At 39.6% G+C, this 110,841-nt stretch overlaps 8 protein-coding genes across 8 annotated transcripts; 3 read left to right on the forward strand and 5 right to left on the reverse strand.

Annotated features, from left to right (window-relative positions):
* Window positions 1-3,132: 3,132 nt before the first annotated feature.
* chrna2a (cholinergic receptor, nicotinic, alpha 2a (neuronal)) lies at window positions 3,133-9,933 on the reverse strand. Its single transcript, XM_036541864.1, has 7 exons — window positions 9,915-9,933; window positions 9,100-9,147; window positions 7,160-7,311; window positions 6,478-6,522; window positions 6,177-6,286; window positions 3,708-4,770; window positions 3,133-3,258 (listed from the first exon to the last, which is right to left on the reverse strand). The coding sequence occupies exons 1-7, from the start codon at window positions 9,931-9,933 to the stop codon at window positions 3,133-3,135; spliced, it is 1,563 nt and encodes a 520-aa protein (XP_036397757.1).
* A 2,917-nt stretch (window positions 9,934-12,850) lies between these two features.
* On the forward strand, window positions 12,851-30,014 carry ephx2 (epoxide hydrolase 2, cytoplasmic). Its single transcript, XM_036542655.1, has 19 exons — window positions 12,851-13,032; window positions 13,999-14,080; window positions 15,051-15,210; window positions 16,086-16,276; window positions 17,321-17,443; window positions 17,833-17,904; window positions 20,045-20,140; window positions 20,843-20,921; window positions 21,428-21,462; window positions 21,919-21,945; window positions 24,712-24,797; window positions 26,197-26,308; window positions 26,831-26,905; window positions 27,258-27,300; window positions 28,281-28,383; window positions 28,800-28,869; window positions 29,191-29,271; window positions 29,413-29,471; window positions 29,676-30,014. Exons 1-19 carry the CDS (start codon window positions 12,929-12,931, stop codon window positions 29,758-29,760), a joined length of 1,683 nt encoding a protein of 560 aa, XP_036398548.1. The 5' UTR covers window positions 12,851-12,928; the 3' UTR covers window positions 29,761-30,014.
* Window positions 30,015-37,302: 7,288 nt separating this feature from the next.
* Window positions 37,303-51,033, reverse strand: plaat1l (phospholipase A and acyltransferase 1-like). The gene is made up of 6 exons (XM_036542221.1): window positions 50,954-51,033; window positions 50,723-50,733; window positions 49,876-50,092; window positions 40,226-40,371; window positions 39,219-39,472; window positions 37,303-37,368 (listed from the first exon to the last, which is right to left on the reverse strand). The coding sequence occupies exons 1-6, from the start codon at window positions 51,031-51,033 to the stop codon at window positions 37,303-37,305; spliced, it is 774 nt and encodes a 257-aa protein (XP_036398114.1).
* A 5,136-nt stretch (window positions 51,034-56,169) lies between these two features.
* Window positions 56,170-61,902, reverse strand: LOC118787186 (zinc finger protein 513). The gene is made up of 4 exons (XM_036542652.1): window positions 61,072-61,902; window positions 59,005-59,139; window positions 57,469-58,167; window positions 56,170-57,002 (listed from the first exon to the last, which is right to left on the reverse strand). Exons 1-4 carry the CDS (start codon window positions 61,109-61,111, stop codon window positions 56,242-56,244), a joined length of 1,635 nt encoding a protein of 544 aa, XP_036398545.1. The 5' UTR covers window positions 61,112-61,902; the 3' UTR covers window positions 56,170-56,241.
* Window positions 61,903-63,764: 1,862 nt separating this feature from the next.
* On the reverse strand, window positions 63,765-66,576 carry LOC118786874 (mannose-binding protein C-like). Its single transcript, XM_036542222.1, has 4 exons — window positions 66,366-66,576; window positions 65,248-65,337; window positions 64,644-64,727; window positions 63,765-64,218 (listed from the first exon to the last, which is right to left on the reverse strand). The coding sequence occupies exons 1-4, from the start codon at window positions 66,574-66,576 to the stop codon at window positions 63,845-63,847; spliced, it is 759 nt and encodes a 252-aa protein (XP_036398115.1). The 3' UTR covers window positions 63,765-63,844.
* A 4,975-nt stretch (window positions 66,577-71,551) lies between these two features.
* Window positions 71,552-82,882, forward strand: gckr (glucokinase (hexokinase 4) regulator). Its single transcript, XM_036542223.1, has 19 exons — window positions 71,552-71,605; window positions 72,074-72,229; window positions 72,614-72,682; window positions 73,533-73,601; window positions 73,975-74,048; window positions 74,446-74,512; window positions 75,875-75,928; window positions 76,665-76,759; window positions 77,237-77,342; window positions 77,712-77,830; window positions 77,950-78,048; window positions 78,496-78,593; window positions 79,014-79,090; window positions 79,373-79,469; window positions 79,637-79,743; window positions 80,443-80,520; window positions 80,914-81,063; window positions 81,701-81,835; window positions 82,717-82,882. The coding sequence occupies exons 1-19, from the start codon at window positions 71,552-71,554 to the stop codon at window positions 82,855-82,857; spliced, it is 1,845 nt and encodes a 614-aa protein (XP_036398116.1). The 3' UTR covers window positions 82,858-82,882.
* Window positions 82,883-83,860: 978 nt separating this feature from the next.
* si:ch73-340m8.2 (tyrosine-protein kinase SRK3) lies at window positions 83,861-90,765 on the forward strand. Its single transcript, XM_036542745.1, has 9 exons — window positions 83,861-84,191; window positions 86,495-86,616; window positions 87,055-87,215; window positions 87,473-87,632; window positions 88,046-88,198; window positions 88,403-88,458; window positions 88,712-88,865; window positions 89,190-89,321; window positions 89,434-90,765. Exons 1-9 carry the CDS (start codon window positions 83,896-83,898, stop codon window positions 89,634-89,636), a joined length of 1,437 nt encoding a protein of 478 aa, XP_036398638.1. The 5' UTR covers window positions 83,861-83,895; the 3' UTR covers window positions 89,637-90,765.
* A 2,047-nt stretch (window positions 90,766-92,812) lies between these two features.
* On the reverse strand, window positions 92,813-103,170 carry LOC118786536 (tyrosine-protein kinase Blk-like). Its single transcript, XM_036541636.1, has 13 exons — window positions 103,144-103,170; window positions 100,665-100,767; window positions 100,289-100,325; window positions 99,665-99,758; window positions 98,686-98,784; window positions 98,025-98,128; window positions 97,480-97,629; window positions 96,975-97,127; window positions 96,128-96,307; window positions 95,377-95,453; window positions 93,883-94,033; window positions 93,475-93,606; window positions 92,813-93,015 (listed from the first exon to the last, which is right to left on the reverse strand). Exons 2-13 carry the CDS (start codon window positions 100,764-100,766, stop codon window positions 92,813-92,815), a joined length of 1,482 nt encoding a protein of 493 aa, XP_036397529.1. The 5' UTR covers window position 100,767; window positions 103,144-103,170.
* Window positions 103,171-110,841: the final 7,671 nt, after the last annotated feature.

Genomic DNA, 110,841 nt, shown 5'->3' on the forward strand with positions numbered 1-110,841 from the left:
CAATTTATCTTGCTGTATTAGCTGTATTAGATCTGGACCACCACCAGAACATGACATAAAAAGCTCTGTTCAGTCCATCTGCACTATACTTAAAGACAGAATTTGCGTTTGTCTCTTAAATATGCTTGGTTTGGTGGTCTCCGAAATTACCAATACATTGCTTATATTTACATTATCAACTGTGTCCATATTTTGTCAATTAACTGACAATAATGTAAAATGTATGTCATAACAGTTTCTAATACAAGTCCTTATGCACACACATTTTTGATATCAATAAATATATGGATTGATAAATACACCTAATCTACAGTATATATCTAAATTTATCTATTCTATGTCAAGAAAATATTGGTTGTCTCAACAAAAATTGTTGAGATAAACAAAAACTGCAATTAATGTTTCAATTATGTGTAGAGATTTGGACTGACCTGTGAAGAGTATCAGAGCAGTAGCATTTCACATGTAGCCTGGTTTGCAGAACTGTTCAGCAGAGAGGTCGTAGGCACACTGATCTTTAGTGTCCCTCCCACAGGGTCTTAATGCGCAACACTTGCGGTGGAAAGTGTCACTGACTCAGGAAACAGCATCACTAACTCACCGAAACACCTTCAACTTCCTGTAACCTTGTAGAGCTGCTTATAGAGTCTCTTGCAGAGGTATGGAAAGTGTGAGCTGGGGATGGAAGATCTCTCTCTCCCACTGTCTCTCAGACTGTGGTGGGAAGAAATGTATTGTGCTGGTACTGTCTCTCAGACTGTGACAGGCACAGATACACTGTACTGCCAATGTCTCTCAGGCTTAGAGCTTAGCAGCTCCTCTCCTCCCCTAGAAGGATTGTGAGTTTCTCCTCTTCTGGAAGGTTTTATAATTGGGGAAAATCTTTGCAACTTAGGAGAAGTACACAAAATTTTTCTTGTTTTTCAGTACAAAATATAATGTTGCCATCTCAGTCTTTTAAAGCTGGCATTTTAAGCACAGCCTTTCTTCTTGGGGCAGCTATGTCTGTCTGTAACAGCCTGTCTCTATGGGCCTGTCTCACTGAGCCTGTACCTTGTGAATTCTTTTCATGGTGTTAGTTTTTGTTCCCTGTGTAGCCTACGAGGAGGTATACTCTTTTTAGCACCGGATAGCAAACCATTTTGCCTTATGCTTTTTTTGTTCCCAAATGAGTAATGCTCCTCTCTTTTATAATTTTAGGTGTTTGTTGTACTGTCTTGATGCCTTGTGGAGTTAGCTGGTGTTAGTGTTGACAAGCCCATTTAGGGGACTCAGGTAGAGACTCGTTACAGCTATGGGACCAGCAGGCAGACATATGGACAGGGTCACATTGTGCTAGGTCACGTGAACTATTAATAATGTTTGGGGACTAGTGAGGAAAGTAAGGAACAACACTGGTTTCTACTTCAGTTTCATTTAATAATATCAAATGATGAACTCAACATCTTTGTATATAATTGAAGATCCTGAAACCCGGGGTGGGGTAGGAGGTAAGGTAGGAGGGTGCTGTGTGTAAAGGCAGGTCTGAGTTCAGTTTTGTATGTGACAGAGTTCAGGTTCACTGGAGTGGCAGAGCTAAAAGGAAAGAGAATACACATCCAAATGCAGGAAGCACAGACCAGCTAAAGAACATAACCAGTCCCTGTAATGAGGAAGCAAGGTCTTTGCGCTTTGAGAAGTTCTGTTCATCTTGGAAAGATGTGTTCTTTCAGGCTCCAAACTATACCACTGTCACCAGCAGAGGGAAAGCCTACTTCATATACTACACTATAGACCATTCACCATTAACAGAATGCCGGTCAGATAAATGTACAACACTTTTACATGGCAAAAATAGGCCAAGAAAAGTCACCAAAGATTAATACACCCACCATTATTAAAAAAGCTAAATGACAGATATGTTCATTTAAAATAATGACTATGTGTAGGTCAAGCCTATTTCAACTTCATCTACAGATTTTCTTCAATTCAATGATTTAAAAAGCATTTAATAATTCTTAACCTATAGATTATAGTTATTAATGTTTATTATACTGGCCTGACCCCAGTAACTGGAGCTCTAATGATGGGGTGAAAGGTGTTTGAATCAGACATACAGTGAATGCACATCGTGTGATCCTGCATTTCAGATTTTCTCCTTTAATGCACATCTTACATAACCTGCATGATTAAAATCACAATACATCAATGAATCCAGTGCGCAGAAAAGAAAGTTTTTCATTTCTGTGTCGTCTTTAAGACACGGGTAAGCAGTACTGTACACCTGAACATGGTTTCCTCAGGTTGGGTTTGCCTGGTGAATATACTCAATCCTGCTTTGGGGGAAGTTCGCCAGACATGTCAGCTCTTGTGTGTTGCACACCCCTAGGACTAAAAGAGCAGAAGTGCCCAAGGTGATCTCTCTGGAAAGCTACCCCCCCCCCCCCCCCCCCGAGCCTGGAACATGGTGCATCTAAGCCTGGTGCATCTGAGCCAAAGCCCCATGTGGATTTTCATGGTCAGAAGTATCAGAGGCAGAGAGGTGAGTCTACAGGAGCTGTGCTCTGTACCCTACTCAAAAACAGAGCTAATTCAACACCTGGCAATAGGTTCCATAAGCCAGGAAACACCTTGGTGGTTTACAGCTTTGACCTGTTAGCAGGAGAAGGCTGGTTTTGCACATTGCAATCGGTTGGCGTTAGTCCTGTCGCTTTCTGGCTTTGTGTTTTTAGACTAAATAGAAGACAAAAGGTGGGAAGTCTGTGTATAGCCCAATATTCAAACATTTCAAATGTTTCATGCTCTCTTTCACGGGCCTCTGTCTAATGAACGAACAATCATGTTAGAGTCTAATTCATTTCACATTTGAATCACCTCTAGTCAAGATGTATTGTGATATCAAAGTGTCAAACACCTATCCCAGGGAAGACACAATGCTAATCAGCAAACCTGTCTGGGTTTGGAGGGTAATGGCAACACACCTATGTGGAGAGTCTCTCTGCATTTTGCAATCTGGGGCAGGTCTGGATCATGTGGCCAATCAGGGCCATTCTAGGGGCAGGGCATTCTAGAGTCGCTAGCTTACACACTGATCAGGGCCATTTATGGGGCAGGGCTAGGTAACATGGCCAATCAGAACCATTCTGGGTGGGGCTAGATCATGCCTGCCAGCCAGGGGGGTAGGAAGAGCCCAGTAGTGCCCAGCAGGCACACAAGGATGAACATCCACAGGAAGATGCGGTCAATCACCATGGCAACGTATTTCCAGTCCTCCTTTACCTGGGCATGGAAAAACAAAAGGAATCTGAGTGCAGGCAGGAGAAGGCAGCAATGCTTACAGCATGCTGGACAAGCAACGCACCAGTGCTTGGTCTCTGAAGCTGCATAAGACATTTTTGCTGAGAATAAGGAAGGTTTTGTCTGAGTTTGTGTATGACATCATTTGACATTGACATTATTTCTAGGATCCAGTTAGAAAATATTGCAGAAATCAGATAGGAATACCAATACTAATATCAAGCTGACTGTCACATGAAAGCAAATGTATCAATGGGCAGAGAGAAAGTTTATCATCTTTATCTTTTACATACATACTGTTTCTGATGACAGCTAATAAGCTGTTGTTGTTACCTGGTCTCATATCAGTGCATTTCTCAGGTCTGTGCTGCACTGCAGGCCACTCATAAAGAAGCTGTTGTCATAACTGGTCTCAGGTCAGTGCTACTCACAGAAAAGTCTGCGTCTTCCGCCCTCAGGTGGTTGGCGATGTATTGCACTCCCTCCAGAGCACGCAGGACGCTGGGGGAGAGCGAGTGGGTGGAGTCTGCCAGGCTGCCGATCTCGAAGGCGGGGTGCTGGGCGGGGTCAATCCAGCCCCCTAACTGCCCGGCCACACCCACAAACTGGTGATGCTGGGGCAGGGGGGTGGAGGGGAAGGAAAAAGACGATGGCAGACCCCGCTCCATGTCTTGGGAGTGACGGTCCACGTCCGTCTCTCGGAGCCAGCTCTGGGAGGTGCTGAGACGGGAGGCGCGGCCTTTCCCGGGGGGCGACGCCGATTGGGGCGGGCGGCGGCGCTTTCTGTCGGGGGCGGGCCGCTTCATGAACAGCCAGCGCGGAATGGCGTGCAGGAAGACGGCGTGCACCCAGCGCGGCATCTCGTGCGTGCCCGGCGAGCGGTGGTGCACGTTCAGCACGAACACTGTGACCACGATGGAGAGCGTGACGAAGATCATGGTGAAGAGCAGGTACTCGCCGATGAGCGGGATGACCAGCGAGGTGGATGGGATGATCTCTGTGATGAGGAGGAGGAAGACGGTGAGGGAGAGCAGCACTGAGATGCAGAGCGTGATCTTCTCCCCGCAGTCGGAGGGCAGGTAGAAGACCAGCACGGTCAGGCAGGAGATGAGCAGGCAGGGGATGATGAGGTTGATGGTGTAGAAGAGGGGCAGCCGGCGGATGATGAAGAAGTAGGTGATGTCCGGGTAGATCTCGTGGCAGCAGTCGTACTTCTTGGTGTTGTAGGTGCCCACAGCGTTGACGATAGCCCACTCGCCGCTCTCCCAGTAGTCCTTGAGGTCCACCGTGTTCTCGATGCGCTCCAAGTCGATCTTGGCCTTATCGTAGGTCCACGAGCCAAACTTCATCTTGCAGTTCTGCTGGTCGAAGGGGAAGAAGGTGACGTCAATGCTGCAGGAGCTCTTGTAGATGGCTGGGGGTACCCAGCGCACCATGCCCGTGTGGAAGAGGTGAGCCTTGGTCATGTGAGTCACAGCAAACTCGCCATCCGCACTGAGGACAAAAACAAGCCACCTAAAATTATATTTGCCACACTGCAGCCGCACTGCACACAGCACCACAAGGGGCAGGGAAACAGAGTCATTCATATATTCATATGTAACTATGTGCTCAAGCTACTCAGAATTTCACCAAGTGCTCACAGTTGCCAGTATCAATTTGGCACAGCAACCCAACTGTGTGATGAAGAGTCCAGAAGAAATAAAAAACTGGACTCTATTTCTTAGCATTAATTTAGTCTCTCCTTCCCAGCATTAAAGCCATGCTAACACTAACCTAACTCTAGTTATACTCTTGGTTATACTCTTACACACTTTATTACTATTACTATTAGGAACAGTATTTTTTATTGTATAACTATACTATGAAATGGATGTGTTTGGTTGCCCGGTCCCATGTCACAATGCCTTGCTTTTCAGATCCAAGTGGAAATGTGAGTGAAATATCTTATTAGCTCCTCCCTTACGCAATCAAATCTAGTTACATTACATCCCATAACCTTTGTGTGTGCATGCTTTTGTATGGCCCAGTAACGTCATGTCATGTATTCGCGCAGTTCAGAAAGCTAATGGTACTCAGAAGAATCATTTGATATTCCTGTTTTGTACAGTTAGAATCAGAATTTGTACAGCATTAAACCCAAATTAGGTCAAATTAGTGTAATTGCCATGTCTAATTATATTATATGGAGGACCCAGAGTTTTGCTTCACTTGTTAAATTGCATGAATTTCAATTCTCCACTACCAAGAAGTTGATACAGCCTCAGTTTCAAGCCACTTTTTTAAATCAATTATCCCACTATGGTACCTCAGTCATCTCAATTACTCATTTAATTACCATGAATTAAGAGCATAACTATGAAGACTAAAGGTGATGTTTGCCCATTGACCCCATCATATAGCCATAAGCCATTTTCTTTCGCCAGACAAACAACACAGCAATAAACTAACATGTTCGCCAGGAATAGGTATTCAGAATAGCTATTCTTTGAAGCAGTGGGAAAATGCTGACTTCAGAAAATGGGTCCAGCAACATGTGAACCTGTTTACATGCTTGTTTAATTTTTTTTCTGATCAAGCTTATCAAGGGGAATGTTTGTGCAGATGCATGTACCTGCCAAATAATTAACGACATCCTGCAGCTGTGCTGCTTTGTTTAGTACCATTACTTATATTATATAATATTATATTATATAATATAATATATATTATATAATATAATATTATTATAATATATAATAACCTACTCTCAACAGCACCTTCTGTGAATAAACACTGCACACTTTCCCACACCATTTGTCCACCGAGTCTCCTTCTACCCCAACATGCTGGAACGGAACCAGGGTGGGATGTACCAATATTATATTATATTCACTATTTCAGTAAAATGGCACACTCACTTGTTATACAGAACTATGTCAGGCACCCAGATCAGTTCCGAGGGCACCCTTATAGACGTCACATTGTCGTAGTCAGCGGGGTTCCATCGGAGCTTGTAGTCATTCCACTCCTAGGGGAAAACATTTTTTTTTTTGGTGGTTGCTGACATTAACAAAAAATGCTGTGTATGTGTGAGACATTTAAAATGTACTGCCTGCTTAAATCAATTTGCTGAATTAAAGGATTTTAGAAACAGTAGAAAGTTTAAAAAAGCCTAGAGGCTACAGTGGCTTGGGGGTACTTAAAGCTTGAATAGCTCACCTGTTTCAGCCAAACATTTGTGGTCATCATCTGGTTCTTCTCATCCTGTTTTTTTTTGGGGGGGGGGGGGGGGGGGGCGGTGTTGTACCAGAAAAAAAGTGAGGTTCAAAACAAGGCCAAGAAACAGACAGAGCATGCAGTGACATATAAAAGCCATCGTCCTCATGAACAGCAGCAGAAATAACCGACACAGCTGGCTGGCTTCCTAGAAATGATGTTTTGTTTTCTTTAAGCTGTATTGAATAACTATTAGCTTCAGTATTACTTACATTTTCACTCAATTTGTTTGAATGCTGTAGAATGTACGATGTGACGGTCTGCATTCAATAGGTACACAGGAAATTGCTCTCTTGTTTAGTAAAGACCTTTAATCAGGATGACTTCCACATCACAATTCTCACATAATACTCATTTTTACAGCTATTTGCTTTATTTCCCATATAGCTACTACAATAACTTAAAGGACACATTCATATGAAATCTATTTCCACAAGTGTCATTTCTTTGGCAAGACTAACAGATGAAATCATTTCACAACAGCAATTTGGTGACTGCAATTTTGCATGATGATAGCTTTGCTTCAACATTACAAGGAACGACTTTGGTTGAGAGATGTGAGCCAACTCTTAAATCAGCTATCAGTTTTTTCCTTTGCGTTCAGTTATTTGGCTTATGAACTCACCACATCGATCAGCTGAGCAATGGAGAGGCCAAACTTTACAATGACCACATCAGAGATGTTAGCAACTGGCCTGGACCATCTGTTGTAGCCGATGAAGAGCTTTTTGAAAAGCTTATCCTCTGCATGAGCATGGGCCCAGTTATCACAGAGTGCTACGGGATAATAAAGGAAAGCAACACACAGAGGCAGTGTTATCCGAGAGACCTGTTAATGGCCATACGTTCTTCTTGCAAACCCGACAATTTCCACTTACAATCTAAATGCCCCTGTGAGGCTGGATGAGTACTACCTCAACAGCCATCACTGGAAGACATCCAGGGTAAAATTATTAAAAATAATAAAGCCGTGAGACACCATTTGTTTGAACACACAAGGAACCAAAGCCCTGTGAAGCTCATTGGCCTGTCTTCACTACAGTATAATCAACTAAATTCGTTCTCTGGGGCTCATTTTGAAATACTGTTGACTTATTTTCTTTAAAAGCTTAAAAGCTTTCTTTCTCTACTCTGGCATTATAGTTAAATGCTAATTCAAAGGTAAACCACTGAGTGTATTCACAAAACATCTCAAGGTCTTCTATAACAATTTTTATCTGTGACAACAAGCATGGAACAGATCACTGCATTCATTGAAACTTTTTAGAGAATGAGTGATGAGTTATGAGTTATGACCTGGGCTCAAAAGAATAAAGCCTGACTATATTAAATTAACTTAGCTGACATTGGGCAGAAAGGAGAAATGGTGTTAAATAAAGTCAATCACCATGCTATTTTGGACCTTGCAATATTAATATAAATTATAATTAATTATAATATACAATATATATAATATATTTTTTATATTTATATTATATAATTATAATATACATCTATGTGGTTAACATTTGTAAGAGTGTCAAAGAAAGAGTAAAAATATATATAGTTCATTTTTCTGCTTAATCACACATAATAATTTTCTGAGAAATCAACAAAATGATAAATAAAAATGGCTGCAAAAATAGAGAAAGTAATGCAGTGCTGTGACTAGTGAGGTAGCAAACCACCAGCATGCTCTGAGTAATGAGGAATACTCTGAGGATATGATAAAAGACTCTCCTTTATTGGCTGTTGATTTTTAATATTCTGCTTTGGTAATTCATTCAATTGACTTGTGTCTCATTTGTTCTAACTTTGTCTGATAGCAGATTTTATACTATATTCTACTATATAAGTATATATTTATACTTATTCTACAAATAAATTAACATTACTGTATAACTAACTCCTTGGATGACTTATATAAACCAACAATTCAATAATCATGATGTGCCGCAGCCTTCCTTTATAGTCATGTCTTTGTGAACTTGTATATTTCGCTGCTCTGTACAAAGATTAAACATAAAATAAACCATTCACACCATTCATGTTTGTAGTGAAAATAGAGAGACGTGTACCGAATTAGAACGGTTTATTAACCAATGCTCCCTGCATATTCCAACTGTACTGCATGGGACCTGTTAAGAGACGTGGATGAGCTATATGAGTTTGGCTTGTACGATATCCATGAATGGGTGAGTTTTCATGTATGTTTTAAACACCTGACTTCGTAATACTTTTCAGGTCTGTACGCTACGATGTGCATTGCCATAATTGATCAATACAGAAAATGATTGCAATTATTTTAACAACTTCATTTGCAGACGACCTGGGTAAACCAACTACACACTAGCGAGTCAGTGTCAACCTTATTCAAAACTACAAAAAAAAAAATCTAAATAATAAATTTTGTGAAAACATTTCGAAGCGTTCAAGTCTTGCTGTCTCGAAAGCCACCAAGACTGAGTCAATTGCGGCCAGCAATTGTAGTATCCATTGTAGTATATAATAGTAGTATCTTGTAGTATACATATTGATAACTTCGTAGTTTGCGCCTGGAGGCAATGCAGAAATATGATCACTTACCTGACTCCGATAAGATGACACAGCAGATCACCGCAGACCTGACGGAAAACCAACAGGTTGAATTACGCGCCATCCAGCTGCAGGAGAAAAGTGACAGTTTCTTCCGAAACCAGCACTTTGATTCACTGATGTTTTGTCTTTGCTATGGCATGGCGATCTGGGCATTGCTTTCCTTCCGACAATCTTGGCCACAGTGCTGTTCTAGTCTCATTTTCTTCAATGCGACACACATAACTAGAACTATTTGTAGATGTATTAGGCATCGAATCATGCTGTACGTTTGATTTTGGGGGCGGCGCCATGGGAATATACGTTCTTACAAGACTTAATACAGAAACTTTAGCGCAGTTTGTGAAAGACGTTCAGTGGCGGCGGGCGAGCTGGAAACAGGGAAGCCTGAACGCTACCTTTAAATCTATCATTACTTTTAACCTGTTCCTTCTTGATTAACAATGAAACAAATCATTCACGGAATAATTGACACCAGTGCTGTAATTAGAATAAATGATTATACTCGCGAAGCACCGCAGATTGTCTGAAATTTGTGTGCTATTGCGAAAGATACAGAATGAGATTGTTTAATTAACAAGGATGGCAATTTGAATAATTAAGTGGCAAGTAATCCCAAAGCTTTCTCTTAAATGTTTCACATTATAGCTTTTTGTGTTACAAAATTCAAATTACAAAACGGAGCTAAATTTAGTAATTACAATCAATGATTAATAAACACCGCATTGTCTGTAGTGTGTGCTTCCGAAAGCTACAACGTGAGATTGCTTAATTAACAAGGACGGCATTTATCGATTTAAATTACGGTAAATGCTCATGACACATCACAGCTTGTGCGAGGTTTGTGTTCTAAACGTTATTGCTCATTGCACTCAACCTAGCCCAAAAGTTTATTCTCAGTAATTTAAAACGATTTAAACTAAATTTAGCTCCGTTTTGTAATTTGAATATGTGCAACCCAGTAATATCGAGAAATGTCTGAGACGCGTAACTTTGAAATGTATACGTGGTCAACAGTAACTGTGCTGAAATAAACTTGACCTGATGTTAAGATCAAAACAAAATAAATTCCATCTGTTTCAGGGCGCAAAAATGTTTGACTCGACACATAATGCTCCTAGCACCGGTATGGCTGGCGGTGATTGCTTTGCTTCAATACTGATTTATACCTTTTGCGGATTAAAGTGCCTTCCAAAACTTAAATTTCAAAGCTTCAAACACACGTTTGATCACAACTAGCAAACACATCTACAAAGAAATGTAAGAAGGCCGCAAAGACATAATGTAGTCTATATTCCTTTCTAAAGGCATCCAAGAAGAACTGAACTGAAAGATTTTCTGTAATAACCTACTTCAGATCGGTTTCTATGTTTTCGATGCTCAAAGCCTGCCACTTAATTGAACCAAACATTCATTACAGTGTTCAAAAGCTCATTTTTTTACGTCTACAGATGTTAAATATTACCAACTGAGTTTGAAGACGCAAGGAAGGAAGGTCAAACGGTCTGGTAATTTGATTTTTTTTCCTCCGACCTAGTTCGATCCAAACAGGTGTGAAGGCTGTCAGGGAGAATGCGAAGAGATGAAAAGTTCTCGTTTTGACCGAGTGTGCCGTTAATTTGCATTAACAATGCTGCTTCTGCAAGGAGTTAAACGCAGTGACTTCGAGACATTTAGAAAGGTTTGCATAAAATTACATGTAATTCCATCCCATGCCATCGCATAGGGCGTTCTTGGCAATGCATTTGAATGACAGAACATTGGGTTGTGTTAAGATCTAGCAGCTACATGCATCACATCTGAATAACCTGACAAAGAAGGAAAGGATCGTGCGGCATAATTCAGGAAAAAGTGCACAGAGCCAGATTGCAATTACTTAACGTGAGCGCTAGAGGGCAGAAAAGTTGAATATACGGGTAGACTGTTAAATTTAGGCACATTTATTCAGTTGACAGATACTCTAATTCAGAGCAATTTACAAAAAAGTGTATTCAATAGGGTTAGGCAATTAGTTCCATAGACAGTGAATTATTAGAGCCATCCTTTAAATATAACACTATTGTATGAGACATTGCCACAAATGTAATCAGACTCTCAAGCTTTCAAGGTACCAAGTTTGTGCCACCTCAGGTTTCTAGCACCACAAAGTTTTTACTGCTGAGCTACTGCTGATGCTAAACCTCATACTGTCAGGCTTTTGCCTTCAGTGCTTAGAAGTAAAGTTTAGTTTTACCACTGAGCTTTTACCTGTTATGAGGGGGAGGGGGTCAGAGTTAGTTAGGACTCATTCCTCCACTTAGGGGCTGGGGTAAAAAAAGCATGCCTGAGATGAGCAACCCTTCCAGGAGGACACTATTAGGTGTACAGAGGTAGCAGAGCTATGTAGTCTGGGGGCGGGGGGGGGGGGGGGGGGGGGGGGGGGTTAGTGGGTGATGACGAGTGATTGTAAGGGGCTGTACTTTTGTAACGGTTGAGAACAAGTTTTAAATTTTGCCTGATCCATGAATAGTAACCGATGAGAGATGAGGGGAGGAGTGACATAGCAGTATTTTGATTGGTTGTAGATCAGTGTAGATGCTGGAGAGGCCTGGTAGTGCTTGCAGGGACAGGCATCAAGTAGAGAATTGCAGTCTGGAGCACACCATGGCCTGGACAATGGATTGTGTACTGCACTGAACAGGGGATTGAATAGCTGTGAACAACATTTCATACAGATACATTGTTATGGGTATGAAAATAATGGAACAAGATAGTAATAATCCACATTTGCATTATTATAATTGTTGTTGATATTATTGTTTTTATTTTAATCTGAAAATTAACATTAATCTATGAGAACTATATATAATACAAATGGTTACAAAGGCAAGGGATAGCTTGCTGATCTTCGTAGAGCAGTCAAAGTTACAGTGGTAGTTGCAGTTTATCTCCAGATTATAATTACATCACAATCTTTTCATTCCATCTAAAATTCAAGAAATCCATTCAGAAGTCATGCAAACACTAGACATACCACTGATCCAAAGCAAACCGATTCTGACCCCAGATTGGCTAGAACTAAGAATATCACACATTCTGGTTCTACAGACTATTTAAGTAGCAGAACTCAGGGTTTCTGGTAATGTAACTTTAGGTTTAACAATGCAGCACCGAATGTTAAGCATATAGTCTGCCTTCTTAGTTTTAGACAGCTGCATCATTCCTGTTATGGTCATCCAAAATGTGATTTCTCCTGAAGTCGAAGAGTGTAAACATGCATAACTAAGTGCAATGCATTTTTACTTATAAAGATAGGCAGATAAACTAGTCTTAGATGACTAATTTGGACACCTATCCCCAGTGACTTACAGATCTGTTCAAATCACAGGGCTCTATCCAACCTTAATATCCAAATGATGGATATTAAGGATGAAGGAATTTAGGGCTATCTCCATTGTTAATCACACCGCCCCATTAGTCTCCCAGTTGTGTCCATTGATAAAATATAAGCAGTAGAGATGTAATCGATAGTAAATTTGGAGTCGTAATATCATCACGCAATGCCAACGCAAGTATGTGCCTGTCTTTTTCTATGGGAGTGTCTGAGTGAATTCGTGATTCAATAAGGCAGTACAAAACTTTGCACCATTAGACAGTTTTTTTTTTTTTTGGAAATTCAGGCGATATAGTATGTCTTCCTGTAGCGTACTGGGAGAGTCCGCCCCGTTGACCTCAGAAAGAAAGGAAAAGAAAAAACGCCATAAAAGCGGCACCAGCTTCAGCAGTCACTACGGACTTGTACTGCTCCGCCGACGCCGATTCTGTGTTTTAATTCTAACAAATGGCAGCGAGAAAGGTTGTTATTTTCGATTTATTGGGATGCGTTCAAACTCCCCGTCCTCGTCAGATTTTTCGGAAATATGAGGAATCCCTTGGGCTGCCGAGGTAAGACGAGTTGGTGAATCAAGGTGGAAGTTAAAAACTTCGACCTCTAAAACTGAATATGCAGACGTCCCTCATGTTTGCCAGTGTAGTGCACTTTGGACCGACAACCTCGGATAGATTACCTGCCCTCCTGTTTTATGACGCCTGATCAGATATTAACTGTGAATTGTAGATCCTGGTCTACAGTACCAGCTACGCATGCACGAGTGATCAAGATTTGTGCGCAGTCTAACAGGCTGAATGTTTTAAAACATATCAACTCGGTTTCGTAGATACTCCTCTTGCGCGTTACGGCGAAGTTAGTATATACAAAAATACATTTTGAAACAGCCGTGTGAAGACGCGCGTCCCAGTTGCATTCTTCAGCACAATGATTTAGAATGCTAAAATTCATGGTAGACTAGAATCACTTCTGTAGCAGTGAAAATCTGATGTGATCGCCTGAGTTGTTCATGTTTGTTATGGGAAAGGTGAACAGGGTATTATTCAACGCCGTGTCGAATAATACCCTGTTCCATACCTGTACCATACCCACATGCGTATGACATACTCGCAGACACACATATGAAACCCTCGCACCTTCATATGAAACGCTCGTCGCACACACGAAGCTCTTGAACATATGCCTATACTGTTACCTTCGCACACTTACACATGAATCTATGTATGATGTATGTATGTATCTATCTATCTATCTATCTATCTACACGCACACACATAGTTCGGACCAGGTAAGGGGTGTTGAGGTGCCAGGAGCTTGGTTGGATTTGAGCCATCACTAGCAGATCATTGGTGATTCTGAGGTTTTGTTGGCTGCAGGCATAGCAGGAGAGGTGCATTGCGCGTATGTTTATAATGAGGATGATCACACCGTATATACAGTATTTTTGATGGGGATAATTGTACCTATATTTGTGGCGATGATGACCAGTTCACACATATTTATGATATGGCTGAATTTCTCAGGGATTTCGTCTATGAGACGGTCGAGAAGCGCCCTGAGAGCGCTTTGCACAGAGCAGAGAAGGGGAGGCTCACCTTCACTCAGGTAAGATGTCATTTCACATGTTGTTATTGTCTTATGTTTTGTGTTTTCAGAGTTCCCAGTGTTAATTTTAATCCTAAAAGTTAACTAACAATAGCAATTCTGCAGTGCTGCATCATTATTATTACTGCAGTTATCTTCGTTATGGGGCCAGTTCTGATTCTGGAGTGCTGAAGGTTTTTTTTTTTTTTTTTTGGGGAGCCTCTGGTATGACAAGGGGACCCTAGCTATCCTGCCCATCCCCACAGCAGCAGAAGAAAGTCAGTTTAATCTGCTACTGTGGGATCCCGTTTATTGTCAGGGGATGACATAGCCAGTGTCAAACCCTGGCAGAAGTGAGCAGCCAGCTCTTGGAACGAACACCTTTACTGACTGAGCCATTCAAGAACCTCTACCTAATTATTATTTTTTTATACCCCATTATTAATTTTTTGGCTAATTGCATACAATCTTAATGTTAAACACACCTGACACTGTGGCAGACTTTTTAATATACCTTTTTGTGTGTGGAATGTTTGCACAGAGAAGACTGACTTAAGTGTCAGGTCAGAATGTGCATATCATGGTAACAGATGAGACACACTCTCATTTCAAGCAAAATGCTCTGAATTTGGGACGGCTGCCCCAATGTGTGTCTCCCAAACAGGCTCGTTAAGAGGCCCGTGTCTGAATTTGCATAGTAGTACCAGAACTCTTTTGGTTTATGCACCTGTATCTCAAGTTTGAATCAGCCTCAGAGAAATAAATGGTAAAACAATAACACCCTTATCACCAAATATTTCATGTCCAGGATCTGTTTCTGTGGTGTCTTTTCTTCAAACCACTTCGTAACCACAGATCTATTTGTTGATAGTCTGGTTTTAGACATGTCATCTGTTTGTGTATGTGTATTTCTCTCTCTCTCTCTCTCTCTGTCTCTATCTCTCTCTCTCTCTCTCTCTGTGCATGTGTGTGTATATGCTGTGTCTTGTAGATGATTTCGGAGTTGGAGGCAGAGTTTCAGAAGGGAGCATCCGATGAGAGCGTGTCTCTACCCCCCCAATTCTCGGTGCAGAAGCTTTTCGAGGACGCCAGAGAAGCTGTGAAATTCAACACCACAATACTTGAGACTACTGCCAAGCTGCGTCATCATGGTAACACAATTCCACAGAAATGCTTCCAGACATGCGTTTCCTTGTTTCCAGTTATTTCAAATTCCAGTGATATCTGTAAAGTTTGGAAGGAAGAACTCATAACAGAAATAAAATATTAAAAAACAGTGCACTGAAATCCCTCTAAATGAGGATGCCATACTGCTTTATTCTTAAATACAACTTTAAATCCTTAAAACAATTTCTCCTTCAGAAATGTTGAAAATAAATCCATTAGAAGTAGTATGTTTGTGATGATATTTAGTCATGCTTTGTAGTCACCACAACCTGTCTAGAGAGTAATCACAGTCTTTATTTAGTATGAATTTATCATCATAGTTTCATTAATGTTTTGGCTGTTTTGATTCTTAAATAAATATTTTTCACTTTATTGACGCTGAATTATTGTTTTATGCGTTTCAAAGCAGTATAGTGTGTGGTATTGCTCTTGGAACTCACTGTGAAGTTTAGTGACTGTTATCAGAATAGCCTAACTGAAATATTCATCACAAAGCATGTTAGTTTCAAAGGTTTTGTAAAATATATGTCTGTCATGCTGGCATGTGGTGGAACTTTATTTTTGCTGACCTATGAAAATGATGACGCTCAAAACTTCATAACAATGGAAATTTTTCAACTCTGTTTATTATTTTGTGTATGAAAATATTTCCAGGCAGAAACCTTGTGGCACTAAATATATTTGGGACGTGTATCAGCTGATCCATGACTTCTTTGATATTTTAAGTCAAGAAGCCACTTTAAAGGTTCAGTGAGAGCAGTGAGGTGAAGCTCCCTTTCCCTTTGTTCATGTTTCCCAATGCCAGTCCATGAAATGATAATGAGTGATTGTGGTGTAATGGGCACGCCTTTCCTTGAAGGCATTCGCACGTGTGTGCTGGCCAATACCTGGATGGATGACTCTGCCCAGCGTGAGGGCACTGCCAGGATCCTCTCAGTGCTGCATGGCCATTTTGACCTCATCCTGGAGTCCTGCCATGTGGGTGCCCGAGTCCCTGAGCCGGCCATGTTCAGCCTCGCGTTGGACCAACTGAGTGTCGCACCCCAACAGGTACGAGTGTGTCTCACTGCAGGAGAGCTACTGTAGAACCTGGAAAGGTTTATGATGATGGCTGTATTTCTTTGGTAAGAGGCAGCATTGCTTATAGTAGAATGTGACTGTATTTCTTTGGAAATATAGAAAGAGGCATTCAATAATTAGAAGACTTCAATATTATAGAAGGAAGCATAGCCTACAGTAGAATGCAGCTGTATTTTTTGTAACTGACTAAAATCTGCATTTGGTGTGAATGGCAGGTAACTGCAGGAGACCCTCTGTGTAACTATTGATATCAGATGAAATCCATAGATATCATCTGATATCTACAGATTACAGATTTGTACTTCAGACTAATTGCATGCTGTCCACTATTGCACTGGTGTTCTTAAATTTATCCTCATAACTCATGTTTTTTCCATTTCCAACTGCATTTTAGAGTCATGAAGACCTGTATATTTTATCTGATAATATCCCAGCCAACAACACAGGCTGCATCCTGCTTTAACAGTAGTAGCTTAGTTGGTTGAGCTTTTGGAATGTAAACAAAAAACTTAACCAAATCAAAGCCATATTTGGAGATAGTAAATAGTGAAAACATTACGTGTCCAATGCTTTTGAGGTAGAGGAAAGTGTTTTTCAAAATGAATAGAAAACTTCAGCATTTGTAGGACTTCAGTTGTACAGAATTTGTAATTAAATGTGAAAGGCAAGCGTTCAGCAGAGTAGCTACTAAGTAACACATCAGCAAACATGTTGTCATTTTTTTGTTTGTTTTGCTTGTCCATTTGATTTATGTGTTTCAGCTCAGCACTTACTGTATTTATAAGAGGCAGGATATCCTGCAACTGGAAACATTTGGTTTAAATATTTTTTGTTAGTATTGTTCAATCTCCTTTTTTTGTTTCATATGGGGAAAGCCACATGCATAACATACTCTTGTCATTCAGTTAGCTGAATTAGCTGAGTCTTTGCTTTTTGTATTAAGTGTTGTCTAATCACACAATGACGATGGATATCTGGTGACCACAAGAGCACAAATGGTAATGGTGATTTCAGGTGGCCTGGCTGAGTGCTGTTGAGCCAAACCTGAAGGCAGCTCAGGACATGGGCATGAGTGCAATCCTGGCTGAAGATACAAGCGAAGCTCTGAAGAAGTTACAGGTCCTTCTGGGTGTGGAGGTAAAGAAATTCAAAGTGGTCACTGAAGCGTTCAGTGAAGCATTCACCAAAGTAAAGGGTTGATAATGGGATTTGGTTGTGGCATTGATGGAGAAGCTTAAAGTTAAGAAAAATTTTTAAATTAAGCATTTAAATTGAGATATGTTTATGTGTGTTGACTATGAGAGCAATACAATTAACTTGGTCTTTGTCGTGAGGCATTTGAACAATTAAAGAGGATTTGATAACATACACTGACCTGGAAAAGAACCATCCCTGTGTTTATGCATGGACTGTCAGTACTATCAGTCACATTAGACACACTCCTCCTGTGTGGCTTTGATTCCCACGGTCTGTTCCTTTATGCAAAGAAAGCATTGATTTTCTTGTGTTTATCTTGTGTTCTGTAGCTGTTGGGTTCTGATATGCGTCCCATTTCCACTAATCCTGAAGAAGTTGCTCATGGCTTTGTCACCATTAAGGTAACACCTGACGCCAAACCCACCCACTGAAGTCTTTTTCCTTTTTTCCTCCTAACTCTTAGCTTTCCTCTAGGGCCAATTTAAATAAAAACCTTCCTCAGTGACCCATGCTCTGTATTGTCACATAAATGTCATTTCAGATCCTAATATATAAGAAGAAAAAAGCAGTAGATTAACTGTAAGTTCTTGCTAGAGCGGTTGACATGTTTCTCTCAATGTCAGGAAAGACCAAGCCCAAATGCCTCTATCTCAGCCAAATAAATGGCAAAGTTCAACAGATAAAGCTCTAGATAAACACAACATACTCACATTCAGGGAGCAGTGGAGTGAGAGGAAGCTCTGAAGTCATGTTTATTCCAGAGTAAACAGTGGGGTGTGGCTCACTGTGTCTTGCCAACACTGTTTTAATAATAAAAACTATACTTATACAGTGCTTTTTATACATTGCGATTCAGATTGCCTTCTGAAAGATTCAGACATGAAGCACAACCAGAAGGAAAATAGGATAAGTTGAGAAATGCATCAAAATAAGAACACAATAAAGCTATAATAATAAAGACAACAAAAGTTGTGTAAAATGTATTAAAATACATTAAAAAAGCACAGGTTACAAAGAGACACTGCTTCCCTTGAGAAACATTGGGGTTTGTGAACCCCCTGAACATAAGCTAATTACATTACCTGACAGCTAATCATCTGAATGGCTGTCCTTTTCACTGTGTTAATTTTTAAAATGGTTTAAAATGGTTTTTAAAATGTAATGGGACATAAAAGTGTTGTACTCTATTCGTGGCCCTTCAGGTACTGAAATAAAAGGTAGAGTGCTCCAACTCCTCCTGTAGACTCCTGTATTTTTCAGAAATTTTAGTGCTTGTTTGTGAGAACAGTGTAGTGCAAAGTCCCGAAAGTCTGAAAGTGGACCCAGTTCATGTGATGATGCCAAGTGAATGAACTTGTCTGCGGGAATAATTAGAATGAATAGGGAAGTGATCGTGCTATGCCAGAACTCTGTTGCCTAGCGTCCTTAAAGAACCATGTCTGCCCCTCTCCAGCCCAGGGTGACCACCGGCTGCTTCCCCTGAGAAACATTGGGGTTTGTGAACCCCCTGAACATAAGCTAATTACATTACCTGACAGCTAATCATCTGAATGGCTGTCCTTTTCACTGTGTTAATTTTTAAAATGAAATGGGAGATAAAAGTGTTGTACTCTATTCGTGGCCCTTCAGGTACTGAAATAAAAGGTAGAGTGCTCCAACTTGACCACGATGTGTTTTTGACTTAATGGTTTTACTTGCTAATGTTTTCCAAAAAATTACACAACATGTACATTACATTTATCAAAGCCTTTGAAATCAGCATTGTCTATAAGCATAATCATATAAAGACTCCTGTATTTTTCAAAAATTCTAGTGCTTGTGTGTGAGAACAGTGTAGTGCAAAGTCCAGAAAGTCTGAAAGTGGACCCAGTTCATGTGATGATGCCAAGTGAATGAACTTGTCTGCGGGAATAATTAGAATGAATAGGGAAGTGATCGTGCTGTGCCAGAACTCTGTTGCCTAGTGTCCTTAAAGAACCATGTCTGCCCCTCTCCAGCCCGGGGTGACCACCGACTGCTTCCCCTGAGAAACACTGGGGTTTGTGAACCCCCTGAACATAAGCTAATTACATTACCTGACAGCTAATCATCTGAATGGCTGTCCTTTTCACTGTGTTAATTTTTAAAATGAAATGGGAGATAAAAGTGTTGTACTCTATTCGTGGCCCTTCTGGTACTGAAATAAAAGGTAGAGTGCTCCAACTTGACCACGATGTGTTTTTGACTTAATGGTTTTACTTGCTAATGTTTTCCAAAAAATTACACAACACGTACATTACATTTATCAAAGCCTTTGAAATCAGCATTGTCTATAAGCATAATCATATAAAGACTCCTGTATTTTTCAAAAATTCTAGTGCTTGTGTGTGAGAATAGTGTAGTGCAAAGTCCCGAAAGTCTGAAAGTGGACCCTGTTCATGTGATGATGCCAAGTGAATGAACTTGTCTACAGGAATAATTAGAATGAATAGGGAAATGATCGTGCTGTGCCAGAACTCTGTTGCCTAGCGTCCTTAAAGAACCATGTCTGCCCCTCTCCAGCCCGGGGTGACCACCCACTTTGTGGATGTGGGGGAAGGGCCTGCAGTTCTTCTGTGTCATGGCTTTCCAGAGAGCTGGTTTTCCTGGAGGTACCAGGTGAGATTCAACTTTACTTAATAACTTTGTGGCAGTGTCACAACCTGCTGGATCCAAATGGAGGCAGGGCCACCACTATATCGGAACACTATGGAGATAATTTAACAGTCACTGTACACCGCATCTTCCTGATCTATGTGCATAGTGTAGCTGTGAGGGGTGTAGTTTTCATAGCACAATTGGGGGTACATGATGTGCAGTGTCAATGCAGCTTTTTTAAAGGGCATTTAGGAGGTCATTTTATGTGTTCATATTCACTTGTATGCGCTTTGCGCTTCATTCATACAACACTGCTGGAACTTACTGGGACTTACTTGAAATTTAGATATAACACAGGCATATTCAGTCACTGCCCTTGACATTTGTTCATGCACTAATATGGGGACTTTTCGTTCAGTTATAATATTGATAGTACTGCTGTTAACACTATAGATCATATTTGCTATAATATTTGATAAACTGAACTGATAGCATTATTGATATGTCGCTTTAGGTGATACCCAAAAGATATTTGCTAGAAAGGAGCATCACCAGCATACTGTTTTAATTAAAGCATTAAAAGGAAGCAGCTACAACATGACACAGAACTTAAATGTACATTGTCATTCCAAATGCATTATGCATCAACAACAGGCCCTTTCTTTCTAGGGAAAGAATAGGACAGATGAAGACTAAAAATTCAGTTATATTTTCCTCTTTCAGATCCCAGCTCTGGCTGATGCAGGCTTTAGGGTCCTGGTGCCAGACATGAAAGGTTATGGTGACTCTACAGCACCCTCTGGTAAGTGGATCTAACTCCTGGTGAAAGAGGCTAGCAGAGGGGCTTATTAAGATCTTATTCAAAGGAACTGGGAAGGAGAAATGTTAGGCAAGTTTATGATTACTAATATATAATGTATTTATTCATGTGTGTCAGACATAGGGGTGCAGATGAAAGGATGAGCTTATTAGTAGCTTTGATAAAATATTTTTCATTCTCAGTCATTACCAATGAAGTCTCCTGGTTTATAGAAGAATATAATATTTGGTAGAAGTTCAGCTCAGTGTCCTTAGGGCATTATATAGAGGGATTAAATGCTGTATTTCCCCAGAGGGGAAGAACACCATTGAGTGGATGGCATGTGCATTGTTTTTGTATAAAAGAATTTAAAATTATCATCTTTTCCTTTACATGGGTAATATTTTTTCCCTCATTAGTGATATTTCTGGCGTTCACAAGAATTATACAGTAATGGCTTATGTTGAATTGCTGGTGTGGGCTATGTTTGAAATCTTCTCTTCTTACAGACATTGAGGAGTATTCTCAGGAACAGATCTGTCAGGTATGGACTTGCACACGCGTATACACACACACACACACACACACACACAAAGCAGCACAAATGTGAGAGAGCAGACAAGGAAGGTCAGATCGGCCATTACTTTGCTGTAAACTGTACAGCATTAAACCAGCACATGTCGTCATGTAGGATAATGGTTATGGCCTTAGTATTGCCACTAAGTGATTATAGGTTCAAATGCTCATTGTGGGACTACTGCAATTAGTATTGCTCTTTGATTGTTCCAGTAGATGTGCACAGAAACTATGAGTTGGATTAAGGTCTGAATTGTTCAGGTGTTTTAACCCATTAGATGAAATACATGCTTTAATGATGGCGCTGAGAATTGTGGTTTAGCAGCTTGGTAGTTAGACTGAATTACGTGTTAATGCTAGGCCAGTGCTGAGGTAATTAATGTAATTTTCTTTGATTAGGATTTTTCTTTTCATTTGTTTTTAGGATTTGGTGACCTTCATGGATAAATTGGTAAGTTTAACATTAATGATTTTAAAATATTTGATATTACTTCAGAATGCACTCTGCGAAAGTTATCTTAAAATGTCAAATGAATGGAAGCGTTTTGGAAGTGTGAGGCATAGACAGTCAAGCAGTTCAGTTTGGTGATAAATAAAAGAAATGCTAACTGTACTAATGAATCTAATAAATCAGTTGGTAATCAGCTTGATAAAGAGAATTGTGTAAGGGGATACGTTTTCTACTAACTGAGGTTCAGTGAACGAAGAAAATGCAGAAAGCAAAGCTGTTTGACTTGATATTTTTTCATAGTCACCAGAGAAGATGAAATTAAACACCAGGAGCAGAGTATTAAATGCAGTTAAGGAACACATACAGTACCAGTCAAAAGTTTGGACACACTTTTCTTTCTTTTTTCTTCTATTTTACATATTTTGGAATATTAGTAGAGACATCAAAACTACAAAATAACACAGATGGAATTATGCACTGACCAACAAAGTGTTATACACAAATCAAAAGTATCTTATATTTTAGATTCCTCAAAATAGTCAAAAAATGTTTTTTTAAAATTAAAAGTAAATTCATACTAATTATCTTTTAATTATTATTATTTTAATTATTTTTGTCTGTGGAACAAATTTCAAGCATTTACGCATTAGTATTTAGATCTAAATATCTTTGAATGCATGTTTTCCATTAACTTAATCAAGTCATCCAAACTTTTGACCGGTGCTGTATGTTGTGTTTCATTCGTATTTGGATCAGAATCGTTGCTGTCTGCAGCCTTCATTTTAATGCAGCCTGTTAAACCCAGAATAGGGAACTAATTCAGTGTGATTAGACTTAAATGAGCTGCTGTAAGTGTTAAAGGCTGCATTTACTGGCAACACTTCTATTATTAGGCTATGGCGGTACTTCTCTATCACTGCACATATGACAGCACTGCACTGATGAGAACTGAACCGACAGGCTAAATGGTATTCAACATTGAGCACGGTTCTCTGCGTTTGAAGACGGGTCACTGGTTAGATGTTGAGTTAATTTTTCCGATTGCTAAGTTGATCAGCTACTGCTGCTTTGTGTCCTTATGGGATTCATTTCCTGCTACAAGCTCGTCACAAATGATAATTGTGCTGCTTGTTTCTAATGTCTTATCAAAGAGGACAGAGTAGGTATAGATGACATACAAAGCTGTTGTTCAATATCTAAGCTTTTAATCAGTGTCTGTACATGGGGTGTGCACAATGGTTTTGTTTAGTAGTAATTTTTAAAATGCATCAGTTCCAGTCTATATGCAATGTATAGTTTGCAAACATTTCATAATAATTTTTAAAATGCATCAGTTCATTGCATCAGTTCCAGTCTATATGCAGTGTGTAGTGTGCACGTGTGCATGCATAGATGCTTGCAGGCACACACACACTCAAGCAAAAGCTCAGGGAGAACACACCTTTGTGCTGTGACAATCCCATTACAATGGGAATGTTCTGAAGGTTTCTTGCTCCTATTTAAAAACATCAGTTTTATGGGGCGTGTCATCTTACCCAGAAGAATATTGCGGCGGGAGCACATAGCTCATGGCGGGCCAAAAAAAAGGGAGGGCGGGCCAAACGTGGTCAAGTGTACGCATGCTGAGTGTGAATGCATGGTGTGTGTAAATAAAATGATTTTTCTTATTCATCACATTTCAGGCAGTCTTTTGCGATTTGTTTATTGCGTATGTTCATATCGCAATGATGATGAAAATACGATTTATCAGTCAGCACTAATTGTGAGATAAGTTACAGTGGGTTATGTTTCCTTGGGCCTTTGGTTGCAGTAGGTGTGGTTTACGGTTCGTGGAGTTGGGTGACTTGCTGTAGAAATCTGTTCTGTCAGAAAACCTGTTTTGCTGGTCCTGTTTCCTCTGTTTCTCTCAGTGTTCAAAAAGTGCTTGAGGTATATTCGTCATATCACGTTAGTGTAATAATGTATCCAACGCAAACTGTGCTTCTGTATGGTGGCCCCCTGCTGTGCATAGCCCCGCCAAAAGGCTGCAAAGTGATTTGAGCACACTGCATGTTTACACCATTGCTCTACAGGGCTGAGGAGGAGAACACATCATTCATGGTGTGAAACCGTATGGGTTAAATTTTATTTCTTTCCTATTTAAGCAGTGATAGTGATGACTGACCGCTTCAGTTTGAGAAGTGATACTTGTGAATTATACTGATGCATTTTTTTTTTCGCAATAACAGTGTATTTTCTCATAGTTTTTGTCAACTCATGCAGCCATGTCCTTAGGTTAGGTTTTCTCTGAAATGCCTGTAACCTTATTTGGAATTGCCAATTGTACTTTAGGCGCATCTCACAGGGACAACTTCTGCAATCCTCAGATACAACTGCCTGCAATCAGAGTCTATTTTGACACTAAATGTTTGGTTAATTCATTAATAAAAGTAGGTGGCAGTCATGTAAAATTAAGATTTAAGACAATATTTCCAGTGTTTGTGTGTGTATATGCATTTCTGTTTGTAAAGGTTATATGGTTGAAATGGTTAACCATAATGAAAGGCCTTCGTGACACCTCTGTTCAATTTTACTGCAGTCTGCTTTTTCCTTAACTCGTAGTAACTGATTTCTGTTTTTCATTACAATGCATTACATATCCATCAGTTATTGAAATCATTATAAAAAATTGGTAAAAGAGTATATCAGAATTTTTGACTCAAAGTTGGCAGATAGCAGAGTAGTGTTGTACAGGAGCTGTAACTCTGTCCCTTACCTGTCTCTCAGGGTGTTCCACAGGTGACACTGGTGGGCCATGACTGGGGCGGCGCACTGGTGTGGAACATGGCTCAGTTCCACCCGGAGAGGGTGAGGTATGGTCTTCCTGCCAAATACTGCTGTCATCTACTTATTCAGTGCACTTTCCCACTGGAGAGCAGGAGGTAAAGAGTCCCTGCCAGATGTTGCTTTCACCTTATCATGAGGGGAAGAGTATTAAATAACCAACCACAGAGCTTTACACGCTTAACATTTACCTGGAAAAACATCATTGCTTCAAAATCTACCTTGAGTGGTGTTGGTTTTGCAGTAATTTGATGTTCAGAGTTCAGAGACGTGCTGTGACCAGACATACCTTGACATACCAGACATACTTAATAGACATACACCAACTGTAACCCAGTGGTCACATTCAAGTTTATATCATGTTTGACTTTATTTTAATGGATACATTGCACAAACCGCTTGTAATGTTAGAAGAAACTTCACTCCCAATGAATGAGCTCTGTAACAAAAAGTCTCTGCATCTCAGTCGTTCATCCACCTTTACATTGCAACCATTCAGTTGTATTCTAATGCCTAAACAACAAAAATGCTAAGTGATTTGGTCTTGAGCCCAAAACAATGAAAAAGTTGTGACAAACAATTTACATAAAAATCTAATCAGACACGCCACTATGAGCAATGAGGTCCCACTATGACCCCCCCATTGTTGAAAAACATGCTCCAGAGGACTGCTTGGTGGAGGCACTGCCAAGTCCTTCACTGCAGTGTGGCACACAGAAGGAGAATCTTTCTGTTCAGAGACCAGAAAAGGAAACAATTATGATCATTACATATAACATGGTAGAAAGTGAATTTGATCAATGTGACAAAATATCTATAGGCATGTATTAAATATGTGTTTTTTTTCATTGGGTTTTGCTGTAAAATGCCAATAGATATTGATATGAGCAAATTAAGGTAATAATTATAAAGTAATTGCACTTTTATAGCCTTTTTTATTGTATCTGTATTGCATTACCATCACCCAGCGTTTCCCAAACCTCTCCTGGAGGACCCCTTGTCCTGCATGTTTTAGATCTCTCCTTGCTCCAACACAGCTGATATAAATGATCAGTTTGTTATTAAGCAGCTTCAGGAGTTCATAACGAGTTGATCACTTGAATCAGTTGTGTTGGAGCAGGGAGAGATCTAAAACATGCAGGACAAGGGGTCCTCCAGGAGAGGTTTGGGAAACGCTGCCATAACCATATGTCTAATTGTTTTTTATATGCAATGTACAGTCTTCTGTGTGTAACACCTGATAAATATGTGTTGATGCCACACCCAAATTTCCTCAAGGATGTTAAAGTATATAGTGTGGTATGATATGCAGCTTTAATAACCAGATTGGGAGAGGTGTAATCTTCCTGTGAAGATTGTGATCCATGTGAATGTGAAACTTTGTTTTCTCCATCATGCACGTCACCTTTGGGTGGGTACTTAAACCAGGGCTGTAGCATCACTGAACACTCCCCTCTTTCCTGTGGATCCCAACTCTGACCCATTGGAGAAGCTGAAATCCCTCCCCATCTTTGACTACCAGATTTACTTTCAGGAACCCGTAAGCCCACTCTCACATTCCATATTATAATACATGACAGCCGCTTAAGCGGAATCTATAGGGTTGTACATAGTTTTCAGTTTTTACACATTACACAGTTTTACTGAGGTAATTTGGGTATGTTCCTTGTCAAAGGGTGCAACAGCAGTAGCCAACCAGGGAGTCAAACTGGCAAGGCCTGCACCTTACCATAAACCACAATGTAGCCCCACAGGAATGTTCCCTTCTTCCAGTGCAGTCTGTTCTCTATGAATTACATCAATGAACAAATTCCCTTGCATATGCTGAAACTGTCATTTAGGTATAGTGTTTGAGTGTTTGTGGACTCTCTCATTCACAGGAGTTGCTAGAACCTATCCCTGGTGAATCGCAAGGCTCTCATGTCCTAAAATGGTTTCTTAAATGTTAGGCCAAAGTATGTAATGGCTCTGTTTAAAGTACATAGCGGCTTTGTTGACAGTCTATAGCGTCTCTGTTGAAGGTGCAGGGTTCCTCTGTCTAATTGCAGCTCTTTAATCTTAGGGTGTTGCAGAGGCAGAGTTGGAGAAGAACCTCGAGAGAACCTTCAAAATCATGTTTTTTGGGAGCGGAGAGGAAGTAAGAAGCCATGTGCTTTGTTAATTAAGTTTTGAAATTAAATGAGGAGGTTATACAAATTCATAACCAGATTGGTTACCAAAATATGCACATCATTCTAAACTTACACAGACACAGCCCCCTCTTTGTTAATTTCAGATACATATTTATGTTTCAATCCAGACGCTTACTTGGATAACACAAACACATTTAATTTAAAAAGACCACCAAACAGGGACTGACATTATACTCATAGCTTGCTAATGTGTTTTATCATTGTTGAAAAGCGGGTTGTTATAAATTACTGCAGCTGTTAAACACCGAATTGAAAAAAGGGCCGTAATAATGACTTTCTTCCATTTTATTTTTCAAGGACAAGAGACCTGCAATAAGCACAGCTGGCGTTTGCAAAAGAGGTAAGAAGACACATTTTTGTGAAAAAGTATATAAGAAGAAGTATACAAGTATACAATTCTGTTTTTCAGATGGTCATGTGGAAATCTTTATGTTAAATGTGGATGTTTAAACAACTTGGTGTGTATATTGGTACATGTAGTCTGGGGTACACTAAAATAAACCTCCATTGCACCTACGTGCTATTGCGTTGGCGTCATCTTTTTGGAGACAGGGACTCAAGGTGGCATCTCACTGTCCACACTATGCTACACAGATCCGGATCAGATTCTCTCTCTCTCTCTCTCTCTCTCTCTCTCTCTCCCTCTCTCTCTCCCTTTCTTTCCCATGTAGCTATTTTTCATCCATCTGCTTCCTGAGGAAAACACTGTGCCAAATCTTTGAAGTCTATTTTGACTGCCCGTTTCTCTTGCCTCATTATCAGCTCATTACACAAGGCATTGGCCCAGAGCCATAGTAGATAGAATGTTATTTCAGCCCAAGGGTCTGTGTTCATTAGAGAGAAGCACGGCACCACACAGCTCAGACCTAACATCAGAAAAGCTGTCAGATTGCATGAACGTCAGCCGCAATGTTTTACCAGTTTACTATGTGCAGTTCAGGTGTGGTCAGATGAAACCACTGCAGTTTGGCTGTCAAAGGAGGTCAAAGTTCAGCATTTGTCCTGCGGTCATGTAAAAGGAGTATCATAGCTCTCTGCCACCTCCTCATCCTTCAGCTTACTCAGATGACTGGAAGCGTGGCACCCCAGATTCTCAACGCGGGCTGGTGAAGTTTATGTAGTGTTCTGCTGTGATCACTGTGATCTGTAGCGACCTTCTGTGATGGCAGTCTTCAGCGGTGATCTGTTGTACTGTGACTGCTGTGTTCTGTAGCAATATACTGCTATCACTGTGTCCTGTGGTGATTTGCTGTGATTGCTGTGTTCTGTGGTGATCGACTATGATTGTGTTGTTCTTTGGTGGTCTGCTTGTGCCTATAGGTGGCCTGTTTGTGGGGTTACCAGAGGAAATTCCCAGAAGTTCCATTCTTAGTGAAGCAGCCCTGAAGTACTATGTGCAGCAGTACAGTAAGAGTGGCTTCAGGTGGGAGATGATCTATCTTCTCTAACAGGGCTCTGCTCTGCATTGCAGTTTGTGATAAATGGGTGCTGCCTTAATCAGAAAAGAAACAGAAAAGCTTTAAAGTTTAAGTAAATGAACAAATATCACACCAGATCAGCTGTTGTGTTTATGCAACATAAGAATGTAATCAATACAGTCAGTTATTTAAAATCAGTCAGTCAGTTGTACGAGAGTTCCTCTCCTGTTCCATGCACCCATATTACTTGCTAATGTATGCCAGGTATCAGATGCAAAGGAAACCTTGTACTTGTACTTGTCTTTATTTTAACAGATGTCACTGTGGTAATTTATCCTTGTCTGCGATCATTTGAATATGATTTTGAACTTATGTTGATTCAGTTAGCATTTACTCATGGGTCATATGCGTGCTTATTTAGGGGACCGTTGAACTGGTACCGTAACATCGAGAGGAACTGGCGGTGGTTCTGTTCCAAACCAAGGGGAAAGGTACATGCTGTGAATCCGAAAATATTGCAAACCTCCATCATGCCACCATGGCGTGCTTGCTACACAAAATGGCCACAGAGAGTTACTTCTGCTTCTTAGTAATGGTTCCAGGCCTCATACCCAATGCTGTGCACTGCTCTTTGAACTCAGAAATGGGCTGTGGTCATGTGGTCGGTAGGGGCACACTTCACACACTCACACACACTCGCACCCACCCACACACATACACACACACACACACATACACACACACACACACATACACACTCTCTCTCTCTCTCTTACAGCAGCTTATCAAACTGAGGTGTTTTCCCTCCCCAGATATTGATGCCTGCCTTGATGGTGACCGCAGGGAAGGATCCAGTTCTCCTGTCGGCCTTCTCCACTGGCATGGAGGCCATGGTGAGGGGTGTGCATGTTTAACAGCCAATTGCTTTACACACAGCCCTGAGGTGCCCTGTGGAGCTGAAAAACAAAGAAATGCTTAAACAAGCCCTCACCGCAGGTGTTGTTTTTTTTTTTTTGTTCTTTGTTATTCCAAAGATCCCAAACTTGACCAGAGGCCATATTGATGAATGTGGACACTGGACACAAATGGAAAAGTAAGCCTCATTTATGTTACACATTTTCAACAGACAGTTTTGTGCTGAGTAGATACTTAGTCATTTTCCATTAGCTTTGTGACACATTGCTGATCTTAAGTGGGAGGTGTGATTGTGCCCACTTGGCGCCTGAGGCCTAACTTGATTTTGCGGAACTTGATCACATGTTTGTGTTGATCCATGTGTGCGTGTGTTGTTTCATAGGCCTGTGGAACTGAATAAGATCCTGATCTCCTGGCTCAGGGATGTCCACCAGAAGGCCTCTATCACCATGTCCCCAAAGCTGTGAAACAGGGACCCCCACCACCCCCACCAGCCACACTGGTCTCAAACCATCACTAACAAACTCAAAGGCCACTGCAGTTAGATCTGAGCATATTGTAAGTTTCTCCTGTACACCAGGAGGAATTTATCTGATCCATCTGTTTTCTGTTGAATACTTCTAACATATCTAACAGTTCTAACAAACGTAGTGCATATCACACAGGAAATCCTACACATACAGCATGCATATGACATGCTGCAGTACCCTTACAACTAGCGGTTTAAAACATTTACATCCTCATTCATTTCTGTCCTAAAGACCAAGCATGTTAACAATGTTATCTATCATAAAAAAGCAATATACTTATACATTACAAGCAATGTGCAAGCAATAAAGCAGTATATTAATCCTTACAGTACTCACATAACATACTCACCACAAAAGAACCATAAAAATGATATTTACATATGCACACAGAAGCATGCATGCAGAGACACAAAAGCAACATCACTTGTACACAGACACATACACTAGATTGGGCGTCATAACTGTGCTCTTGTTCAAGTTAATTGAAACAAAGACAAGTAACAGCACATGCAGCACAGCACATTTAGATCTGTTATGGTAAATTTCTAAAACAGTGTTTGTTCATAGGGAAGTATGCAAACTAATTGCCAACTAGTAGCAACTGCCACTACTAGATCAAATATATTCTGTGAGTGATTTGTACTGAAATTCCCTGGAGCTTCCACTCTGTGTAGTGACTGATAGAGAAATCCTGTGACAGCTGATTGGAGAGAGATGACATATTGTAGCAAAGCTGTCCTCTTTGTGTGCACACTTTGTAGTTCACATGTTTTTTTTTTTTTTTTACATTCAGCATTACATTCCTGGCACTGAATGCTTAATGGACCTTTTCAACAAATGATACAATTGATGACCTGTCCCTTTTGTACAGGTTGAGTTGCAGTTTATGCATAATATGTTTAAGATGCAACAGTGGTGATGGAAAATATTCACTTAAAAGGATTGAGGAATGAGGGTTAATACATCAAAAAAAATTAGGGTATATTCTCTGATCTGAAGGAATTATATGTATTTACAGTAGAAGAAAGGGCTGTTGATAAAATTCATATTTGTGCTCTGTAACTGCATTAACATTTACATTGAAGTTCAACATTTGTCACTCATTAAACTCTTGCTTAAACAGAGATAACATGCATCTGTACCTGTGTTGACCTTTACGTTGGCGAATCTGCTGTAAGAATTTCTGCAGTTATTTAGTGGTTTTCCAAAGAGATCTGAATATTACCACAGCCGTGCTGCATATTCTAGACCCAGGACATGTGCCTTGTTTGCCTGATCATCATCAATCTAGCCTTGGACAACACTAATGAAGTGTAATGTTTATTTATGACTAATAACATGGGGCTGATTTATATCTCTCTCATCCTACATGGTCATCAATCAATGGGCCAGTCTGGTCATTATATCACAGACTGACAAATTACTTCCTTGTATGAATTGCTTCCATGACTTCTCAAGGCTGACGTCTCAATTAGAGAGAGGATGGCGTGGGTTTATGGGAAACATTTGGATGAACTAGTCTGTAATTTTATTGTGATTTGCATTATATATATATATATATATATAATATATATACATATGTATATATAAGTAAATTGACAAAATTACAAAGAAGTCACATGGCATAAAGCCTGATGACCTGCAGTCCCACAGTTTTTTTGTCCTGATATACAGTCATCTACACCCCAAACACCGATACCTCAGGCATTTAATGTTTATCCACAGCAGAAACGGAATCAATACAGCTTAGACATCGGATCCAAACCTGCTCTGGTGATCTGACAGCTTTGCAATAAAATAACGATCATGGGATCTATGTGGACTGTACATTCATTTCCAATTTCATCTTATCACATGGTGCCATAGCGTTGATCTTTCACACTGTATCAAGATTAGATATTAAAAATACATTCCGATGTACAATGAAAGTTAGAAATACCACTACTTTATTAGTTGTGTAATACATTTGATAGCATATTTTAAAAACCGAACTGAACTCTTCCTGAACTGAATTCTTTGTCCTATAAAATTTACAAATATGACATACAACATGTCTTAATTTTCAACAGAGTGAATGTAGAGTGAATTCTGTTCTTGATATAATTTAAAAAATTAGGTCAAACTGATTTATGATTAGTGAGTTGTATTTTCAGGGTCAGTGTGTGATGAGTTTTATTCATGTTAAGTGACATTGATATTTGTTCCAACTTGCCATAGAGAGTCAGCAGAATCACCAGTGTCCAGCAAGAGTGGAAAAAAAAGGAATTTCAGTCAGTGTCTCTACCCCAGATAACTTTTTACCCAAGATAACTTTCACCTCTTCTGTGTACACCAGTGAAACCTACAATAACTTAAGTAACAACTGGACATGTGAGCTGGGCCAGCTGATCATTTTTGATTTGAGCATTTTTTTTCCTTATCATTGTGTCAGGCTTGTTCTTTTCTCCATTATATTTGAAAGATCGCTTAGAATATCATTTCCTCGTAGAAGCTTGCTGTTTTCAAGTGTTAGCTTATGGAGGAGACTTGTCTTTTGAGCCCGAGACCCTGTTAGTGCCATGGCCACAGTTCGGGCAATATGATCAACCAGTGGCTACCAGTCTAGTTATGTCATTGCCGTATACAGCACCTACGGGATGTCGGGAGCTGTACTGAAATGGTGTATTCAACAGAGAGCAATAAAAGGACTGAGGCATGCAAACTGAAGGTAAGGAACATTAAACTTAAAAGTCATCAGGATACTTACTAAAGGAGCCTGATTTTTATTGACATATTTTCTGGCTCACATGAGAGTCAGTGTGTTTAAGAAACAAAGGAAATTACTGGGAAATCTCGCTGGCAATTTAGAACTGGGAGGCAGCATAGGAAGCAGCACTGTTTTTTGGATTGATTTATGCTGCTTTAAATGAGACCAGAAAAGCAGAGGCAAGAGTTTGGAAGGCAAAACCATGCCTTCACACTGCTCTGTGTGAATGTCCTGTGGCCTTACTACAGTTCTGGGCTCAGTCTTTCTTGTCTGCTCTAGATAGACTGCAGACAAAGGGACTAGCAAGTCAATCTATCCATAGTTTGCTTTGTCCTTAACATTGAGTTAAACCTTTTGGCAATACATTTTTCCATTGCTTGCTCACCATTTTTGGATGATTTCAGTTACAGTAGGCATTGTGTTGAGCAGGTTATGAGTAAAATCACTTCTTTGTGGGCATAATACATTGAGAACATAGTGCACTGAATCTGGGCTTTTAACTCCTGCAAGAAAGTAAGCCATTCATTGATTATCTTGTGTTTTTTCAGTTTGCATCTCTCAGTCTGTCAGGAAAAAGGCATTCCTCACAGAGGTAGGGACTTCCAAAGCCTAGCAGTCTTCTGGTACTACTGATTTTATTGTGGTCCCTCACATCTGAAACTGATATCACCTACTAGTAGTACTGCAGAAACAATGGCTCTGAAAGCCTTAACTGCCTTTTGGGCCCTGACAAGTCCTGTACATATTCCATATTTCCAGTTAGTAAAACCACAATATGATCTACAGAAAGCATTACGTTACAGATGCTTGGTTCTGCTCTGTGCTGAATTTGATCTCTCTCACCTTGTTAGTGCAATCTAATTAAAAGTAAAATAGTTATGATATGCATTGCATAGAGCAAATCACTGTTCACATTTTTCATGAATGTCGATGGGTTCATTACTGGGTTAAATAGGAATTAACCTTACAAATGTTCAATTAAATTAAAATGAGCAACTGAAAAAAAGTTTGCTTGGAGTGGCACTTGCTGGCCCTGATATTCCACACTGATACCAGCTGTAAACATGACTTTCCACAGTACAACCCTTCGTACAGTGAGACATTGATCATAACTGCTGGGTTTTCAGATGACATTTTTATTTCACTTCTTTGTGTAAAAGATGGAATCAAAAGTAGCCTGAAACTGCCCTGGGGCTGTAAAAGATCCAAAATGAATTTGACAGAATTCAAAACTGAGTGTGAAACCATGAGGATCTCAGTATTCTCTCTCACTAATCAGTCCCACTGTAATCTATTACGTATATGAGAATTTCAAAATGCAGCAGAGCGTGGATTAAGGATTAAAACAGCTAAAAAAGCACACACACACTGAAAATCTTAACAGGAGCAGTAGGGCTGAAAAATATGTGAAAATATGATGCGAATATGTGTGCACCAACAAAGCGAAAATTCTAAACAGCCTGCAAGGAAGAGTGTGAATTTAATGTGCTTTGGATTTACTCCATTGGGCTCTCCCTTCCGATACTGAACAGAAAGGAAGCAGTGTATCCTCAAAAATCTCTGGCAACTTTACTCAGCTAATCATGTGGGACTCTTGCGGTTGACTGCTACACCCTCGTATTGTTAAAAATTCCAGGAGGTTCACGGCAAACAGTGTGACCCTTGCTTGCAATAAATGCAACCTGCTCCTTTGGCCAGAATTATGTCATTTAGTTTGTGTGGCCCTTCCGGCCATGCTGACCACAAGAAGCATAAACCAGCCTTAAGACTGAGTGCTTTGATATATGTATTGAAAAGCATAGTCTTGATCACATGTGATGCCCTTGATCAGAGTAGTTTGAGCCCAATACCTGGAGCTCATATCTAGAGGAAAACACTGATCCCAAGATATGACTGTGACTATGACTGATGTTATGTTCCCATAAGAATATTTTCACTTTTCACAGCTATGGGTGGCAAGGCAGGAAGTTGTAATTGGATATGCTGATAAATGGAAAGAACATGGAAAAAAATGTGTTTTTGTTATATTATATTATATATTATATTATTATATTATTATTATTATTATTAGTAGTAGTAGTACTAGTAGTTGTAGTCGTAATCGTAATAATATTAATACAAGCATTCATTTCACTTCACTTCACTTCATTTCACTGTTGCTTTTGATGGAAGGACTGGCCTGTGTTATTCAAAAAGACGATCTTAAATCTGTCAGGGGGAACTGTGCTGTACTGTCCATTACACCCTGGGGATACATTAAGGTCAACGTTCACAGGGTCATGAAAAAAATGGATTAAGTTATCAATAGACAATCTTTATTTAATGCAATGGGGGATTTGTAGATCAATAAGCTGTTTTGAATCAGATACATGACATGTGACAGGCTGCTCCTCGGTAATCACAGCATGTGCTTACTCAGTTTTCAGTTTTGAAAATAAGATGATAGTGGCATACCTAAGATTTTTTTTTATTTCTTTCAAGCAAACTTCTCCTATTTGTCAATCAAATCCAGGTCAGTATTCAATAAATAGTTAAATCAAACCAAATTAATTTGGAACTCATTAAGGAGGACCCTGGCTCACATGATGGCATTTTTCAGATTTGAGGCCCACCCCTTCAGCCTTTGCATGGTGGGTCCCTGGGACCAGATGCGAGAAAGTCTGTAATAGACAACATGCAATTTTAATCAGGTCGTCTGCCTTTCATTTGTGATAATAATGATTATGGCCAAGTAAAGTAAAGAAAAGTAGCCTTCTCTTCCCTGTTTTTCTTAATCTATAACACTCAAAAATGCATACTATGGCTAATTGTTGAATACGTCTCTGTAGTTTGTGTAACATTATAGTTCATAGCTTAGCTTTCCTTGATATGCTGTTGGAAAAATAATTGCTAAAACTAAACAAATATTGTGACTTGCTGAGTGGATAAGAGGCTCAGACACACATTTACTATGTCAGGGTGAAGGTTTAAAATCTCAGCTTTGTAGAAATACAAATTCTTTCCCAATTTTAACAGTTCAGACATTAACATCATTATTTTATCGACATGATGTAAAAATACATCTTCATGATGTAAAAATAGTTATGAATGTATTGCCTTTGTCACTCAAACTCATTTGTGACTCATTACTTCCCTCTAGTGGATTCAATTATGATTTTCAGCTGATTCCACAGCCCAATACGTTTTTACCCTCTTACTCGAACTTGATTATTAAACTGAACATCTTTACCCTGATTCATATAGTTGAAATAGAATATTCTGCTTTCACTTTTATGAAAGAATCTGCATTATTCTGTCAATGATATGCCACATGAAGATAATTTGTGATGCTCAGGCTGGCCTCTTACAATTCTACTCTTATAATACTCTTGCTGATGACCATGGTTTCAAAGCCTTCTAAGCAGTGTGATTTATGTATGGCAAGGTATGGTGTGGCTGGAATAGGTCTGCTGAAGTGCACAACAGAATCACATTCACATTCAAATTCACATATAGCTGGATGCAGGGAATACAGTGCCAGTCAAAAGTTTAGACACAGGGTTGTTTTTTATTTGTAATATTTCCACATTTTACAATAATAGTAAAGACATCAAAACTATGAAATAACACAAACAAAATTATGCAGAGACCAAAAAGGTGTTGAACAAATCAAAAATCTATTTTTTTGGTATGTTTTTTTTTTAGGGAAGAAATTCAAACATACGCTTAAATGCTTGAAACAAATTTCAAGCATATGTCTTTAGATCAAAGTGTCATTAAATGCATGTTTCCCATTATCTTAATCAGGTGTGTCCAAACTTTAGACTGGTACTGGATATGCGATCATCAACAAGCCAACATTTTTAAATATTAAGGTTCTTATTCAAATGCAAACACAAAAACAGGCAAAGTACAAACAGCAATATGAGTGAGAGGATGGTGGCACCTTGGTTTCCCCTCTAGCCCCCAGAAATACACCTCCATCCCAAAATCACCAATCGGCACAATCCAGCATCTATTATCTCACTTCAGAACAGTCAATTGCATGAAACAGTATATTTAAAGAATGACAATAATGTATGAAACAGAAAAACCAGGATGGAAAAAAATAACCGATCAAATTAAATGAAAAAATGTTTCTCTCAAAGGATCAAAAACAGAAAATAGGAACAAAAGCCACGAGACTGGTCAAGCACAATGCATCTGAACACAAAAGCTATAAAATCATTTTCAAATAAATGCCACCCATATAGCTTGATACTCCCCATAAACTACAGAGAAACACTGAATATTTGCTTAGAAATATGTTGGTAAGAATTTCTTAACATTCAGGCATTCAACTGATGGGGTGGCATTGTAATTGTGTAAACTACGTCACTGTAAAATAGATAAAAAGCTTAAATTGAAGCATTCTTCATTTACAACAATGTAGACTCACAGGGTGATTTGCTACCATCTGCTGCTCCAGGAAGGGAGCTACTTGTTATCCATATCTGGGGGTGAAGTTTAGCAATAATCAATAATGCTTATTCACACATATAACATTAAAATTAATTCAATCAGTCATTGTAGGACTACTTTATATCCATTTCTTCATGGCTTACAGTGTCAGTAAAATATGTCTAAATGTCTTAATTCTGGATTTATATAGCTGCACGTTATGTCAGAAACCTGTCAACATGAAATACAAGAATGCTGGACTTTTTACACAAATGTGTAAAACAAAGCCACCAGTTTTACTCATGTAACAATCCTCACAACTTTTTCTTCTCAAATAGTTCTTTCCAGGTGGGGAAAATCTTGGTGTAGATTTTGTCAATCTAAAAAAGAAAATATTACAGTACTGTCACTAAGCAGATCAGAATCAAAATCAGACTTTATTTGCCAAGCATGCTTCTACACATACAAGAAATTTGATTCCAATTCCAGTGTCTCTTGTAGTGCTTGCATACAATGTCAAAGTGAAAACAAATACCAAACACTAGATGGCCACTGGACAGATTCTCTTAACCAGGGCAATGTACATAGGTCACAATTTTTAAATATTATCCATTTATACAGCTGGATATTTGCTGAAGTAATCCTGAGTTAAATACCTTGCCTAAGGGTACAACTGTAATGCCTGAGTGGGGAATCAATCCAGCAACCTTTCAGTTGCAAGCCCAGCTCCTTATCAGTATGCCACAATGCTGCCTGTCTCTAAATCTGCGGCAGCCTTAGGAGAAATCAAATACAAACATGATCTTTGACAGCAAGATAAAAATTTAGTCTTCGTTTTCTACAGTAATTGTAACTGAAAGTATGAAATTCTAATTCTGTCTGAGCAACATGTTAAAATAAATTTCATAGAAAATTATGACCAATAGAATTGTATTTGTTTATTCTGAAGTTAGTGGATCATGAATGTAAGAGTACTCAAAGCTATTATTGTATATGCATTAATAGAGCGTTTCCCAGCTGAGACCTGACAGAGCAGAAATTGATATATACACTGGCTTTTACACTGAACTCTCAATTCATTAAGTTCAATAAAGATGCTAATTGTTAATTAACTCTCAATGAGCAAAGTAGGATTAATTGAGCTGTTCAGTGAATACTGATCTTTTTGACAAGATCATTTCAGTTTGTGAAATAAATGTGTTCTTTAGGGTGGTTTTGTGTTTATCAAAGTTAATGTTAATGTTCTCCCTTGAAACAGCTGTCTCAGTTAAACTTAATTAAAAATTAAATAAGCTGTTCTGGGCCACATTTGAGTTCTCAGTCTTACTACATCTAAACATTTCTTACCATTTCATGTAAAAGGCTAAAATGAATGAAAACTAACAAACAATCACCTATGCGTGTATCCCTCTGTTCAATCGCCCACTCACAACAATTCATATTTGTAACAAACTACTAACAACCAATACATATTAATGTCAAATCCAGTAAACACTGCATGACATCACTGCCCTAATTTACTTTATTCAATTACTTAGAAATATGAAACATAAATTAACACAAAACTGAATGATACATGTTTACAGAACCATTCCATCTACTATTCACAGACTTGAGTTTGAATGCAAAGACCTGATGGTCAGAATGATCAAAATCAAATAAAAAGCAAATATTTTAATATTCAGTATACTAAAAAGGAAAGATATGTATTTAAGATTAATCAAAATATCCAAGACTGTAAAGTCAGGTGTAGGCTGCAGAGAACCCATCACCATCCTTTCTATCCATTTCATCCATGTCTTTCTAATCTAGGATGACCATACGTCCTCTTTTTCCCGGACATGTCCTCGTTTTGGGACCTAAAACATGCGTCTCTAAACAAGGACACATCTGGGAAAAAGAGGACGTATGGTCACCCTATCTAAACAGAAAAAATAAAATATAACTTCAGCACATGGTTACGTGCAAGAAGTCAGGCTGATGCATGACCCTGCTGCATAGATAGGGGTCCAGATGTAAATAAAACCCTAGTGCGTTCTCTAGTACTCCAGGGCCAGTACCACTTACAAATAAAAATGCACTGGTAACAAACAGCCTGCTTCATACCACAGATTGACAGCAATGCAAAATACAGCCACCTTTCTGAGATCGTAAGCCAAGACTCTCAAAATGTCTGACTTACTCTTAGCTACAGTTGCACTTTTGACATGACCCAGCGTCTTGCTCTCACCTGCATTGATTTCTTCACTCCATAGCGGAAGAGAGTGGCCTGATGCTCACAATTGTGAAACAGGATGTCGTAGGTCACCATTTTGCCCATGGCTTCGTCGATCTCCGGCTTGATCAGCGCGTAGAAATCCCGTGGAGTGTGCTTGTCGTCTAGATAGTTGCTCACTTTGTATTTCTTCCCAACCAGGTCCAGCGGGTCCAGCTTCAAGCTGGACTTCAGGGCTCTACCGTACAGGAGGAGCTTTGCGTCCGAGTCTGGGAAACAAGAAGTCAAACCGTTCGACTACTTTCATGAAGCGAGGTGAGGGGAACTCAAATCACCAAATACAAAGATGTTGACTTGCTGCCATGAACAGGCACTTTGGCTTGAAACCACATTTTTATCCTATTCTATCTACACTGCTGGCAGCTGGACTGTTCTAAGATGTTTCTGAAAAACCCAAGTCTGGCGTCTAATCTCATAATCCAGCTCTGTGGAAGATACTTAACCTGCAGTGAATCAGTTACCAAGATGAAATCCATAGCCAAATGGACAACAGCTGTGACTGTCAGGCTTTCAGGTAAAAGGACCCAGGCGCAGACCATTTATTTGAGGAATATCCAAAAATTGGAAGTAACAAACAGTCCAAGTCAAAACCAGAGGATCCACGAGCAGAAAATCCAAAACACAAGGCAAGGGACAAAATCCAACAAAACAGGCAGAAAGTAAAAAAAAAAACAAAAAAACAGACCTAGCAAAAGACAAACAGGCGGGAACAAACCAGACTAAAACACTGTGACAAACTGGCAGAGAAACACAGCAGACAGAGGGGTATAAACACACAGACTGGTGATGACATAACAGGGAACAGGTGTGCAGGATGGGCTACAGGTATTGGGTGTGGCAGCAGGGCAGATAGGTGGGACAGGAGGTGGGGCAATGGGCTGAAAACGGGAAAAAAATGAAAAATGAAAAAAATGAAAAAAAATGGGCTTGTGAGCGTGTAAACAGCGTGGTCTGGTACGTACCCCGTGATGTCAGGTGAGCCACATAAGGTACCCCGTCTCTCTCTCCGTAGTAGATGCCAAAGTGAGAGAAGTGTTTGCTCCGGGGAAACTCTATGATGTCCCCTGGGAAGATCTGAGGACGCGAATTGCGCTGAAATTGAATGATACTCAAGTTATTGGGGACAAACAGACATTTCTATTGAATATAGAATAGATTCTAATGAAATCTATTCTATTCAAAAATGACCTCAAGTGAACTGAAAAAATAACTTTAAAAAATGTATCAAACAGGAATTTTTCATTATTCTGTTTTATGTTTGATCAAAAAGTCCCAGCGCTGGACCTTGTCATCCCCAGTGGCAAAAATGTTGAAAACATACACCAGTCATTACCAGGGTACCAGATCACATAACTATGCCAGATGTTTTGTTGTCTTTTGCTGGGACTTCTGTGCAGTGTTGTTGATACAAATAGAGCACAAAGTAAAGGGTATCCATATTAAAGCCACGGTGTAGCTATTTAAATCAAGTAAAATCAACTAAAACAATCATTCTGTTGGAGCTGCTGTCGAACTGGACAGAGAAAGAAAATTTTTTAGAAAGTCCGAAACGAATAAAGGTATGTGCATAGTGGTTGTTCCTACCACTGGCACAAATCTGAAATTTGATGATTTTGGAATTACAAACATTACAAGCATTAAAGGCATTATATGAAACTGATGATGTTGTGACTATTTTGTTAAAAAATACTAATTTTTGAAATATTTCATATTTCAGTTTGGAAATCAGGTTTGGTTTCACATTCAGCCCCGGACAAACAGAGACAGGAAAGCAGAGTAGAAAAGACTTTTCAGCACAGGTTATCATATTACAGCCAGTATCACAGACACCTTGAATTGAACTATGTCCCTCTTAAAGGTAACTGAATAACTTTACTTAGGGATTGACTGATATCACTGTGATCATATACACTGGAGTTTCACCATTTTTCATGGCATCCAGTGATGATGTGTTATTGATATATACATGAAACCTTTCATATTGATATTTTCATTTCATTTCAAAGCATTACCACTGGTTTCCATCGTATGACATTGGTTGCACAATGAGTGGTACGTTTTTATGTCATTACATTACACGTGCACATGTCAGTGTTACAAGCGCAAACATAAGAGACATTTACTGGCGGCTGACTGCAGCTAATCACTCCCTCATCTAATCTTTTCTGTGTTTCACACTGTGTTTTGAAAATAATTAATTTAAATCGTTCAAACCATTGCTTCTGCTTTACTTTGAACTTCCCCACTTACTAAATTCATTCTATCTACTGAAGGCGCTGCAAGCTGTTTCGTATTTAGGTGTGTGTTTTATTAAATGTAGCATGAACACGAATTCAAGGACAAAGACAGCACGGTCTTACCAGGCCCATTGGTGTGAGAAGCTGGTCTCTCCTCTGTGGTGAAGGGTGAAACGTAAGGACATCGGTGCGCTGGGGAGCCCCTTATTACAGAGTGGTACGAGACAGGGTTCACTGGCAGGGCTGTACCCAGCCCACGCCCTCACCAGATGTGGGGTCTTATTGGTACATTCCCATAGGTTCTTTCAAAGCAAAAATTTCTTTCTCAAACACATTGTTCCACTTGAGTGCTGTCATTCTTTCGTTTCTGCTTGGCTCAGCATGGTCCCCAGGCACACCCACCCAGGAACTGCTTCTCTTTGTCTCCCTCTCTGCTTCTTCTTATTATGTACCTTGTTTAGCTTATATTTAACCCTTTTCATGCCTTGACTGAAGCTCTATTGGGAGAAGAAGTTTAAGAAAGGCTAAGAAAACCACTGGTGCTGATGTTATGTATGCTGTGTTGCTGGTGGCATGGCAATTTCATTTTCACTTTCGGGAAATTCAGAAGTATTAGCACACTCATTTTATTAATTGCACACAGAAGGCCTCTTAAAAATTTAGTTATTTAGCAGACTGACTTATCCAGAGCAACTTACAAAGTAAGGGTACAAACCACATCTAATAAAGTTGAAAGGACAACAGAACATGCTGAATACAACCAACCACATCTGCACGCGTGTCATCCCCCACACAGTACTGTGGTAACTAGTGCTACCGTAAATACATACATGCAATGATGAAGTCATAAGTACAACACAGAGGTGCTTACATTCAAATATGCAAAATTGCTATACAACACCCCCCTGCTATACAACAATGGTGACCTATTCCTTGGGTAGGGGAGTCAGGATGCAGTCTGAAGAGGTGGACCTGCAGTCTGAGACAGAAAATAGCTAGTGTCTCCACCGTCACAATGACTATAGGAAATTCACTTCACCACACCGGGGCAAGAACAAAAAATGGGTACAAATGGGGCTTACGACTATAAAGGGGGGTATGGACAGCTAGGCGTCCTGAAATTTCAGAGTAGAGTGACCTGCCCAGTGTGTAGGGTCTGTAGATTGGAGTGACCCTGCCAGTGTGTAAAGTCTGATATCCTTTTGCAGATATGGGGGAGCCATGCTGCCCCAAGTAGCCCAGCACCAGCGTTCAAAAGCACTATATAAATAAACTGAATTGAACTGAACTGAAAACAGATACAAGCCAATACTGGTAGCCAGTGGAGGAAGATCAGAAGGGTAAGACATGGGAGTATTTAGGAGGACTGTAGATGAAACAAGCAGCAGCATTATAGATGAGCTGTAGGGGTCCAGAAGCTAGATTCAGTATGTAGTGAGGAAGGGTCAGAGTCTTCGCAAGTTGTAGAGCAAGAATTTGCAGGCCCTACTGACCACCACAATGTGGTCCACAAAGGTAAATCCACTAGCAAGTGTCACTCCAAAGGTGTATGTGATCTGAACAGCTCAAAACATGATGTTTTCTGGATGACAGTCAGGCTCTGGAAGGGGGAAGACTTGGTGGAGATGTGCAGATGCTCTGTCTTGGCAAAGCAGAGTCACAGGTGATGACAGGCCATCCATGATGAGAAATCAGCAAGGTAAGCTGAGATGTGTGAGGAGAGTGTCAGTGGGGAAAAGAGGGAAACAACTGATTGTCATTAGCATAATAGGAGGTATAAGGAACCATGGGAAGAAATAACAGAACCAAGTGATCTTGTGATCAGCCGTCGGCTCCCTCATAATGATATGCCCATTCATTACAAATTCACACATAAAAAGTGATGGAACTAGCCAGGAAGGGAAAGAAGATGATGATGATGAGGATGAAAAATAATATTAACACCTATGAATTAGGACAGTATTGTTTACCATAATCTCTGGCAATAATAATACTATTAATATAAACATACATACATATATTCATTCATCAATAATGCTAACAATTCTGTTGATATATATTTACACACAGGGAACTCTGTTACATGGAAAAACTGCTTTCCAGAACAACACATCAGCAAACATTTAACAATTTAAAACAAATTACAAAAAAAAAAAGAAAAAACAAACAAGAAAACAATTTATGAAAATATTAGTATATAAAATAATAAGAATAACAACACATTCAGGGATGAAATAGTATGGTGTGGTGTACTGTCCATCATTGCTCACAATTTACTTTCTGTGCTATTGTAGTGTTGGGGAGGGTATGCTAAGATAAACTTCAGAGTTAAAAGGTTTCACTGCGGGAGTTGAAGTCTCTCAGGGGAGCCTAATCTCCACTTCTGTATTTTTTCAGGAAGCACCTGGTTATCACAACATGACCGTATAAGGACTGTGCAATTCAATTTGCACATGGCAGGATCTCCACGCTGTGGTGGAACAGGTCCATCTATTCTTCTCCACCAGGTTCTCTGCACATCATGTGCTTGTGTAATGGAACGCCAGCATGTGCAGACTCATACAGACAAGAGGATTTCCCTGTGTGCTCTCTAACCTCACAACTGTCAACCCTTTACCTTTAACCCCTTGCTGACCCTCCCCAGATGGGCATAACCTTGAGCGACCTTAATTATTACACTAGCTTGCCTCTGTATCACTGTTACCATTGGTCTTCATACTACTGAGGACCACAGCTGGATTAGTAAGGATTAGTTGTGTTTGTGTGAGGAAGGGGTTATGGAACTGGATGTTCTACTGCCCCCTAATGGCCAATTATCACCACTTCCAGCAGCAACCTTTTCTGGAGGGTCACCTATTCAGGCTCTGTCCAAGCCTAGGCCTAAATAGAGACAGCTGATTGGTGAGAAAAGGGTCCAGAATGGTATACACCAATAGTGTGGTGGGAGTCAGTGACCGGTAGTAATATTTTAGTGGTGTTTTTTCCATGTTCTTGATGTCAGTTTCCTTGAAAATGCAACTGTAATTTTTCATTGAAAACTTTAAAATTGACACTCACTATTAATTCTGCTGACTTCATTTTCATATAGTTTCCCCTGTAAACTGTAATATATAACCGTAATTGTGAACACTGGAAGAGTTTTTTTATTTTTTTTTTTCATTTCTCAACGTATAACTATGTGTCTGAATGATATAGGAATCAAGAAAAGCTACCATGGAGATGCTAGGGATTTAACCCTGGTCCTGGAAACAAACAGTTCACCCAAGCTACATCCCCTCCTGAGAAAATACTAAATGAATAACATTGATATGTGGCTCAATACTTTCTGGAGCCATCCAAGACCAGGCATAGTGCATAATTATGATACTCATAATTATCATAATCCTGCTGTTTTTAGCAGAAGCTTTAGGCCAAAGACGGACACAAGCAGTCACACAGTGTGCAGTGCGGCGTGTTCAGCTAAACTGTGCTGATGGGGCTGTAAAGAGATATGTGCTGGCTTACAGACAGCAGCTGCCAGTCAGGCCTATCTGAGCAGAGGGCAAAGAGGCAGTGCTGGCCATGCGGTTCATCTCTGCTCTGCTAGCGAAGGAGAAACCATCAAGCTTCCAAAACTTCACCTATAAAGCTTCAACAAACAAACCATGTAACATATTTTACTGATACTAATATGACCATGAACAAAAATATGATTTTTTCAATGGTGAAAAATAACATCATAAATAATAGCTTCATAGTCATTCCACTCAAAATTAATGTGAGTAAATAATGTGTTTGTACAGAGATAGGAACCATATTGCAACACAGTCTTAATAATTTAATTGACACATCCCCAGTGTTATATATGAAATGTAATTTGTAATGTGAAACATTTAAAAATGTTGCTTTCCAAGGATTAGGCGGTGATAGAAATCATCTCTAGTCTGTAGTATCATCTGTAAGAAGCTGACTTTTATAGAAGTGAGGGATTAGGACCCTGTTCCCCAGGAATCACAGAGAGGTTAGAGCCCTGTTACTCTGGAAACTCGAAGGGATTACAGCCTTGCTGCTTTGTAGTGGGTACACTGTAAACAAGTCTTTCTGAAAGAAGACATGGAGCCCTAGCCCAGCCAGCACCAGGCACAAACACACACACACACACCATCATCATCATCATTATCACCATCATCATCTCTGCGATTACCTCATGCAAAAGCAAAACAGCAGCATAGACACATTCACTCTCTCTCTTTCTCTCTCTCATTCTCTCTCTCACACACACACACACACACACACACACACACACACACACACACACACACGCACACACACACACACACACTCTGTCTGTCTAGATCGTTGTGGTTGAAGCAGCAGTTGTTCTTCCCAGGCGTATAGGGCAGCTGTCATGTCTGAAGTCTGCCCACAGAGCCCAGTGCATGTGCTGTGCTAATTTCTCTGCCTGAATGGAGCCAGAAACTGAAACTTTAATGGCATGATCTTTTTAAGAAACCCACTGTTTACTAACTTCATTGTTGACAGTATGTATGACTTGTACATAACTCTCAACAAAGCTTTGCAATTGTAAAAAAAAATTGTGTGAAATATTTGTTATTACGCTAGTTGTTAATATGACCATTTTGTGATAACTGTTAACTTCAACACTCTAGAAATACCCAAAGCTGTTCTGAAGAACTCACAGCCAAACCCTGTGCATTCTGGGCTAAGCATGTCATCTGATGCTCACCTGTGACATGGTCACTGGGGTCACGGGAATGACTGACCTTAAGTGGTAAGAAAACTACGGCCCACATTCAGTTCACTGCATTACCTGTTGACATGAATTTGAGGAACTGGTTTAAGAACACATAACATCTCTACATTGATCTGATTGACTGCCCGTCAGGAGGTTGTGTTAGTATTGAGCAAAATGTACACAAAAGTAAAGCTTACTTGAATTGGCTCTACAAAGTTCTTGACAGAACCTGTTTGAGGGAAATGGAATCTATGTCTTAGAAGACCGCTGTTAATGACCCTTATGTGTTCAAATGCACTAAAGTGTAATTCTTGCTGAACCTTCATTAAAGGGGAATGAATACCTGGAAGTTTGGTCTCTTGGGAAAGCACTTTTGTGAGAGAGACTGGTCTTGTCAGTGAGTCTTGTCTTGTCTTGAGAGTCTTGTCAGTGTTTCCACCTGTTCTCCACGTCATCTAAACCTCAGTCACCTTTGACCTTTCCTTTCCAGACCATCACAATGAGCTCTAGAACAGCTGGACCAAGCTCAGCCTATCAGAGGAGCAGCTGCACATGCACACAGCACATTAATGAGTCAGCAAAGAGTTCAACTGTTCATACTGTATGTAAATTCAGGTTTCCTTTGGTACTGTATTCAATGTCAGAGTGAAAACACAGAACATGGTGTTACATATGAACGTTTGAAATATGGAACAAAAGCATAAACTTGAAATTGCTTGGCATCCTGATTCAGAAATATGTGATGTCACAAATTCTCAGCAATGCATTGGTTCATTGACATTGCATGATGCGGCCACATTTTCTCCTTACAGACAAAGCTATGTATAAGCTATAGCTGTTCTGTTCTATTGTATCTTATTATATCACAAAACTAAGTAATGAAACCTTACTTAAACATGTCACTCGCAGTAACAATTTCAAGGAACAAATTATTAGTTATTATTGTTATTAGTGGTGTGACACAGCTTTAAGTTATTTAAGAATAGTTTGACCGACCTGATTATAAGATGTTTAAAATACCGATCAGGTTTTGCAGAGCTTTGGAAACAGATGCACAGCAATGCTGACTTGGTTTAGTGCCTGGCACGCAGCAATGTTGCATTTTACAAGTTAGCAATCTTCTGCTGAAGTGTGAATTGTGTGTGTGTGTGTGTGTGTTTGCGGGTCGTGTATATATAATGTGTGTATCTACAGACACACTTGGACCGTGAGTCCAGTTTTCACAGTTAACTCACACCTCACAGCGAAACCATAGGGAGTCTCAGGAAGAAATTAGGCCATGCCAATGCGCTGTGCTATTTGCGGACTCGGTGCACCTCTGAAATAGACGCAGTGTTGGATTTCGGCATAAGCCTGTCTTAGTGGCGCAGCTTTCTATGAATGGGGTGCCAGATCCTGGTCCCGCACTGATGTCAGCGCACAGGTGTTGACCTTAACGACAGCGGAGCGCAGTGCGACCGTGCTCAGGGTGAAGAGAATGCTGCGTGCTCCCGTTACTCTGGCAGCATGTGACAGGCAGAGAGAGAGGTGATAAAGTAGGAGTGCGCACAGTTACACACAGCGCCACAATCTGCAGATGATTCCCACATTTGTTTCTTCATACTGTGTATGTCTTTGACTTGCTGTGAATACATATTACGTTTGCTTGGTAGACGCCTGACTCCAGAGTCATTTACATAGCTTACATTACATTACATTACTGGCATTTAGCAGACGTTCTTATCCAGAGTGACTTACATTGGTTACAAGTTATCCATTTATACATCTGGATATTCACTGAGGCAATTCTGGGTTAAATGCCTTGCCCAAGGGTACAGCAGCAGTGTCCGAGGGGGGAATCAAACCAGCAACCTGTCAGTTATGAGTTCTGTTCCTTGCCACTATGCTACACTGCTTACATATATATATTTGACATACTATCCATTTAAGCAGCTGGGCATTCAGGCCATTAGCGTTGAGGCAATTAGGGCTAAGTACTTTTCCCAAAGGCACAACAGCAGTGGTCCACCTGGGAATTCTATTTGATGACCTTTCGATTATGTGCCCTGATCCTCAGCACTACACTATCCTACTTTGTCACCACTGAAAATAATATGTATAACCAATTATACACAAGCCAGAGTGTTATTTAAAGGGTATTTGTATTAAGATATCGGCACAGCAGTTAATATCATCAACCAATGACTCATTTGGCGAGATTAAACCAGTTTCTCATCCAATTTATCACTCCGTCTGCTTGCGCCCCCTGAGATCCCCCTCAGAACTCTGATTCAGTCTCAGTCTTTATCTGCTAATGGTTTCACCTTAGGAAGAGTATGCAAGCTAAATTTTACCATGGGTTACCTACAGATGGCCTTACCCTAGGACGGTCTTACCTGCTGATGGTCTCACCGGTGGATGGGCTTATCTGTGGAAGAGTTTACCTGCGGTTGGGTTTTGTCAGGCTTCAGGGTGCTGCCTTCCAGACCTGTACCATCCAGAAATGCAGCATTGTGCATATTTAGCATTAGCATATGTGCTCCTTCATTGGAGAAAAGGTATTGATTACAGAGTGGATGTTGATGCAAAACTGTCATGATTTAAATTAAATGCATTGTATGCATGGTCTCTGTGTTAAAATAAATAAAATTAAATCAGTGAGAACATTTATATTTCTTGCTATAAAATCCTGTTACAACCAATTATGATACTCTGTTGTGTATGCATTTATATATTCAGTACGAATATGCTGCTTGGTATCTGATTGGTATGTTCAGTGCATAACAAATTTATTATGTCAACCATGTAATATCTTGAAATAAATCCTATTTTACTGAAAAGATGTTGTTTAAAATGATGGAGATCATTTTATTGCAACATATTATCACCAATCTCCTACAGAACCACTGAATAAATGTTTAACTATTTGAATAAATATGTGACGCCAGATCAAATTTTACTAATTTTCGAATTTATGTATATATGGTATCATGGGTTATGACAGCACTTCATGAGGGACTAGTGAATATTTGTACATGGCTGTGTTTAGAGTGTTCCATTGTTCCTGCAACATTTTTAGATGCGCCTTGAACTCCTACATCATAAATCACTCTGGTAAATGACAAACCATACTGCAAATTCTGATATATAAAAAAATATTTTTTCTAAAATTTTAAAATCTATTTTACCTCATAAATGACTTCAAACACACTCACACACAAAAATGCTACATACAGTAGATATATAATGTGTGTTCTGTTTATGCAGATTTAATGATAAAAAATCATTTAATGATTTTCATTAATTACAGCCTAAACATATGCTTACATGAGTAAACATTTTACAAAAATAATGCTGGAAAATTAATGATGGATTTGAAAATGTAACTTTAAATTTTTCAGTATTACTGTCTCTATGAAACAGTGAGATTAGACACATCGGCAATATTTTATGTTGATCATAATTATTTGCCTCTAATCAAGAGTAAATAATGTAGAGAGCATCCTCGAAAAGTGGAATGTGTAATAAGCACTACCTAAATGTAAACCCCATTAAATTCACATCCAGAGCAGAGATGTAACCTGTCCCTTCAGCTGTGCTCCCTGAAGCATTTTCTGTTGCAGCGTGCTAATAAAAATCTCCCCGCAGTTGTTGGCCGGACCCTGGGTGGAGCAGGGGAGGGGTGGTGTAGAGTGTCTCCAGCTCCGTGAGAACAGCTGAGAGGTGGGATTTCACAGGCTCTCCCTCCCTGTCAGCGGGCTGATTGGACAGGACAGCAGGGCAGGAGAGGCCCAGGCTGCTGAAGGACACCAGCAGGTGGGAGGCCCGAGGGTGAGGGGGAGATGGGGCATTGAAAAGGCCGGGTGGCCGGGCCTGCTCTGGACACAATCCAGCAGCGCGACACCCATGCAGGACGGTACAGGACAGGGCTGGCAGGGAAGGGACAAGCAGGACGGCGGACGAGTGGAGCTACTGGGCTTTTCGGGACAGGTAGCATTTTAAAACCCCAAAAAAAGGACTACTGAGGAAACAGGTAGTCCTCAACAGGAGAGACATGTAGGGACTCTGATGTGATTCTCACCACTTAACCAGTTTAGGGTGTAGAGGTAAATCTGATTTTAGGGACCTGGTCTTTGGGTCTCTGGGTCTAAACAGTCAGGTTTCATGGGTAAACTGTCAAATTTTCTGAAGCAAGTTCAGTTTTTTCAAGGACATGTGGCATTTTGTTATACTACCATTGTATTATATATATTTGCTAGTTTAATTGTTTGTAAAAGGTTCATCTCTTAATGCCTTACTATTTAAATGATTTCATGGTGTCTTGCAGAGAAAGTTTTAGATGTAACACAATATAATCCTGAGCCTTTAATGCACTGATGACATTACATGTAAGCATTTTAATACTCATTGCTGATGTTGAGTGACATTATGTCTGGTAGTCTGACTCAGTGACTCGTATTGAATTATTCATAATAATATTTAACTCATATGAAAATGCATGTTCTTACCATAGAGGTAACTGCTTATAGAGGAGAGAGGAAGGGGGAAGAATAAGAGATTCACATATCATATGCATTTCAATAAACATGTTCTATACTTACCTAAAGTATAAACATTACTATATAAGAACATTTCTGGCTAGTGTACCTCAAACTGAATACTCCTGCAATCGTCGCAGATTTGACTGGTTCTGAAAGAGGAGGCTTTTCCACGAAACAGCATTTTCACAGCATGCTGACCTATGACCCTGCCCCACCCGAATGGCGCCAGTAGAGTGCAGAGCTGGGAAGGACCAGGAGGCGCTCAGACAGATCCTCATCAAGGTGCAGTACCCTCTATCCCTCTTCTCCAATGAGAGGGCTTTCTTTGCCGTTGTCTGTGTGGCCAGGTGTGTTTTACCTGTACATTGTACCTGCAGCATACACTACTCTGGGTGAGGGTCAAAGCTGAGGCTCAGGCTGATCAGTTCAGTTCCTACAATACAATCAGACAAATGTATATCATCTGCAAATAACATCTAAAGGTTTGACAGGTAAGCTGACCAGCCACCACATCTTCACTGAACACAATCAACATACTGAATGCTGAACAGGCTCAACACACTGAACACTATACACCCCTGTGTTGCCTCTCATTGATTCACTCACTGGTGTGGGTGACTATATAAGTTACTCAGTGTCACCTATCCTCCTATCCTCCAATGACATTTGCCCACCGGTGCACTGTGGGACTTGTAGTGTTAAAAATAGTCATGGTAGGTGTACTTATGTATTGAAGAATTACACATCTACATGATCAGGCTTTCACCACTTAATGCTACATGAAGCAATTTGAATTTGAGTGAAGCAGTCTCTGCACTCTGTGGGTAAGTATCAATCAATAAATCAACTTTTCTTTGTGCATGTTTACAATGAAAAATGTCACAAAGCAAAATAAAAAAAACAGCCAATTGTGAAAAAAAAACTTGAGAATTATTCACTGACCCTGGGAAAGGACAGTTGAGTGACTCTTGGAAAATTTTGTGATAATAGCCGTGGAATGGCTGGGAAAAATCCACCGGTTCACTGCGTCAGTGCTGAGATGGTGAGCTATAAAAGTTCATCCTCCAGAAGGCCTCTCCAGTCTGTCTCCTCTCTGTCTCCCCCTGAGACGACATGCTTCCTTATATCCCCATATGAATCTGGGTTAGATATGGAATGTAAGGAAGTGTGTGGTTTCGGGAGGGATCGGATCGCCATTGTGATAGCGCTGTTTCTTATGGCCACTTGTGCCCTGATGACTGAGCAGTGCATTCTGGGAGTATATGCTAAGCCTGTTCTGCGGGACGTACCCAGGTCATGTGTGCAAGAGGGCATAATGGGTAATGAGGGTTTTCAGACTATGCTGACGGTGCCTGGAGAAAGTGCGCGTGTGCATATGTGTGTGCGTGTGCTTGTTTCAGAGTGTGTATGTACATCTGATCAGGAGTGTGCGTGTGTGTGTCTGATCAGGAATGTGTGGAGTCACTGGAACACTTGTGTGGAGGTAAGAGCCCTGCCTTGCTGGGGGTGATTGGAGCAAGATTGACGGCGCACAGGTGTTGCCACCAGCCTGCTAAAGTGGCTGATCCTTGGAGGGCTCCTATTGGTGGGGGGCACTGTGACTTTCCCAACAGTGCAACTGGGGGGGGCTTCATAGCAGTTTCGACTTTCACTGTCCCATTTGCCACACGTGGGACACCTCTGAGGCTGGAGCTGATGACTCACAGAGCTTTTACACACAGAGAGCTTTGACTCATACAGTGGGCCATTACATCATCCTGAACTGCCTGTACTGAGCTTTGACTCATACATTTTTTTGGTTTTAGTTCAGGTTATTTGCTACTTGAGCAGCATTTTTCAAATGATACCCAAAAAGATTAATGAGAATATTTTTTTTTGTCATAGAGATGGCTGTGTGTGTGCTTGTACAATCCTAGCTGAATCACACACACCACAAGGCAGACACTTGTGTCTGCCTTATGGTTTTGTAAAAAACAGTTCTGATATCCTCAAGGGATTCATTTTGTCTGACAGCACAATTTCATAAAGGAAGTTCTGGTCAATGTTTGTGTTTCCACACTGACGACACTGAAGATTCAGGACACTCGGTCACAAAGTGAAAGTGCAGCAGAAGACAGAAACTACTGATGACAACTACAGTCTCAACTCCCTCTCTCTTGTTTTTCTACTCCACAGGTAAGCTAACGCACTGTAGTAAGAGGCAAATAAACTCTACGGTGGCCTCACCCCGCCATGCCAAACCTTGCCCAGCCCCGCCCTATGAGTAAAGCAGCACGTCTTGCTGTGGCTGGTAAAATGGAACCAAGTCAGGTGTTTCAGCGAGGTTTGGTCCCCTTCAACCAGCTACCGCCACGTGAAATTAGCCAGCTCAGGCAAGCCCAAGGTTTCATACCCTTCCAGCCAGCTACTGCACCATAAAATCAGCCAGCAGGGCCCTCTCCAGTGAAAATCAGTCCCCTTTCAGCCAGCTACTGCACCATGAAATCACCTACCCCCACCTGCTAAAGCACAAACGTGCCATTTTCCTATAAATGGAGTTTATCCATGAAGAGAGAAAACAGAAGGCAAGGGGGAGTTCATGAGGGGTCAGACTGCAGAGGCGGGTCATGTGAGCACTACGGTAGGTACCGTTTTACTTTCTGGTTTGTTATTGGCAACTGTTGCCCAGAGAAACTTTGTTTAGTTCAGATGTCACTCAGAGTGTCTCTCACCTCTGATTATCAGTGCAGGGTGCTTGGGTAAAGTTACGGATGACATGCGGCTATGATGAAGAAGCTGTAAAAACCTAACTTATCTATTATGAATCATTGTCTCAAAACTTAAAGAGAATTTGGTTTTCAAAAAATCTCAGACCAGTTTGTTCCAGACTTGAGTAAATTTTGCAGTAGTATTTTTGCTTTGGGATAGAGGGGGAGACTGATGTAAAATGTTAGCTTTAGGAACGGCAGTTTTAGCCCAAAGACACAAATAAAAATATGACACATCAGTGCTCTGTTTGTCCTTTTAAAACAAATTATAAAAAATAAACTGAATAAAACAACTGCTTCTGTGACTCATTTCGTATGTATGTAATGTTAATTTAGATTAGCCGTATTGAATTTATTAGCAAGTGCACCACACAAGGGTCCAGTGGGCCAGACTACTACTCTTAACAAAATATATATATACATAAGGTAAAATATATATTGGATTGTCATGCTGCCCTCTAGAGGAGAAAGACAGGGTAACATCTACAAGCAGTGGACCACATTGCCCTTGTATTGCCCTCGTTTGGCTAGTATGGAAAATACAAGCAGGTGTGTAAAAATAAATTATTTTTAGGCTGTTCAGTGTGGTGTTAAAGGTAAACCTAAAGGCTTAAGCACAAGCACTAGCACAACTAGCACAGAACTAATTGTTTGGTATGAACTGGCTTATTTTCCAGTGACATACATGGCATAAGATACTTTTAGTTCTGAAACTGAGTAATGGAAAATTACAACATAATTTGATTTCATACTTTTGATACTTCTATTTGCAGAAGAACCCTAGATGGAGTAAACATTCACGGTTTTGCTCCGTTTCATTCATTTTTGAGAAGGACATCAATCCCTTACTTTAAAGTGATGTATAAATTACCAGATCTGCCACTACACTGGTACACACTGGTTAGGCCTGTTACACCATACCCATACAACACTGAGAGCTAGACCCTTTACCTATATAGCACTGAGGTTTAGGCCTTTCATGCCATACCTATACAGTACTAAAAGGTAAACCCTGGAATCCCTTGGAAGTCCATTTGTGTGAAATAACATTACATAAAATTGTAACTTGCCATCATTTTGAGATGATTAATTTTAATGGCAGACCTATTTTTCAAAGGTTAGTACAGATTCACAGAGTAAGTACCTAGCACATGTTAATAATGCGATGTTTTCACTACAGTGAAGTGGGTGTTCATTGGAGGACAGGTGCTACTCTGACATCCGAGAAACTCGCAGGTGCCTAACAAATCACAGCGAGCCTGAGAGCAGTGACGTGAGGAGACAGTGCTGACAAAGCTACCCCGACAGCAGGAAGCCAGTCTGTCCCACCTCTGTGGAATCCCGGTCGTTATGGGGAGACGATATGACCAGTTTTGAACCTGGGGCACACAGGTGTTATTTACACGGCGCTGTTCAGAAGAGGTCTAAGTTACATAGTACTATAGAATCCCACCTCTTCCATCCACATTACCGGTGCAATATACCTCTCTTACTCTGTGTTTGGCAGCCAAGAGAGAGAGAGACAGAGACAGTGTCAGCTTGTACTGGACAGCACTGTTGACTCCGTTGCGAACTCACTTCGTGGCCAATGAAGTGCACAAGCACCAAAAGGTGACGATGTGTGACACTGACCTCTTCGCATTTCATTCAGGAAGCTCACCTTCCCCGCTTGTGAGCTCCTCAGCACAGCCAGAGAAACGCAATCATGTCTCCTTTTGTGGGAAGACTGCGCAGATCTGTAGGTATACCGCACGCACTGGCTGCAGTCTGAACGACAGGCACACAGTAGCACCATACTGAGCCTTACAGGGGATGGACCACAGTACTCGGTGAAGCGTGTTGTGAAAAAGCATAATGTATTAACAGTGCTCCTTTGTGCTGCTGTCTGTTTACCAGCAAACACAAAACATGTTCACACAACACTTAAAGAAAAAATAAAGGCAAAGCTATCATACTAAATAATCTTTCACATTTCATAATGAAAAAGTTAAGGCAATTATCAGGTATAAAATCTATGCTCAATAGTCTTCACAGTCAGAAATAACAGCATTAATTTGCTGAACAGATTTACCTGTAGTCCCTCATACCATTTCCCTCCGAGCCCCTGTTACTGTCAGAACCTCAAGGTTATATTGTAAGAATGAAACCATACGACTGATTGAAAAAATAGCTTTATCATCAGTCTGACACACCCCAGTTCAAGTGACATTTTGCTTGTTCAAGAGAAAAAAAGAATTTCACAGTAATCACACACCATCAAAAGCAACATGATTTTCAAAAAACCCACACAGACACACTCACACACACACACACACACACACAGACACACTCTTGCAGTCTTGCAGGGCATCCAAATGCCCTGCGAAGGAGTGGGGAAGTGGAGGGTTCTATGGTGAATCAGTGCAGCATATTGCAGTGGCACCAGAGAATCCAGCTACAGTAACCTAGAGACACAGGAAGAACCCCCCCCTTACACTTCACCCAAAAGGCAACAGGACATTCTGTTCACCGTCTCCCAACTTTGTGCATAATTCAAAAATCAACATAGCAGCCAACACAGACTCACTTCAACACACTAAAACTCATGATAGAAAAGAACTAAATTAAAAAAAACAAAAAAAAAAAAAAAAACAAAACACACCACACCATCAAGATTATGCTGGTCACGTTCCCCAAGAAGGGAGTTCATTTTAAAGAGGTTTGATTGCATTCGCTCCCCTCTCCCTCTCTCCCGACTGGCTACATTTCCTCTTCCTCCTCCTCATTCCCAGGCAGCTGTACCTTGATCCAGCCGTCGGTGGAGTGGCCGTGCTTCTTCTGGTGCCGCTTGTAGTTGTCCCAGTGGCCCGTGGTGTAGGGGCACTCCTGGCACTTGAAGGGCTTCTCGCCCGTGTGCCGCAGCATGTGACGCTTGAGGTTCATGCTCTGGTTGCAGCTGTAGTTGCAGACGCCGCACTTGAAGGGCTTAGCACCCGAGTGGATGCGCTCGTGCCGCTTGAGGTTGGCCAGGTTGCCGCAGGCGTAGTCGCACAGGTGGCATTTGTAGGGCTTCTCGCCCGTGTGCACCCGGTGGTGCCGCTTCAGGTTGTCGAAGTGGGCGGACGCGTAGTCACACTGCGGGCACTTGTAGGGCTTCTCGCCGCTGTGCGTCTTCATGTGGCGGGCGAGGTGGTTGGGGTACTGCGTGATGAAGGGGCACATGGCGCAGGAGTACGCCCTGTCGCCCTTCTCGCCCGGGCTGTCGGGCGACTCCTTGGACAGCATCTCCAGGGTGCACTTGCCACAGATCTGCGCCGACGTCCCGTCCTCGTCGTCCAGGACCAAACCGCACAGCCGGCAGGTGAAGGGGAAGAGCAGCTCGGGCAGGGAGTCGGACTCCGCCCCCAGCCCCTCCCCCTCCAGCAGCCTGGGCGGTGGCCGATCCACCTTCAGGCTCCCATAGCTCTGGAGGAAGTCCACGTCGCTGCTTACCTGCAGCGTCAGGTCCGAAACCACTGCGTCTGTCACCAAAGAAACAGAAAGACAACGCTGGGCAAATCACATTCCCCTCAAATACAGCAAAGTAACTCACTAGCACCTGCAAATTCACTTCAAATATAGGTGAGTACTTAACTAGAATCTGCAAATTCACCTAAAATATACATGAGCAACCAACTAGCAAACCCTCTGCCTTCAGAGATATTGAAGTCTCTGGACTATGGCACTTCCACAGACAGCAATGGAACTGAAGCACACAATTTGTGGTTACATGCAGACTCAGCACGTTTCCAATGGTTACTGTGCGTTTCCATGGAAATGGCTATATATGGATTCCTCGCGGTCACTTTTTTTTCCACACAAGTATGCATTTAAGAAAACATCTAAGCACCTGACCAACCAAAAAGTACCATAGGGCATACGTCTAACATTAGCACTGGACGCAGGCACTAGCTTGTGGGACTGAGTCTGAGGAGCTCTCTAACGTACCTTCAGCTGCTGTGCTGGACTCCTCGGTCTGGTGGCCCATAAGGTGTCTCTTCAGGTTGAGGCTGTTGCTGGCCCGGTAGTTGCACTGGCTGCACTTGTTGGGCTTGTCCTGCGTGTGCATGCGCTGGTGCCTCTTCAGGTTGCCCAGGGAGTTGCAGGCGAAGGCGCAGTGCTGGCACTTGTAGGGCTTCTCCCCGGTGTGCGTGCGCACGTGGCGCTGCAGGTTGACGAGCTGGGCGGAGGCGTAGGCGCAGTGCTGGCAGCGGTACGGCTTCTCGCCGTTGTGCGTCTTCATGTGCCTCTTCAGGTGGTTGGAGTAGCGCGAGGAGAAGCTGCAGAGCTTGCAGGAGTGCAGCTTGCGAGGCCCGGCCGCGCCCTCCCCGGCCTCGCCCTCCCCCGTCTTGCTCTCTGTCCCCCGTGAGCCGGGAGCGGAGTGCTGCTCGGCCCCCCGGGCTTCAACCCCGCCCTCATCGCCACACCTCAGGCAGCAGGGTCCTGCCAGGCCCAGCCCCCCCTCTAGGACATCGGCCAGCAGCTGGCCGCACTGCCTGCAGGACAGGTAGGCTGGGAAGGCGGGGTCACGCTCACTCTCGGGGTCCCGGGGGTCATCAGCATCGCTCTCTACGCTCAGACGGTTGTAGGAGCAGTCCTCATCACTAAGGGAATATACAGGGATCCCCATCTCCGCGGTAACAGAGTCTGTAAATCAGAGGATATCACTACAATGACTAGGCTGCACCCTTGACCTTGCCAACTACACCCCCTACCCTCCATCCTTGACCTTGCTAACTGCATGCCCTCCCCACTCCCTACCCACCAACTCTTGCTTGCTCTCTCTTGAGGTGGCAGTGTAGCACAGCGGTAAGGAGCAGGGCTTGTAACCAAAAGGTTGCTGGTTTGGTTCCCCGCAGGAGCACTGCTGCTGTACCCTGCGGTACTTTACCCATAATTGCCTCAGGAAAACATCCAGTGTATAAATGGATAACATACTAATTGTAGCCTAGGCAAGTCACTCTGGATAACAGCGTCTGCTAAATGATAATAACGTAATGTAATCATGCCCATACCGGGCTGATGAAGCACAGCCCTCTATAGGACGACTTATTCGGCTGCACACAGAAATCACCTCAAGGGCTTGCACGGTTCAGTTCGCTCATACGTGTGGGACTACAAATTTATGCTACTGTTAAAGTGAAAAGTATTTTGACCCTGAACTTTTTAGGCATATAATTTCTGTGGAGTGATACTTAAGTGTCCCATTAATCTTAAAACAAACTGGCGTTAAGACATCCTGGACAGTAATGCATCATAGGAAGGTATTGACCGTTTCCTAGATGACATTTTGCCCTGTGAAGGACTGACTTCTTTATGACAATTCCATCCTTGTCGTTAATTTGTTTCAGAGGAAGTGAATGACAATTTTTTATATTTTCAGAACATCACGTGTTAACTCCAACAAAAATAAACAATAAAGAAAAAACACATAGCGCTACATAACACATATCTGTCAACAGTTCCAGCTGCCCAACCACTCACCTGAGTCTTTCTCAAATCCTATGATCTTGTAGTCGCTGTCATTGTCTCCAAACTCCAAGTCTTGCCCCAGGAGGAAGTCGCTTTCCAAGACCAGACTTGCGGGATTTATCACACCTGCACCATCTTCAGAGTCCACTGCAATCACATGGTGACAAAACGACCTATGACATCAACCCGTACTCCCAGGCAGATTTCACCAACGGCAACTCATATCAGACTCAAGATAAGGATGATAATATCCGGGCTCTATGAGGAAGAGTGTTGCAAATGGTGAACCCCTGCAAGTTCATTTCTTTGTTTGAGAATAGGAAAAGCAGAAGAGAGTTGTTATGCACTTGATTCACACACAGTAACCATTAGTCACAGAGAGGGACACTGGATATAATCCAGAGGCTTCTTTAAATATGAACCTATTGAGGCTGCAAAAAAACCATGCGTTTTACCTCATGCTAAGAGCATATACTCATACAAAATTACATCACCTAAATTTCAAACTATGCATTGGGGGCACGCCAGTTCACTAATCTATCTACTAAATGTTGTACTTCACTTTGTTAGACCCAATGCTTTTAAGTGATTTGTCTATCATTACAAATTTCTTATTTCTTTTGAAGCATCAAAGTTGTCATGCCATTACATGGTGCTGAAATTCCTTACTAAAATAATGCTTTTCATGGTACTGTAAAGTACCTGCCCAAATTTAAACCCATCACCCAGAGTTCAAACAACCTTCATTCGCTTTAAGTGGTACCTGAGTGTGGCAACAATACAATCTGTGCATTTACAGAAATGGGTTAAGGATTTCAATTTGGATTAAGGCCTCCACATCACGGCACTGCCAGTTCAAAGGCCCATTAATTCTTTTTATGTCTATATTTCACTTCAAAGAAGTACACTAGGTCCAGAAGACAGGAGAAACTCTATATTTCAGAGACGAAAGCAGGAACAAGCAACCATCAACTAGGACTAACACCAAGGAGTGCGCTTCTTTGTCCAAGTTTAACTGTACCATGTCACTATTACACCTTCTCACAAATGTCTGTGGGGTTGGGTCTTTCTGCACTTCCATTAGCTACAGAGGAAACCTTGAAAACCAGCATGTTTGTTCCGCGACATTAGAGGGCTGCCACCCCCTGCTCCCTGGACAGTGAGCTGAGTGAGAAAGTGGCTGAGCGTGTCTGTGTAATGCCAGGGCTTCCAGCCACAGCCGCGGGGGCAGGGACGTGGTTTATTCAAGGGAAGCCCACATCGGAAGCAGTGAAGAAAGGGAGGAAGAGGAAGGGGGAAGAGGAAGTCAGGGTGGCTTCTTTTCAACCAATCACAGGGCTTTCAGGATGAGATAGTGGAGAAATGCAAGTTATGGAGAGGGGTGTTACAATCACGAACACAGAGATGTCATTAAATAAACATTGTAAAATATGGCAATATTTAGACAGAAAAGTTTGCCAGCCATTAGTGCTCTTTTATCTGCATCCATCGATAAAAATGGAATTAACTATTACATCCATATGTCTACTGGTATATTACAATAATCGATCAGCTCAGCAAGTTTAAATTTTAATCCATTTTCATAGTAAAGTTTACAGTCTTGGGGAAAAAAAAACATGATTTATAACTAAGGATTCAGAATAAACAGCTACCCATCTGCATTAGCAGCAAAATGAAACACAAAGAGGGGACAAAACAGCTATTTCTATCATTTACACCCCTACAGCCTTCAGAAACCATTACCATATTTATCTGACGTTATCCCAGAATGACTGAATAAAGCAACAGATGCCTAAAAGGTAAAGAAACTACCATGTACAAGGACGCGATTGATGGATAGTAATTAGCTGGTTAATACCCTGCTAAGCACTCGACAGTCTTCGTTTACTGTTAAGTTAGAGGTATTGGAAGTGTCGCTTGTACTTATAATTGTACAAAACAGTGCCAATGGGATTATAAGAACTCGCTGATTTACAATTCCGCCATAGTTTTAGGTATAACATTTGTGAATCTTAAAATACTTTGGCCAAATGTCCTTAAAGAGGAACCGGAAACCAATGGAACTCACAGGCTACTTACATTTCACTGGCTGTGGATTCGACTGTTTTCTTCTTGGCATTTTCCAGCTGGCTTCTCAAGTTGCAGTCTGTTCCGAGGAGACTGGCCACTATCAGCTCATTCTTTTAAACTGCCATGTTCTCTTCCTTTTCCTCCACCAGACGCCGATATTACAATCAAACATCAAACCGGTCACCACGTTATACGCAAAGCTAGTTCACAAGCTTGTTCCTCATTGGCATGGGGTTACTGAGACAGTCATGTAGCCAGCGATGAGAAGTGATGATACATCATAAAAAAGCACAACGCGATCAAAAAAGCTGTAGATCAAAGGACGTACCAGCAAGAGCACTTGCCAGTTGATCGGCTTGCTAACTACATTAAGAAACTCGGTCTGATATTGCCATTCTCTTACATTTTTTGCAAAGTGCTTCTTTTTAGTGGCTCTTGGCTATGTTGCTAACTATCTATAATTAGCTCGATAAGTTAGCTAGCCTACCTGTTCTAGTTAATGCTGGCTATATTTGCGCACACCTCGCTGCTAATATTATCACGTGTGACATTACTGACAACTGTTAGCTGCGAAAACAAATCAGATATCGATATATACCTTGCCAGCCAGATGCCCAGTAGTCTTGCCTGTGGCGACTGGACTGTCTATTCCTAAACAGACAGCTAACTAGAGAAAAGCAGATCCATATGCAAATCCAGTTTAGCGTTGCAGGATAGCTAACATTAGCTAGCTAGCTAATGTGCTTACACTAACTATCTTCTCCACAGGTCATAAACATCCTTTCCAACTGCATAAAACTAGTTTAGAAGTATAACAGACGTACAGAGAATTTGCTGAGCTATTTCACAACTTAATTGAGTTCCATTGTACGCGTTCTCTATTTCAAGTGTCTTCCGTTATCCATACACTTCCGCTTCCTTTAACAATGTTCCTGTCGGATCATGTGCTCATGGTACTTGAGGTCTTTCCGACGGATTGGGAAACGTTAGCGCTGCCATTGGTGGTGCTTTTTTACTTTATTTGTATTATTTGTTATTTTTTTAACCTTAGCTCCAAGTACAAGGGACATAATTTAATTAGGTAAAAAAAGATCAGTGTATGTAATTAGAAATATTATAAAGCTCTTAAACTCATAAAGCGGTGTACATTATGAAACCGAGAACTAAAAAAATCCAAGTTATCACAGACCCACAATGACATTTTTTTAAAAATTAAAATAATAAAATAGTACTCCAGTATTTTATTTACATTAGATACATTCTACACAGGACAGTATTTGTCTCCGTACTTTATACTCAGTATTTGAGTAAATCGTTTTGAAAATCTGGAATTTTAATGTAGTGCATATTCAAATGTAGCCTAGCAACCCAAAATGGCTGTGAATAATAAAAGTTCACAGTAATATAATATTAAACATGTATTTAAGTCTGTATGTATTGCTCTTGAGTATTCTACCTCTTGGGTATTATTTGTCACTTCTTCGATCATCTTGGAACGTGAAGATTTTTTTATGAAATTTGTCAGTTAAAAGATATAAACTTGAGAATGGAAAAACAGAACGAAAAATAAACTTAATGGAAAAAGTTAAACCAGAAATGTATGTTAGATTTCAGGCTCCTCTAAACGCTCTGCTGTGTATAAGTGTGGTTGATGGTTGTTTGTTGCCTTATTTGCGGACATGAGCAGGAGGTGGTTTAACTGCATCTCACTGTGGTTAGTTGCGTATACAGGCAGCAGGTCGTGTTGTGCCTGCCTCTCTGTCAGTCACCAGATCAGCTGCAAGATAGTTAACCGTTTCGAGAGAATTCAAATGAACTATATAACGCCAACAGCTTTTTGAAGTTGCAATAATAAGGTGCTATGGAATGTTGAAATCAATTTCCACATTTTTTGGGATTTTAGTATAAATGGATCAGGAACAGAGATGCTGGAGTTACTAGATGTTAGAATGACATATTCAGTAGCATGGTTTTCTTTGGACACATTTGGTCTTGAAATTAGCTGAAAATAATATACCAATATATACAAATATATGTAACACACACACACACACACACACCAACCAGCTGCTGTTTACAGTTTATATGTTACTGTATCATGAATTTAGTGTCTAATGGAGTCTACCGTCTTCAGTAGTCTGAAAATCGATTAATGTATCCACAACTGTACGGTAGTCTTTAATGATTGTTTAAAATGGAGTGAGTGAACATACAGCCTGACAGGGGCAGGAAAGATGCAAAAGTGAAGCAGAGGAGAGGGAAAGCAGGGATCACATGATCTGCCCCCAGTACAAGAATGAGGAAGAATATGCCACTGGTGAGAACAGGTCATTCATCTTATCATGGCTCATCATTTAGCTTGTATTTAAAATGATGATAATGTATTTCATTAAAAAAAAAGTATTGCTTACAAGTCAGACTTAATATATTTTATTAATGTTGTCGAGACAAAGCCACTACATGCATGTGACATTTGACTACCTAACTGTGTAAACGCTATCTAAATGTGACAGTTCCATGTCTACATGCTTAAAATAGACATAGTGTGATTTTAAGTGTTTAAGTGTGATGTTGTCAGACTATTTCCGACAAGCAATACATGGTTAGTCAATGCAAGAATATTTTTAACATATTTTTTTTATCACAAAGATCAAATGAACAGAGCAAATCTGATCAATAGAAAGCTAAATGGTTGCCCTGTGCACTGTAAAGCCTCTTTGGCCCTGCTGAAGGGATGTACATAGTATGTGCACAATTATGAAATCACTCAAATTTCTTTCCTTTAAATTTCACAGAAAATTGTCATCTTTTCATTACATGATATGTCATTCCAGTTGCCATTGGGAGGTATGAGGGCACAGTCTTCATTATTCTTAAAGTTATTTGGTTCTCCACTTTTCCAGCTGGTAAACTGGAGTGGTTTATTCTGCAAGTCCACAAAGTTTCCTTCAGTTTTTCTGTCATTGGCACTGAGCCATGCATATTGGGAATCAGGGATGAGCTGGGAAAGAGCTTTGTTTTCTTCTGAGCTTCTTGGAAGAGCGAGTGTCACCCCAGCATCACTGCAAAACTTCAAGGCTTCGTCAAACGTCCCGGACGTCTTATCAGACACAAAATATTTCTTGCCAACTTTTTTGAACAACTTAAAGCTTGTTGCTGTAAAGCAAGCACAACATGTGTCAATGACACCACAGTTTATTGCCTAACTCTAAACATCCTCATGTTATTTTGACCTAAAATAATGGCCTTTATTCAAAAGTGTTTTAACATTGAGCAGCTGTTTGACTTTTTATGTTTCAACTTTTATTTCTCCAGCATATTTTGTTAACTTCTGATACTGCTAAAAAAATACTGTTGATTATGGAATGAAAAAATGTAACACATGCTTGAATGTGTCACTCAAAGTTAAGGACAGAGCATGTTGCAGTTAGACTGCATATAGGTGTACACTTGTATTACATTATTGTTTTTCTCATTTGTATACAGCACTGCATGTATGATCTGGTTTAATTATCTTTCAGTTGCCGATATCCTCTGGATTAGAGTTGAACTTTCTTCTAAAAATGAAAAAAATATCTCACCTCTTTCAAGTTTGGACAAACTTTCTTTCATTGTTTGAAGCTCAGACTGCAATGCCCCAGTCAGGCGTGTATCACCTGGTGGGCCTACAGTGGACAAAATCAAACACAAATATGGTGACAACACTCGCATTGAAGACATGCTTATTGCTAAATCATATTTAATAACTCATTTAAAATCCAACTCAGTGGTGCAATAGTATCACAATAAAATTTCTAATTGACTAGTAGGCTTTTATCAGCCACACCAGCAACTAGGTTGTTAGTTACATGCCAGACATAATTTTAAAGCACCTTTGGTTTACCTTACTACCTAACATTATCCGTGAATTTGAACAGCAGATACTCCTATCCAGGGTAACTTACACACATTACATTTTTTTCATGTCATCTCTCACCTTCAGCAGCAGGATATATTACAAAGCAGTTGAAGTGAAGCACCATACTTAACATACAACAGCAGTGTCCCACTCAAGAACTGAACCGGCAACCTTTGGGTTACAAACACAGTTCACTACTACAATACTATATAAGATTGGATGACGGTCTTTCCTATAAACAGCACCAGGTAACCAATATAGAGCTAAGACTGGGCCACCTACTGTACCTGCAGGTCCTGGTTCCCCCTTCTGTCCCTTAGGGCCACTTGGCCCCACTGGCCCCTGCTTCCCAGGAGGGCCCTGTACACCAATGCTACCTGCAAAGGTATGAAAGGGGTCTGTTCTGTGTTTATAATTGATACATTCTCTTGATACATTCTGTTGGGTGCTCTCAGTTATCACCAGTTTCCTCCAGATTTTTTGCCAATGTAACACACTTTCATGGATTTCTTCTTGTTTTGTTATCTGAGTATAGATCCTGGTTTTGAATAAAATTGAAATGTAATGCTACAAATTAAAACCACACCCAAGTCCATTCAAATGATGAAGTGTTATTTGTCCTTGTTCTCTGAGTAACAACTACGGTGATGCACTTCTTCCTTACTTAAAACATTAAGAATTTGCCACTTCATGAAACTCACATTACAGTTAGGTTGAATGTAATTGTAACTGCTGCAGCCAATCAAACTCTACAAGTCTGTCCATGAAATTCATCTCAGCCGCTGACTTCAGATCAGCATCCTCAGCTGAAATGTCACCAGCTGAGCCACAGCACCCAGCTGCTTTATATGTGGGTAAGTTTGCTGTTAAACTGACAGAGGTCTCAGAGCTGCTATAGGCCACCTGCTCTACCAACCACTAAACCAACTCATTATCACTATCAGCACTCTAAATCACACAGGAAATTACAGTTAATCATTTAAATAGCTAATCCTTTTTGCTGCAAGCCAGGCTGTTTTTAACAAGCAAACCATATGAAAGCTTTTGATTTCTATTTTTTGCATAATTTTCTCCATAATGGGTAATCAGCCAAAATACAAATGATTTACTGCATATAAATGTTATGTTAATTATAACACAAGCATGCCTTCAGAACAACCTAAGCATGAAATCTTCATTACGTGCATAAATCTGAAGAACAGTTCACATGGGCATCAGTACTTTAGCGTTATCATTTAATGTGCAGATCTCATTAAACACTGAATCAATGTTAGGGTTACTGGAAGATTTCAATTAATAATCTAAACCACAGAGAAACAAATATCTCTAATTTATCCTATAGAATTAAGCAATGATTTAATACAAAAGGGGAAAGTGAAGTCCTTCCTGTAAACAGCTGTCCCACCTGCATCACCCTTCTCTCCTTTCGTCCCAGCCACACCGTCTTTGCCGTCTCTCCCTGGCTGTCCGTTATGACCAGGAGTTCCCGGGACACCAGGGTACCCAGAGCAGGTCTGTGCCACAGGGCTTTGCGCAGCGCTCACAGGCAAACCCAGCTGGACAATCAACAGGCCCAGCACACCACAACACACAGCACACAGCCTGGACAGCTCCATCTGCTGGCTACACTACAGGTCTGACAGATACAAGTTACACAACTCACTTTAAAGAGCGGGAGTTTATCATTTATGTATATATATATATATATTCTGCTACTTGTCCTCCTGCAAAAGACACGTGACTTTGGTCCCTTATGGTATAGTGGTATCCCACTCTATAACTGAGTATAACTATGAGTATCACTATATCCACTGAGTGTGCATTCCTCTCTGACCTCACATAACACAACCAAAATCTTACAAGTTTTAAAAGACTAAATATATTAATTTTAATTATTCCCTTAACTTACTATGTAAGTGTTTAACATGCCTTGTACTGAATCACATGTATGACAAAGTTTAATTTTGAGCTAAAATATCAGCTTTGTGCTGCATCACTGCCTTTTCATGATGCTTTGTTTTACACTCTCCCACACATACTGCTCATAAAATAGAGAAGAATCAAAATAGTTACCTCTTTTCTTGGATGAAAATTGAGTTCCTGCTGAAGTAATTCTGTCGACTACAACTACAGTGGTTTGGGGAGAGTTTTTATAGACAACTTTGCACAGGAAACGTCGGTGAAGCATTTGTGATTTATGTGTATGTGTTAAAGTTTGTGTTGAATTTACATGTGTTGGGAAACAGCTTGCCAGTGTAGAGCTGCCCGCAGAGCTCTCAGTCGAATACACGAACAACGGAAGTGCCCGAGTGGCGAAGGATGGCGTGCCGTCTTACTTTTGGCGGTTCGGGAACAGAATTCATTAAATATAACTGTGTTAATACATCTGACTCCAATTTTGTTATTGTTAACGTATTCCAGTTTAGTAACCGGATTGCTCAGATGCCTCTCTGCTAATCGCTAAGATAGAATGCTTATATATGCAGCCGAGGGACTGTAGCCCCTGGTCTCGCTTAGTGTTGATCTATACGGGATGCAGTCTCTCGTGGAGATGCGAAGTGCATTCGTCACTGTCCACTTTTGTGTGACATGTTGTAACCTTTATTATGGACCCATCGTACCTCCCTGCTATATACATCATTGACATGCATGTGACATTAGCTTTCAAATGACACCAAACATGATTATGTTGCACCTGAGGATGACCATATTCCATACTTTCGACAAGAGATGAACAGGGTCCTGAGTATGTCTGTGCTGTAGGTTGCCTGGCAGCAGACAGAGTCCAGAGTCCAGGATGCAGCTGCCCTTAGCGTGACCTGCTGACCAGAGACTAGCGACAAGGGTTGGATTGCCGCTACTTCCCGGTTGAGTTGCTTAATGGTCACGTTTGGTGGGTGTTGCATGGTAACTGAGGTATCCAGATCTCTGTTGCATTCCTCTGACCTCCTGCAAGCCCAGAGGTAAACACTCGCATTCCTTTGGGGGGGGGGGGGTTGCAGGAGATGTGGTCCTGTAAATTGCCCTACATCAGTATGATGCTGTGCGGCAGCATGATGGCGTGCGGGTAGTCTACATTAAGTGGGAAAGTACCCCGTGTTAAAAAATGTACTTCTGCTTGTCTTTGCGTGAAAGCTGGTTGCTCAATGCCCTGTTCAGAAATTAACGGGTTTTCCAGTCATTAAAAATGAGTTCAACATTTAAATAGACAGATTCCTCTACAGACATTGAACTTTTATCGAGTAACCCCCTCCCCTTCCCCTGTCAATTTAGGTCCGTCCAGTAAATGGTATGAAGTTATTAATGGATATCTTGTGAAATCAATGCGGGAATTCCCATACTGTGGTCCAGTGATAAGCGAATTAGGCTTTCAACTGTTTAACTGTGGTGGCTTTTATCTTAAGTGTATCTTTTCTTATATTTCTTATATTTATCTGCGTGGAACTCCTTTACCCTTAACTCCGAGGTCATCTGCTTGAAAGTGGGGGGGGGGGGGGGGGGGGGGGGGATACCTCCATCTGTGGTGGTAATATACTGCAGTTTTGTTCAACTGCTGTGAAAGAGGAAGGGAATTCAAATCTTTTCTCGACTACCCAAAAGTAGTCCTTACTAGTGAGACATGAAGTAGATAATATTTAAAGTAGCTACACTGTATATGTTTGCAAAAAGATGTGGTTTTGCAAGGATGAATACAAAATTTAAACTCTATTCTACAAACAGAAAGAAGACAGCACACTCCTGGTCCCAGCTCACATTCCAGAGGTGAATTAAAACACCCATGTAATACTGGTAAGGTGGGTTTTTTTTTTTCCAGTGAACATATTTTTTATTATAGTTTCAATACACATTCCATGGAAATATGCATTACATCATACAGTTAGGGTAATACTTTCATAATGGTAAAAACATCAAATGCTGCAATAATTACTTATCTTACATAAAAATAAATTAAATCTAAAAATGACTCACTACATGTCTTTGATGGTAAATTCTTGTGAGGAAGAGCCAATGTTTGAATGGGATAAGCGTAATGCTGTTTTCACTTTCAGACAGGTGGCAACAGAAGGATTTGTGTGAATTCCCATATTCTATCCAAGTGATTTCAGAACACAGGGCTCAGGTTCCGTATTCCTGTTTTTACCGGAGCCAGAGAACCATAGAACCACAAAGGAGAGCTGAGGGAATGACCTGTCACAGCTCCACAGCTCACAGCCCCACAGTCCTGTAGAGAGGTGGCCGATCAAACATGCCACCTGGGTGAGTCCCACAAGCCTCAACTCTTTCTCTTACTCAAGAGCCTTTGCACCTATCTTTTGGTTTTTCTGTGGGAAGGTGTTTTTGTTGCAAGTGTTTCTTGTTTAGTTTTGCTTTGTCTTTTTCCTCTCTCCTGTTTTCACTCACAGATGAGTCCAGCGGCTGCTGAGAATGAAAAAAATCTGTTGGTAAGGAAAGGAATGTAATATTTGCTTGATTTTGTTATTTAAACTTAAGTGTGTTGTGATTAGATTTAGTTTCTCTACCATGGTCTACAATGTACATTAAAATTATCTTTGTCAATGCATTTTTATGGTTGTTTTTTCAGGGGGTGTGGGGTGGACTTGATGATGCTGTCTCAAGGTTAAGGGTCAAAGGCTGCCCTTTGAATTGTGGGCAGCATGTAGCTTACCATGTCACCATGTCTGAAATATAAATCACACCCATCATCTGCTTCTTTTGGTTTGACACATTCAAAGCCCTTTTAAGGGATGACTTGAAAATGTATTTTTAATCACCTTGTTAACAATTTCAGTTAACTGTACCTTGAGTCACGATTCATGCGTTCACATTTACGCTATATTAGTGGGAGAAAGGCTAAATTCTTCCTTTTTCCAGGAAGTGTTTCTTATGAGATTTTCGGGGTGTTCATATAACGCCATCCATTGTGAATGTGTCTGAAATTGCAGTGTCTTAATTAGTTAATGGTTTGCTGGTTTTGTGACAGAGTATAGAATCCTCTGAGGTCATTAATCAGGCAGGCAAGAGTAGCGTGGTTGCTTATGAGGGGCTCAACAAAAAGTGTAACCTCATTTTTAGGTGACACTCAACAGGAGCTATACAGCTATACAGGAGCTAATGGTGGTGTATAGTTTCTGCAGTATCTAATGACAAATGTGCAGTTTGCACAGCACTTTATAGAGATTGTCTGTCATTGTGGTTGCCAGTTTTGGACGCATGTAAAACATATGGAATAACTTATGTATGATTTGTGATTTGTAAAAGCACTTTTGAAAGCTGATATTTATGATTATGGCAATAAATGAGTTTGTCCAGAAATAAATGCTGGTATGCCTGACCTGCGATGTACACTAGAATAGGGTTTAGATGCAAATCACATCTGTTTTTTTTATTCTTACTTTTTTTAATATGTAATGTGCATTGATTGTCCTGTTCCTCTGAAACATGTGATACTAATCGTCACTTCTTTTCACATGCATCACGCACAGTATTATACAGGTAGACTGTGGGAGCCTGATTGACCAGTTGAGATTGCTGGTGATGGGCAACCCCCTTGCCAAATCCCAGTCATTGTTGGCTGGTGACACAGTTGGGCCGAAGAGCTCAGCTTGCATTCCATGTAAACGCCTTCACCACTAAGCTACCGAGGAGGCCTTTAATTGTCTATTACAGTAGTGTGTTATTCTACATCAGGGGCGGCAGTGTAGCACAGTGGTAAGAAGCAGGACCGGTAACCAAAAGGTTGCTGGTTTATTTCCCCTCTGGGGTGCTGCTGCTGTACAAGGTACAAGGTACTTAACCCAGAATTGCCTTAGTTAATATCCAGCTGTACAACATACATGGACAACACCCTATGTAAGTCACTCTGGATAAGACCGTCTCTTAAATGCTGATAATGTAATGTAATGATCATAAAGAAGGAAGCCCTGTGGAATTTTGTGGTTCACAGTAGCACACTGTTCCAGCATCACTGACCCACACACTGCGTCACTTACATACACATATTTGCAGTTGTATAAACATACATACTGAATTGGGTAGAGACAGGATTTACAGGTGTAGCAGGAAGCAGAAAGCTTGGATTTATTCCTGTAAACATTCCTTTACATCAACAGCATTTGAAAAAAGGTAAACCTTAAATCAAGATATGTTTTCATATGTGTGATATGATCCATTTCAAAATATATACATGATTGCTCTTTTCATATGAATAAATTCCCCAAACTATTTTGCCATGCATGATTTTACAATATGGTAATAATCGCAAATTTCTAATCATATGTGGCTAGGAGGAAACAGTGATCAGTACAAACACTTCAGTATGACTGACAGCAATGTTGTATGCATAGAGCTGATAGGCTGTATCTATCTGAAATTCCAGGCCAGCTGAGATTCACACATGTAGCAGAGTAAAGGTCACTTTGTGCACTTTACCCTCAGCCCTTATTTCCTTGTATTCTTCTCATCTCCGGGTACAGCACACTCATCTAACTATGCCATTGAACTCAACTGGTGAAGATCAGTACTAGAGTGCGTTACATTTGCAGTATACGTGCATTGTATATGAGCAATTTCTCCAACATACAGTGATACAGGATGTTTGCAGCTCAGAAGCCAACTTCTGAAACAGAAGAGACTGGGAGATGGGCGGTAGGTCTAAGAGGAAGTAACTGAATGCCATTCTCTGTGCGTGACCAGAACGTGCTGCTCTTGCTGCCAATAATCACAGGAAGCGCTAAAGCCATAGGTCACTGAAGATTCTGATTTGGAAATGAAAACATTAAAAAAGCCGGTTACTGAGAAATGTCAGTTACTTCTTCATATTTCTGGTTGTTATGACATAGTAGGCTATGCCAGTAAGAACTGAGGGGTTTATTGGAACAGGGACATTCCAAAGGGGGAGTATGGAATATTTGAGTTTGAATGTTTGAATATTCTGCAAAGGGTCAAATATTATAGGGGCAAATATTATTCATATGTATATAGGTAGATAGATAGAATGAATGGTAAAAAAATAACATATACTTAATGTTGTATACGCACAATACATTCAATAAAAGCATAAATTTTGTATGTAATGTTTTTGCATAATAACCAGTGGAAATGTGCCTGCTGCAGGTCCCGGATTATGAGCCGTCTCTGCCGGTGACAGAAAAATCAAACCCTCTCACCCGAGATATCGATAGAGCAGCCCCTGCACAGATGGTCCGGCTGCTGGAGAGCTGTGACACAGAAATATTTCAGGAGAGATGGGAGGGTGTTACGGACTACCAGGTGCTGCCGTTCTCATTCATGCAAAGCTATTGTTATTCTTTACATAACTGAAAATGAATTTACCCTCCTGAATGTATCGGTTGGCCAGATGCTTGTCTTCAGAATTAGCTGAGCCTTAAGGTCTGGGTTTGATGCCAGATATATTATAGTGCCTTAGTGTTCCTGTGACTGCAGTGAGTGCAGTGTAATGAGCCTAATGCGCAGTTGGTGACCCCTGCAGACAGGGTTGCATGAAGGGGATATAACTGCAAAAATATCAAAATTTAATGTAATATGAGCAATTTGTTTCATGAATAATGTATTTTGACAGAGGATGTCCATTACCCATAACTTTTCTGATACAGGCCTGTCACTATCACCTCTTGTTTGTGTTTGTGGAGACAGGGATTATTAAGTGATGCTGTGGTGGGGAAGCTTTGTCATGTGGCCAAGAAGGTAGAGGATATTCTAAAGGTAAACCTTACACATCAGTCACCTGTCACAAACATCAACATCCAAATCATCACATATCACCAGCATCAACATCTCACCAATCACGTGTAATCAACAACAAAGTCTGTCCAATCATGTGTCATTGTCATAAAAATCCAATCAGTTACAATATGTATCAGCAGCATAAACATCCATACCACAAATTATGTCACCATCACCCTGAACTGGGTAGAAACATAGTTTCAATACATGACTACTATGTTGTGGGTCATTATTATGAAGAGCACTTTCAGATTCAAACAACTGTTAATATATGCTCTGTTTGCACACAGAATGCAGATACTGGGACTGATGGTAAAGTGGAGCTCACGACAGGCATTTGAAATATTGCCTACTCACCAGTTGTGGTTTACATACCACATACATATCTGTTGCAAATGTATTCTGGGCAGGAAGTAGTGTAGTGGACTGTTAATCTAAGAAAAGAATGCAGACACTCTAATCCTAAAGGGCTACAGCTGAGCACAACTGAGGTAGAGCTCCCTATATGAACTCCAGGTGAACCCCAGAGTTACCAGCAGAAGGATAAGGAAAGAGGGAGGGAGACCTGATGGAATTTCAGATGGATGAAACATTGCATCAGAGGTCACAGTTCATCATCACAGGTTATGTTTTAAATGATCTGAAATCTGAAATGTCAGGAAGAGAAGATGATTTTATTTGAAATGATCCCATTAAAGAGTCTGATACCTTGCACTGACCATATTGTTTTTGCTGGCACCAGAGGACAGTCTTATACTCATGACTGGATGTGGTCCTACCATCATGAGTGGGTGTGGAATTATTGTCAAAAATGCATGTGTTTCAACAGGCCCCAGAGGACAGTCTTATCGTCATGAGTGGGTGTGGCACTTCTGGCCGTCTGGCTTTCCTATTGGCAGTAAGTGCCATTTTTATAAACCTTCCAGTATTCCATTTTTAAAACACAAAGTTACACAAAGGGAATTTTCTTCGTGTAGAAGGCCACTATAGTTTATCAAAAAAAACAAAACACAGATTGTTAGGGTTCCTTTTCAAACATACAAACTTGATACCAATTTCAAGCTCCAATAGGTAGGTATTAGTGACAATTACAAGGTAAAAGGGTGTTATTCACCTTAGGCTCACTGTAAAATATTTAAAGTTACATACAGTAAGTTGGCATTTGAAATCAAAACGTCCTGCTACAATTATTCAATTCTTGGTGAAATGATCATAATGAGAGATTTGCTGAATTGGTCTTGTTTACTCTGTTGTTCCTCTTCATCTTTCAGACATCCTTCAACAGACTATTGAAAGAAAAACAACAAAAGCAGATCTACTCTTACATTATTGCTGGAGGTGACAAGTGAGTATCCCACAGGTATAGCTTGTCTCTACTGAGCATGTTTAACAGAGCTAAAATTAATAGCTTGTGTGAGTCCTGCGTGAAGTCAGAAGAGTAGCAGGTAGCAGGGTGGTTTCAGCGCTAATGTCACTGAGACTGATTGAGACTGACTGGTTACAGTGCTGGCCATTAGAGTTTAGCTGGGCATTGGTTTGAAATGGTTGGTTTCCGTGGAGACCCATTTCACATCTGTTACAAATGTACAGTGTGAACATGGAAATTGGTTCCTCTGTATTTGAAGGCCCCACTGCTCTATTGCAAAATGTTGCAGCATTTGTAAGGCTCTTTGTTGTATTTGATGCTGCTGCTGCATTTCTGGTCACCTCTGCTGTAACTGAAGATGCTGTTGCATTTTTAGGGCCCTTCTGACATCCCAGGAGGCCCCAGAGGACAGCCCCCACCTGGGAGCACAGATGTTGGAGAAGGTGGGCAGTAGTACTGGAGTGTAGGACTATCTTGTAAAAATGACAGGCAATTATAACGTGTCTACAGTAATAGTTTTACAGAGATGCTACTGTGTAGCATTGGGGGCATTACTTGAATTGTATTACGGCATTCGTTAGCGTTTTTGAATCCGCACAATTAAATAATATTTATTTAAATAATATAAGTAGCTCAAGTGTTTTCAAAACAGCAAATTATTTTTAATCAAAACTACTTTTAGAAAATAAAGGGAATTACATAATGTGGTGTACACAGTCACAGTGCAGTCTGAGAAGGCATTTCCATAGGTGACTTTTCAAACAACAGCTGTCAATAGAATATCAAAAGTCATAAGTAATTTCTCCAACTGACAGAAAATTTCTCGGAATGTGTGCTCTCCATAGCAGTTTCTTGGAATGTGTGCTCTCCATAGCAGTTAACAAATGGGCTTGGTAACAGCTAAGTGGATCACACTGTTATTGTAACAAAGTTGTTTCCACGTATTCAGAATGTAATATTACTCTCGGTCTGTGTCACTGTGTTGGGTGCCAAAGGGAACAAAACTTAACCAATTCTGGATGAAAAGGTTATGAAATAAACTCCACTGAAGCTCATTATTAAACAAGAAACACAATGTTTACCAACCATGCTGTGGAGAAGTCATTATTCTCATTGCATTTCTTACTAAGTACACTTCAAGCTCATTAATTTCAGCTATGTCATCTGATATGCATCCATAGCTGTGATCTCTATTGCTCAGAGTGCAGTTTGGGTGTTGCTATGAGGCGTGTGCCCATATTCTTTGCAAACAAGAAAACATAAATGTAACTCATGGGCAGTTGGTACAACATAGCACCTCAGTATGTTGCTCTCAGTACTTTAGTGTCTTTTTCTAAGGACCGTGTGCCATAATTGATCTGATGTGCCTGCTTAACAAAGAGAAAATATACATCACAGTATAATCTCTGCCATATTTAGCATTCTCTCAAGTTCCCTTGCATGCTCCTACCTTGTCTGCACAAGCTAAATTAATCTTTGAGCGCATACTAAACTAGTCTGTTCGCATAAGGTAAGTTATTCTGCACGCTTTAAATTTTTGTTCAGTGAAAGGAGAAATACCACACTATGGAATGCCTTAAATAATGGTAAAACATTTACTAAATATGACACAAACTTATAATTAAGTAACACAGTTAGGCTATTGAAATTGGGGTAGGACCCCTTATACAGGTATGTAAATCAAAATGCCACAGAAATGTCAAAGCCCTCTGTTACGCTTTAACAGAAAAATACATTTTATCCTGATTAATTCTTTATAAAAATGACCTCAGAATCATTTTTGTTTCTCTTTTTTTGTACCATAGGTCTGTGCAGGAAAGAAGCAGGTCCTCTTTATTGGAATATCCTGTGGGTTATCGGTAATTGTCTTATTCTCATATGATTTTCATACTTACATACTGATTTAATTAGTTTAATTAGTTTAATTAGTCTTTATTTTCTTTGTTCTAGTTGTTATTTATGTCATATATTTTGGGCTGTGACCTGGAAGAATCATTAAAACCTCAGTTAAAAAGCCAGCTGGAAAATAGCAGGGAATATGGATTTTTTTATGCATCTCTGTTCCAGATTCACTTAGGTGCTTTGAATACTTCCTACAAGTGAAGTATTACATCCATATGCGTTTTTAGACAGCGCCTAAAATCTGTCTGATTACATGATGTATCACTGTGTTTTTAGCTGTAAATATTTTTATCTGATTCAATGACTTGTCTGACTCTTGTACGGCTAAACTGAGGTAAACTGAGGACTGATTGGCTATAAATAATCCTGCTGGACTTGTTTGGCTCCTCCCACATAACTGAACTGAACTGCTACAAGCTGATTTTAGCCCTGTGATCTCTTTGCATCACACCTGATAAATTCCCAACAGTTTGTGCCAATATAATTAAGGTGTTTTAATCTTCAAGCCATTTACTGTATGTTGTGTTTAATACATTTTTTTATGCATACCGATGTGGTAACTGGTGGGTGCTAAAATATCCAAAGCATCATGGTATAAAACAGTGCAGATTATTTCATAATTCTTTATGGAAGTTCCTATTTAGAGTTATTGCTCACACAGACTCTGATGTTGTCCTCTCTTCCCCTGTGAAGGCACCCTTTGTTTCTGGCCAACTGGATTATTGTATGAACAATCTGAACATGTTCACACCTGTGCTGATCGGATTCAACCCTGTGTGCATGGCAAGGTAAGGACACAACATATGTACACACATCTAAAGCTCTGCAAAAGATTAAAAAAATACCACAAATAAGCACTAACACTATGAATGATTGACCTTAACCTCACTGGACAATTAAGTGTACTTACCTTAACTATGCTAGTCAGTGAAGTCATGACAAATGACAGACACCGGTTTAATTAGTTCCACTGAAATACAGGTTTGTGGCTGATTTTTGAATACATTGTGTTTTGTGTCAGTGATGATTCCTTATTTGTAACTGAATTTTTACAAGATTTTCTAAAATTTTTATTTAAGAAATATATTCATATTCACTGTGATACATCCATACGTTTAGTCATTAATTTATTAGCATCAGTGCATTTTGGAACAAATGTGTTTTCCTGAATAGCTGACTCTTTCACATTCTAGCATGTAATAGCGATGGCTTGTATGTGTCTGTTATGGAGTTAATATACCTGTGCTCACCTTCACTCTGTGCAGGAATGAGCCCATTCCTGGCTGGCCTTTAACCTTTAGAGACGTCGCAGAAAGGATGGCCGTGCTGCAGGAAACTCACAGAGCATTCATCATTAACCCTATCGTGGGAGTGCGTCTGATTCACTGCCTCCTTTCGCAGCATCAGCTGTGCATTTCCACCATTTTGTAATGCATGTCTTATGGGATTCTGGGAAAATGCAGTTCCCATAGCAACAAAATTAGCCAGTGAGGAGTGGTAGTTAGGAAACTGGGTGTCTAACCAGGAGGTTTCAGGCTACACACCCGGTGTTTAATCAGATTTTAAAAGGGCTGCATAGGAACACTGCAAACTGTATGACTTACAATTAAAGACTAAGTACAGAAATATTATGGTATATTATAAGCAAATATACAGTCTAGTTTTGACTTTTTTAGCTGTGCATACAGGGCATGTATTCTTAATGTGAAAATGCAACTGAACACCCCACTTTCCCTGCAGCCTGAAGCCATCAGTGGATCATCCAGGATGAAGGGAGGAAGTGCCACCAAAATCCTGCTAGAAACTGCCCTATGGACAGGGTACAGAGCAGCTTTCAGCCATCAGCCAATCACAGCCAGGTACTGGAATGGCGTTTTCATCACACCCTGTCGGTACCTCTGACATCACAATCGCAATCACAATGAATCGGTTCATACCGATCGGTTTGGCTGCGCTGATTGCTGTCTGCATTTCACAGAGAGGTCGTGGGCCTGATGAGGGTTCATGAGACAGTTCACAAAATCACATACTCTCAGAGTGAGGGGATCGCTTTCCTGGTGGAACGTGCAGGGGTGAGGTAGGATGATTTGCGGAACTGCTGCTCTGTGTTGTGAAGTCATTCTGTTTTTATGGCAGAATGAGGAAGTGGTGTTAAACCATTCTTTTTAAAGAATGCTGTGGTATGTTACTATATATGAACTAGTATGAGCTCATAACTGTAGTCAATTAAAGCTAAGTATCTCCTCTTAAGATTTAAAATTGAAAATGCCACTGTAACTTTGAACGCAGTTCAAAGGTTCTATATGCTTCTGTAGGGGAATCATTTTAGAATTACCTGTACAGTATTTGATTATGTTGTCTCTGGCTGAAACCATATGGTAAATTGACTTCACTTGCTACTTTACCTGCTCAGGTAATTGGTCAGTTTGCAAGGATGGTGTTCCTCTTCCATGTTCTGTATGTATTGTATGCTACTGTATATTCCACGTGAATCTATTATATATTTTTGCATTTCCTCTTACAGCTTGCAGAGGGGAGGGCACGTGTATTATGTGGGCTGGCACTCCTTAGGAGTGATAGGGATCATTGATGCCAGTGAATGCATTCCAACATTTGGAGCAGGTAAGCAGTGTTTATCAAGGACTGGCAGGACTTTTCTCAAATTCTACTCTCAGTAAGTTGGTTTACACCTCTAATGACAGAATAACCAACATATATTACTGGTTGATCAGAAATGTGTGTCAGGATTTCAATCCCTTAAATCAATCTGTAATAAACACCAGCTGTCCCGGATTCTTCTGAAGGAAGTTACCTTGCTAATTTGGGGGTGTATTGTACTCAATGAATAAAATGAGAACTTTTACATAATTAATGAGGATAGCCAATCAGAAGACAAAGCATACCACTAAATCTTCTAGATACACCCCTGCACCATTGAAGTGCATATTTTGTTACAGTTTGATTTATTTACAAGTCTGTGTGTCTGTATTTAAATTCAATTCAACATCATCACAAAAATGATGAATTTTCATACCATTTCAGAACCAGATGATATCTGTGGATTTATCAATGATGGTTACAGTGAAATGAGCAACAAAGAGGGAGATTTATCTTCACTAGTGAGTAAACCACTGTGGTTGTAAAGGAAAAACCTGCAGAAACATACATTTTTAAATATAACTATGTAGTGTTTAGTAATTTTACATGCATGATGCAATATGTCCAGGCTGTAAAATAATCCAATATATGTACTGTGACCTTCTGTGAAATCAAAAGTCAGCTGGAGATGCTATGTATCCATTGTGGTGGTGGCGGGGCCATTGTCAGCAATCATCTCTAAATTATGACAAGACTTTCAACATTTGCTTGAGGCTTTCTGTATTGTGTCCAATGATCTCTAGGGGCCTGAATTCCACATTAGCCACAAAGACTTTGTGAGCACCGTTTTACCCAACGTGACCCAATCAGACACTGTGATCTTTGTCTTTACTTTGGAGGGTAAGTCATATCTGTGCTGGTATTTGTGTATTTTGTTTCAAAGACCATAAATGGGGAAAAATAAGCAAAAATGACCTGAAATATGAAAATATTATATGTGTGCTACCTTGCTGAAAGTAAGCTATTTCTAACTGGTTTGATTTGAGCAGAAGCAACTCTCTCTACAGATGACCTGGATGCTGCTGGAACTCTAGCTGCTCAAGTGAAGGAGAAAACATCAGATGTTCATGCTGTAGCTCATGCGTTTGGGTCATGCACCAGTCTGCAAAATAATGTAAAAAAAACTTTTTTGAAAAGTTGTTTCATTTAGTTTCACTACAATTCTCCAGTCTAATCCAATACATTGTTTGCAAAACTTCATTTTCTTAAGTTTTTATTTTCAAACTGGATACACACAAGTGCACATTTTAATTGTTCTAATTTATCTTTGCAAATGCAATACAAAAAATAATAATTACATTTAATTGACAAAGGATAATACATATAACTCACAAACACTTCATTTTTATTTGAGTGATTCCTGTCCAGAAGACATTTTAATACCAATGTTGAGATCATATCTGTCTTTGGGTATAATTAAATTGTATTTTGTACTTGTAATCAAAATCAAATTTATGGGTCTTTTAAAAACTGCCAGGCTGTGTTTTAGGGTTTTGCACAGTATTCAGATAATACATTTATATGCTGATGTCTCATCTATGATGTGATTTGTACCAAGTGGTCAAGATGAATTTCATAATTTGTTGTTCCACATGCATCTGTTGGTAAAAGAGTTACAGGTTAGAGGTTAGTGCTGGTAACTGTCAAAAGGTTTCACCAATGTAATGTCACAGATTTTATGTCATCTATTTTAATTTCACTCACTTCAGTTTGACTTTGTTAATAAAAAATCAATTCAATCAATTCAAGAACACTATTATATAAACTGACAATTCAAATAAATTTTCTGTAACTATTCTGTATTTCTTTCTAGGAAAAGATCAAAGATGTGTTTGGGACTGTTTTGAATGTCACATGGCCCTGTCCTGAACAAGACGGCTCCTACTTCGTGGTAGAAATCTCTTTTATGGTTTACTTATGAGCCAAGCAGAGTCATTTCAGTGTAGACCAGTCTAAACCTGTTATAGCAGGGGCTGGTAAAGTTTTCTATGCCATGTCATACACTGAAATGCCTTGTGTCCCACTTGCTTTATTACAGGATGAGTAGTTCTCTTTAAGGTAAAGGTAGTTCTCACTGAGGGATAAGTAGCTCTAGCTGTGGGCTGAGTAGTTTTAAGTTTTCAGTGGAATTCTCATCATATCATTTACATTGGTAATTAATGTAACTCCACCATATGTAAACACCTTCAGACTTCAGCAGCTATTCCACTCAAAAAAATAAATCATGTGACTCCACTAATGATGTAACTGTAATACTGTATGTATTTTTTGCTCTGTGGTGCAGAAGCTACAGGCAGAGTTGTCGACAAAGTGGATTTTAAACGCCATCAGCACAGGAGCTCACATCTTAAAGGGCAAAATCTATCTCAATTACATGATGGACCTAAAGGTGACCAACAGCAAGCTGTTCAGAAGAGCCATTCATATGCTGCAGGTAACCCAAACAAGGCAGAGTGGGTGATGGTCAGAAAATAACTAGCAATGTATAACAGTAAAAATGGATTTCATGAATTGACACATTGTGGTTCTACCGGGTGAACCCTTAAATAAATCAGCTATGCAATCATCTGGATTAGATGTCAGTACTGGGGCTGCTAGAGTGACACAGGAGTTGGAACTGGACACATAATCCGAAGCCTTTTGGTTTCTATCTCACCTGTGTTACCTATGAGCAAGGTGTCCAACCTGAATTTCTTCACTAAATGCATGAATATCCAGGTACATAAGTTCATATGTAAATATCAAAATGCATAATATTGTGATGAATAAGGATGTTAGTTACAGCATGAGGGCTGGTGCAACATGGCTGGTTCAATTCCCTGCTGGCATTGCTGTTGTACCTTTGGGCAAGGTACTTGACTTATAATTGCCTCAGTAATGTAAAGGCAATAAATCGACATCAAATACCAAACCCGATGTTAATGCGTTATTTCTTGCTTGAAGGTATACCTAGGAATTTAGTCCAAGAGAGTGAGAAGCACACATCTGAGATACTGCAGTTTAGTTCGTTTGCAGCAGGGTTTGTTCCTCAGTGAATGTTCCACCTGCTGTTTCCTTAATCTCCCCGGTAGGCATTCACCGGCCGCTCCGCAGAGCAGTGCCATCAGGCTCTCCTGCAGGCCATCTACAACTCGGAGGACCCAACCGATGAAACCCGTAAAGCAGGCATCAGCATGCACACAGAGCGGGCCAGCAGCAGGGACAAGGTAAACCCTGCAGGCTGTTACGCTCACACTCACTGGTCTGGGAGTGTTGTGAGCCTGGTCTGACGCTGCTGCTTGTGTAAATTGAATGGATACACTTATGTTTCATTGCGATGGAAGTCGCTCTGGATAAGAGCATCTGCTAAGTGTATGTAATGTAATGTTATTCACAGACCAAGCATTTACAGAATGGCACGGTATGAGGCACTGAGGCAGTTAAATGCTTCCCTTGGGGTTCATTTGGAAACACTGTCTTTTTCCACAAAATGTAAAATAATTCTGAAGTACATGTTCATGATAAACAATAAAGTGTGCTTTTATTTTGAGGTAACAGTCCTTGTGGTCTTCAAATAGTCCCTTCAAATAGTATAAAAAATTACTTAATGACCCAACAGAGGTTAGAGTTACTGTACCAAACTTTTTTTCATTACAACTTTTCATTTGTTTAAGGTCGAAAACATCAAAGCTCTGACTATAATCTTGTCTTGCCTGTTTCCATTAAAATGAAGTAATATTTTTCTAGAATTCATCAATAAGATGGAAAAATTTGCTGAATCAGAAAATTCTGAAAAATTGAACAGGACTGTATTGAAAGCACGGCAGAACATGAATTTCATACGAGAGACAGATAACTGACTATGTCACTTTCCACCCTACCTGGCAGAGGGGTTTAGAGGTTTACATTACCTTCATTTAGCAGACACTGTTATCCAGAGCAACTTCAACACAATAGAACATAAGTGTGTCCATTCAAGTTGAATGAGCAAAAGTGTCAGACCAGGCTAACAACACTCCCACACCAGTGAGTATGAGCATAGCACTATTCAAGCCCTACCCTTTATCAGTTTATAACTGACTGTGTCCGTTACCGCCATACCTTACAGGTGGTGCCCACTGCCCTGGTTATTCTGACCCAGAACTGCACTTTGCTTGAAGCCAGAGCTCAGCTGGATGCTCACACAGTCATCAGAGACGCGGCTGAGGCCTGTCTCAGAAGAACCCCAGACCACATCACTGCAATATGACCACAGTGTTCACTAATGAGATTCAAGGGAGCAACACATACAATTACATGACATACACAACTATAACATACAATGTAATAAAACAAGTTTTAAAAATATTACTATTTAGTTTATTCTGTATCCATCTGTAATACTGTAACAAGTCTGTTAGTGATACATGCTCATTGATGTGATGAAATCTTTAAATATTGCAGTAATTTCTAAATATTAATTTAAAAGAATTTAAAATACATCATTTTACATGTCTCAACTATGATATGGTGGTTATTAATGATTTCACAGACTGTTTTATTTCTTAAATAAAAGCAATAAAACGCTCTGTGAGGGATCTCTGTTGAACAAATATATATTCTTTGCTGAAACTTTCAAGAATGTGGATGGATTGCAAGATTCCACAGTGAGGAGATATTAACTTATTTAATACTGTAAACTGATGAACATTTTAAGAGTGTGCCTTTAAAAAAGTGAATAAATGCTGTTTTACAGTACCACTGTACCAATGTGAATATAAGGGGAGGGAGGCAGGAGGAAGTACACATGTGGTCCACTGATACTCCTCCACCCTGCCCTCCAAACACATTTCCTTCTATTCAAATTCAATTAGGCTTGACTGAGTCAATGGGAATCTGACTCCCCAAATTCTCTCTGGATAACAAAGGACCAAAACCGTTGTGATGACTCATTTCAGCTTGTAAAAACCTTGGTGAGGTGATTCTGATTCTTTGCAGTCTTACTAAGGAGTGCCTGGCCAATGTTACCTGACCGAAGATCACCAAAAACTATAGAGGCACCTGAGAAAACCGCTCGATCTCTCTCATGGCTTAAACTGTATCAAACCATCCAGCTGTAAGAACAACACACAGACGCTATTGTCTTTGTTTTATGCTTCGTCATGGAATGCAGCCTTTCTCCTCCAGGAAACAAGGCAAACCTGTCCTGCCCCTGCCGCAGAGAGAAAGGCGTGAGGTACGGCATCAGGTGAGGTATGTCCTGTATTCAGAGTGGCAGTAGCATCTGGCGCTGGCATGGTCAACACAGATGGGGAATACTGTTTGCTGTGAGAAAACCCTGAATGCGCTATGGCTCAGGAAAGGGAAAGAGGAGCTGTACGACCCCAAGAAGGCCTTCACGTCCCTGTATGAATACATGCCCCGCACTGTTAAAGACCTGAAGCTGCAGCGGGGCGATTTGCTGGAGGTTCTGGAGGAGACAGAGCACTGGCTTTATGTGAGGAAGCAGACAGTGGGCAGAGACCGAACTAAAGGAATCACTGAGGAAAGAGGATATGTACCTAGGCAGTTTGTCAAGCCGGCGTGCAGCCTGGAAGCTCAGCCGTAAGTTTGTATTTTCACCATTACTTACAGTGAGGACTTGTAGCTGTAGTAGTAGTAGTATTGGTATCATTGTAAGTAGGAGTCTGAGAACTTGCTTCTGTCTCTGTTCAGTGTGAGGAATAGAGGCTGCATTTTGTACAGTCTATAAAAAACAAGGAGTGACTCAAAGTCATGTATTTCACCATTTATGAGAAAATGCCATTTATGAATGTTTACCACCTTACTTGAACCATTTGCTTTTGGACTTTTTGTTCAGGTAACAAGACAAAAGACATATAATCAATACCTTGTAATGTAAATGTAAAATGTAAATGTAAACCTTAATTATTCCTTTGAGCAACTGTAACCCACACATTTATGCATAGACAAACCTCTCAAGAAAAGGCTCAGACAAAAGCCTCAGAAGCTGTAATCCATGCTATATTGTAACATTACCAACACATGGGGACGGAAATGACACTCACTCTGACTTTGTATAATGAACTTCCATGTGTTTTGTTATTTTTACCTTTCACTTAAAGTTATACAAGGTGCTAGGGTGCTAGGAGGAATATGGAATATGTGCAGTATTCTGTGACATCCGCATGATCATTGTTACCATCAACGGTTTCATGGAATCTTAAAATAATGGAAACTTTTTAAAACGGTCTTTTCACATTTTCTATATCATCATTAATATTACTAAAAGGAGTGGTAGCAGCAGCATGAGTATCAGTAGTATTAGCAGTAGTAATAGTAGCAATAGTAATAGTGGTAGTAGTAAAAGTAATAGCTGTACCAGTAGGAGTAGGAATAAAGGCATTAGTAATGTCAGTGCTAGCAGCAATTACATTAATAGTAGCATTAGTTGTGGCAATAGACTAATTCATATAATATGTCAAGAGGACAAGCAAGCAAACACGAACACATTCTGTTCATGAGTAGTGGAGTGTAGTATAATATAGTATAGCATAACACAACACAGTAGAGCACAGTACAGGATCATACAAAGCATTGCAGTGCGGTACAGTGTGGTGTCAATGACTACAGGACTGTGGTATGAATGGAATGATTTTTTTATGCCATTTTTTATGTTTTCCTTGAGAGTTGCCAGTCAGGAAAGTGTGAGTCATGCCTCAGGCACTGACACAGTGTCTCTTCCTTGAGCCATATATGGAACATTAACAACAATAATAACATAGCAATAAAAATAATTTATCTACAACAACCAACCTATTTTATGATAAATAATTATCCAGTTTCTCATTCCCAATATATCATTCCATACATAAAATTAGACGTATTATGCAGCAGAGGATGTACAGCATAACAGGCTGCTACCCATGTGCACCCTGAAGTACATAACATAAGCTTCCCACAACCAACCTAGTACTACAAGATGGAAGATGCTTTTCGTGGTAAAGTGAAGGAGTGATAAGACTGATCATTATCACTTGTTAGGTGATGAAATTTTTATGGTAAGGGTAATGTAATGATGGTGCAGTGCTTATCAAAGTAATACATTACTATCATTGTTATGCTAGCAGAATATATCACAAATTTACAGTGCAGGCAATATTCTTCTATGACAGCGAAGTACTTTTTTCATCATGTGTAATATGCTACACTTGTACCTGTATTCTTCTTTGCAATATCTGATCATTTCATATCTGATTTAAACAATGTCATTAATTAAAGTCTGCTGTAGGCTTTTTTATTATTATGTTATGCTCAATTTTAATTGTGTTGTTTGTTTTATCACTACATCTACGGTACCAGTCAAAAGTTTGGACACACCTGACTAAGATAATGGGAAACATGCATTCGAAGACATTTTGATCTAAAATCTTATGCCTAAAAGCTTAACATTTTTTTTCTCTTTTGGCTACTCTAAAATATAAGATTTTAAGAGTTTTGTTTAACACTGCATAATTCCATTTGTGTTAATTCATAGTAAAAGTGCGTCTAAACTTTTGGTTGGTACTGTATGTTTGAATTGTATTGACAGTAATCTCTGCATTAATTCACTTCACACTAATTCAGTGGTCTTGAGCATCCATAGTTTCCCTCACACTCCAGCTGTTACTGCAAACTATCTTTGTCAAACTCAGTACTGTTCTTATTCTTAGGGCCTGGAAGGGAGTCTTCATTACTTCAATCAGGACCATTGTTAGTTGTTATCTGAATAAGGTGGTTCATAGCTGGAATGAACATCAACACTACATTTTAGCTATGTAAGGATGAATGCGTAGTACAGAATAAAAAGATGACATGATACATCAATCTATACATTTGATAATGTTATTCTTATTATTTTTTATCAGATGGTACTTTGATAGCATTTCCAAGCGTATGGAAGCCAAAAGATGTCTGCTCAGATCAGAGAATGGTGATGGGGCATTCCTTGTGTGGAAGAGTGAAGTGAACCAGCACCACTATCTGTCCAGTAAGGGACATCCTCTCCCTTCAGTATTGATTCACAAGCAAATATGTGCTGTTCGGCTGGACTGAACTTAACATATAACTCTTACCTTGTCCATTAGTTCAGTATTATGCATGTCCTTACAGATTTACAGATTAAGATGATATTGCATATTGCCATAACATGTTTCCACTGTTTGACTGAGCAGTCACTTCAGATGATGAAATTAGTAAACATCAGTCTGACTATAATCAAATGTTGAATTATTAAAGTAAATAAATCTATAGTAAAATGAAAATTACGGTTTTAACTACAGTAATATAATTAATTACAGTAATAGTAATATGCTGAAAGTTGTCTCTTCATTTTCTCTGGATGATCTCTTTGACTTGAAAAAAAAAAAAAACTTTTTTTAACCTAAAAATAATAGTTTATATGATTACTTATGCTTTTTCTTTGCAGTCAGGCATGGAGAGTTTGCGAGACATTATAAAATTCTGGAAGCTGATGGATTGTTCTACCTCGTATTACGCAAGAAGTTCCAGACTCTCACAGAGTTGGTGGAGTCATATGCCAAGGATGCAGACGGTCTTTGTGTGAAACTGGAGAAACCGTGTGTTAAGGCAAGGGAGAACTGATGGCAAAATGATTGCAGTTTCGCTTAACATCCTACTTGAATATTTAACGTTCACATAGGATGTTTCTTAAAAATTCTTGCTGCTTTTTTTTTTTTTTATCTTTCTCAACTTTCACCGGTTATATTCAAAACGTGGTCTTTTAAAGTTGCATGTGTTGTACAAAGCTGTTTAGTTTTTAGTTGTGTGCAAGTAGTGAAATGTTTATTAAATGCCCAGTTTTGCATTTTTAAAATGTCTTCCAGCTGGAACAGCCATCTCTGCCCACACTGAGCTATGAGGACCCGTGGGAAGTGGAGAGGAGCTCTTTGCAGAAGGTGGAGAAGCTGGGCAGTGGAGAGTTTGGAGAGGTGTGGCGGGGGTTATGGAATGGCACCACAGAGGTGGCCATTAAGGAATTCAAGGGTAAGAGGTCACCTGCGGGGAGAGGGCCATCACTGCAGGAACTATCTGCCCTGAATTAAATTATATTTACTCAGCAAATTCCATCTAGAAACAAGGCTTTTGTGTATCTCTGTGGTTAATTGTGAAAGTTATTGTGGTTGTTGTGTTTGTCTTTGGTATGGTGATGTTTTCACCTAGCCTTGGGAGATTTGGGTCTGTTTTGCCTCTTCCTTCAATATTGTTAAATCTGAATCCTGAAAAATATTTCTATGTCCTTGTCACATTTGCATTATGAGTTAAGAGGATTATGAAATGGTCAAAAATAAATTAATCATTACTTTATGAATTTTGTGATTTGTATGTTGTGGCCCAGTTGTAATGAGATTAGACTGAATCCAGGTTGTGGCTTGTTGATATGGCCTCATGTTTTGCAGTGATGAATTCAGACATTCTGAATGAGATTGAGATTATGAAGAAACTGAATCATAAGCGCTTGCTGAAGCTTTGTGCTGTGTGCACCAATAACGAGCCATTCTGCATCGTCACTGAACTCATGAAGAACGGCAGCCTGAAAAGATTCCTCAGAAGTAATGCCACCTCTTCCATAATTTATAATAACTTATATCTTATTTTATATCTTACATTAATATATTACCATAATAGTCAATACACAAAAATTCAAATTCTGTTATGATGAGTCACTGTTTGGAAAAGTGTTTACTTTTGTGAAAATAGTGAAAATAGCTTCTATGAATTACAATATTTCAAAATGAATTTCTATATTTCTTCAGACCATAAACAGGCGAAGGATATTGAGTTCTCCCTCCTAATGGACTTTGCCATTCAGGTATGTTTTAATAATACAGGTGATTTTTTTTTAAACAAATGTGTTCAGGTGAATTGTGTATTAATGAATGCATGTTGTCCCTTCCAGATCATTGCATTAAGCACAACTCTTAGATTATTTAGCTAGCTAGTTGTAACTGAGTATTGCACTTGATGCTATCTGTTATAAGCCTCAACATAGATCTACTGTATATGCACAAAGAAAGGATATGAGGAATTGTTGTGCATCACTTAACGCATGTTTTCCTTCGCAGATCACAGAGGGAATGGCATATCTGGAAACTAAAGGTATTGTCCACAGAGACCTAAGGGCGGATAACATTCTCCTCACAGATATGCAGTCCTGTAAGATAGCCGACTTTGGCCTAGCACAGAACACCTTTTCAGAAGAACAGAAATCTGACATGGGTAAGGAGTATGATCCTTTTTATTTTCTGATATTTTCTTTTCTGTGCAAAATGCAGGGAAAAATGTGCCAGTAAATCTGTCCTTCACAACCTTGCCTTAAACTGATGTATTTGTTGGCTATAGTGTTAATAAATAAAAAACAGACATGGGAAAATCTCACTAAACCTGTTTCACCATAGGTTGCACTACAATCATCCCAAATAAAATATGAGCAAAACTGTAAAACAATTGAAACCATATCAAAAAGATTTTCTAACACTAAATTTTTCTTAACATAAATTTGTGACAATTTTGGCAAACGGCAATGAACGTGTTCTTCCCAAGGGGAGAAGATTCCGGTAAAATGGATGGCTCCGGAAATCTTCAAAGGAGAGAAGTACACCACGAAGTGTGACATCTGGTCATTTGGAATCCTGCTCGGTGAGATTATGACTTACGGAGAGGAACCATATTCAGGTAAGGTGACTCATCATAATTCAGCATTACTGATTAGGCCTCATTACATTAAACATTCCCCTGCACGGCTGCCCTAAATGTCACGCCGTAACTGCCGTGTGTCACCCGACAGGTAAAGAAAAGGCGTCGTGCATAAACGCGGTGCTGCGAGGTTACCGCATGCCTAAGCCCGCCGACTGCCCCCAGTCAGTGTACGACATCATGCTGCTGTGCTGGAAGTCAGACCCCCTGGAGAGACCAGCCTTCCTCAACCTGCAGGAGCGGCTGCTCACTCTGGTCCAAGAACCCGAGGTGGATGGTGCACCAGCAACGTGAAGCAAGGAGAAGGACATACATTTTCCCCGGGAAATTATTACAGAAAATTTTTCTCATTACATCAAACTTACCACAAGAACATCTTACATATTTTGCCATGACTTGTGAGTAATTCACATCAGTGTACTACGGAGATTCCAAATGTGAACAGAAATTGTAGATGCTGCTTATCCCTGGTGTTTCCAGTGTAGATGTGACTTGACAGGGGGCCAACACCAGTGAACAAGGCATCAGTGGATGCCTATGCATGAAATGTCATGAATATTAAATATTAAAATATAGAAAATATTAATGATTAATAATATAATTAATTAATATTGTTAATATTACTGAAAGGGCATTACTTAGAGATCACTTTAGAGACACTGTAAGCACCACTGAAAAATTAGGAGATGTAATCAAATCCTAAAAACTGAACATACCACATATAGCCTGGGCTATGATTGTACATAAAGCAGCATTAATTGCATTTCTTCAGTTATGTAGCTAGCTAGTTTGAACTAAGTATTGCACTTCATAAGTCTGTTATTAACCTCAGTACAGATCTACTATTTAGCTAAAAGAGTGTTTCTGAATGTTTTATATTCATAAATTCCATATGTATGCACTCAGCAGGAGGGACTCTGGTCATAATAATCATTTCTGTGTTCTGTGCCTTATTTATTTGTTACAATGTGCATAGTTAGTCACAATAGCCAGATAGCTAGAGTCTTTAGGGGCACATTTTATTTGGAGTGAGCTAACTAACTTATTCTATGAGAACATAATTCTTAAAAATGCATTTTTGAATGTCAATTAGCTTGAGCTGATACTATTCCGGTAAATGACATTTGTAGTAATATTTCATGTCTTATGTCTGAGACTAGAGGGTTCCACTGTGTCCCGGCTAAATTCCCACTATGGCCATTTTTTTAATATGGCCATCTAATGATTCCCCAGTTTAACTGGCTAAACAATTCCCTCTCTCTACCTCTTCTGATATGTGGTGATTTGGTGCAAAATATCTGCCATGCATCACATAGGTAGGGGCTACACACAGGTGGAGGTTGGGGTGAGTCATCCTCAACTTCATTGTAAAGCACTTTCAGGTCCTTGAAAGATGCTATTTTAATGTAACCTATGTTATTATTATTATATTAACCTATGTTATTATAATATTAATATTACCTGTTTTTGATGACCAGCTAAAATGTTTATACAAACCTTTTGTCGTGTTGAGAGGTGAGTGTTCCACCTTTCCCTGCCGGAGATTGTAGGAGTTGGTAGGAATTTGAAAAATGTGAAAAAAGAATTTATTCATTCAAATAAATGAAAATATATATGAAAAATATGTCTCTGCATTAGTGGCTTCATATTTGGGTCAATTAAAATGTTAAATTAACCTCAGTATGGTTAATTGATGGTGTTGCTGTCACAAAGGTGTTTTGTGTGCCGTTGTAACTGTATACATGCATAGATGGTATTGCAGACATGATGTAAGATTAGAAAAAGTTAGAAAGATACAAAATGTATTGCAGTGATGGCACAATGCTGTATGTGGTGCCATCTTTTAGATGAGATACAAAACTGAGGACTTGTATGGTGCAGCAAATTGCAATTGATTGCATTTTGCAGTCACACTATGGTCATGTTAGTTGCTAACAACGACAGGAGGCCACAGCAGTGGAATAAATTGGCTTTTTTTCCAGCGGGGACAGGGATGGGATGGGGAGCTTCCAATTTTCACCGCTCTCAGTACCCTGTAACTTATTGGATGCCTGCAAGCTGGTTTTGATGACATCTGTGAGGCAGTACCAATTCTCCAATTAATGCCCTCTTTACTGCAGTGCACTGTGGGACTTGTAGTGCAATTAAGTCACATTAGTGTGAGGGGGGAATCATTGTATTCACCTCGCTTTCCTAGCTTTCCAAGAGATTGTCACAGTGAGGTGAGCCTAAAGTGGTACAATTAGCAATCACTAGAAATTGAAAGACAAAGGGTTAAAAAATGTCAATCAATCAATCAATCCATAAAGCATTTGAACATAGTTGATTTCAAAGCTATATACTGTGAAATTAGGACATTAAAGGTCAAAATAAGCTTTTAAAAGTGATTCTGTCTTAAAACATTTTCTCTGGAACTATAATTTTAGAAACCAAACAGTCTGTCATTACTATTCATTGATTTTATTGGGGGATAAGAGTGATTTCTGACTCTGGAGGTCATGTTAATGCAGAAATCATGGCAACCAAGAGTGACTATAGAGATGTGAGAGTGGAAGTTGCCAGGCTCACCAACACACCTGTCTGTACATATCACACCTGTCTGTACATATCACACCTGTCTGTACATATCACACCTGTCTTAAGATGTGGCAGTGATGATGTTCATGAAGTGACATTGCTTTGGTTCAAATCACTTTTGGGAAACATATTTGAAATGCATAAGAGCTTTATTACAATAGGAATATCAAATCTTCAATAGAATATTATTTTCAATAATTTCAATGAATACAATAAAACAAATAAAACAAAAAAGTAAAATGAATATACATTTTAAATGGAATGACAATGAATATAATAATATAACTGACCAATCTGAAAGAGTTAAAGGTTAAAATGTTGACCGTTTAAGCGGAAGAGCACCACATGCTAAAGGACAGCAATATGGAAAAGATCACATTGTGCTGGAGCTGTAAAAATAAATATCAAATGACAGCCTTAAAAATGCAATATCATTGCAATGTCATGCAATGTCCACATATCATTCCCTGTGAGAACCAGGGGCCATGCAGGATCAGACCCCACATAATGAAGTTCAGTCAGGAAAACCGAAATGACAAGAAAATATGTTATTTGACTTAGAAACAGAAACTGATGTTGCTGCTCCCGTTCCACTAAACAGCACTTTCTTACATCTCGGAATAGACACGCTTTATAATATGGTCTAATTCTACTTAATTACAGCCCCACCTTCCCACAAGTACATTGGAGTAATGTTTAAATTCGTAAACATGCAAAAGGGAGGCACATCCCAGTATTTTTTCCCAACATAATTTTTTTAAATTATGAATTCCCATTTCATATGTGTGACAACGTCCTTGTCATAACGCAACCAATGCTGAATTATAAGCGGTAGAATGGTAGAATCAGGTACCCGTCACCATGGTGACACCAGCGGGGCCAGGTGTTCATGATCAGGGGTGTGCCTCGTACTGCCGCTCTGTGGCGATGAAAAAGTCCTCCAGGGTGTACTGCAGGTGCTCAAAGGTGGGCCTCTCCTCCGGGTACTCCCTCCAACAGGACATCATCAGGTCATACAGCTCTGCGGGACAGTGCTCTGGACATGGCATCCGATAGCGCCTGTCCAGGTTTCTAATGACCTCAGGGTTTGTCATACCTGCAGTCACAATAGGGACAACATCATATTCCATTACATTATTGTCATTTAGCAGGCGCTCTTATCCAGAGCGAGATAGGTTACATTTTTATCCATTTATACAGCTGGATATTTACTGAGGCAATTGTGGGTTAAGTACCTTGCCCAGGGGTACAATAGCAGTGCCCCAGCACAAGCTCTGCTTCTTAACACTATGCCAGAGGCGCTATGTCACATCACTCATTGATTTATTTATTTTGTTTGTTAACCAGGGGGTCTTTTTCGAGGGATTCATTCCCTGAAGGGCTGCAGGATAAGTGGCTGTGCCCTACCTGGGATTTGAACCTGCAAGTTCACTTCCCTTACCAAGCTGCCCGGGAGTTAAAATAAAATAATTAGCTGTTCATAATATTTGATTAATTGAAGATGGAGATGACACGGAAAGTGTTCCTGACAGAAAATTTGTTTTGCTCACATTACCTGGATAAGGTACTCTCCCGTACGTCACAACCTCTGTGAGGAGAATGCCAAAAGACCACACATCAGACTTGATGCTGAACGTGCCATAGTTGATTGCCTCCGGTGCCGTCCATTTGATGGGAAACTTTGCACCTGAACAGAGTAATGGCACAAAAAGACCATGCTGAGAAAATGAGTAAAAAAAAGAGCTAAAGGACCCAGTGACTAAATGTCTCTATAAGTTGTCTTGAACCCACACAAAACCATTTTAACATCTCAGCTTCATAACAGGAGTTTTTTCATCAATGGAAATAGTGCCTGTCAAGAACTGTAGGCAAAAGACTAGATGAAAACATGAGTTTACTAGAATAAATATTCTGAAAGAGGAAACTAGCCATTTCTGTACTACTGTATTCAGTCATGCCATACCTTCCTGTGCTGTGTACTCAGTCTCTATGACTCTGGCCAATCCAAAGTCAGCAATCTTGCAGTGCAATGATTCGGACACTAGGATGTTGGCTGCCCGCAGATCCCGGTGGATGTAGTTTAGTCTCTCAATGTAGGCCATTCCCTCTGCAATCTGTGGTGTGGGAAACATTCACAAGATTACTCTGATCATGAGTACATGCTGGATCATGTCCAGCACAGAAAGGACAGTACATGGGCTCATCGGTTTACACATGTGTGCCGTCTTCAGTGCAGAAATCTGTAAAACCCATGACCACCAGCTTTCCTACAATTAGCCTTGTCTTTCAACAATATTTTCCTCACATAAATCATAACAGATGGAGCAAACGTAAGAGCTGCGATTCAATATTCAGGCCGGTGCTTCAAACTGTGAGCAGAAAAAATGTGGGTTTTATGATATTGAGAATTTATGTTGTGTTAAAAAAACATGTGAAATACATTCTAAGCTTAGAAATGCATTCAGCGTTTTGCAGCAAAAAATGTACCGTGCAGCACCTCTTACATCAGTGAGAAAACCGTAGGAGCTGCCTTGTGGCTAGATCATATTTTTAGAGCAGATCTGCTCATTGAGACCACTCACATCCACCACCAGAGCATTTTGCTCAGCTTGATGGCGTTCCCTCTGTGAAGTGGTTTCAACAGGATGCGCACTGTCTCAGGAAATAACATGCATGTGTCTCAGAGGTGTGGAAAACGGCAGAAAGTACATCATATCCTGTCCGGATGTTAATAAGTGATAGAGGGTACGGTTTGAGAATGAGGATGTATACACATATACAACGGAACATGAATTGTAATGACAGCATTGACACTTTTTCCAAAGTTAGATACTTTAGTTTTCTTTCATGACGTGTGTGATTGCTAAGTAACCAAAATATCTCTGTCGTTTATTTATATTCATTTAATTTGTGACATGATTATCTCTTGAGAACACAATGAAATCAGCCATGTGCATTTCTCTATTTTAGTAGGAGGGAAACCAATTGTAAACACAAAATTGAATATAATACAATAAAGTACAATATAATCATTAATACAATATTATGTAATGTTTAGTGTTATTTGATTTGTATTTATACATTTTTGTCTTCATTGAGCAGAATGAAAAATTATGGACAATGGAAAGGGTAAAAACTGCTTATTTTCATTTCTGGGCCACTGTCACAAATTCAGTTTTAAAAAAAAAAAAACATTACTATGAATAGATTTGCCTCAGAAATATTATCACTGGGGTCTACAATCAGAAATTGAGATTTTATCACTAAATACAAAATGGATGGCAAATAATTACTATCTTTCAACAGTGCCTTCCAGTGCTTATTTAACCCTTTACACATTCTACACATTATTGTTATTATATTTCAAACTTAGTATAAGTTTCCAAAGAATTATTCAGCTTGATTTTTCAGTGTGTTAAAATGATCATGTGCTTCTCAGAGAAATCATTTTCCTGACCTGTGCTGACATGTCAATCAGCTTAGGAAGTGTGAGGCGGTTTCCTTCATCTGTCTTCAGGAAGTCGAGCAGACTCCCTGCAGATGAGAAAAAATACACACATGCACACACACACACACACAGACACACACGCACATACACACGTACATACACACACGCAGAGGCTTCCATGAACAGCACAAGGAATATCAGTGATCCTCTGCATTACACATTAAGTGTAACACTTCCATGCTATTTCAGCCAGTTGGTTGGTTAAGTTGGTTTTGATTGTGACATAAACATGACATTTTAATCCATGTTGGCTACCCTACAGGTGGATATAAACAATGTCTTAAATAATATTTAAGAGTCAGAATAGTATGGAGATTTATGTAACATGCTATATTGTTATTAAAAACAATGCTGAAATCAGCAGTGATCATCCCCACTGACAGTAGGAGACATAATAGAAATGATCTTCAAGACATGAAAGCTATGTACGCGATGACATAGATGCTCACATGTTATAAGTTTTACTTGATCAGTGCATGTGTCATACGCATCTGATAAAGAGCATAATTTCAATCTATTTATATGCACACATGAACATACTTATTAGCTTTCTTTTATTTGCATATGCTCTTAGATAGGAAGACAAGAAGAAAACCAATAAAACCTGCAAAGAGACAAACATTCATGCTGCAAACCTTAATCAAGGACAACTGTTCTAGTGGCATTGCTGAATTACTGCAAATCCCAGAATGCAACTCACCATTAGTCATAAACTCAGTGACGATGAGGATGGGCTCCTTTGTGACGACGGCGTAGAGACGAACTAGCCTGTCATGCTGTAGCTGCTTCATCAGGTTGGCCTCCTGCAGGAAGGCCTCTGGCTCCATGCTGCCCTGCTTCAGGGTCTTAATGGCCACTTTCTGGGTGCTCTTATAGTAGCCTGTGCAAACAAACAATAGAGTGAAATTACAGCTGAATTCAATGATATAACATCTGCAGAAAAGTCAGGCGAATCACAGCCAGGTGAAGTGTGTAGGTATCTGTGGCATCAAATGCTGTATGGGGCACCGACAAGATGAGTGGCTTCCATAAATCCTGTGAAATCTGTCTCCAGGATCACATAGCTGTCAACAACTCAACTGATGCACTGTATATTGTTGCAAACTCTGAGAATACAATCAATCAATCTTTGTTTTTTTTTATAGTGCCATTTAAAAACAATCTCTGTAATAAAACCATACTCTTAAGTCTAACAAATTTCCTTTGTCATCAATAAACTAAAACATCTTGAAGTAGTGAATGTGCCAATGAGGATGTTTTTGGTAATATATGAGGTCTGTTTGGTGTAGTGATTACAGAACTGGATGCATATCCAGAAGTTCTGAGTCACAGGAAGGCTGTTCGGTTGTTCACTAGATCACCAAACTGTCCCAGCTAAATATCCAACTGGAGAAAATGGTTTACATGCCAAACTTAATCTGTGAACATTACTACCACTACAATTACTTCTACTATTACTACTACTACTATCACTAATAATAACAGTAATGATAATATCAATTATAAGAAGAAGAAGAATGCTAATAATAATAACAGGTGTCTCTCACCCATCCACACTTCTCCAAACTGTCCTGCACCAAGTTTCTTCACCATCTTCAGCGTTTCACGAGGAATCTCCCAGGTGTCCTGCATCCACGGGTACTGAGGGTTGAGCGCCTTGCATGGGATGGTGAGTCTCTGACACAGCCCATCCGCTTTCCCTGGAGGGATGGAACAGGAGCCACACACAGGATTCTAAACACCTCACTGCTCAGACTTTTAGCTATTTACTGCTCACACTGTTGCTGTTAGTTCTGCCCAGGCCATGGGTTACATTTGGGAGGGCATTGGTGCTTTCTAACTGTGATGATTAAGTGGTTGAATCAACTAAAGCTACAAGCTCAGTGTAACTGTGAGTCAGTCTCTGTTCTGTCGTTACTGTTTTGTTCTGCATGAAATGCTGTACTTGATAGTTTCCCATGGCTAGTATGTGTAACCCAGCTTGTCTTTATGTCGTAGTAAATTTGCTTTGAAAGATAGTGGACACTTGTATTACCAGCCTGTCCTACTCACTGGAGTAGTGCTTCACCAGCTCCTGCAGGGAGGAGAAGCTGATCTTTGGAGAGATGTAGAAGCCGCCAGAGTCCAGGGAGCGGATTTTATAGTGTTTTACTACGTCTCCATGCTTCGGCACCTCATCTCTGATGGACAAAGAGAACGCCCCTGCAACAGAAGTCATTTTGCCGCAGTCAGGTTCACAACAGGCTTAGCTCAGAGAACCTAGTGTTTTACATAATGATAATAAGATCTAGTGACTGATGTATGGTAGTGTACTTGGCTTCCCTTGTCTAGTCAGGTTTCACAGGTTAACTTGCGGTAGGGCTTGAATAGTGTTTTTCGCACAATAACTGGTCTGATACTGTTGTTCAACTTGAATGGATACACTTCAGTTCTGTTCTGAAGTCGCTCTGGATAAGAGTGTCTGCTAAATGAGTGTAATGTAATATAAAGGCTGTCTGTTTGTTACCTTCCCCTCTCTCTCATGTTGGCACAAGAAGGGTACAGTACAGTTGCTGGTACACAGAGCTTAGACACAGCCTTGCTGGAGGTAAACTGACCTTTGCTGGTTTCACTCTCCCGGATCAGGAAGGCTCCAGCTTTGTTCCCCGGGGCTAGAAGCAGACGCTCGGTATCTCTGCGGCTCAGATTCTTGAAGAACCATCTAAAAGAAAACAAGAAAGATTTTCTGGAATCAGCCATTTACAGTAAAGAGACCACAGAGAATGTGTGGAATTAACCCTCAAACTTCCTGGAGAAAACCCCATCAACAAGGCACACACCTTCATTGCAAGAACTCCTGGTGCTTTATTATACAAACACCCTAATGGATTTATATTACATTCATTACATTACATTCATTTAGCAGACGCTCTTATACAGAGCAACTTCCAGTACAAGAGAACATAAGTATCCATTCAAGTTGATTGAACAACAGTGTCAGACTACGCTAACAATAGTCTCAGATGAGTGAGTGTGAGCATAACAACCTGACTAGAAAAGGGATGCCAAGTATACTACCATATCAACGTGCTATGTCTGCACAAGTGACATATTGGCAAATATTGTTGAAAAAATGTATATTCCACATTTCTATTCTTTGAAAAGTCAACACAATTTAGGACACTGTTGAGATCACAAAATACTCTGTGCACTTTTCAAAGGCAGTATACAGTAAAACAGATGAAGCATCTACAGTGGGCATTATAAATGTGCACTCACCTCTCCGCCTCTAGTGTGTCCAGTCTGGCTACGTATGTGGGTGGAATATATCCCTCTTTTCCTGTGGCTAATGACTTAGCCAACCACCAACCCCCTTGACTTCAAAAGAGGGAAGGACATGATCACCAACAATGTCTCTCTTAAACACTTCGGAGGACATTTCAGATAGTTTAGAAACAAACCCAGAAAAAAACAGCAGATCAAACTACTAACAACAACCATAAATTTATGAAAGTTAAGGCAAGGGTACAAGTAACAGATAACATAACCTCAAAGCTGCGAGATGGATATGAGCTACTATGTTATAGAATAGGCATGATCTGGAATTTTGAGGCCAGGTGTAGTGGAATTATAAAAATCTAATTTTGAATGCATGGTGAAGTAAGATCAGGATGTTACCTGCACTTACAGTAATTACAGTTCTCCCATGCTTGTATTGTAATTACAACACTGATAAGCAGCAGAACATGGCAAAGCTTAAATCTGCTTTAATGCTGTGAGTGTATTTGTGGTGCAATGGTAGGTGTATCGTGGTGGTTCCCTGATGTCTGTAGTTTCTTCAGGTGGTATGCAGCTGGGCCTCTTGGGATACCAGTTGTCAAGGGGAAACAGTTACTGTAATTTAGACTTAGACTATCGGAGCTAAAATAATGGTGCAAAGACCCAGTGACACCTGCTGATGGCATTTTTGTGCAGTACTTGTGAAACCTGCTGTTAGCATGTTTGTTTGTGCAGTGTGTCTGTGAAACTTGCTCAGCACAGGTGCAGCTAAAATACATTAGTTAAAAACACTACCTAAATGCCGTTTTTTTTTTTTTTTTTTTTGCCTGGAGTGCCTAAGAAAATAATTGTGATTTAGCGCCCCCTGTGGACACTCATGAAAACATGCAGACGTGTAAATTTAACATGTTGCTGCATAGACACACCAAGAGCAGGTTTGACACATGAGATCCGACAGCTGCAGTAACATCGTACTCACTCAGTAATAATCTTCAGTTTTTCCCCTTTCTGAAAAGGGAGGTCATGGTCGTTCACTGGTGTGAAATCATACTGAGCAAGGACAATGTCTTTCTCTGAAATCAAACAAAATGTGTTTCATTTTAAACAAGCAAATATGTATTTGTATAGGAGCTGACAATGATTCAGCTTATGCAACCCAACTATTTTTGCTCAGTTGAATACCTAGATGTGCTTATCTACTCAAATGTCCAAATGTATCATTTTGCTGTACTCATAGACATCATTTATGCTGGGGACACCGGGGACATGTCACCTCCACTTTTTGTCATGGCCCATTTCATCCCCACCACTTTTTGAAAGCCTTTAGTTAGTTAAACACGCCAAACCCGTCGTTGTCCCCAGCACTTTTCAAAACAAACTGACACCCATGGCAGTACTCATATCCTGCCATTCCTGCCACACAACCAAATTATATCATGGGGCATAATAACATAGAGCCCTCATGAAGAAGCAATATGCGCAAAAATATATGTGACAGATATTACAGAAATGTGCTGATTTGTTCTCTCCATCAAGTATTATTATTATTGCTGCTGCATTCCTGTAGCATGTAAAAATCAGTAACAATGTCTGTTGGCAATACCAGGTTCTGGAGGGCCCAGTCTGTGCTCCTGAGGCTCCTGTGAAAATGAAAATATTGAAACATAAAGCAATCTACAGCACCCTGCAGAGCTACAATAAATGGATACAATAAAAGATCTTATATGACTTATTTTCAAAAGTCTTTTTCCATAGTTTATGTGGTGCTTCGTCTCTTTAAGGAAATTATCATAATGCTTGCTCAACACATCAAAGAAGTAATTGCAGTAAAGAACCTCACACAGCTGTCTTTAATGTTACTTTAATGTTCTTTTCCTCTCACTACCTGATACCCCTACCACATTGGAGAAGGAACTTTCTAGATAGTAATTACTTTCCATACTTTGTGCAGTATGACATTTGTCACAGTAGATACGTACAGGGGGTGGTCCACCCAAAGGGAATGAGTTGTTTATTGGTCCATCTGCTTCATGCTGTTTGGTGCTGCCTTGTGGTCTCAACCCACTGAAAACAGAGCCCATTCTTCACAAAACAACAAGACATTTAAAAGTGGGTACAGGGCATGTCAAGTTTTCAGAAAATTAAATAATGAAGACTGAGGCTGAAATTACATCACCCTCTTGCCACTAAAAAACCTGTTTTGTTTGTATTAGCAGTTTCTGTACATTTTAAACTTCAGAAATGGGAATATCAAATTTGTAACACAAAAACATGCAAAAAATAAACACAGAAACAAGCAAAGAATTATTTTAAAGCTTAATTAAAACAGGAACTGTGTAACTGCTAATCTCATTAAATGTAATAGTAATCTTACTCCTGTAGTTACAAAAACTACAATCTGTTCTTTAAATTGTTATGCTAGGATCAATAATTCATTCTTTGTGCAATCTGTATCAAGCTTCACCATGGCTCTGAAATGAAGAGACAGCACTGTACATGGGATGCGGAATTTGTATCATAACCAGATTTTAAAAGAAAGACCTTATAAGAGTTCAGCAAAACATTCACAGTCCAAGGGCCGCCATTAATTACGCGACACATTTACCCAATATTGCTGTAATTCTGTAAAATGTTACTGAAATATTCTGCAAAGTTGAAATATGAAAGGGAGCTCTTTTGTGATAGTTTTAAGTGTCTAAATTCAGATGATTGGTGTAACACATGTAGAGCTCCAGAGATGGAATTTTGTGTCTATGGTACTTTGTGAATGTATTGTCAAATCTGGGTTATTATAGCCGAATTACAGTCTCCGATGGTCTAGTTTATGATTATCAGCACAAATAAAAACAACACAAAGTGTTTAAACATTTTTCCCCCATCATGGTTTGTTGTTTATAGTTTGCTGTGTTTTTATTATTATTATTATTTTAGTTTTCCTTGTGTGACCTCATGAAGAAGAGCTGAATAAGATTTTTTTAAATTTATTTAAAAGGTTTTATTTAGTGCTGTGGTGCTCTCTCTGTATTTAAACACACATACAAAGGCAACAATTTGCATCTTATTCTTGGTTTTCAATTGTTTCCAAACCGTCACACAGTGTTTCAATGTAGGCATTTTTATATAGTATTCACACTATATAAAATAAAAATTTATATTTTGTGTATTTATATATTGTTCATTATGAATATTTGATTTAATCCCATATTTATCTAACCCTTTTCTGAGAAAATTATGTCATAGCCAGGAACAGAAGCCCTGTTTTAACATTGCATTAGTAGGTGAGAGGGGTTCATTTCCAGACCTAGCTGATGCTTTTTAGGCCAGGATGTACAATGTTGTAATAACAGTAGATAATACAGTTTACATAATTATAAACTATTCACATTGATGCCATTTTTGATATTTATAGAACTATTTCAGAATGCTAATATACCTAATGTTTATGGTCATTGTTGCTTCCCGGTACTCTCAGAGTATTTAGTATAAAGCAATGCATTGTGTTAATTGTCAGTTTTAATTCCACTGTTTGCATGACAAAATAAATCTCAACAATAAGTAATATTATAGTTCTGCAGTTTCTTTTTTTCTGAGTGTGTAAAATTTAATTGCCACTATAGAAATAGATGCCACTTTGAGTGGGCAAGTATTGGAAACACAAGAGACCAACCTATCTCACCTGGAACGTCCTTTGAATCGATTATAGGTTTGAGATATGTCAGAAATAGAACAAAATTATCTACAGTGAATTGTTCTGTCTTAGGAAAAAGAATCACTGCCTTTTTGTTCTTGTTAAGTAAAAATCATATACTGTGGTTTAATATCTCTCTCACACACACTCTCTCTCTTTCACCCTAGGTCAATCAAAAAAGAAATAAAAATATGTTTATATTATATGACTATATTTATTTTATTTTTAAATTGGTATATAAATGGCCATCTTGGGTACAATGTGTGTATGTGTAAGGGTGTAATCCCCTAATCCTTGCAAATTTTACCATGTCTGCCTCATGATATCATGCACCAATTAATATACACATGAGAAAGACACATTGATCTATACAATCTTTGAACAAAAACAATTATGGACTCTATTTACTTAGCATATGCAATCTTTGAATAAAACAGATTGTGGACACCTATAATATGCATGAACATCAAACATTTTGAGCATTATTTGTATTTTAATTCTCTGTTCAGTAAACATGCAACATTATTTAAGATATATTTTAAAATCTTATCTGCACCAAGAGTTAGGTATAGTATGTATAGTGTATACCATGTATAACAAATGTATATAATAAATGCCCATTTGTTATTTTAATAAAGGCAGATAATAATTATTATAAAATGGAGTATGAGATAATGTATAAATTAGATATTCAGCACCAGAGGCAAATACACTTCATGAAGCTGTGTTCATGTGTGTGTATATACCCAGTTCTCCAGGTATTAGATTACCTTTGCTTTCAGACAAGTGAGCAAGTGTCCCTCTCAGTAACACAGGTTAGTCTCTGGAGACTCTCATAGGTTTCAGCAGCACTAAATCAGAGATGAGAATACATCCATTATAAGTTGCTTAAAACCAAAGATTTATATAGCACAGAAGTATTTTGTATCAGTATATATAGGGTAAGAACATCTTTATGCTTTACATGGAAAGGACAGGCTAGCTAACATTTGTTATTTTTATGTGTTTAATATTTTTACAGAAAGAGTACCCTGGTCTTTTCCAAGTGTTTTTAAGATTACTCTCTGGAGACACTTCAAAGAAGACTTTAATTACATTCTCTCTCACAAGTGAAATCTATAGAGTTGTAATATATAAATAAATAAAAATAAATGTGCTTAAATAAATAATGTTTTTCTTTCATTTCCATTATTCCCGCAAGAGAAAAACTAAAAGCTTGAACTTTAAAACCCCTGAGTATTCTTTAACTAGTCTGTAGTGCTTATTTAACTGAGTCAACTAAAAAGTCAGTTAATTAACTAATTAATAATTAACTTGTATTTAATTAATTTATTAGACAAGGATACACCAAGTTCCATATGCAGAGGTAGACTTAAGTGTGATTAAGTCTTAAGGGGTGTAATTTCACAAGTTAGTCACAATTAGCGATGATACTTTCTTAAAGGGAATAATACTTTATATGCAGGTAATATCATGTTTTCATTCATGTTATCATCTGAACTTTCTATAAGCCTTTCAATATTGCACTTCAACCAAGACAGTAAAACAGACAACAGCACTGTAATGGCAAAAAAAAAGTTTTACTTACAGATGGATGAATCTCCCCAAAAAAGCATGAAAGAACTAAAATGGAAATATTTATTGGAAACAAAGAGGCATATCAAAATAAGAAATAGACTGTGAGAAGTAGGTAAAATGCTGGACTTAATGTCTGTTCAGAGTTTCCTGGGCTTTGGGGTCCGTTTGCTGTAGCAGGCCAAACCCTGAAAACGGTTTGAAAGCCCCCCCAAGTGGAGTGCGGTGTGACTGGCTGCAGCCGCAGGCTTATGGGAAACTGCTGCGCCGACAGAGAGAGCAGGAAGTGGCACAAACAGCCCGAACAGCTGATTAACAAACGGCAGCAGCAACAACTCTGCTCACTGTGAACTATTTCAAATCACCCCGATACAGAGCTTCAACGCGTTACTCTTTTTCTCTCTGTGTACTTTCAACCTCGACACGACTGAGACTCAGTTCTCAGCACCATTCACATTCTTGTGTTGTGTGCTTGTATTGACAAGGCATACAGGTACCAGCTACATACAGTCAAAGCATCTAAGGGAATGGGGAAACATACGACATGTGTTGTCAGGATCAGGCAGCATATAGTGCAGCCAAAGACAACCAAAAACCTGGAACAATATTACAAAATTGTATTGATAACAGGACTGCAATTTGATGCTCCAGCCAAATGAAAGTACGTCTGAGTACTGGGCTGTTTTAATATCATGACTTAAGGCTTGGCTAGAAATCTTTATATATTAATTTAAAAGCTGTCTTACCTGTCATCACACAAAGTGCTGTATGGGATTGTAAAATTGGTGTTGTTTAGGTATTCATAAGGTATTTCCATCTTGGTTTGCTTTAAATTGATTGCAGAAAAATATGATGTCCATGGACCATTTTTTACAATTCTGGGGGTGAAATTCTTGACAAATGTGGACCCTCCCTTTGATTTCAAATGATTTCAGTAAATTTCTGTTACAAGGGCGGATATTGTGATAAGGCTGAAAATAAATCGCTAACCATATAAATACAGACATGGGACCAATTCATCAGCCCTAAAGCTTTCATTTATTGGGAAGAAGTTTTTAAAAAGTTACAATATTCATTTTGTGAAATTTTCCTTATTCAGAGAGTAGTTTCTCTCTGTCTATATATATATATATTAGTGTGATGCTGCCTTTATATTGTTCAATTCTGTTGTATTTTTGTATATTCTTTTACATATTGTTCAGTTTTTGTGTTTACTGTAAAGCTGCTGTCAGGGTCAGGTCTCCCTTGAAAAATAGATCTTTATCTCTTTATCTCAAGGGTGTCCTGGCTGAATTAAGATTAAATGAATAAGGACATAAATAAATTAGAGTTAAAAGGCAGAAACATATAGAGAAATACAAATAACTTTGGCCATGTCAGGAAAAATCACACCAACAAATATCAGAAACAGCTTTCATAAGATCATGGCACAAACTGGCATGGTTCCATTACTGCAGTTACCTGCACTATAAGTTAGCATGCATGTGCCATTGACATGCAACTACTATAACAATTGTATAACCAACAATGTACATTTAATGCTCTTTAGCTAGCAAAGGGAGACATATAAGATGAATTTGTATCTTAATATTTATGTTTGAACCTGTTGTAATACAGGTTGATAATAACATCAATAACTAAGACTTTTTTTCAACAGCTAAAAATAGTTTTAACTGACTCAGTTAAATAATTATAAAAATTGTTTAGACTGACAGTGATTTTTTTAAATATCTGTTAAAATGGTTTAGACTTACAGTGAGTTTGTTCAATAATTATAAAAATTGTTTAGACTGACAGTGATTTTTTAAATATCTGTTAAAATGGTTTAGACTCACAGTGAGTTTGTTCAACAATTATAAAAAATGCTTACACTGACAGTGATTTTTTTAAATATCTGTTAAAGTGATTTAGACTCACAGTGGGTTATATACTGTATGTACCACATGTACATATTTCAGGAACTGCGAAATCCATAAAATCAAATCCCGCAAGGCATGAAATGTAAGAGACCAGTGTGTTTACCTCAATTTCAAATTCAGCACAACCAGAAAATTCAACATCTTCCTGCTGTTTTGTTGTCCATTTACTATATATTATGATGATTGGATTCTGGATTGTGGCTAGTCTGCTCATATACCTATAAACCAAAAAACAGGCACATGTTTTTTCAGTTGCCACTCGATATATAATGTAAATATTCCATGAATAATGTAAATATATTAAATTTATTTGTCAGCTCTGTCTAATTAGAGTTTACCCCAATGTACATTGTTCCCAAACCTCCAGTTTTCTATATTACAATTACATTTAATTTACTCATTTCACCATCCCACTATCACCAAGTGGTAAACAGGTCTCCTTAAAGTCAGAAAAATATGTTGTAGAACATTGAGGTTATTAAAATGTGCCACTGCATTGTGCCAATGTATCCAGAAAGCTTCCCTTTGAAGGGTTAATACACTCTCCCTTTCTACAAAGCTGAATACCTCTATACAGTGTCAAAGATGTATGATACAGTATGTCTGAGGAAGGCCTGGGTTTTTTTCCCTCCAACACCAGTGTTTTGTGAGGAATTACAAATTATGTGTGTGTTTATCTTGTATTAGTTCCCCATTCTAGCATGTGTAAAAGAACTCGGTTTTACCAAGCAGTTACCACTTTTTAAGGCCATGATCAGCAGAGAGGACAGTAGTCAGCATAAGGCTTAAGCACATACAGAAAATCTGTGGAACATATACTTCATATTCAGATTGGTGGTCAGACAGCATCAATGGTACCACACCTTGCACTTTACAGGCTTTCCTTTTGACACCTTTAGTTAAATTGCCACAAAATGTTGCTTTTTTAAGCATGTTTGATTTTTTTATAATTTCTTTAGCTGGATGTACAAATTTATGAATCGGCATGCCCTTCAGAGGTAAGAGCTAGACTTTTCTGCGGGGTGGTGTAGGGGTGAAAGCTGTCATTAGAAATGTGTTTTTGCCAGTTGGTGATGTGATACTCAAACTTTCCTAGTTGTTAAAAATAACCAATTCCTTCTGTGTTCTGTCTGCTAGTTGACTCTTCCATTTAAATAACACACTTCTCTGAACCAGACAAAATCAGGAGTACATGACAATTATACCAGCCCGCATGTTCTATATACTGCCCTTATGAGTTTTCTTCAAAGTGTGTAACTGTAAAAATAAATAAATGCGTGATATCGTCAGGAAAAATAACCAACATACCTGGCTCTGAGCTCTGAATAGCAGGAGTCCAATTGGAGCAGGATGCTGTTGTATTCCACCAAACCATGCGTCTTTAGATTTGAGGACTTTTCTCCTGCCACCTCCTTCTTGGTCTCCTGTATTCATGCATGATTGATTTAGCTTCCTCTGAAGCAAAATATTATAGAGTAAAATATTTTGGGGTACCCATGAGCCAATTAAAAAAATTGTTTGAAAAAACAGCAGTTTCTATGGTATGATTTCCATCACCCAGTCTTACAGTCTTACACCACGTTGTGATAAAATTGTAAATTGTCACTTTTGAAGGTACTCAGAAACATTTCAAGAAGGCCAGATTCTTTCTTTTCTTGTTGTCTTTACTTCATACTTCAAACAAGTGTTTCATAGTATATACGATATAAAATATATTCATCATGTAATATGACATCTCAGTAAAAACTGATTGGCCGTGGCTTTGAAATCAGAAGCTAAGATTAGCGCACAGTGCTTTATGTTTGTGCCCCAAGATGATGTTTACATACCCACACACATGCTTCCTGTTTAATGCACCTTATCAAACATCTCTAAAAACCAAAAATACACCTATGTTTTTTTTTTTTTCAAAAGAAAAAAGTATCTCAGTGTTTCAGACACTGAACATCAAATCGATACAAGAAGTGTAGCTATCAAAGTAGTGTAGATTTATGAGTGTGATTGTTTTATGCTGTGTGCTGTAAGTGATGTTTTTCATGATGGCATTAAAGTTATGTAGTCTCATCTAGCATTGAGGCAATTTGGTTAAAGGCTATGAAGGTAACTTTAAAATACATTTGATGATTGTGACCTGTTCTACATGCAGTGAGTAGATGAGTCAGACATTTTGCACATGCATTGAGTACAACATTTTACCATGCCCACTTCATCCTTCAGTTGAGCTTTAAAACATAGAAAAATATTGTTAATTAGTATTGACACTAATTTGAAGCATGTGCAGGCTCCTTTTTAATTTCAGTTTAGTTACTTCAAAACAGTACTTTTCATTTGGTGTTTTCATTATTTTGTCTACCCCCTGTAAATCCAGACTTAAAAGCTCTTGAGCATCCACTAGATACCTTGTTTTATCCCTGACCTGCCACTAGAGGGCAATGCCAGAGAATGAACTGACTTTTGCGTAGTGTTTCGTGTGGTCTGAGAGTATAAATTTCAGTCCCCAGTCAATCATAATGTTACACTTCCAATCGGGTGAAATGTAGTACACCATAGTTTACTTCTGAGGAACTGTGGTAAGGAAACAAAAATGCAATTCACCACTGAAATGTCTATTAAAAAAAATCCTGTTTTCCACCAAACTGTCATGTTAGATCCTGTGTTATGTTTGCCCTTTTTGACTCTCAATCAGATGTAACAGAGACAAGTAACATTACGGAGGAAAGTATAATTTTAAAAGAAATTCACATTGTAGCACACTTGGTGAATAATTTACCTTCATGGTCTTTCCTTTAAAACAAATTCTTTGTGTGTTTTCAGTGTATGTTTACACTGGTATTTGTTACACTCGATTAGATTAACATCACCTAAATTCGAACTGATATTCCAATAAATTCAGACATTTGCCTCACTGAATATGCAACCAGTAAGCTCATTCTTTTATATGGCATTTCCACAATAACCACTGTAAATAAAGAAAATGTGTATTTGCAGTGGACCATAAGTGCACATTATTATATGAGATGCTTGGACACAAAAGGGGGTTGAAGTAGCTGTCAGCAGGCAGAATAAAGAAAGCTCTCTCTCTGATCCTATTTTGAGCCCTGGGACTCAGTAGATTAGCCCTCTCACAGACCGGTCCCATACGGTCGGGCCATGGTCCTGTCACAAACCAGTCCTCCTAACTGTGCAAAGTTTAATTCAACAGGAGTTCATCTTGAATACATTGTGATCTGCGGCAACACCTTCAAGCATTGGTTCTCCATACTATAGACAGCCAGTGTAGTCAGGCTGACCATCATAAAAACTCTAGCTTTAAAGTCCAGTGACCCAGTCAGGTTTGGTACTACAGCCCTAATAAACCTGCACAGGCAGAGACTCGGTATGGGGCATTACATCCTTGGCTGGGAAGTCCTTTGACCTCAAGTAGAGAAGGAGGTAATTCGCCAGACTGTTAACAAGTGAGTTCATTGCCAATTGGACAGCACAACAGGACAAAGCATCTGCTCCATCTGACTTCACAAAGACCTCCTAGCCTTCTTACATGCTAAATGATAGCAGCAGAGTACAGCTCTACATTCTGAGCTCTGACCCAGTACTGGCAAGACCAGGAGCCAACAGTAGGCCGATACTTCTTGTACAGGTTTTGGGGTCATTTTTTTTCCAGCAAGATCCCAGGGACGTCAGACTAATGTTGATGTTGTTGCTGACTCGGCAGACCCTGTTAGACCACGTCTAAATATATAAAATACACCACTGAATAAAAAGAACAACAATTACAGGTACAGAGCAGCAAAATGTAAGGTGAACACACACTAATGTGAAAACAGTGTTAAAATGTCCTGTATAATGATTATCCTTAAGATGAACATGTATAACTGTAGAATGGACATGGAGTTGCTATTTTCATGAATTTGTACAAATATATATTATATACATACATATATATATATATATATATATATATATATATATATACACACATATTTACATACAAAGTTGGACAGGGAGAAAGGAGAGAGGGAGATTCCTCCTTTAGTAAAAACATTTTCTGTGGAATAGGCACACTTCTGATGGTGACCCACTGCCACTGTGGGTTCTGAGGGGTTAAAGCTCCGTCCCTGATTGAATGTGATGTAACCCTCCCTAAATCTCCTCTCCCAGCTAAAGATACTCTTGTGGCCTGTGAACACACAGGATTAATGTGACGCATGCACCAGCAGAGTTCCAGGAACCCGCAGATCCAACTGATCATATCAATGTAGCTAGCATTCAGAAGGCTTCACATACACACATACCAGTATGCATGCATACACACATACGTATATACACACATAACCACATGCACACACACATACGTACTCACACATACACTAACACACACATACACCTACAGTACCAGTCAAAAGTTTGGACACACTTTTATTTATTCATCTTTCATTTTCACACATTTTAAAATAAGAGTAAAGCCATCAAAACTATGAAATAACACAAATGAAATTAAGTGACCAAGAAAGTGTTAGAAACAAATCAAAACCATCTAATATTTTAGATTCTTCAAAACAGCCAAAATAATTATTAATTTTTTTTTTTTTTGAAAGAAATTCATGCATAGACATCAACTTCACAGTCTTTAGATCAAAATGTCTTTGAATGCATGTTGCCCATTATCTTAATCCAACCTTTGTGTCCAACCTTTTGGTACTGTATATATGCGTGTGTGTGTGTGTGTGAGGGTGTGTGTGTGCATGTGTGTGTGTTCACCATCAGTGAAACATATTCCAAGGTTCCAACTACTGTATACCCAAGTATCTAAATGAAATATGTAAATGAAGTAATTTAGTTACTCAAAAAAGGTTAAGAAAATCTCTGTTGAAATATTTTATTTCACAAAGGATATCATTACAATAAATGCAAAAACTGAACCCATACAGACTTTTCATTGTAAAGTGTTCATAAGTCGTTACAGGAGATGAATAT

The sequence above is a fragment of the Megalops cyprinoides genome, chromosome 12, assembly GCF_013368585.1.
Source record: "Megalops cyprinoides isolate fMegCyp1 chromosome 12, fMegCyp1.pri, whole genome shotgun sequence".
Classification (NCBI taxonomy): Eukaryota; Metazoa; Chordata; class Actinopteri; order Elopiformes; family Megalopidae; genus Megalops; species Megalops cyprinoides.

What these genes read in the sequence shown, in the direction of transcription:
- chrna2a (XM_036541864.1), bottom strand. An exon ending in TTGCTCAGCTGATCGATGTG is followed by an intron (nt 6,523 to 7,159) that starts GTGAGTTCATAA and finishes AAAAAAAAACAG; the next exon opens with GATGAGAAGAACCAGATGAT. An exon ending in CGGAAGACGCAGACTTTTCT is followed by an intron (nt 3,259 to 3,707) that starts GTGAGTAGCACT and finishes TTCCATGCCCAG; the next exon opens with GTAAAGGAGGACTGGAAATA.
- ephx2 (XM_036542655.1), top strand. Translation starts at nt 12,929, where the DNA reads ATGGCAGCGAGAAAGGTTGTTATTTTCGATTTATTGGGATGCGTTCAA. An exon ending in TGAGTGTCGCACCCCAACAG is followed by an intron (nt 16,277 to 17,320) that starts GTACGAGTGTGT and finishes TGGTGATTTCAG; the next exon opens with GTGGCCTGGCTGAGTGCTGT. An exon ending in TTCCACCCGGAGAGGGTGAG is followed by an intron (nt 24,798 to 26,196) that starts GTATGGTCTTCC and finishes TACTTAAACCAG; the next exon opens with GGCTGTAGCATCACTGAACA.
- plaat1l (XM_036542221.1), bottom strand. Translation starts at nt 51,033, where the DNA reads ATGAGGATCTGTCTGAGCGCCTCCTGGTCCTTCCCAGCTCTGCACTCT. An exon ending in CCTCCCCTGCTCCACCCAGG is followed by an intron (nt 40,372 to 49,875) that starts GTCCGGCCAACA and finishes CAATAACTTGAG; the next exon opens with TATCATTCAATTTCAGCGCA. An exon ending in GAGTGAAGAAATCAATGCAG is followed by an intron (nt 37,369 to 39,218) that starts GTGAGAGCAAGA and finishes TTTCTTTTTTAG; the next exon opens with ATTGACAAAATCTACACCAA.
- LOC118787186 (XM_036542652.1), bottom strand. Translation starts at nt 61,111, where the DNA reads ATGCCAAGAAGAAAACAGTCGAATCCACAGCCAGTGAAAT. An exon ending in GAATCCACAGCCAGTGAAAT is followed by an intron (nt 59,140 to 61,071) that starts GTAAGTAGCCTG and finishes ATGTGATTGCAG; the next exon opens with TGGACTCTGAAGATGGTGCA. An exon ending in AGGATTTGAGAAAGACTCAG is followed by an intron (nt 58,168 to 59,004) that starts GTGAGTGGTTGG and finishes TCTGATTTACAG; the next exon opens with ACTCTGTTACCGCGGAGATG.
- LOC118786874 (XM_036542222.1), bottom strand. Translation starts at nt 66,576, where the DNA reads ATGGAGCTGTCCAGGCTGTGTGCTGTGTGTTGTGGTGTGCTGGGCCTG. An exon ending in GGGGGAACCAGGACCTGCAG is followed by an intron (nt 64,728 to 65,247) that starts GTACAGTAGGTG and finishes TGTCCACTGTAG; the next exon opens with GCCCACCAGGTGATACACGC. An exon ending in TTTGTCCAAACTTGAAAGAG is followed by an intron (nt 64,219 to 64,643) that starts GTGAGATATTTT and finishes CTTGCTTTACAG; the next exon opens with CAACAAGCTTTAAGTTGTTC.
- gckr (XM_036542223.1), top strand. Translation starts at nt 71,552, where the DNA reads ATGTTTGCAGCTCAGAAGCCAACTTCTGAAACAGAAGAGACTGGGAGA. An exon ending in CATTCCAACATTTGGAGCAG is followed by an intron (nt 78,594 to 79,013) that starts GTAAGCAGTGTT and finishes ATACCATTTCAG; the next exon opens with AACCAGATGATATCTGTGGA. An exon ending in AAGACGGCTCCTACTTCGTG is followed by an intron (nt 80,521 to 80,913) that starts GTAGAAATCTCT and finishes TCTGTGGTGCAG; the next exon opens with AAGCTACAGGCAGAGTTGTC.
- si:ch73-340m8.2 (XM_036542745.1), top strand. Translation starts at nt 83,896, where the DNA reads ATGGGGAATACTGTTTGCTGTGAGAAAACCCTGAATGCGCTATGGCTC. An exon ending in TGGAGAAACCGTGTGTTAAG is followed by an intron (nt 87,216 to 87,472) that starts GCAAGGGAGAAC and finishes AATGTCTTCCAG; the next exon opens with CTGGAACAGCCATCTCTGCC. An exon ending in CCTGAAAAGATTCCTCAGAA is followed by an intron (nt 88,199 to 88,402) that starts GTAATGCCACCT and finishes ATATTTCTTCAG; the next exon opens with ACCATAAACAGGCGAAGGAT.
- LOC118786536 (XM_036541636.1), bottom strand. Translation starts at nt 100,766, where the DNA reads ATGGGCTCTGTTTTCAGTGGGTTGAGACCACAAGGCAGCACCAAACAG. An exon ending in TGATTGACATGTCAGCACAG is followed by an intron (nt 94,034 to 95,376) that starts GTCAGGAAAATG and finishes CCCACACCACAG; the next exon opens with ATTGCAGAGGGAATGGCCTA. An exon ending in CGGGAGAGTACCTTATCCAG is followed by an intron (nt 93,016 to 93,474) that starts GTAATGTGAGCA and finishes TTGTGACTGCAG; the next exon opens with GTATGACAAACCCTGAGGTC.